The 118,150-nt window shown below is 45.7% G+C and overlaps 1 protein-coding gene across 2 annotated transcripts; it reads left to right on the top strand.

The window, feature by feature from the left end:
• Positions 1-30,954: 30,954 nt before the first annotated feature.
• ME3 (malic enzyme 3) lies at positions 30,955-116,901 on the top strand. Of its 2 annotated transcripts, XM_053385537.1 has the most exons (15): positions 30,958-31,219; positions 31,449-31,666; positions 72,440-72,573; positions 75,207-75,356; positions 83,492-83,567; positions 90,809-90,970; positions 94,476-94,579; positions 104,479-104,588; positions 109,905-110,002; positions 111,184-111,297; positions 112,384-112,489; positions 112,634-112,776; positions 114,032-114,205; positions 115,466-115,564; positions 116,694-116,901. In XM_053385537.1, the coding sequence occupies exons 2-15, from the start codon at positions 31,481-31,483 to the stop codon at positions 116,853-116,855; spliced, it is 1,818 nt and encodes a 605-aa protein (XP_053241512.1). In that variant the 5' UTR covers positions 30,958-31,219; positions 31,449-31,480; the 3' UTR covers positions 116,856-116,901. The 2 variants fall into 2 exon arrangements, with proteins under 2 accessions (XP_053241514.1, XP_053241512.1); XM_053385539.1 differs by lacking the exon at positions 90,809-90,970 and having other exon boundaries at positions 30,955-31,219.
• Positions 116,902-118,150: the final 1,249 nt, after the last annotated feature.

Genomic DNA, 118,150 nt, shown 5'->3' with positions numbered 1-118,150 from the left:
ATAATAATAATAATAATAATAATAATAATAATAATAATAATAATTACCAGGGGTTGGACTAGATTACTCTTGGAGTATCTTCCAACCCAACGATTCTATGATTCTATGAATCATTATTTAAGAAAATAATATAAAATTATTATTATTATTATATTTATATTTATACCCTGCCCACATGACTGGGTTACTCCAGCCACTCTGGTTGGCTTCCAATATAGAAAAAATCCTAATAAATCATTAATCATTTTAAAACTTCCCTATACAGGGCTGCCTTCAGATGCCTCGGGGGTTGGATAGCTCCATACCCTCCAACATTTCTCTGATGAAAATTGAGACTCCCTAAGGAAAAGTGGGATCAAATCCAGGATCAAATCAGAAACTGGGATGCCTTCTATAAATCTGGAACTGTCCCTGGGAAATAGGGACACTTGGAGGGTCTGCTAGAGGCAACCCCATGTTGAATGGTCACTTTAAAATGTGAAGGTTCATTACTGTTTCACAAGTTGTGTATGTCTTTAAGGGCCAGGGCCAAGGCAAATAACGAGACCCAGTCTTACAGCTGTGAAACATAGCAGGTGCTGCTGAGTTGTGTTAATCAAGCTGTGTCAGCAATTGGGTGTAGTATATAAGGAGCAGCACCTAGCTCTCCCATTACCCTGGGGGATGGGTTGGTGGTTGGGTCTGGTTTGTTGTTGATGATGTATTTAGTGTATAAGGAGTTTTTGTTTTTGTTATTAAAACCTTGTTTAAGTTACCGTATATTTTGCTCTATAAGACTCACTTTTTCTCTCCTAAAAAGTAAGGGGAAATGTGTGTGCATCTTATGGAGCGAATGCAGGTTGCACAGCTATCCCAGAAGCCAGAACAGCAAGAGGGATTGCTGCTTTCACTGTGCAGCGATTCCTCTTGCTGTTCTGGCTTCTGAGATTCAGAATATTTTTTTCTTGTTTTCCTCCTCCAAAAACTAGGTGCGTCTTGTGGTCTGGTGCGTCTTATAGAGCGAAAAATACGGTATTTTTGAGTCCCTTTTTAATGCATGGTCTCCCCAGCAAGCTCTCTGCAGCGCTACTAAACTGCAAATAGCCAACACCCCGATATTCAGGTTCTGCCTTTGGTGGGAATTTTGCCAAGCAATTAAACTTGTGTGAGAGTTCATGTGGCTCAAGGCTGACCGGGTGCATGTGTGCTCACTCAAGGTATCTTTAATCAGAACCTGATTTATTATGGCAAAATGGGGGAGAGGAAAATGAAAAACGGATTCCAAATCAAGTACGACGTATTCCATGGCACGCTTCATGGAGCTTGTGGGAAGCCCTGTGGTCTCGGTGTGGATTAAATTATCAAACGCGGCCATAGCCAAGAATTGCAATACAGTCTCTCTGTATGTTCCCAAGGAGATTTTATAATAGTCGTATCTGTTGCTAATGTGGGACATGGAGAACAGAAAGAAAAACACCAGGGGAAGCCAGCGGTGGCGAGCTGCTGAACTTCTTCCCGTTTCCTCTCGCAAGGAGGACAGCCCAGCCATCTGCTCATGGGAAACGCAAGGAGAGAAGTTTCTGACCCCAAATGATTCATGCGAGTGATCGTTCTTCGGTCGGTCCCCACCCAATCCCTCCTGATCCACAGGCACCTCTAGTCTGGGACGAAAAGGGATGGTAACGCTCAGCACTTTCCCACATACAACAGGCATGAGGAACCAGAAGAAGCATCGCTGCCTCCATGGCAGAGAATAGTCATCGTGGCTAGTAGCCTACAGACATGTAACACACCTCCTTAAATGCCTGTTCCCGTCATAATATATGTGGTGGTCTTTGGGGTCCTGACAAGACAGAAGTACTGTTTTGGGGGGACAGGGGGAGGTGTGGTGTGGTGTGGAGGACTCCCTGGTCCTGAATGTGGTAACTGTGTCCCTGAAGGACCAGGTGCGCAGCCTGGGAGTCATTTTGGACTCACAGCCGTCCATGGAGGCACAGGTCAATTCTGTATCCAGGGCAGCTGTCTACTAGCTCCATCTGGTAAGCAGGCTGAGACCCTACCTGCCCGCAGACTGTCTCACCAGAGTGGTGCATGCTCTAGTTATCTCCCGCTTGGACTACTGCAATGCGCTCTACGTGGGGCTACCTTTGAAGGTGACCCAGAAACTACAGCTAATCCAGAATGCGGCAACTAGACTGGTGACTGGGGGGCGGCCGTCGAGACCGCAGAACACCGGTCTTGAAAGACCTCCATTGGCTCCCAGTACGTTTCCGAGCACAATTCAAAGTGTTGGTGTTGACCTTTAAAGCCGTAAACGGCCTCGGCCCAGTGTACCTGAAAGAGCGTCTCCACCCCCAACATTCTGCCCGGACGCTGAGGTCCAGTGCCGAGGGTCTTCTGGCGGTTCCCTCACTGCGAGAAGGAAAGCTACAGGGAACCAGGCAGAGGGCCTTCATGGTAGTGGCGCCCGCCCTGTGGAATGCCCTCCCACCAGATGTCAAAGAGATAAACAACTACCTGACATTTAGAAAACACCTGAAGGCAGCCCTGTTCAGGGAAGTTTGTAATGTGTGACATTTTGATGTATTTTTAATCTTTGTTGGAAGCCGCCCAGAGTGCCGCCGCCAATAATAATAATAATAATAATAATAATAATAATAATAATAATAGAGTGCCACAGGATTCCTTGTTGCTGTTCCTTCTAGAGATTAAGGGAAAGATTGTGGTTGATGGGAGTTGTAATCCAAAACAACTGGAGAGCACAAGGTTGGGAAAGGGTTTTTGATATAGAAATGGATTCAGCTTCCAGGGGCTAGAAGAAATTGATGTTCCATACAACACACAAACACAAACACATCTCTAATCGATTTTGTGCCTTTGTGCTGGATTCTAATGTTGCAAGCCATTTGGGGAGCCAGCCAATTACTGCTGAAAGGTGTGTTTCGTTCCTACAGCAAACCATCATTCGAAGCCTGAGTGCCTTTCAAATGGGGAGTGGGGGAAGTCGGCAGAATGACACTTTGCACAAATATCGCAGGGCGAACATGTCAATGTGTGATGAGCTCCCATACAGAAATGCGCATAAGAACATCTCCCCCACCCACAGCGTCTAGACAAACTCAACTATGGCAACACTTTTCTTTTGTGGTGTGTGACTAATGCAGGTCTCAGAGGCTATTTGAGCGATGAGAGGCCCAAACATTCACTGATTAGGAAGGAGAGAGTAGCCAAGCATCGTTCAAAATAAGCAGTTATAAAAAACTCCTAGAATATAACTGCTTATTTAGAGGACCCCTACTCGAAGTGTGGGAAAGAAATAAAAAACTCCTAGAATGGAAGACGCCCTGGTGGTTATCACCAATGGATATTCTAATAATTAAAAAGGCAAATATGGAGGGAGAAAGGCTGACTTATGAGGACCTACTGATAGGATCAGAAAATGGATGGAGGATGAGACCTTACGAGGAGTTGAAAGACAAATTAACGGGCTGGTTACAATTCCATCAAATAAATGCAATATGGAGAGATGATAAAAAAGTAGGAATGAATGAAAAGAAATCTAAGTTTCAGATAGAGATAATTGAAGGCAAATCCAAATTACTATCCAAAATGTATAACATATTATTAGAGTGGGATACCAAAGATGAGGAAATAAAGGGGGTAATGACGAGATGGGCAATGGATCTGGGGTATAATATAGAGTATGACAAATGGCAGAAATTATGGACTAGTGGAATGAAATTTACAGCTTGTGTAACACTCAGGGAAAATTTAGAAAAGATGATGTACAGGTGGTACATTACCCCAGCAAAGTTGGGGAAAATGTACAAAACTGGGAATAAGAACTGCTGGAAGTGCAAGGTTAAAGAAGGTAATTTTTTCCACATGTGGTGGACATGCGAAGAAATGAAGAAATATTGGGAATATATTTATAATGAGTTAAAAAAAATACTTAAATATACATTCCCTAAAAGACCGGAAGCATTTCTACTAGGGATAGTTGGAGATGAAGTTAAAAACGAAGATAAGACATTATTTCAGTATGCCACAGCTGCCGCCAGATTGTTAATTGCCCAAAATTGGAAAAATCAAGATATCCCATCAATTAGAGAGTGGCAAACAAAATTATTTGAATTTGTTGAACTTGCAGAAATGACTCAAAAAATCAGAAACCAAAAAAATACAAAGTTTATTAATGACTGGAACAAATTTATGATATACATTGAAGGGAATTACAGAAACCTAAAAACTATAACAGATTTGATATAAACCTTACGACGTGTAAACTATTAACAATTATTAGCTGCGGGGAAAATAAATTATGTCTACTAAGAAGCCTGAAAGCGGGAGGGATGGAGGTCAATAGAGCGTAGAAGAATGATTTAAGTTCTTGAGATATAAAGAGATAATTGTGAGGACAAAGAACTGTAACGGAAATAGATAATACTTATGTTATGTTTAGATATTCATTTTGTATTTTTCTCTCTTTTTGTAACTGTGAAGTTATTTCTTTTTTTTGGTTATTTATATGAAACTTAATAAAAAGAAGTTTAAAAAAACAAAAAAACAAAATAAGCAGTTATAAATCTATCAGGCTCTTTTGAAAATATCTGTAGCCATTTTACTATTTCCAAACTCAGCCATCAGATGAACACAGGTAACTGTTCTAGTCAGGCCATTCATCCAGCTAGACTGGCTAAACCCCAGGGTTTTTTGGGGGGGGCAGCCTCTGCTCTCAAGCATTTTTTTTCTGGGTTCCTAGGACATTTTATGAGGATCTCATCAATTCCTTCATCCAAGTCATTTATAATACAGTGAGACCTTGGTTCCCAAACGGCTTAGTTGTCAAACAGATAATATCCCGAATGCCGCAAACCTGGAAGTAAGTGTTCCAGTCTGCGAATGTTTTTCGGAGGCCAAACGTCTGACACAGTGTCTACTTGAGTGCAGGACGCTCCTGCAGCCAATTGGAACCTTGGTTTTCGAATGGTTTCAGGAGTCGAACTGACTCCTGGAATGGATTAAGTTCGAAAAACCAAGGTACAGTCATACCTCTGGTTGTATTCGCTTCAGGTTGTGGATTTTCGGGTTGCGAACGCGGCAAACCTGGAAGTGTATACAGTCATACCTCGGGATAAATGTGCTTCAAGTTAAGTATTTTCAGGTTGCACTCCATGGCGACCCAGAAGTAATGGAGCACGTTACTTCCGGGTTTCGCGGTGCATGCATGCGCAGACGGTCAAAATGACATCGTGCACATGCGCGGAAGCGGTGAAACGCGACTCATGCACGCGCAGATGTGCGGACGCGGGTTGCATTCGCTTCAGGATGCGAACGGGGCTCCTGTTCACATCCCGAGGTACCACTGTACTTCTGGGTTTCACCACACGGGCGCGCGCAGAAGCGATCTGCACACTTCATGCACGCGCAGTAGTGGCACTCTACTTATGGCACCCCGAAACGGATCAGGTTCATAAGTAGAGGTACCACTGTACCATTGTATGTTGAACAACAATGAACCCAGGACAGAACCCTGCGGCACCCCACTTGTCAATTTTTTCCGGGACATGGAGGAACCATTAATGGGCACTCTTTGGGTTTTGTCGGTCAACCAGCAACAAATCCACCAAACATTTACTTCATCCGGCCCACATTTTACCATCTTGTCTGCAAGAATATCATGGGGGACTTTGTCAAAAGCCTTACTGAAATCAAGGTACACTACATCTCTTGAAGGCTGTTTTATGCTGACATGCCTTTGAAGCTTTTTAAAGAAATTATTGAGTCATTTGATTGATAGATTGATTGCATTTATAGCCCACCTTTTTCTCCAAGGAGCTCAAGGTGGTGTACATGGTTCTCCTTCTCCCCACACTATCCTCCCAACAACCCTGTGAGATAGGGGGCAATGTCTGGCCCAAGGCCTCCCAGTGACCTTCATGTCCAAATGGGGATTCAAACGCTCATCTCTCAGGTCCCAGTCCAACACTCTAACCACTATACCACACTGCCTCTCTTCTAGGGTTGCCATACGTCTGGAATTTCCCGGACATACTGTTGTCAGAAGTAGTGTCCGGGTGAAAATCGGCAAGATTTCCAGGAAAACCCTATCTCTTTTAATGATTATTCTGTATTGCTTTTTAAGGCTTCAGTGTTGTTGTACACCAACCTGATGTTTTGTGAGAGAGTGGTGTATAAGTACTTTGAATACACGAAGGAATAAGATTTAATTGTTTCTCCTTTTTTGGCAATGCGTTCCATCTCTCTCTTTCCAGCAATGTGTAAGTGGCCCCCCTACATTGTAAAGTTATCTTGCCCTCAAAAATTTGATTGTAGACCCAAGTCCTGGGGGCTGGCTGAGGGTAAGAGGATAAACACTCCAGCGCCTCACATACTTTCCAAATGGCTTTGCTAAAATATGCATTTTGCCCAAAGTGGTTTTCTTGAGAAGGCCTCTTAGGAAAAAAAACAAAACTTGGGAGCTCTTCTGGTAGAAAAAAAATCCCCTCCCGCCACCACGACCAAGTACTGAAAAATCACGAGGCAAACTAAAATCTATACCCAGAGAAATTCCTTTTGGTTTCCACAGGTTCTGGGAAACCATTTTTTAAAAAGAAAGAAAAAAGAAAAGAGGAAATAAAGAAAGGAATTGCTGAGGCAGCATTTGATTATGTTACCTCAGAGAGCGGGCAAAGGATTTCTTTTTTCTCTCTGTGTTTATTTCAGACAATCAAGTCTTAGCCATCTCCTGAGGAAACATTATTTGAAAACCAAGGCCTTTCTTTTTTGTCAACATTTTTTTTTATCTCCACATGAATCTCTGATGCATCACGCAAAGAGTATGTGGGATGCAGTTACTTTTTTCCCCTTCAAAAAAATATATATAATCTCTTTTTTGTTTCTCTCACTCATGTTAGCAGCTTCGGTATTTCCCACAACGGGCAAAAAGAAACCTGCCATTTCAGGAAGAGAGCGAGCAAGCGGCTTGTGTTTCTCTGCCCATTTGCCAGAGGGTCAAATATTATTATCCCTTAATGAAAGGAGAAAGTTCATCCTCTTCCCTGAACTCAGATGAGCTTGCAGGGATGGAGCATTTGGTAATACCACAGAGTTTGAGACGGGATGTTCTTTGACTACCACCACCTACACAGAAATTCCCGGCTCAACTTCCCAGCTCCTTCTGTTATGACTCAGCAAGGACTTAAAACTTGCAGAATGGTTCACACGGGATTGAAAACGCACACAGGGTGGGGGAGAAATCCCAATCGATTCATCTACCTCATCCACTCTCCTCGAAAACACGAGAACCTGAGACACAGCCATCCTTCTCCAAATTTCTCCAGATCTTGGAAATGCAGTTAACCTGCCAGGTGGTCTATACAAAAATGCACATACTAGTGTGCATTTTTATGCATATTGTTCACACCACCCCAATCTCTGAGTGGTGCAAGATTCCAGACGCTTAACGCAGGGTTCTGTTTCTTCGGAATGAGGGACAGCGGAGACTGTGGTGTCTTTAGGATATATGGTTTATTTACACAAACAGAGGTACCTCGGGTTACATACGCTTCAGGTTACAGACTCCGCTAACCCAGAAACAGTACCTCGGGTTAAGAACTTTGCTTCAGGATGAGAACAGAAATCGTGCTCCGGCGGCGCGGCGGCAGCAGGAGGCCCCATTAGCTAAAGTGGTGCTTCAGGTTAAGAACAGTTTCAGGTTAAGAACGGACCTCCAGAACAAATTAAGTTCATAACCCAAGGTATCACTGTATATACAATCTGAGACTGCAATGGAGGGGTTCACACCATTAGCACCCCAAAGATTATCTTGCTTCTACCATTGCCACAGCGTAGGATTCCATCAGAAACCAGGCATGGCTCCGTCTCTCTGGCTTTCCAGCCTGCCACTTTGCTTCTAACTTCCAGCTTCCCTGGCTCACATAACCAGTGCCGGATTTATGTATAAGCTAAACAAGGTATAGCTTAGGGCCCCAGTCTCTTGGGGGCCCCCAAAAAAATTTAAAGGGAAAAAACACTTAAAGGGAAATGTACATTTCCAAAATATGAGATAAAAAAACAAATAAAATAACATAAATATGGTCTGAAGCTCAACATCGAAAAAGCAAAGATCGTGGCCACTAGGCCCATCACCCCCTGGCAAATAGAAGGGGAAGAAATGGAGGCAGTGAGAGATTTTACTTTCTTGGGTTCCAGGATCACTGCAGATGGTGACAGCAGTACAGAAATTAAAAGACGCCTGCTTCTTGGGAGTAAAGCAATGACAAACCTAGACAGCATCTTAAAAAGCAGAGACATCACCTTGCCAACAAAGGTCCGTATAGTTAAAGCTATGGATTTCCCAGTAGTGATGTATGGAAGTGAGAGCTGGACCATAAAGAAGGCTGGTCGCCGAAGAATGGATGCTTTTGAATTATGGTGCTGGAGGAAACTCTTGAGAGGCCCATGGACTGCAAGAAGATCAAACCGATCCATTCTGAAGGAAATCAGCCCTGAGTGCTCACTGGAAGGACAGATCCTGAAGCTGAGGCTCCAAGACTTTGGCCACCTCATGAGAAGAGAAGACTCCCTGGAAAAGACCCTGATGTTGGGAAAGATGGAGGGCACAAGGAGAAGGGGATGACAGAGGACGAGAGGGTTGGACAGTGTTCTCGAAGCTACCAGCATGAGTTTGACCAAACTGCGGGAGGCAGTGGAAGACAGGAGTGCCTGGCGTGCTCTGGTCCATGGGGTCACAAAGAGTCGGACACGACTAAATGACTAAACAACAACAACATAAAGCAACAGTGTTTTGTGTTGTGTAGGCTTCTATTTGTTATGAGTAAATGGCTTTAGATACCTATTAGGTCCATAAATTACCATATAGCATATATTCAACACACAAAAACAGCGTCAATTTCTTGTTGACAAAGGACAGCTGGACATCTAAAGGACCCCATTACCTTCAGTAGCTTGGGGACTCATCAAACCTAAATCTGGCCCTGCACAGAACTCAAAACGCCCAACTGTGGTGAGCAGAATTCTGGCATTTCTCTCCCTCGCAGGTTTTGCCCGTTTCTCATCCGGATCACACACACTCCACTCTGGCCATTGTCTTTTGCACTACCAGTAAAGTGAGAAGACCACCTATGTGGACTCTGGCACAGAGTAACTTGCTTTGTTATTCTAACCAGGTAGGACTTAGGGGGCAACTGTGACCCTTGTCTGGCTAGTTCAACTATGGGATCCTTCATCAGATTTTAATCCTTGCCAGATCCAGGATCCCAGGGAAGGAGAAGAGACTCATCATGCAGACTAACCCCCGCCCCTGACGAAACACACAATAATCTATTGGGGGAAATAGTTTATAAAAATTAATTGCATTAGGAGAAATTGCTTTTCAAAGCATTGTATGTTAGGCAAAATTGCATACCAGGGACTCAGCTACATTAGTCAAAATACAACGTTTTGAATTTGTTATATACATGCAACACCAGATGGCAGCCGAGAGCAAAATAAATTTCTAAGCGATTTTTACATAGCGTTTTTTCCCCTTTTGTTGTAACGATTTAATTTCTGACTTATTTATAGTGGGTTTCCCCCCCTGTGTGCAGATCCACCCCTGAATGTGTATATTAGGTGAAATTCACACCAAAATTCTGATTCATTTCCATGAGGGCTTTTTTGAAAAACAAGTAAATTGCAAAATGATGTGGAAATGCGGAGAACTGAATTTAAGAGTGAAAAAATGAGAAATGGAAAGAAACTGAAAGTGACAGGTTTCCTCATACCTGGCCACCTCTACTATCACTGTCCACTCTTGAGCTCTAAGGAGAGAAACATGACGACAAGAAATCTTGGATTTCTGTCTGAGAGATGCAGGAAAAGAAGGAGTTTTAAGTTCTGAGCCATTAAAGCTCTTCATTCGTTGCATTTAACGAGTTCATTATTTTTTTCTTAAAAAAATGAAAATGAGCACAGCAACAGAAACACGCCAATGCGGCCAGAGCAAAACTACTTCTCGGATATCTCTGTTCTCAAACAAATGCAAAATGGAATAAGAAGAGGATGTCCTTAATCGCAGTTAATGAGTCACGGGGAGTAAATATTAACCCTGAAGACCTCAAGATCATTACCATTTTCCGCCAGCAGATGTAAGACTTGCAGCGGATGATAAGGTGCTGCCCTGAGTTGCACTTTTGCCCGTCTAATAAAGCACTAACTATTCCGACGCTCATCAACTCTCTGTAGTTACAGATGGAAGAGCAATCCATTATAAATGGATTTATACATGGAACTTGGCTGTTCTGATCCCATCGAGCTTTGCTCGCCTTGAGTGCCCACTTATGCCTGAGTCGCCCGTGCGTTGTCAGTTACAATTACATGAAAAGATTGTATGCAATTATATGCTAATTAAGTGGAAAGATACAAATATTATATGTATAAAAGAGACAAGCCTCATGCTGTAATGTCCTTCTGCATCATAATTATCCAGTGCTGGTTATTTTACTGTTGCCATATGTCCAATGACGGAATTAGTGTCCTAGGCTACGTCAGAAAACATGGAGTATATATAGCGGTACCTCTGAACATACGAAGAACATAAAAAAGAACTCAGTTGGTTAGAGCATGGTGTTGATAATGCCAAGGTCACAGGTTTGATCTCCAGAGAGGACAACTGCGTATTGTCTGCATTGCAGGTGTTGGACTAGATGATCTGCAGGCCCCCTTCCAACTCTTTGATTCTACGAATCTAGTCCAGCATCCTCTTCTCAGTGGCCAGTCAGATATCCGTGGGAAGCCTGGTGTCAGGAACGTGGCATCAGACTCAGAAATTGAACAAAGTGATAAAGGGACTGACTGTGCAGATGAGAGCTGGCTGACAGAGTCAGGAAAGGGCAATTCGACCCCACTTCCCGGGGGAGACTCTGTTAGCGCTCAAGAAGAGGAAGAGTTGGAAGGCAGCCAGAGCGTTGCTAGGCAATCAGCAGATAAGCAGAGGTCTGCGTCTGGGTTGAGTGAGAGTGGGGAGGGCAGAGGTCAGCCTCTCAGTCTCCATTCTAGGAGACTAGAATATGCTTGATTCTCTTCTAGAATACTGTTAAACAAGTTTATTATTAGATTTGTGAGGTCCATGCCTTTACACAAAATACCATAAAACATTATTAAAAGATAAACAGTAAAATTATAAAAATAAGCTAAAATTCATGCCATGCTGTCCCGGCAAGGAAACTACCCAAAAAAACCTCGCCATTCAGGAAAGAAGATACAGCAACAGGTTAGGAGAGCAATGGGAGGGACCTCACCATTTCCTCCAGGAACCATACCCTAGTTTTCATAGCCTTCACCACAAAGACCGCTACCACGTGAGAAATCCGTGGATCAGCGTCCACCAGTAAAAACTTTACTTGGTCCTCAGAGTTGGCTATTGATTTGGGAATAGTTTGTAACATCGCATCCCTGAAGGCCGAGTAGATGGGACAATACAACATGTAATGTGTGAGATCCTCTTTGGTTCTCATATGACAAGGACATATACGCTGCTCTACTGGGATTTTTGCATATCTGCCTGACAAATAGGCCGTAGGAATGGTTTGAAAACGGGCCATGGTGAAAGCTCTCCGAAGGGTGGGATTGGTGATATTCGCCAAATAATTGGCGCAGGTTTTGACTGTTTTCAGTCGGGGAAACCAGTGGGAGGACCCTGGGTTCTGTATTTTTGTGATATCTAACAGAGCGTCTCTCTCCAGGATCCATTCCCGAACTTTGTCCGGGCTCCACAGTTTAAGAATATTAAACTCCGGTAGGGTGTATCTAACCAGGATCTCAGATAGGTTTTGATGCCAAGTGGTGTTCTTTTGAAGAGATACAAAGGCTTGTTTGGCCAATAAGGTGTTTGAAGTATTTGCAAGGTTGATGTAAAATCGTAGGAATCTTAAGTGGGCCCTGGCAGACACAGAGGGTAATCCAACTTCCACCCTCAAGAAAGCTGCTGGTGTTCCTTGAGGAAGGCCTAGAATCCTCTTGAGGTAATAATTTTGCAAAATTTCAAGCCGTTCCAACAGCCTCTGGTTCCACCCCCAGAGTTCTATCCCATATAACATCTGGGGAATAGCTTTCCCAACAAAAGCTCTTAATGCCGGGATCACCAATTGTCCTCCCCGGATATGGAAGAAACTAAGCAGGACACCAATTGTTCTTCGTGTTAGGATGGTTACAGCCTTAAAGTGGGCTAGCCAACTAGATGTAGCCTGAAATGTAAAACCCAGATATTTAAAAAAGGGGCACTGTTCAATCACATGTTCGTCTAAAGACCATCTAAAGGTGTGGCGAGCTCTAGTAAACACCACAATTTTTGTTTTGTCATAGTTTATCTTTAGTGAGTTATGGGAGCAGTAGGCTGCGATCCCCTAGGAGACTAGATAAGATCAGATGGCAACGGATGGGCAAGAGGGGAAAGACAGGAGTTTGGTGTCCTTCCTATTGTGGGAGGGGCGAAGATTCAGATTGAACAACTATCATAAATGTGAGCAGGTGAGAAGCCTTGTTCTGGATGTGTGTTTTGGGGTTTTTTTTGAGCAGGGGCAGGATGCTCCATGGGGCCTCCAAGGAGTCTGCCTGCCTCCTCCCATTCAGCCACCCTACAGCTAAGGGGAGGCGGCAGGCGGACCGTTTGGGGCAGTGCTGAACCTGCAAGCACCCAAGCCACTGTGTCACTCCCAGGAGAGACTCGTGGCTCAGGCGCGCTACAGGCCCCGCGGTGAGTGCATTTTGTCACCCCCCTCAGTGGTGACACCTGGGGTGACCCGCCCCCACTGCACCCCCCTTCCTCCACTCCTGCACCACCCTTTGACTTCTGGATAGAGAGATACCCAGCATGTGAACATCACCATTACTTGCTGAGCTGGCCAGCTCTCATATTCTGAGATGGAATTTTGCATCAACTCCACACCTGTCCAGAAAGCTCCTTTTCTGCTGCAATGAACTTTTCAAAAGTGCCGTCTACAATAACAGTCTTGTATAAATCAGCAATACAGAATCCCGCCCCCCGCTCCCTTTTGGGGGGGCAGGATGATACTGCCAGCCAGTTTGCTTACGGAGCACTCAGATGCATGCTGCGGTAAAGGAAAGTAGCCACCTGTCCACCTATAATTTGTTAGTGGAACGGATCTCACGTGTGTTTTATCGTGGGCGTCTATGCCACTTTTGCTTCCCGGCACCTGAGCGACCCACACAGCAAGCTGCTCAGAGGAAGGCGGGCACGATAAGCGACTGATAAAAAGAACGAGCAATCGCAAAGGAAAGTGTGAAGTGGCTTCAGAGGTCAAACGGGTGAAAAAGCTGGACAGTTTTCACTTGTTATCATGCTATCTCTCCTGGCACACACCTGGTTGGACTGGTCATTGCCCTTTGACAAGCTCCGAGTAAATCATTATACAGAGAGACCTCATATTACGTACATTTGCAAAGCGGTTAGCCTGGAAGAGAAAGACAAAGGCAACAGAGGTCGTGCACAATCCTGCATTGCAGGGGGCTGGACTAGATGACCCTTGGAGTGCCTTTCGACCCTACGATTCTGTGATTCTTCATGCGTATATGACCTTCTTATTCCTACAAACTTTGGGAAATGGACTGTTTTTAATGAAAGGTTTGGGACCGTGCTGTTTTTATTGCAATTATCTGTACGTTTTAAATAGATCTTTTACAGATATCCATAGTTTTAATTCTAGAAATGTTTTATTTTTATTTATTTTAATTATTGTTTTCTCCACCTATGTTTTTAGCTATTTTTATCTGTAAGCCACCCTGAGTCCCTGTCAGGGGAAAAGGCGGCGTATCAATAAGTATAGTCGTACCTCGGCTCCAGAACGCCTTGGAAGTCAAATGTTCTGGTTCCCGAACGATCAAAAACCGGAAGTGAGTGTTCAAGTTTTCAAATGTTCTTTTGGAAGCCGAATGTCCGGCGGGGCTTCCGCGGCTTCCGATTGGCTGCAGGAGCCAATAATAATAATAATAATAATAATAATAATAATAATAATAATAATATATTTAGTAATACAAATATAAATACTGTACTGTAAAATACAGTTTACATTCTAGAACAGCTCCCTTGCCCTAAATAACATTCCCCTTATATCTAATCTGAGCTGGCTTAAGTGTGTGACGGCGTACTGTAATTCCCACGCCCTCTTCCATTCCTTAGCAAATGGCTTGCTTTCTGCTAGAGTGGCAGCTAATATTGTTGATATTATTTTATGCATTGGTTGTTAAATATTTTTAAAGTCCCCTTTTCAGTAGAAATCTGGTGATTAGGACTGTCTGTATACCAGATTTCTGCCTTTTAGTTCCTGTGGGAAGGCAGTGGCCATTTGGATGTCCTTGTGGGCGAGAACCAAGGACTCAGCTACATTAGTCAAAAAACAGTGTTCTGAGTGCGTTATAAACATGCAACACCAGATGGTGCTGGAGAGCAAATAAAACTTCCATGCGATTTTCCATAGCGGTTTTTGTTCCTTTTGTTATAACGATTTAATTTCTGACTTATTTATAGTGTCCCATTCTGCTCATGTTGCGAATGGGGCTCCGGAACAGATCCCATTCACTTGGCTTCTGAACATCAAAAATTCATGCTAATTGAGGTGTCTTGTATTATGGCAACTGATAGATGAAGAGCTAATACCCAGTATTGATCTTTTGGTTTGCAATCTTAATCTTTTGGTTGCATGCCAGTTAACATAACTTGCACACATGTGGGAGACACCAGTTCAATAGCTGCGGGTATCAAAGATGGAGGGACAAGACCCTTTACTAAGTGGATCCACTCCACTCTGTATCAATGCAGTCACCAAAGGTGCTTGACCCATCCTCTGTCTGGCACCTTTCCCCCCCCAGCGAATCCTCTCCCCAGCTATTTTCAGTAACTTGATCAGTCTTGATCCATGATAGAGGAGCAGTAGGGTGGGCAGGTGGGAGACGTGTGCCAGGACACCTCCCTACTGTTTCTGCCTTGCAAATTCCCCCCTTCCCGTTTTGCATAATGGAAGAATCTCATTATTTGACATTGAATACCCAGCCCCACCCTGTGACTCACAAATAATCTGACAGTGAGAAGGGTGCAGACGTTTTATAAATAGGTAGCTATTTTTGTGCACGGCTACGAAAATGTCTGGGCCAAAAAGAGGGGAGAAAATAAGTGGAGGTTTGGCAAATTTTGGCTGAAGAGAACTTAAGATTCAGAAGCCACTGGTATCCGTAAGTCATCATAGAATCATAGAATTGTAGAGTCGAGAGGGAGGGATCCCAAGGCCCATCTAGTCCAACCCTGAATCACAGACGGTACAATTTAGCTACGTACTGGAGCCAGGAATACAGACTTTATTGAGACACAAGTTCAGGGATCAGCAGAAAGACAAAAGATTGTTTTGTTGGGCTGAAGCATAACAATGCTGATGTCCCGTATGACAATGCTAAATAATATGAATGAAGAATTGTAGCATGTAATAGCCATATGTTGAAATTGTGTCCAAGTGGGTATTATTTTTAATAGCACCAGGACTTCTCCTGCACAAATTGGGGTAAGTCCAGACAAAGGGCAGATCACATAGGAAAACTGGTCCTAGATGGTGGCATTTTAGACTGCTGATTGGGGCACTATCTATATAATTTTTATTCAAGTTTTAAAATTATACAGTAAGAAAAGGGGGGGTGCTCTTAGTTGCTCATTCTTCAGCTTAAAGAGAAGAAAAGTACAATCTATCCTTAAGATAATAATAATAATAATAATAATGATAATGGTGATTACTAAATGGAGCCAGGAATTGGCCTCTGAGTCGAGCCAAACCACTTAGCTTAATACTTACAGATGTTTTCTGTCTCCATGAGACATTGGCAACCACTAAGACAACAACTTATCCAGCAAAGATATCCAAGAAGGCAACTGCGGATGAGGGAGTTCAATGGAAACGGGGTGGAGGATTGATAATAGGCTCTATTCTTGGCTTGGATGCTCATTTATGACCTTGGACATGTCCCTTAATCTCTTTGTGTCACGTCATGCCTTGTGTATTTCCCATTGGAACGATACTTCTTCATATCACACTGCGTTCCAAGTTCCTTCAAACAACTGGCTGCTCAGAACAGGCTTTAAAGGCTAATATTTATTTGGAGGGAAATCGCCAGAGGTTTTTGGAATCTTATAATTTGCTTACTGGTGAAATGCAGAGGTTGAGCAGGTAGGGTTGCAACCAGCAATTTTAGTTTGCAATCCTCTGCCTGCTCTGCTAGGAGTAAACTGCTGGAGTTGTAGCCCCAAACAGCTGGAGGGCAGGTTGGAGAAAGCTGGTGTAGTCATCTAAGAGAGCAGGAAAGCAACAGCTATACTAGCTAGAGCTGATGGAGTTGAAGTCTGAAACATCTGGAAGGCACCGGGCTGACAAAGGCTTCTGTAGACCTTTTAGCCACAATTACTAAATTGAATCCCCTGGTTAGGGCCAGTAAGCTCCCGAATGCCAATTCCTCTGATGCAAACTATGTGGAAGGCCTATTCCTTCAATGCCTTGCTTGTGGTCACCTGAGAAACATCTGGCTGGCCACAGTTGGAAAGAAAGGGTGCTAGACTTGACCGATGTTCTTCAACTTTGGGTCCTCAGATGCTGCCTGAATACAAGTCCCATCATCCATGGCTAAGCTGGCTGGGGATAATGGGCATTGCAGCCCAACATCTGGGGACCCAAAGTTGAAGAACACTGGTCTAGACAAATTTTTACTCCGATCCAGCATATTTCTTCTCATGTCTACCTCTGATGTGTTTACATCTCTGCTCCCCCAATGGCTGTCTGTGTTAAAGTGAGTTGAAGTACATTCTTTTAATTTTAAAAAATAAATAAAACTAGAAGAGGAAATCTCAGCATATTTGGTAAGAGATTAGTGGAGTACCATGTTCTTGATTATCCTTCCCCAAAAGGAGACAAACTATGGCTTTCTGCTCAGATGAAATTTTCCTCTTTCCATATGAACCGACTCAGACCCTGAGATCATCCTCTGAGGCCCTCCTTCGTGTGCCCTCTCCTTGAGAGGTCCGAAGGGTGGCAACACAAGAACAGGGTCTTCTCTGCAGTGGCCCCCATCTGTGGAATGCTCTCCCCAGGGAAGATCGCCTGGCGCCTTCATCATACACCTTTAGGCACCAGGCAAAAATGTTCTTTTTTAACTAGGCCTTTGGTTGACCGGATCAACATCCCATACCCTTTTAAAATGTGGCTTTTTTGGGGGCGGTTATTATTAGTTTATTGCTTTTATTTTTATCTTATATACTGCGATCTTTTTATGTGAACCGCACTGAGACCTCTGAGTATAGGGTGGTATATAAATTCAATTAATAATAATACTGAAATAATAATAATAATAATAATAATCATAATCATAATCATAATCATTATTTATTTATTTATACCCCGCCCATCTGGGCGGCTCCCAATCAGTGTTAAAAACAGTACAGCGTTACATATTAAAAACTTCCCTGAACAGGGCTGCCTTAAGTTGTCTTCTGAATGTCAGGTAATTATTTATCTCTTTGACATCTGATGGGAGGGCGTTCCACAGGGCGGGCGCCACTACCGAGAAGGCCCTCTGTCTGGTTCCCTGTAGCCTCACTTCTCGCAATGAGGGAACCACCAGAAGGCCCTCGGCGCTGGATCTCAGTGTCCGGGCTGAACGATGGGGGTGGAGACGCTCCTTTAGGTATACAGGACCGAGGCCGTTTAGGGCTTTAAAGGTCAGCACCAACACTTTGAATCGTGCTCGGAAACGTACTGGGAGCCAATGCAGATCTCTCAGAAGCGGTGTTATGTGGTCCCGGCGGCCACTCCCAGTCACTAGTCTAGCTGCCGCATTCTGGATTAATTGCAGTTTCCGGGTCACCTTCTTTTTTTATATATATAAAATATTTATTAAAGTTTTACAAAATGAAAAAAGAAAAAAGAAAAATACAAATAAAAAACAGTTCCATCTTTCCATTACATTCTTTCATTTACTTAATTCCCGGACCTCCTCTAACCTCCCTTTTTGTATTCCAGTTTAATTTGTCAGTTCAGCAAATCCTTCCCCTCTTTGCTTATCTTAATCTTTAATCTTAAAATAATGTAACATTAGATTTTTGCTTATTAATAGTCCATTTTTTCATACTCCTTATAGCATTATAGCTAAAAACCACATAACTTTTAATCCAACATCATTCTAACATTCATTAATTTTACAATATTTCTGTAAATAGTCTTTAAATTTCTTCCAATCTTCTTCCACCGACTCTTCTCCCTGGTCTCGGATTCTGCCGGTCATTTCTGCCAATTCCATATAGTCCATCACCTTCATCTGCCATTCTTCCAGGGTGGGTAGGTCTTGTGTCTTCCAATACTTTGCGATAAGTATTCTTGCTGCTGTTGTGGCATACATAAAAAAAGTTCTGTCCTTCTTTGGCACCTGTTGGCCGACTATGCCCAGAAGAAAGGCCTCTGGTTTCTTCAAGAAGGTATATTTAAATACCTTTTTCAATTCATTATATATCATCTCCCAGAAAACCTTAATCCTTGGGCACGTCCACCAATCCGGGTCACCTTCAAAGGTAGCCCCACGTAGAGTGCGTTGCAGTAGTCCAAGTGTGAGATAACTAGAGCATGCACCACTCTGGCGAGACAGTTCGCGGGCAGGTAGGGTCTTAGCCTGCGTACCAGGTGGAACTGGTAGACAGCTGCCCTGGACACAGAGTTAATCTGCGCCTCCATGGACAGCTGTGAGTCCAAAATGACTCCCAGGCTGCGCACCTGGTCCTTTAGGGGCACAGTTACCCCATTCAAGACCAGGGAATCCCCCACACCAACCCGCTCCCTGTCCCCCAAAAACAGTACTTCTGTCTTGTCAGGATTCAACCTCAATCTGTTAGCCGCCATCCATCCTCCAACCGCCTCCAGGCACTCACACAGGACCTTCACCGCCTTCACTGGTTCTGATTTAAAGGAGAGGTAGAGCTGGGTATTATCTGCATACTGATGAACACCCAGTCCAAACCCCCTGATGATCTCTCCCAGCGGCTTCATATAGATATTAAAAAGCATGGGGGAGAGGACAGAACCCTGAGGCACCCCACAAGTGAGAGCCCAGGGGTCTGAACACACATCCCCCACCACCACCTTCTGGACACGGCCCAGGAGGAAGGAGCGGAACCACTGTATGACAGTGCCCCCAGCTCCCAGCCCCTCTAGATGGTCCAGAAGGATGTTATGGTCGATGGTGTCAAAGGCCGCTGAGAGATCCAGCAGAACTAGGAAACAGCTCTCACCTTTGTCCCTAGCCCGCCGGAGATCATCAACCAGCGCGACCAAGGCAGTTTCAGTCCCATGGTGAGGCCTGAATCCCAATTGGAAGGGATCCAAATGGTCCATTTCCTCCAGGCGTGCTTGGAGTTGTTCAGCAACCACCTGCTCAATCACCTTGCCCAAGAATGGCAGATTTGAGACTGGGCGATAGTTGGCCAAATTGGCCGGGTCTAAAGATGTTTTTTTAAGAAGCGGTTTAATGACCGCCTCTTTCAGCGGGTCTGGGAAGGCTCCCTCACAGAGGGAAGCATTCACCACCCCGCTGAGCCCATCGCCCAGCCCTTCCCGGCTCGCTTGTATCAGCCAGGATGGGCAAGGATCAAGGAGACAGGTGGTCGGTTTCACTTGTCCAAGCAGCCTGTCCACATCCTCGGAGGTAACAGATTGGAATTGATCCCATGTAACAGGACCAGACAGAACTCTAGCACTCTCCCGCCCTGGCCCTGCTCCCACGGTGGAGTCTACCTCCTTCTGAATCTGAGTGATTTTATCTGCAAAAAACTTTGCAAAAGCATTGCAGGAGATCTTGGGGTCCCTACCAGGCCCCGGTGGTACAGGTGGTTCCGATAGATTGCGAACCACCTGAAAAAGTCTTCTGCTGCTGTTTTCTGCAGATGCAATGGAGGCGGCGAAGAAGGCCCTCTTCGCCGTTGCCATTGCCACTTGGTAGGCTTGACGTTGAGCTCTAACCCGTGTTCGGTCTGATTCAGAATGAGTTTTCCACCACCGGCGCTCTAGCCGTCTCAACGATTGTTTCATCACCCTCAGCTCCGGGGAAAACCACGGGGCTGTCCGGGCTCCATGCAATCGGAGCCCCCTAGGCCAGATGGAGTTGGCAGGAGAGGGAGCGGTCTTCCCAGCACTCACACAAGCAGCAACACCACAGAGGTTTTTTTAAAAAAAACACCTTGGAGGTCCCGGGCCACAGAGATGTTAGGCTGGCCTAAACCAGAGCCAGGGCCTTTCTGGCTGTGGCCCCAGTCTGGTGGAACGCTCTGTCACAAGAGACTAGGGCCCCGTGGGACTTGACATCCTTCCACAGGGCCTGCAAGACAGAGCTGTTCCACCAGGCCTTTGGGCAAGGCACAGCCTGACCCCCTCCTTTGGTAATTCTTCACAGAACTCTAGCCCAATGGTTGCCATTAATTTGATTTGAACTGATTTTATAATGAATTAATTTTAGAATGCTGTATTATTTTACTGTTGTTAGCCACTCTGAGCCCGACTTTGGCTGGGGAGGGCGGGATATACGTAAATAAAATTTTATTATTTAATAATAATAATAACAAAACAACAACACCCTACACCAATTGGGTGCCCTCCAGATATTTTGGACTAAAATTAGTTTTGGACATTGGCCAGTCTACCTGGGACTGATGGGAGTTGCCGTCTAAACACCTGAAGGGCTGTTCTAAACAGTCTTCAAGGGCAGTCCTCTCACTAATGTAGACAAACTACTGCTTGCTCTGGTCCCAGTGCACTCTGACCACTGGTATTTGAAGCTGAGGACATATGACGTTAGCCACAATCCATACATATACTGTAATTTTTTAGAAATGCTGCTTTTGCATGCACTTTCCCTCAAACCAGCTTCCGCAGGATTCTAAAACATAAGCTGCGGTGTTCCTTGCACTGTGAACTCTCTTGTAAACATATATTAATAGTATTGGAACTTAGTTCCCTTTTGTGCATTTATTCAATGGAGTGCAGAAACAAAGCAATCGCCCAGCTGCACCAACAAACGGCCAGTTTGCCTTAGGACTCCTTCTGACCAATTTGTCATGTTTGTTCTTGAGGGTTGACAGCAGGGCCAAGCGCTGGTTTGCTTTGTGGGAGGTTGTCGAACTTGGTAGCAGACATGTCATGTCGCCTTGCCGTTAATTCACTGGCTTGCAACTGGAGTGGGCGAGGTGTGCTCCCAAGGATTGCAGAAGGGGGAAAACACAAACGCCGTTCCTTTCATAAGCACTGTCGGAACAGGCCCATGTGCAATAAACAAACATAACGTAAAGGTTTAGCCCAGAGAAAAGTACACCTGGCATAGAGTTGCCTTCTTTTTTCTTTTTTAAAGAGCAAATCAAGTTCCATCTTCTTTGCAGCTTGATTTGCAAGCATTACCTGGTGATAAGCAGGTTCAGCTGCTGTCAATGGCAACAGAGCGTGCTAGATTCCCCCTCACACGCCGGTCAGTTTGCAAGCCTAATATGAAGAACCAACCCATGTTGTTGTTGTTTAGTCGTTTAGTCGTTTAGTCGTGTCCGACTCTTCGTGACCCCCTGGACCAGAGCACGCCAGGCACTCCTGTCTTCCACTGCCTCCCGCAGTTTGGTCAAACTCATGCTGGTAGCTTCGAGAACACTGTCCAGCCATCTCGTCCTCTGTCGTCCCCTTCTCCTTGTGCCCTCCATCTTTCCCAACACCAGGGTCTTTCCCAGGGAGTCTTCTCTTCTCATGTTGTGGCCAAAGTATTGGAGCCTCAGCTTCAGGATCTGTCCTTCCAGTGAGCACTCAGGGCTGATTTCTTTAAGAATGGAGAGGTTTGATCTTGCAGTCCATGGGACTCTCAAGAGTCTCCTCCAGCACCATAATTCAAAAGCATCAATTCTTCAGAGATCAGCCTAACCAACCCACCTGAAATCAATGCAGGTCTCTTTGATCCTGCTCTGGAAAATGCACATTACAAAGCAATCCCTTGTCACTGCCTGTCTCCTCCACCTAACAAGTAAACAAAACAAAACAGCTGCAGCCAAACTGTTGACCAGAGCTGGTTACAGGGAACATATAATTCCCTTGTTACGACAGCTCCGCTGGCTACGGATCTGTTTCCAGGCACAATTCAAAGCCCTATAATGGCCTATATGGCTTAGGTCCAAGCTCTCTGAGAGACCTTCTTCCTTCATATGAACCTGCCTGGGTTCTGAGGTCTTCAGGGAGGCCATTCTCTTGGTCCCACCACCCTTGGGTGGGATGTGGGAGAGGGCCTTCTTGGTGGTTGCTCCCAGACTTTGAAATTCCCTCCCTAGAAAAACTAAACTGCCTCCTTCCTTCCTAGTGTGGTGTAGTGGTTAAGAGTGGTAGACTTGTAATCTGGTGAACCAGGTTCGCGTCTCCGCTCCTTCACATGCAGCTACTGGGTGACCTTGGGCTAGTCACACTTCTCTGAAGTCTCTCAGCCCCACTCACCTCACAGAGTGTTTGTTGTGGGGGAGGAAGGGAAAGGAGAATGTTAGCTGCTTGGAGACTCCTTCGGGTAGTGATAAAGCGGGATATCAAATCCAAACTCCTCCTCCTCCTCCTCTTCTTCTTCTTCTTCTTCTTCTTCTTCTATCCTTGCTATCTGGCAATGACAGTCAGGTTCCAACAGGCTTTTGGGAGCTGACTGCTTTGATGAGGGGACTGGTATCGTGCTGTTTTGTTGAATTTGCCTGTATGGTTTTAATATGGTGTGTTTGTATGTGTGTGTAGTATTAATTCTATTAATGTTTAATTGTTATAGTTTTTGGCTGTTCTTATTTCATCTGTAAGCCACCTTTAGTAAGGCAAAAAGGCGGGGTATAAATAAATATAATAATAACAATAACAACAGCAAATTTGCTCATCGTTATATCAGCCTTCCTCTTCCTGAGGCAGTTTCTGGGTTCCAGCTCAGGATTCTTTGTGGTCAACAGCTACTTTTTCTTCTAAAAGTGGGGCGTCTGGCAGCGTAAAGAATGAAAGGCCTTCCTAATGTGTGAAGGCAAGACATACAATTTAGACTATTTCCATTTGACCTTTTCCCCTAAGAAAACCCCCTGCTTTTCCAAAAGAGCCCAAGGAAGAATGCAACCAGCATTTAAAATCAAATATGAAAACAATACTGCATCACCTCACTTTCTCTTTCTCTTTCTCTCTCTCTCTGTTAACAGTTGCATCCAATATTTCTTTCAAGGAGCTCAAATTGGCGTACATGGCTTTTTTCCATTTCCCCACCATGACAACCCTGTGAGGTAAGTTAAGCTGAGTGGCAGTGACTGGCCCAAAGTCACCCATTGAGTTTCCCAGCTGATTGGAGTCTAGTCCGGCACTCTCACCACTGCACCACACTACCCAAAATATCCCACAGCATAAAACTGAGAAGTAATCTCATAAGCTTAGAATCCATATACTTTCCTAAGTAGGGAAGTTTTATACTGTTAGTGCAGAGCCACAGGGAGGAGTTAGAATCATAGAATCATAGAATCATAGAGTTGGAAGAGACCACAAGGGCCATCGAGTCCAACCCCCTGCCAAACAGGAAACACCATCAGAGCACTCCTGACATATGGTTGTCAAGCCTCTGCTTAAAGACCTCCAAAGAAGGAGACTCCACCACACTCCTTGGCAGCAAATTCCACTGTCGAACAGCTCTTACTGTCAGGAAGTTCTTCCTAATGTTTAGGTGGAATCTTCTTTCCTGCAGTTTGGATCCATTGCTCCGTGTCCGCTTCTCTGGAGCAGCAGAAAACAACCTTTCTCCCTCCTCTATGTGACATCCTTTTATATATTTGAACATGGCTATCATATCACCCCTTAACCTCCTCTTCTCCAGGCTAAACATGCCCAGCTCCCTTAGCCGTTCCTCATAAGGCATCGTTTCCAGGCCTTTGACCATTTTGGTTGCCCTCCTCTGGACACGTTCCAGTTTCTCAGTGTCCTTCTTGAACTGTGGTGCCCAGAACTGGACACAGTACTCCAGGTGAGGTCTGACCAAAGCAGAATACAGTGGCACTATTACTTCCCTTGATCTAGATGCTATACTCTTATTGATGCAGCCCAGAATTGCATTGGCTTTTTTAGCTGCCGCGTCACACTGTTGGCTCATGTCAAGTTTGTGGTCAACCAAGACTCCTAGATCCTTTTCACATGTACTGCTCTCAAGCCAGGTGTCACCCATCTTGTATTTGTGCCTCTCATTTTTTTTGCCCAAGTGCAATACTTTACATTTCTCCCTGTTAAAATTCATCTTGTTTGTTTTGGCCCAGTTCTCCAATCTGTCAAGGTCGTTTTGAAGTGTGATCCTGTCCTCTGGGGTGTTAGCCACCCCTCCCAGTTTGGTGTCATCTGCAAATTTGATCAGGATGCCCTTGAGTCCATCATCCAAGTCGTTGATAAAGATGTTGAATAAGACCAGGCCCAAGACAGAACCCTGTGGCACCCCACTAGTCACTCTTCTCCAGGATGAAGAGGAACCATTGATGAGCACCCTTTGGGTTCGGTCAGTCAGCCAGTTACAAATCCACTGAGTGGTAGCATAGTCAAGACCGCATTTTACCAGCTTCTTTACAAGAATATCATGGGGCACCTTGTCAAATGCCTTGCTGAAATCAAGGTAGGCTACATCCACTGCCTACCAGGCTTGTAGTTCAATTAAGTTCAATTAAGTCCTCATACCTTTTAAAGCAGGGACGCGGGTGGTGCTGTGGGTTAAACCACAGAGCCTAGGACTTGCCGATCAGAAGTTTGGCGGTTCGGATCCCTGCGACGGGGTGAGCTCCCGTTGCTTGGTCCCTGCTCCTGCCAACCTAGCAGTTTGAAAGCATGTCAAAGTGCAAGTAGATAAATAGGTACCACTCCGGCGGGAAGGTAAATGGTGTACCTTTACCTTTTAAAGCATGGAACTTCCCCAAGGAATCCTGAGAGCTGTATTTTTTTAAGGGTGCTAGGAATTGTAGCTTTGAGGGGAGTAAGCTACAGTTCCCAGTATACCGTAAGGAGCAAATTCCATAGTTTAGTTGCATAGTTTGTCTTGAACGTTCCAGCACTTGGCTTCATCAGATGTTTGGGTTCTAGCTTTGAGTTTCCTGCTGTTAAACAGGGGGCAGGATTATGGGGTCTAAATCGCTCCCCTCTGAGTTTATAATTCTATCTTGCATTAAAAATGGCTGTTTCCATGTTACATTCAGCATTGCCAACTGGCAGTGAAAATAAAACTCTGCCTGGCCTGATCTGCCCCTTTAACTGTGGACAAGGTCAACAGAAACCAGTAGGTGAACCCGAACATGTATAAATCAGCAAATGAACTTTCTCATGGCCTGGAGATAAGCAGTAATTCTTGCTGATTATCTGCAGATCAAGTTTAAGGCACAGAAACAGGGGGTCTATTAAAAAAAGACAGAGAGGTAATGATTAGCCCGCTTGGCTGCAAAGCAACCTATGATCTGTTGTAAACATAGCCTACAAAAATGGAAATAAAATAGCAATGCTGTGGTAAAACAGCACATGTGTTTCCAACATTTCCAGGCACTAAGGACATGGGTGTGCAAAACTGGAGTGTTTGCACAAAACACCATCGAACAAATAATGTGCACTGATTACAGATGTACCTTGGAAGTTGAACAGAATCTGTTCCGGAAGTCCATTTGACCTCCAAAATGTTCTGGAACCAAGGTGCGGCTTACAATTGGCTGTGGGAAGTTCCTGCAGCCCATCAGAAGCCACGGAAGTTGCGCCAGATATTTGGGTTCCAGAGAACGTTTCGATCGTTCGGGAGCCAAAACATTCGGCAACTAAGCCATTCGAATTCCAAGGTACTTGCAAGCAAAGTCTTAATATAGGCTTGGACAACCTATTTTCTGACTAGGTCCATATTACAGGTTAAGGTACCCCTGACCATTAGGTCCAGTCATGACCGACTCTGGGGTTGCGGCGCTCATCTCACTTTACTGGCCGAGGGAGCCGGCGTACAGCTTCCGGGTCATGTGGCCAGCATGACTAAGCCGCTTCTGGCGAACCAGAGCAGCGCACGGAAACACCGTTTACCTTCCCGCCGGAGCGGTACCTATTTATCTACTTGCACTTTGATGTGCTTTCGAACTGCTAGGTTGGCAGGAGCAGGGACTGAGCAACAGGAGCTCACCCCATTGCGGGGATTCGAACCGCCGACCTTCCGATCGGCAATCCCTAGGCTCTGTGGTTTAACCCATGGCACCACCCGCATCCATATTACCTCAGGAGTAATTGTTGGGGGCATATACTAGCCTTTCTTTCTTTCTTTCTTTCTTTCTTTCTTTCTTTCTTTCCTCTCTTTCCATTCTCCTTTCTCTCTTTCTCCTACCCTCTTCTCCTGTGTTTCCCCCTTCCAACCACCTACATGAAATCAGTTTTAGAGAGTAACATGAGCAAGGAGTCAACTACCCCAAGGAGTTTCAGTTTATCCATTCTCAGCATCCATAACTGAGGCCGGGTATCCAGAGCCACACTTGTTTGAGCTGTAAAGGAAAAACAAAGTTGCCTGTCACCCAAATGGAATTGGACAGAGGCCCACAGGCTGCCTGCATACCATACACATTTCGAAATATCACATCTTTTGGGAGTAACTAATCAAACCTGGATAGCAGCTATGCCTCTTTCAAAAGCTATACACCACAGCTTCCAAGTAATCACCTAGCAGGTTTCTTCATCCACTCCTCTTCTTCCTCACAGCGTACAAGATGGCACAACCTATAAGCCTTGAGGTAAGGTGCTTCAGTGCTAGACTAAGGGAACCATTTAGGGTGGTATAGTAGGATACAATTAAAAGATGCCTGCTTCTTGGGAGAAAAGCAATGACAAACCTAGAAAGCATCTTAAAAAGCAGAGACATCACCTTGCCGACAAAGGTCCGTATAGTTAAAGCTATGGTTTTCCCAGTAGTGATGTATGGAAGTGAGAGCTCGACCATAAAGAAGGCTGATCACTGAAGAATTGATGCTTTTGAATTATGGTGCTGGAGGAGACTCTTGAGAGTCCCATGGACTGCAAGAAGATCAAACCTCTCCATTCTGAAGGCAATCAGCCCTGAGTGCTCGCTGGAAGGACAGATCCTGAAGCTGAGGCTCCAATACTTTGGCCACCTCATGAGAAGAGAAGACTCCCTGGAAAAGACCCTGATGTTGGGAAAGATGGAGGGCACAAGGAGAAGGGGATGACAGAGGACGAGAGGGTTGGACAGTGTTCTCGAAGCTACCAGCATGAGTTTGACCAAACTGCGGGAGGCAGTGGAAGACAGGAGTGCCTGGCGTGCTCTGGTCCATGGGGTCACGAAGAGTCGGACACAACTAAATGACTAAACAACAAGAAGTACGATACAGGAAGATCTGGCCCATGAGGCGCATTCCTTCAGGTTCTCCTGCCCTAGTGAACTGAGAGGGAGCTGTGCAAGAGATCAGTTGCACTCGCCTGACCTCTTGCACACCTCATCTCTCTTTCATTGCAACGAAGTGCCCAAGTGGATTTTTTCCTCTGAGTCGGATTTACCAGCACATGTACCAAACTGCCCTGAATTGGATTCACCGTCTTGTTGACCCAGGCGAAGAAATGTGTTTTGTAGAACGCTACTGCCAGTCTGGCTCCTCCAAGACCCCCCTCTGCGCGCCCAGAGGCACGGGATTAAAGCCATGGCAGCATCAACTTCTTGCCACACTTCTTTGGCTCCTTACACGATTACGACTCCCGACAATCCAAAACACAGACCGGCCCAATTAAAACTAATTAGCAGGCTCAGGGGAAAGTATATTGATGAGGACTGACCAGTGACCAAGCAGCGAAGTGAACAGTCAAACCTTTCTCCTACCACCCTCTGTGGAATGAAAGTCGTGTGTGTGTGTGTGTGTGTGTGTGTGTGTGTGCGCACGTCATTGTGAGGAAGTCTTCTCCAAAACTCCCACTATATTTTCTGTGTACAGTGGTATACCTCAGGTTACATACGCTTCAGGTTACTCCTGAAGGTTACTCCGCTAACCCTGAAATAGTACTTCAGGTTAAGAACTTTGCTTCAGGATAAGAACAGAAATCCTGCTCCGGCAGCGTGGCAGCAGCAGGAGGCCCCATTAGCTAAAGTGGTGCTTCAGGTTAAGAACAGTTTCAGGTTAAAAACAGACCTCCGGAACGAATTAAGTACTTAACCCGAGGTATCACTGTACAGTGGTACCTCAGGTTACATATGCTTCAGGTTACAGACTCCACTAACCCAGAAATAGTACCTTGGGTTAAGAACTTTGCTTCAGGATGAGAACAGAAATTGTGCTCCGGTGGCGCGGCGGCAGCAGGAGGCCCCATTAGCTAAAGTGGTGTTTCAGGTTAAGAACAGTTTCAGGTTAATAACGGACCTCCAGAATGAATTAAGTACTTAACCCGAGGTACCACTGTATATATAAGCTGGTCCTTTCTTTCTGAATTTTATTTTTATTGCTTACAATCATGAAATGCAAATACCATTGCAAATACCTCCCTCACTTCAGCAAGTGTGTAATCACAGAACCACAGAGTTGGAAGGGACCCTCCAGGGGTCATCTAGTCCAACCCGCTGCAATGCAGGAATCACAGCTAAAGGTTCCCAAACATATGGCCATTATTCTCTATTGAAAAACTTCAAGTGAAGGAAGCAGCTTATTCCACTGTGGAACAGTTCTTCCTGTGGAACAGTTCTTCCTGGAATCTCCTTTCTTGTAACTTGAAGCCAATGGTTCGAGTCCTACCCTCCAGAGCTGGAGAAAACAAGCTTGTTCCCTCTTCCATGTGACAGCCCTTCAGACATTTGAAAATGGCTGTCATATCACCAGTTCTGTTCTTTTCTCCAGATGGGGAAACATCAGTAAAAAGAAACTAGCTGTCATGTGAATGCTGCTGGGAGCCTAAAACCCTGGTTTGTTGCTGGTAGGCAGTGCAGGCAATACTGAGCTAGATGGAAGATGGTCTGACTATTAGACAGTTTCCCAAGTTCCTATTGATTATTTACAGGGATGCAGGTGGTGCTGTGGTCTAAACCACTGAGCCTCTTGGGCTTGCCGATCAGAAGGTTGGTGGTTCGAATCCCCATGACGGGGTGAGCTCCCGTTGCTCGGTCCCTGCTCCTGCCCACCTAGCAGTTTGAAAGCACACCAGTGCAAGTAGATAAATAGGTACCGCTCTGGCGGGAAGGTAAACGGCATTTCCATGCGCTGCTCTGGTTTCGGTGTTCCGTTGCGCCAGAAGCGGCTTAGTCATGCTGGCCACATGACCCGGAAAAACTGTCTGCGGAGCGGACAAATGCCAGCTCCCTTGGTCTGTAAAGCGAGATGAGCACCGCAACCCCAGAGTCATTCATGACTGGACTTAACTGTCAGGGGTCCTTTATCTTTACCTTTTTATGGATTATTTAACTAAATAGGAAATAGCAAGCCTTTCCCAGGGAAATGGGTATGTTTAGCCTGGTAAAGAGGAGACTGAGGGGAGATACAACAGCCATCTTCAAATACAGTGGTACCTCGGGCTACAGACGCTTCAGGTTACAGACTCCACTAACCCAGAAATAGTACCTCGGGTTAAGAATTTGGTTCAGGATGAGGACAGAAATCATGCTCCAGCGGCACGGCGGCAGCAGGAGGCCCCATTAGCTAAAGTGGTACTTCAGGTTAAGAGCAGTTTCAGGTTAAAAACGGACCTCCAGAATGAATTAAGTTCTTAACCTGCGGTACCACTGTATCAAATATCTGTCACATGCAGGATGCAGCAAGCATGTTTCCTTCCACTCTGGAGGGTAGGACCCAAACCAATGGCTTCAAGTTACATGAAAGGGGATTCTGACTAGACATCAGGAAAAACTTTCTGACAGTAAGAGCTGTTGGACAGTGGAACCGACTCCCACGAGAGCTGGTAGACTCTGCTAGCTTGGAGGTTTTCAAGCAGAGGTTGGATGGCCATCGGACATCTAGTTGAGATTCCTGTGTTGTAAATAAAAATATTCCCTTTTCCCTTATGGGGTATCCAAGAGCCCATATAGAGTCCTTACATAGGTTCCCTATTGGTAGGAGAAAATAACAGAGGCCAACCAGAGAATATTGAGAAGCAAAGCAGCTAGTAAGCTTGATCTTTATTGATCTGTTGCAACAGGGTACTCCCCTCACACGCAGGAGAGGAAGAGGACCCCCAAAAATGCTGTGCAAGGGCTTATAAAGACTTTTGAAATTCCCATCCTCTAGATCAAGACCACCCCCAGAAACATTATGCATTCATCACAGAAGGGGTGTAACCTAAGACCACCCCTCAGATAAGGCGGTCTAAAACAGAACATTTGCATGTTGTTTTCTCCTGTCCCTTTGTTTATTTCCTGTCTGGCAGGTTACTTGATTGGATTTCTTGGGGAGCCTGGGCAGTCTTTTGTAATGATAAGGCTCACACCCTTATTCAAACACAGATTAAGACAGGATTTGTGAAGGAAGAGACAATGGGGAGGCTTTTCCATTTTGACCATGCAGAGAAACATTTGCTCAGTTTAGGAATCAAAATGGTTCCAGGTTGGCTTTCCTGTGCTGATCTATGTACGTGTGGTTATGAACGTTGCCATATATCTAAGACCATAAAATTCCTATCACACCTGCATGCGGGGGGGGGGGTTGGACTAGATGACCCTCAGCGTCTCTTCCAACTGTACAATTCTGTGGTTCTAACTGCATCTCTGCCCACACACCCTGGCCCCAGTTGCAGCCAAATTCCTTCGATTTCAGGTGCAACCTTGGAGATTACGCAGAGCGCACGGCGCCTGGGAACCTCAGCTCTGCCTTCTCCTTTCCTCGCTCTGTTTCCCCCCTCTGTCTCTCTACAAGCTCATAAGGATCTCTCTCTGCTAAAGAACAACTTTTCCTCTTTCCTCTCCCCTCCGTCCTGGAGCACCAGCGTCTCAACCCAGATGGGGGTCGAGGACGGAAACTGGGAGGCGGAGGCGCCGCGGGGCTCCGTTCCGCAGCAGCCAGTCTCCGGGTTGCAAATTTGGTTACTTGATCTGCTTCCTGGGGTTTGCTTTCGATTTGCAGGGTCGCCTCCTCCAAGGCTGCTGGATGCACTTGCCGGCTGGTGATGTGACTGACAGGGCCCTGATCCGGGCAGAGATAGAGGCGAAAGTAAGCAGCGATGGCTCTTTGTCATTTTTATCCTTTTGCATTTCTGGTCCGGGGAGAGGAGGACAGAGTTTGGGGTGGGGGCCTTTTGGGGAGGGAGCCGTTAACCTTCCATGCAAAGGGAGCCCCCAGCCCCGCCCCCAAATCCCATCCCATCTATTGGTGGCGCTGGCAGGACCCGCCTTTGCTCAGTGCAACCTTTTGCATGTGTGTGCCTTTGTCTCGAAAACAGCTCAAGATCGAACCCGGCTGCCTTGTGCAACGATGCTGATGATGCCCACGTTTAGCAGAAGCGCCCTTCGGCTGGCGGGGGCCACACTGCGGCTCCAGGTGTTCAGCTCCCCCCAGAACAGATGCTGCTACTCTGGAGACGCCTACCCTTCCCCCACTAAAGCCAGGGGGGTGAAGAAGAGGGGCTATGACATCACCAGGAATCCCCATCTCAACAAGGTTAGACTAAACCTCTCTGTTCTTGCTTGGAAGCTTTTGTTCATTTTTGCACTTATTTATTTTGCTGAGAGAGAGAGTTTGCATGCATGTGTGTATATCTTCTGTTAATAAAATTCTTATTTTGTCACTGCTGTGGAGTCCACCTCGCCTAGTTCTTCCCAGGTATGTTTCCTCTTCTTGATCTCACAGTGCTGCATGAAAACTTTTATCGAAGTCTGGAAGAAACAAGGAAACCTAACACTGTGCAACTTTTCCTGCAAACTGCCCCAGGTTTCGATTTTCTGCCTCCAAACAGCTTCCTGGTTATGATACTCATTCATACCAATAACATGGGTCCTGCTCTCATTGCTCTAGCTCACGATGCAGGATTGTGGATCAGCAAATCTTTTTCAGGTCTTTGTGGTCTTGGCATTATGTAAGAAGATAAGGAGAGGCCTTCTGGATCAGGCCAAAGGCCCGTCTAGGCCAGCATCCTGTTCTCACTGTGGCCAAAATCCAAAAGGGCCTAAGTGCAACAATGCGATTCCCAGTGACTGGTATTTATGGGCCCATCTCCTTTGATACTGGATGTGGTAGAAAACCATCTTCACTAGTAGCCATTGATAGGCTTGTTCTCCACCCTGGTTGTGGCAGAGAATTCTACCCTTTTAACTATGTGATATGTGAATAAGGGGGGACGCAGGTGGCACTGTGGGTTAAACCACAGAGCCTAGGACTTGCCGATCAGAAGGTCGGCGGTTCGAATCCCCGTGATGGGGTGAGCTCCCGTTGCTCGGTCCCTGCTCCTGCCAACCTAGCACTTCAAAAGCATGTCAAAGTGCAAGTAGATAAATAGGTACAGCTCTAGCGGGAAGGTAAATGGCATTTCCGTGCGCTGCTCTGGTTTGCCAGAAGCAGCTTAGTCATGCTGGCCACATGACCTGTACGCCAGCTCCCTTGGCCAATAAAGCAAGATGAGTGCCGCAACCCCAGAGTCGGTCACAACTGGACCTAATGGTCAGGGGTCCCTTTACCTTTACCTATGTGAATAAGCCATGAATATTGCAACATTCAGCTTTTGGGGGCAAACCCAGGTTCTGGTCTTATGAGAGAGGGAGGAGAAACCTCATTCCATCCCATTTCTCCATGTCACACACACATTTCTCTATGATGTTCCTCTGTATTGCCCAGTATTTTCCAGCCCCCAATAGTCTTAACTGCACTTATGATAACCTGCACAGGCTTTAGAATCAGATAATAAAGTGCATATAATTCTGTCTCTCTGTACCCACCCCACAATACACCTCCACCACCAGTTTTCTGCTAGTTACCTATTAATAGATGAATGTTTCAGATAATTGGTGTTTGTTGGGTTCACGTCATTCCTAGAGTGGATATCTGTTGGCCAAATAAGACTGAAAACATTTTGGGCTTGTTTTGGAAATAAACACACACTCATAGCTGCAGTGCTGAGCATTGCTTCTGGAAAGCAAGTAGCAGGCTTGACCTAGGATTGGCCCAGGACATTTAGCTGCTGGTGTCATCTCCCCCCTCCCCTCCCCTCCCCACCCCATGCCCCCAAAGTGCACACTATTAAGTAAAGTCAAGGTGTCTTCAGAGACATCTGAAGCAGCAGATCTCCCGGACAGTAAAAAAACAACACACAACAATAATAAGCTAAAGAACTAATCCCACTATGCCAGAGGTTTTCAACCTTTGGGGGTCCACATCTCCCTTGATATTCTTTCTTTGGCACCCCTGTGGGGTTCAGGAGCCCAGTTATGCCACCCCTTGCCCACAGAGACGGCAGCCCCTCATCCCTTTTCGAACGCCCTTCCTTGTGGAGTGTTCCCCCAGCCTCCTCTCTTCTCCCCTCTCCTTGGGAGTCCTCTGGGCAGCCGCAGCTGCCGCCTCTGGTCTCTGAGCTGCCCCCCACCTGCCCCAAAGAGAGGTGCCTCCTCACACTGCCCCACAGGGGCCTGGGAAGCACCCCCTGGCCAGCCTCAGAGGCACCATTTGCCTGGGGAGCTTGTAGCCAGGGCTGCTGCAACAAAAGTCGCGACGCGAAAGGGCATCTGAGGAGGGAGGGAGGGAAGGAAAGAGGGACAGAGGCCAGTGTTGCCTGCAGCACCCCTGACTATCATTCAAGGCACCCCAGGGTGCCACGGAACACTGGTTGAAAACCACTTCACTATGCCAAAATGGCTTCTCCCCATTTGGAGTTTACTACCGGACCATGAATTATGTCGTGTCCAAAGGCAGGACGCTTCAAGATTGGAAGCAGTATTAGAAACTCAGGTATATAAGCTAGGCGCCAAATGGTTCCTTAAGCCAGGGTTACCGTCTTCAGAACGGAATGTGTAGTTGCCATTTTTGGACAAGGCAGCTCTAAAGTCTTATTTCCCAACAGGACTTTTTGGTTCCTGAAATTCATTCTGATTGTGCAGATAAAACATAACTGATACATAACTCTGCAGGATGTGTTGCTAGTACAGTCGGTCCTTGGATCTCAAACGCCTTGGGCTCCTGATCAAATCGACTCCTGAACGATCGGAACCCGGAAGTGAGCGTTCCAGTTTTCGAACATTCTTTTGGAAGCCAAACGTCTGATGGGGCTTCTGTGGCTTCCGATTGGCTGCAGGAGCTTCCTGCAGCCAATCAGAAGCCAAGCCTTGGTTTCTGAATGTTTTGGAAGTTGAACTGACTTCCGGAACAGATTCTGTTTGACTTCCAAGGTACAGATGTATGTGAAAACCATATGCTCTTTCAGATGGTGTAGACGTCTGGCGCCATCCCAGCACCTGGGCATCTTCATTGGGTCACAAGTGGCCGATAGCCAGGTGCAGAATAAAATCTGTTAAACTGTTAATCCTGCCCTGCCTTCCCTGGAATTAAGGTTTTAAGAGTTTGAACACCCACCCTGAAGCAAGTTATTGACGATGAGACCATGACATCTGTGGATGCCAGACTACCATAGGGATGAGAAAGCAGGTCCCAAATTCTTCTTCTCTACCTTCATTTTTCTATGGGCAAATAGCTGCATTTTTTATTTATTCATCACATTTATAACACCCCTCTCCTTCAAGGGGCTCAAATACACGGGTCCCCTTCCCAATTTTATCCTCACAACAACCCTGTAGGCTAAGGTTGAGAGACTGAGACTGGTCCAAGGCCACGTTGTGAGAGTCCTGGCTGAGTAGCGGGTGGGGATTTGAACCCTGTTCTCCCAGAACCTGTTCTTGTTTAGTCGTGTCCAACTCTTCATGACCCCATGGACCAGAGCACGCCAGGCACACCTATCTTCCACTGCCTCCGGCAGTTTGGTCAGACTCATGTTTGTAGCTTCGAGAACACTGTCTAACCATCTCATCCTCTGCCATCCCCTTCTTCTTGTGCCCTCAATCTTTCCCAACATCAGGGTCTTTTCCAGGGAGTCTTCTCTTCTCATGAGGTGGCCAAAGTATTGGAGCCTCAGCTTCACGATCTGTCTTTCCAGTGAGCACTCAGGACTGATTTCCTTAAGAATGGATACGTTTGATCTTCTTGCAGTCCATGGGACTCTCAAGAGTCTCCCCCAGCACCATAATTCAAAAGCATCAATTCTTCGGCGATCAGCCTTCTTGATGTTCCAGCTCTCACTTCCATACATCACCACTGTGAAAACCATGGCTTTTACTATACAGACCTTTGTTGGCAAGGTGATGTCTCTGCTTTTTAAGATGTTGTCTAGGTTTGCCATCGCCTTTCTCCCAAGGAGCAGGCGTTTTTTAATTTCGTGACTGCTGTCACCATCTGCAGTGATCCCAGAACCTAGTCCAGCATTTTATCATGTGGTTCCCCCTACTAGGACCTGAAACAGGATTGTTCCCCTGTTAACTGTTTGTGGGAGCTGTGCCTTAAGTCATCTCATTTACCCAGCTAAACACCTTTCAGCTCTTACTGCAGGAGGTGTAATTTATGTACTTTGGAGCAAAGCTTTCCCTATCTTTTGGAGAACTGCCACTGCTAGCTTTGCAGACACACAGTTCAGCAGTCAGCAGTTTTCCCTTCCTTTTTTAAAAAAAAGAACGTGACAGGATATCAATATGATAGTGACTTGCCAACTATGGATTTTTGGTTTTTTGCAAATAGGTCTGCTCTGTGCAGCCACCCAAAGTGTTGCAGCAGGAAAGCAATGCAGAGCCAAACATTTAGATTATGTGCTATTATTATTTGTTAAATGTGTATATAGTGGTACCTCAGTTCTTGAACATAATCTGTTCTGGAAGACCGTTTGGCTTCTGAAATGTTCAAATACCAAGGCGTGGCTTCCCATTGGTTGCAAGAGCTTCTTGCACTCAGTGGAAGCCATATCACACGTTCGAGTTCTGAAATGCGTTCGAAAACGGAAGCATTGACTTCCGGGTTTTCAGTGTTTGAGAACCGAAATGTTTGACAACAGAGGTACCACTGTAAAGTGGTATCTCGGGTTAAGAATTTAATTCATTCTGGAGGTCCATTCTTAACCTGAAACTGTTCTTAACCTGAAGCACCACTTTAGCTAATGGGGCCTCCCACTGCCGCCGTGTCAGCGGAGCACGATTTCTGTTCTCATCCTGAAGCAAAGTTCTTAACCTGAGGTACTATTTCTGGGTTAGCGGAGTCTGTAACCTGAAGCGTATGTAACCTGAAGCGTGTGTAACCTGAAGCGTATGTAACCCGAGGTACCACTGTACTGCCATTCATCCCTAGATCAGTGGTTCCCAAACTTTTTCAGACCACTGACTCCTTGGTTCCAATAAACACATCCCCAATTCCCACTACTCTATAAATATAAAGAATATTATTCAAAATAGAACAAATGGACCTAAGTCAGTTATATGGGTGATATTCTGTTGTCTCGTCAGCACAAGAATTTCCACTTAACACAATGGCATTTCCCTCCTTGCTCCTGCTTTTTGTGCCCCATGCCTTCCCCAGATTTGCTTCACAGTGTCGGGGGAACCCCTACAACAGATTTAGGGGGTGCACAGGTTGAGGAGACAGTGGGAGAAGGTTCTGTTGCACAAGTGGAAATATTTGCGCCGATGGAACGTTCTCCTTAGCGCTGCAGTGCATCGTAGTGGTTAGAGTTGTCAGACTAGGACACTCGGCCATGAAGCTCACTGGGTGACGTTGGGCTGGCCGCTTGGTCTCAGCCTAACCCTACCTTGTGGGTATTCATTGAGCAAGGGGGGAACAATGTAAACTCCCTCGAGCTCCATGGAGGGAAAAAGTGTGGTACAAATGCAATAAATAGATAAATAATGCATTGGCTTCAACCCAGAGGATTTGATCTTGAAAATGACTAGCATGGGTTGCAGCCCACAGTAGGGTTTTCTTGCTAGGGGCCTGTGCTGTTGGTTTTGGGTGGCAGTATCAACCTCTGTTGTGCGATAGTGGAGCTGTGAGCAAAAGGATTTAGAAGTTGTTTTAACAAATCTGCGGCTTCTGGAAGAGGGGCTTTCCTTGTCTAAGCAAAATCAAGGCTGGATAAGGCTGAATTAACAGCAGTGTTTTGCATGGCAAGTCCCTGCTTTCGTTTCCTATTCAGTGACGTGTTACCAGTGCAACTATCAAAACTTGGAGTTCACCACTGTGTTTCACACCCAAATGCCTTCTCCCTCTGCTCTGGAAGAGGTTAACTTGGGGACAGGCCAGAAGGGAGTGCGGTCCTTGGGTTGCAAAAGTTTGTGTCACCCCTGCCGTAGCTATAGATCAGGTTTCTGGTGTTCATCAGTATGCGGATGATACCCAGCTCTACCTCTCTTTCAAATCAGAACCAGTGAAGACGGTGAAGGTCCTGTGTGAGTGTCTGGAGGCGGTTGGAGGATGGATGGTTGAATCCTGACAAGGCAGAAGTACTGTTTTTGATGGACAGGAGGCAGGCAGGTGTGGAGGATTCCCTGGTCCTGAATGGGGTAACTGTGCCCCTGAAGGACCAGGTGCGCAGCCTGGGAGTCATTTTGGACTCACAGCTGTCCATGGAGGCACAGGTCAAATCTGTGTCCAGGACAGCTGTTTACCAGCTCCATCTGGTGCATAGGCTGAGACCCTATCTGCCTGCGGACTGTCTCACCAGAGTGGTGCATGCTCTGGTTATCTCCCGCTTGGACTACTGCAATGCGCTCTATGTGGGACTACCTTTGAAGGCGACCCAGAAACTACAACTAATCCAGAATGCGGCAGCTAGACTGGTGACTGGGGGCGGCCACCGAGACCATATAACACCGGTCTTGAAAGACCTACATTGGCTCCCAGTATGTTTCCGAGCACAATTCAAAGTGTTGGTGCTGACCTTTAAAGCCCTAAACAGCCTCAGCCCAGTATATCTGAAGGAGCATCTCCACCCCCATCATTCTACCCAGACACTGAGGTCCAGCTCCGAGGGCCTTCAGGTGGTTCCCTCACTGCGAGAAGCCAAGTTACAGGGAACCAGGCAGAGGGCCTTCTCAGTAGTGGCACCCTCCCTGTGGAACGCCCTCCCACCAGATGTCAAAGAGAACAACAACTACCAGACTTTTAGAAGACATCTGAAGGCAGCCCTGTTTAGGGAAGCTTTTAATGTTTGATGTATTACAGTATTTTAATATTTTTTTGGAAGCCACCCAGAGTGGCTGGGGAAGCCCAGCCAGATGGGCAGGGTATAAATAATAAATTATTATTATTATTATTATTATTATTATTATTATTATTATTATTTCTCCAACCTGATATCTTCCAGAAGCTGTTGGACTCCCATTAGCCCTGGCCAGGATGGCCGATGGCAAAGGATGATGGGAGTTGTAGTCCACATTGGGGAACAGATGGTATCTACACACACAGGCACACATACTACCTAGTTTAGTTTAGGATCTCCAAGCAATTATTAGTAGAAGAGTTTGGATTTGATATCCCGCCTTTCACTCCCTTTAAGGAGTCTCAAAGCGGCTAACATTCTCCTTTCCCTTCCTCCCCCACAACAAACACTCTGTGAGGTGAGTGGGGCTGAGAGACTTCAAAGAAGTGTGACTAGTCCAAGGTCACCCAGCAGTTGCATGTGGAGGAGCGGAGATGCGAACCCGGTTCACCAGGTTATGAGACTACCGCTCTTAACCACTACACCACACTGGCTCTCTGGCTCACTGACTATCCCTGGCTCACACTGGCTCACTGACTATCCCTAGTCTATGGACCCTAGGGATAATTGAAAGACCAGTTCAATTCATAGACAAATTACCATGTGCCTGCAATATTCATATTTTTTTCAAAAATAAAATAAAATTCCACTGCTGCACTGAACATTTTTATCATCTCATTTTATGAAAAATAAAAATAAATTAAAAATGATGTCAGCGTGCAATTTAGAAAATTGGGCTAAATGAACCACAGAGTCCTTTCCTTTCCAAGCTGTTGGCAACGCTCATGATGCATGAATATTGGCATTTCAAAGAAGGCCATTGCCAGGGCGGGTCAAGTCCGTGGTGGCCAAGAGGAAATCTTTGAGGGCTGAGTTGTCATAGATGGAGCACAAAAGAGAGCTGTTCTTTCTGCTGGAAGGGTTCATTGGGTGGTAAAAAAAAAGAAAGGAAGAAAATGTTTCAGTAGAGGGGCCAAAGGCCAAATCCTGTCGTTAGTGGAATCCATTCCCTCTGTTTTTGAAGTTCATGCTGTGAATGCTAACGCTTCTTACATAACCTTGATAAGAACACTTTACCCTATATGTAGCTGCAGAATGGGCACTGTTTCAGGTGCGCCACATAATACACCTTCCGTATTTGATCTTTTAGCGTGGCAGTGCCTAAACTTTGGAACTGCCTGCCTATTGGCATCAGGCAGGTGCCTTCACGCCGCTCTTTTCAACACCTGCTAAGAAGGCTTTTGTTTAGGCATTTCCATCCAGATATGTAGATTGTTGGCATGAGTTTTGGTTTGGTTTTTAGCTTTTTTATTTTATAACGTATCTTTATTAATTTAAAATAAATTTATGAGAAAACAGACATACAAGTAAACAAACAAACAAACAAATGACAGAAAAAACAAACAAACCACCACACTATAAGATACAAGAAGATTAATATAATTATCATCATATATACTCCTGATACTGAACACAATTCTAAAACTTATAGAGAAGAAATTTAAAACTGACTTCCAATTAATCTTACTGTACTTTATCTATCCATTACTTTATGCCGCACATATTTCTTATATAATTTTTTTTACCCTCCCTACAAACTTATATTTATACAATACAGGGATCAGTCTAATTCTGCCAAGATGTTTCCTTTTATTCCATAGTTTTTAAGCTTTTTGTTTTAGCTTATTGCGCTGCCCAGTATTGCACCTTCTATGCGACATCTCAGAATGTTGCTTAGGATGGGCTGTGGCCCTCGGGCTTAAAAAAAGTCCCTCCACTCCTGCACTGTGCGGAAATACGAGCTGTTAAAATGGGTGCCTCTGTGTGATCACAGCCGGGTCATGAGCTTGGGGGCAGCAGTGCATCATCCTAGATGCTACCACAGGTGGTGGTGATTGTAGGTGGTTGCTGGCTATTATGAACCAGCCCATCATAAAGGCTCCAGGAAGTGAAGAGGTCTCATGGAATCACAGAATCATAGAGTTGGAAGGGACCCTGATGGTCATCTACTCTAGATTTTTATCTCCACCCTATGGGCCAGTTTTGGACCACCCACATGTCATAGTTGGTCTGCAAGGGTAGGGGGTGAGAGAGAGTGACCAAGCAGGACTGAACTCCCTATATTGAATCAGTTGGAAGGAACCCCAAGGGTTGTCCAGTCCAACCCCCTGCAATGCAGGAATCTCAACTAAAGCATCCATGGCAGATGGCTATCCAACCTCTGCTTAAAAAAGGAGAGTCCACCAGCTCCTGAGGGAGTCCGTTCCACTGTCTAACAGTTCTTACTTCAGAAAATTCTGCCTGATGTTTATAGCCAGAATCTCCTTTCTTGTAACTTGAAGCCATTGGTTCGGGTCCTACGCTCCAGACAAGCTTGTTCCCTCTTCCATGTGGCAGCCCTTAAGATATTTGAAGATGGTTTTCATATCTTCTCTCCGTCTTTTGTCTCCTCTTTCCCAAGTTTGTTGTTGTTTAGTCGTTTAGTCGCGTCCGACTCTTCGTGACCCCATGGACCAGAGCACACCAGACACTCCTGTCTTCCACTGCCTCCCGCAGTTTGGTCAAACTCATGCTGGTAGCTTCGAGAACACTGCCCAACCATCTTGTTCTCTGTCGTCCCCTTCTCCTTGTGCCTTCAATCTTTCCCAACATCAGGGTCTTTTCCAGGGAGTCTTCTCTTCTCATGAGGTGGCCAAAGTATTGGAGCCTCAGCTTTAGGATCTGTCTTTCCAGTGAGCACTCAGCGCTGATTTCATTCAGAATGGATCGGTTTCATCTTTTTGCAGTCCATGGGACTCTCAAGAGTCTCCCCCAGCACCATAATTCAAAAGCATCAATTCTTCAGCGATCAGCCTTCTTTATGGTCCAGCTTTCACTTCCATACATCACTACTGGGAAAACCATAGCTTTAACTATACGGACCTTTGTCGGCAAGGTGATGTCTCTGCTTTTTAAGATGCTGTCTAGGTTTGTCATTGCTTTTCTCCCAAGAAGCAGGCATCTTTTAATTTCCCAAGTTAAACATACCCAACTCCTTCAACCATTCCTCATAAGGCTTGGTTTTGAGACCCTTGATAATCTTGGCCGCCCTCGTCTGCACACGTCCCAGCTTATTTATTTATTGAATTTATATATCGTCCTATACCCCGGGGGTCTCAGGGCGGTTCACAGAAACACACAATATCCTTCTTAAATTGTGGCGCCCAGAACTGGACGCAGGATTCCAGGGCACCACAATTCATCTGGAATCTCTGCAAGAAAGGAATTAAGTCTTGCGGAATGCAAAAACCTCTTGGAGATCTTGGCGTGGATGAGGCCCGTGCAGCTGTGTTTACATCCTCTGAGAGCTGAGTGATGACTCAGCTCCTTGTGGGGTGGCAGGGCGGCAAGTGAGAACCAGCCCCAAGGCTACTCTGCCTCGTGGTGGTGCTGACTCAGCACTTGGTTGGAACGATTAAACGCCACTCCAGGCATTCCAATTGACAGATTGTGTGCAACAGGCCTGGATTTAAGGCCTGTATCATGGGTGCAGATCCTCTTTCAGCCTGAGGGTCAGATTTGCACCCTTCCCAGGGCCAAATGCATCCTTTTTTATGGTTAACACCTAAGCCCATTTTTCTTAGAAGCTGCTCAGGCTGATTTCATAGTCACTGCTGAGTAACTGTGCCTGGGATGGCTTCTCAGAAGAGATCTTCTCAAAAGGGAGGAGGGCTTTGCCAGTTGTGCTTAATTTAGCAGCAGAAAACCCCTTATGCATGGGAAACTGCACAGCTTTGCAGAAAGGCGAAGCTGTTAACAGCATGGCGATGGCAACTGTTAATTGGATGCTAATTGCTGAGGAAGTAAGTGGGGGTTATTTATTAGACATGCTGTTCTTTTCAGCCCAGATTGGCTCCAACAGCAGCTCACAATTAGAAGGCACATCCCAATACAATTATAGATGAGCTATGCAGAGATATATGTTTGTTAGAGTCATGTTGGGGAACCTGAGGCCTAGTGGGGGCCACTCTGTCTGGCCCAGTGCTGGATTTACGTATAAGCTAAACAAGCTGTAGCTTAGGGCCCCACTCTCTTGGGGACCCCCCAAAAAATTGAAAGGAAAAAAAACCTGGATGTACATTTCCAAATGATAAGATAAAAAAACAAATAAAATAAAACCTACATACAGCAACAGTGTTTTGTGTTGTGTAGGCTCCCATGATGTAAGTAATGGGCCCCGCCTGCTAGCCTGCTCCCTGAAATATCACTGCTTTGTTCATTTCTATATATAGGGTGCCTACATTCTGCATGGACTGTTATGTGTGAATAGCTACATAGTATCTAACCTATTTGTTGTTGTTTAGTTGTTTGGTCGTGTCCGACTCTTTGTGACCCCATGGACCAGATCACTCCAGGCACTCCTGTCTTCCACTGCCTTCCTCAGTTTGGTCAAACTCATGTTAGTAGCTTCGAGAACACTGTCCAACCATCTCATCCTCTGTCGTCCCCTTCTCCTTGTGCCCTCCATCTTTCCCAACATCAGGGTCTTTTCCAAGGAGTCTTCTCTTCTCATGAGGTGGCCAAAGTCTTGGAGCCTCAGCTTCAGGATCTGTCCTTCCAGTGAGCACTCAGGGCTGATTTCCTTAAGAATGGATAGGTTTGATCTTTTTGCAGTCCATGGGATACCTAATAGATATCTATTAGGTCCATAAATTACCATATAGCATATATTCAACACAAAAAAGCGACAATTTGTTGTTGACAAAGGACAGTTGGACATATAAAGGGCCCCATTACCTTCAGTAGCTTAGGGCCTAATCAAACCTAAATTTGGCCCTGATCTGGCCCTTGGGGCTTTGCTGGGCTATGTCTCTCTAGCTCCCAGGATTCTTTGGGAGGAAGCCATGGCTGTGGTATCACAGTGTTTTAAATGTAGAGTATGGACGTCTCCTAGAATTCCACTGAGCCTCTTGGGCTTGCCGATCAGAAGGTCGGCGGTTCAAATCCCCATGACGGGGTGAGCTCCTGTTGCTCGGTCCCAGCTCCTGCCAACCTAGCAGTTCGAAAGCACACCCCAAAAAAGTGCAAGTAGATAAATAGGTACCGCTCCAGCGGGAAGGTAAACAGCATTTCCGTGCGCTGCTCTGGTTTCACTAGAAGTGGCTTAGTCATGCTGGCCACATGACCCGGAAAAACTGGCTGCAGACAAACGCCAGTTCCCTCGGCCTGTACAGAGAGATGAGCGCCGCAACCCTAGAGTCGTTTGCGACTGGACTTAACTGTCAGGGGTCCCTTTACCTTTTTATGGATGTCTCCTAGAATTCCAGTGAATTCCTTGTGTTCTTGTGAATTCCAGTTTTTCCTGAGCCTGCACACAGGCAAAATACCCTTGAATTCCCTCTTTCGTGCTGCAGATAGCTGTAGAGGTTCTATCACTGTGTGAGCCCAGAGTCTCTAGGAGTGATCACCTGAGGGGGCCTGAGGGAAGGGGGCCTTGAAAGAGCCTGTGTTAAAGACCCCTTTGTGTGTGATGTGGGTGTAACTTATCTGAGGGAGACAATTTTGCAGCCCGTCAGACCTGTTAAAAGTTAGTTGCAGAGCAGAGGATTATGGAGAATGACATGGGACTCATGGTGGGTGTTTTCGTTCTGGGTTAATTAGGGTCTTGAGATTTCTGCTCTTTGCTGTGTCACAGCTGGAAAGGATTGGGGGAAGGCGGGGAAGGGGAATACTTGCAGCCCCGTGGAAAGAGGCAATAAACAGTCTCAGATTATTTCTCAGGCATTGCCAGAATTCCTATGTGTTGCCTCATCGGATCCTGCTGCCTAAACTGCAGTGTGATTGACATCAAGGGTACTTGCGGACGAGACCATCGTTTAGACTTTATTTGCGAAACTCTGTTGCTGCATTCTTGTTTAGCTCAAACCAGAGTCACATGCAACAGCAGTTGCTGCAAAGAGCATTTTGTTCCTTTGGCAGGAATCCAGATGGCTCCCATGAAGAATCAGATTGTTGTGTTAAGCTGGGTGTGTGTTTTTAATTCTGAAAATCCTCGTGTCTTGGCCCATACAGTGGTACCTCAGGTTAAGTACTTAATTCGTTCTGGAGGTCCGTTCTTAACCTGAAACTGTTCTTAACCTGAAGCACCACTTTAGCTAATGAGGCCTCCTGCTGCCGCCACGCTGCCGCCGCACAATTTCTGTTCTCATCCTGAAGCAAAGTTCTTAACATATTCTTAACACTATGTCTGGGTTAGTGGAGTCTGTAACCTGAAGCATATGTAACCTGAGGTACCACTGTACGTCTAAACCACATTAACAGTTCCCCCGAAGACTCATGGGAACTGCAGTTTACCCCTAGCAGAGCTGCAGTTTCCAGCACCCTTAACAAACTACAGTTCCCAGGATTCCTTGGCGGGGACCATAACTGTTAAAGTGGTATAAGTGCTTTAAATGGAGGTTGTGACCTACTGTATCTGTTAATCAGGGATGCGGGTGGCGCTGTGGTCTAAACTACTGAGCCTCTTGGGCTTGCCAGTCGAAGGGTCAGCACAGGCTTCCTCAACCTCGGCCCTCCAGATGTTTTTGGCCTACAACTCCCATGATCCCTAGCTAGCAGGACCAGTGGTCAGGGATGATGGGAATTGTAGTCTCAAAACATCTGGAGGGCTGAGGTTGAGGAAGCCTGGGTCATCAGATTGAATCTGTGTAGCAGGGTGAGCCCCCGTTGCTTTGACCCAGCTCCTGCAAACCTAGCAGTTCTAAAACATACCAGCATAGGTACCGCTGCAATGGGAAAATAAACAGCATTTCCATGAGCTCTGGCACTCATCACAGTGTCCCGTTGCACCAGAAGCAGTTTAGTCATGCTTGTCACATGACCCAGAAAGCTGTCTGTGGACAAACACTGGCTCCCTCAGCCTGAAAGCAGAGATGAGTGTCCCACCCCATAGTCAAATTTGATGGTACTTAACCATCCAGGGAGGGACGCGGGTGGCGCTGTGGGTTAAACCACTGAGCCCAGGACTTGCCGATCAGAAGGTCGGCGGTTCGAATCCCCGCAGTGGGGTGAGCTCCCGTTTCTCTGTCCCAGCTCCTGCCAACCTAGCAGTTCGAAAGCACACCAGTGCAAGTAGATAAATAGGTACCACTCCAGCGGGAAGGTAAACGGCGTTTCCGTGCGCTGCTCTGGTTTGCCAGAAGCGGTTTAGTCATGCTGGCCACATGACCCGGAAGCTGTACGCCAGCTCCCTCAGCCAATAAAGCGAGATGAGCGCCGCAACCCATGAGTCGGCCACGACTGGACCTAATGGTCAGGGGTCCCTTTACCTTTACCTTTTAACCATCCAGGGGTCCTTTACCTTTTACCTTTACCCAGGGTCATTGTTAAAAGACAGCCCATAACACTCAAGACGCAAGTCCTGTGCACTGGACCCCAATCTCTTGCCTCTTCCCCTTTTAAAAAATCTTCAAATGTCCTTTACTTTGCTTATAGGCAGCTGAGCATCCTGCAGATTGCAGCGCCAGTGAGACCATCTTAATTTGTCTGGGCCCCAATCCACATTCAATGTACCGAGCCCAGAAAATCCTGTTGGGTCCTGAGAGCTCAGAGCAAACCCTGATGGTCAGGGGCAGAGCTCATTTCTCAGTGTTCCTGCATTACAAATATAATGCAATAAATTGCATGTATCTAAGATGGCTTTCTCCAGCCTGGGAAGCGGGAGTTTATGGGAGTTGTAGTCCAGAATGTCTGGTGGATAAAGGCTGACCTAGGATCACCACACGTGCAAAGGACATTGCTAATATTATTATTTATTAAATTTATATATAGCCCTTCATTTGAAGATCGCAGGGTGGTATACAACATAGAAGCTCTGTTGCTTGAAGAAACGATTGTTTTGTGCTACTAGATATGCCTTGGCTGGTTTTATACGTAATGTTGCTTGCTTGAACTGCATAATTATATAGTGCCCGGATACTTTTATTAATTCATTTCTGCCCTGCCAGCCTGGCTTCAAAGAGCTCTTTGCACATCTGCCAGCAAATAAAAACGAGAAGCTGTAAACTTCCTTTCTGCGCCGCCTAGAAACTGTTAAAAAGCACGAAAGAGCAGACAATACAGAGCACAGAAGCAGCAATAAAATACGTCTCAAATCGCTTCCCAGAAACTGATAAACATTCAGCCCTAACTAGACTCCTGCAATCTTCCTGGATTCTAAACCAAGGAACCCATGTAATCCTGTAAGTCTTTCCAAATGAGTTTGTTTATTGTGCCCTCCTGATGGGAGACGTTTCGTACTTAAATGCAGCAGCAGCATAAACATTACCCAAAGGACCACTGGCTCGCCTCTGGTATTCCTGAGAGAAGCACCACAGCTCAGTGGCAGAGTGTTTGCATCACATGGAGAAAGCCCTGGGTTCACTCTGTGGCGTCTCCAGATAGAGTCTCATCTGAAATCTGCCCGCCAATGCAGAACAGTAGAGAAGCTAGATCAGCGGTTCTCAACCCGTGGGTCCCCAAATGTTGTTGGACTACAACTCCCATCATCCCTGAGCTCTGGCCTTGCTAGCTAGGGATGGTGGGAGTTGTAGTCCAACAACATCTGGGGACCCACAGGTTGAGAAAGGCTGAGCTAGATGGACCAGTGGTCAGACTCTGTATAAGGCAGATTCCCTGGTTCCTATGTTGCCAGAAAGGCTTTCATAGGGTGGTGGCAGCACAGAAAAAGTTCAGGTTGAAACAGAAGGAGCCTGCTGTATCTCTAGTGGCAGGGAGTTCCACAGGGCTGGCTGGGCCAATGACACTGAAGATTTGGTTTCTTGTTGCCATATAACTTTTCTGAGAAACTTTTTCTGGGTGGGGGGGTGCATACCAGTGGTGAGTGGAGCCACAGGGGAAAGTGTGTGGAGCCATAAACGTGACTTCCACCCATGTCCATTAGGCTATTTTCTCTCTCTATGCTCCCTCCAGGCAAACATGCAGATTGATGAAGAGTTCAGGGGCTTTCCAGCTAGGCAAAAACACTCAGGGCAGTGCAAAGCAGGGCTGGTAATAGATGTGACTCAGGAGTGTGGGTGGCCCTGGAGCTAGCCCCAAGGACCAGACAAAGAAGTTTGGGGGGGGCTGCGTTCGGGGCCTGAGGTTTCCCATCCCTGGTTATGAAGACAGAGGAAGCTGTGCTCATGTGGGGCAATGAGAACCCATTAGGGCTTCCCCTCCTCACTTTTTTGCGGGGGTGGGACCCAGCCAGATGGGCATTGTATAAAGAATAAAATCACCACTATCATTATTTCTATTGCTTCTGTATTTTTTCATTTTCTGAGTCTTTAATAAGCTTGAAAGAAGTGGCAAGTAGCTCGCATTCTAATAATAGCTGGCACCTTCCCCCAGAGCTATTTCTGGAGCAAGACTACAGTCCACAGCACACACAAGACGCTGTTCTTTTTCATTTTTGGCACATCCTTTAAACACAGTAACCCCCTCTTTGCCATCCTCCTCCTTGCGGATCTCTTGAGAAGCATGGTCCCCCCCCCCTCAACACAGCATCTCTCTTAAGTAGGAGGAATGCATTTATTAAGAAAATCCTGTCCTTTCCCACCACCTTGTCACCTGATACTCTGCTCCTTTTTAAATTGTGTTGTGTAGCTGGCAAATCTAGGGATGCGGGTGGCGCTGTGGGTTAAACCACAGAGCCTAGGACTTGCCGATCAGAAGGTTGGCGGTTTGAATCCCCGCGACGGGGTGAGTTCCCGTTGCTCGGTCCCGCCTCCTGCCAACCTAGCAGTTCAAAAGCACGTCAAAGTGCAAGTAGATAAATAGGTACCACTCCGGCGGGAAGGTAAACGGCGTTTCCGTGCGCTGCTCTGGTTTGCCAGAAGCGGCTTAGTCATGCTGGCCACATGACCCAGAAGCTGTATGCCGGCTCCCTTGGCTAATAAAGCGAGATGAGCGCCGCAACCCCAGAGTTGGCCACGACTGGACCTAATGGTCAAGGGTCCCTTTACCCTTTACCTTTAACTGGTAAATCTACCACTGTCTTCCCTTCTGCGGACATTCCTGGCACTATTTAGGGCTGGTTTAGAATGTAACCAGATTCCTCCACAGAAGTCCCACACGACGACTGCCATAAAGAGTTTGGGTGATGTGTACATGCGTGTGTACATGACCACCACATATGGAAAAAGTACCTTCTTTCTCTTTACATTTCCAACACATATTTGATTTAGTTTTATACATTTTTGCAATCTTACTTGGTGTTAGATACCAACGGTACATTGTTTTCATGTAATTTTCTTTTAACACACAGCATGCTGTAAATTTTATTTCTTCTCTCCACAACTTTTCCCAAGATGAAAGTTGGATGTTATATCCAAAATCACTAGCCCAATGTATCATCACTGCCTTAACTTCTTCATCCTTTGTGTGCCATTCCAACATGCATCAAAGTATTTTAAGCAAGGTGGAAGAATGATTCTACGAACAAAGTCTATAAAACTTGGGTTTCATCCTTGGCGCTTTGGCCAGCCACCCAGACTCTGAAGGGTTCTCCCCAATTTCTCAGACTTGGGAAGATTTTTCAAAATGGAAGAAACCTCTCTAAAAACCTGACATGTCGATCTCATTTCTCCACCATTAGGAACTCAATACCTCCCTTCGATTAACGGCAACAAGCGAGTGTAATGTAGAGCATAGATTTTATTTTTTTGAGAACAAACTTTTGATTTACTAAGGAAGGGTTTGCTCCCATCATGGAGTCCTGCAGTGCAGAGTTGTGCTCAAGACCTTTTCAAAGACTGTGCTATTTTTGTGTGTCAAAGAACCAGGACATACTTCAGCCTTATTAGGTGATCATCCTGCAGGCCAGAGTTTTGGTAGAAGTTGAATTCCAAATTACTGTGCTGTAGCCTGCAAAGAATTTTAGTGGTTCCCTACTGGATGGGTATTTCAAAGTATGTGTGGTGCCTTACAGGTGGGAAAAACCAGTTATTTTGGGAAAAAGAAATGAGACTTTGCTACATAATGCATTAATAATTAGAGAGTGTGTTTATTTTTATACTAGATTTCCTATGTGTCTCATAGATCTGATACATATATATTATTTTCTCAAGCTTGGAATAGAAGGAAATAGTCCTGTATTTACCTTTCACACAACACATCGTTTGTGAGAAGGAGTGGTTGTTACAACCAAATGTTAATGCATTAAAATTGCAACAATTTGGAATTATTTGGGTGTTGGAAACCGTGGCTTGAAGTAGGTTCCTAGTTGTGGTTTGTGGGAAACTGTGGTTTGCACAAACCATAAACTGCACAGTTGTGGCAAACTGTATCCTGTGAAAACTCAAATGTGAGGGGTGGGATGGGAGCTGGAGGAAGGAGTGTACCAGCAAGGAGCCCCTTCACCTGAAAAGCAAAATTAAACCTTGACATATTTTAAAGATGAAATTGCTTTTTTTAAAAAACCACAAAAAAACCAATGCAGTATTTTTTTTATTTTCCTTTGGTGCATGATGTATGGTTAAGAAAAGCCATGCTGAATCAGTCCATCTAGTTCAGCATCCCTTTCTCACAGGGACCAGATGCCAGTGGGATAGCTGCCAAGTAGGACCCAAGTGCAGCAGCACCTGTGATTCCCAGTAAGTGTTATTCAAAGCCCTTTGTGGCTTAGGGCCCTCATATTTACGGGACCGCCTCTCCTGGTCTGCCCTGCAGAGGACCTTAAGGTCCATGAATAACCATAGTTTAGAGAACCCAGGCCCTAAGGAAGTCAGACGATCCTCCACCAGGGCCAGGGCCTTTTCAGTGATGGCTCCGACCTGGTGGAATGCTCTGTCCCATGAGACTAGGGCCCTTCAGGATTTAACCTCCTTCCGTCGGGCCTGTAAGACAGAGCTATTCCGCCTGGCCTTTAAATTGAATTCAGCCTGATCTTTTATTTCCCTTCTCTTCCCTCCCCCTCCCCTTTTATGAAGATTACCCGCTCTGAGACCCCACAGCTAATTCTCCCCTGGCCTCCTCGCTGGCCCAAGTAGGACCAATTCAGCCAGCTAGCCCTGGTGACTATCTAATGCTTATTAGATGGATTTCCCCCAAATTGATTTCTGAACTTTGAATTTTATTGTTATTCATGTTTTTATACTGCTTTTACAATTAAGTGTTTTAAATTTGTTGTTAGCCGCCCTGAGCCCAGTTTTCTGAACCAGGAAGGGCGGGGTATAAATAAAAAATTATTATTATTATAAAGGTGTACAGTCCCTGACAGTGAAGACAGAGCACAACCACCCTGGTTCATAGCCGCCGATAGCCTTACTATTCAGGAATTTGCTTAATCATTTTTTTTTAAGTCCCCCAAGTTGGTGACTTATCACTGCATCTTACGGCTCCGCCTGGCAGCACTGTCCTATTTTGCAAATCCGTTTCATAAAGGGGCGTTGCAACTTGAGTGCAACGTTCTCCAATAATAATAATAATAATAATAATAATAATAATAATAATTTATTATTTATACCCTGCCCAACTGGCTGAGTTTCCTCAGCCACTCTGGGCGGCTCCCAATCAAGTATTAAAAACAGTACAGTGTTAAATGTTAAAAACTTCCCTGAACAGGGCTGCCTTCAGATGTCTTTTAAAGATAGGATAGCTACTTATTTCCTTCACATCTGAAGGGAGGGTGTTCCACGGGGTGGGCGCCACTACCAAGAAGGCCCTCTGTCTGGTTCCCTGTAACCTCACTTCTCGCAGTGAGGGAACCGCCAGAAGGCCCTCGGCGCTGGATCTCAGTGTCTGGGCTGAACGATTGGGGTGTAGACGCTCCTTCAGGTACACAGGACCAAGGCCGTTTAGGGCTTTAAAGGTCAGCACCAACACTTTGAATTGTGCTCGGAAACGTTACTAATATCTGAAGCATGGGTAGCATTTTTGCAGACTTGTCTTCTTCTGCAGAAGCTATTTCTCTCCCTGACATGCAGGGAGTTCCATCAGCAGGCGTGTGTGAGCTTTGGATCCATGCTCTCGAACTTCACATGTCTCTCCTCTTCCTCTCATCGCTGCCTGGGAGGTATTTGCAATGGAAGGACTTTGTGAGCTATCCCTGTGGCAGCCAGCGGCCTTGACCAGCCTGCCACACCTCTGTGGTCTGGATTTGAAGCCAGCCCTGGGGGCGAAAAGAAAACACTTTCATTAGTCGAGCTCAGGAAACTGATGGGTGGAGTAGTTTCACTCTTAATTAGCCCAGACTTTTGAAGGAAAGAAGGGAGGAGAAAGCCTTGTCCTTTTTCCTCACTTAGTTTCCCCACTCGCTTCCAGTTGGCAGTGAAGGCTTGGTCCATTAGGCCATATGGGGCGCTGCTCCATCAACCTTAGTCTGCCCCCAGCCAGCCAATTGGGTCAACCTTATTTTCTTTATGTCACGAGTGAGCCTGCAGTAAATCACACTGTGCATGTTGGAGTTAACTCTCATTAGCAAGAACACAATCTGCACAGACTCAGAGGAATGTCCGGCCTAAGGAGCACAGCGTCTCATCCCTGGTAGGACTTGCCCCGTGAATCGGTTGCTGAGACTGAAAGTCCCTACCTCTCCACAGCCATCTACATACCCTCCTTTCCAGGCTTCTTCCCAAGCAATCAGAGACTGTGCCTTTGTGTCACCAGTCTCTCTGCCCTTTTCATGCCTTTTCTGTTTCTGGGAGACAAGGAGAAGGGAGCTTGTTGTAGCAGGAGAGGGACCATGCCTCTTCAGCATCCTGACTCATCTCTGCCTCTTGGCTTCCTTCTGATTCTGCCACAGAATCTGCCCCTCCTCCCCTCTCACTAAGCCCTGTTACCTCTTTAGTTTCTGACACCTCCTCCTCCTCCTCCTAGTCTTCTCCCTCTTCTCCCCCTGACCACTAAGGTAGCTGGATGGCACCTCCTTCTGGCAACTCCTGCAGCCAAACTGCTGCAAAACGTATTGCTCTGCTTCCCTTTGGACCACATCAGTGAGGCCAAGAGGCAGGGTCTGTCATCTGTGCAGCCCAGGACCTCTATACACACTGCCCAAGCCTGTGCCCCAGGAAGGTCACTTTGGTGCTGCTAACACAGTGGTTTGACTTCACCCTTGGAGGTGCACTCCATTGTCTCCTGAGACAGACAAATGCCAGCACGTTGTTCTACGATGCTTCACTGATGCTACTTCATTATTACTATCCAGAGGGGCTATAGCAGAACAAAAATGGGACCAAAAATAACCAGGAATGTGTGTTTTTTTGCATGAAAAGTTACGGGATTTCAGGATATGCACTAACTGGAAATGAAGCAGTGTGACTGCCCTGAAATCTTTGCAGGTGCAAATAGCATCGACAGCTGGGTCATTTATAACCTCCCCATCATGGAACACAAATAGTCAGAAATGCAGAATAAATAGAATGGCTATCTGCCCCTGTCATGTTGCAGAATGCACCAGCCTGGAAGAACCCTAATTCTTCACTTTCAGAAATATTTATCACCGGTTTTGGATGTTTATTCAGAGGAATATTAATTTATCCGTCCCCAGAGGTGCAGGCTGCTTGAGACTGGCCCCCAAGCTAGCTTCTCCCATCCTGTCAATTTACCTGCTCAGGCGGCAACAGAACTGTCTCGTGTGCCTTTGGACCATTCCCTGCGATGTGCATTCTCTCTCTCTTGTTCAGCTCAGCAGAAGTACCTAATTGATACAATTGAGCCGTTACGGGTGAACCGCTTGAGCAGATATCGAAGGCGTATTGCAAATTGTAGGTATCAGGAGCAAATTGCTGGTTCGTGCCTGAACATGGAAATTCAACAGGAAGAAAAGAAAGACAGACACAAAATAAAAATGGATGGGCTGGAACTTGATGGATTCACCGTCCTCTGCAAGAATTTATTGCGTGCAGTAACAAAAGAAGGGACCGCCTGTTTTATAGAATCTTTTGATATAGCAAGAAATTTGGGGAAAGGAGCATCGTCCTAGAACAAGGGGTGATATTGTACTGCTTTAGAACTGAGAGCTATAAATGAAGGGTTTTTAGAGCTTCAAACCATATTTTGCGCTCTCCTCTTTCACCCTCATTAAAAGGTTCTTTAATTCCTCCTCACTTTCTGCCATCAATGTTGTGTCATCTGCATATCTGAGGTTGTTGATATTTCTTCCGGCAATCTTAATTCCGGCTAGGGATTCATCCAGCCCAGCCTTTCACATGATGAATTCTGCATATAAGTTAAATAAGCAGGGAGACAATATACAGCCTTGTTGTACTCCTTTCTCAGTTTTGAACCAATCAGTTGTTCCATATCCAGTTCTAACTGTAGCTTCTTGTCCCACATAGAGATTTCTCAGGAGACAGATGAGGTGATCAGACACTCCCATTTCTTTAAAAACTTGCCATAGTTTGAGGGCACAAGGAGAAGGGGACGACAGAGGACGAGATGGTTGGATAGTGTTCTCGAAGCTGCCAGCATGAGTTTGACTAAACTGCGGGAGGCAGTGGAATACAGGAGTGCCTGGTGTGCTCTGGTCCATGGGGTCACAAAGAGTCGGACACGACTAAATGACTAAAAAACAATAACAAAAGTGACCACTGTGGCTATGTTTCACCTCCACTGTCATAGGCAGTTTGCTTCTGAATTCCAGTTGTTGAGAACAACAGGGAATGTTGCAGGGAATACTGCTATCAGGTTCTGCTTGTGAGCTTCCTATTGGGTCATCTGGTTGGCCCCTAGAAGAACAGGATGCTGGACTAGATGGGCCTTGGGCCTGATCCAGGAGCTGGGCTCTTCTTACGTTCTTATGTCGGACCCATAACAAAATGTTGTGGTGTGGACTGTTCCTGTTTATTGCTTTTGTTCAGGGCTCCAGCCACACCCCTTTCCAGGATACTCCATTCGGAACCCCACCACCAGATGCTCCGGGTCACAGCTTGGGTAAATTAAATTGGAACAATCACTTACAGTTTCTGGAATTTGAAGGTTTTATTCATGCAGGAACTATTTACAAGATGAGCGGAGGTGAGAGAGAGAAAGCAATAGACACTTATCTGGTGTGAACAGCAAACAAACTGCCTTAGCTTTTAGAGGTGGAGCTACACAGTGCTTTCATGGGGTTTAAAGTAACATGTGCATTAACTACAAACTCAAGAAAAGGAAATGTATTTGCTTTTCTACAACAACTAAACATGCTCAGTCCTCATTAGGTGAGCTGCCAGTTAAAGGGGGAATTGGTTCTTAATTCAGATTTATTATTATTATTAGTAGTAGTAGTAGTCTTTCTACAAACTAGGTTTTCTTCAAGCTGATATATATCACTTATGTACAGATGGTATCAGTTGGGCTACATAGGAATCAGCCCTTACACCTGGACATTGCTAATAGAAGGGTCTCTCCATAAAGTATTACATTTCCTAAATATCCATCTGCAGCCATGGATGTTCAGTGATATGCCCAAGCAAGATTATAGCTGACGATCATCTAGTGATCCTGAAACAGCTCCATTCTGGTTTGAAGCATTCCTTTTGAAAGAAGTTTGTAATTCTTTTCCCGTGGTGTCATCACTGTAACCTTTTCCGAATTGTTTCCAGCGAGGCTAGTGGGCTGTTCTGACTAATACTGTCCATGCCACTCTTCAGAGTATGAGAAAATCAAACCACACTTCTTCATTTGTTGAGATTTTGAAAGCATTTTGAAATGATATTTTTTAAAACCCTGTGGCAGTCTTACCCTACAAATACCCAGAAGAGACTTGCCCCCTTCTCACCATAGCCTTAATTATATTGTACTTTTGTGTGGATTTTAGCTGTAAGCCAGTTTGAGAGCCCTCTCTCGCTGTAAAGCAGAGAGCCTTCTATATATATATATAAATTGTTCAGGCAATAAGCAAGACATCCCTTCAGGTATTTGAAGATAGCTACCACCTCAGCTCTCAGTCTCCTCTTTTCCAGTCTAACCATACCGGCTGCTTCAACCATTCCTCATAAGGCTTGGGTTCCAGACCCCTGATCGCCTTAGTTGGCCTCCTCTGCACACATTCCAGCTTGTCAATATCCTTCTTAAACTGTACATAGCCATAGAAGTGAATTGAAATTGTTTGAGGTGTTTCCTGGTTTTTGTTGGCTATGTAGCTTTTACGCTGTTTACATTTCTGTAAATATTGGGGGGGGGGGTAAATCAAAGAACCCTGTTAATAGAACATTTGGAGAATTTATTTTATGAAGGGTCTTATAAAGGCAAAAAGAAGAAACCTCGGTTTCATTTCTAAGCTTTTAGGTAAAGGTAAAGGGACCCCCGACCATTAGGTCCAGTCGTGACCCGACTCTGGGGTTACGGCGCTCATCTCGCTTTATTGGCCGATGGAGCCAGCGTACAGCTTCTGGTCATGTGGCCAGCATGATTAAGCTGCTTCTGGCGAACCAGAGCAGCACACAGAAACACTGTTTACCTTCCTGCTGGAGTGCTACCTATTTATCTACTTGCACTTTGATGTGCTTTTGAACTGCTAGGTTGGCAGGAGCAGGGACCGAGCAACGGGAGCTCACCCCATCGCGGGGATTCGAACCGCCGACCTTATGATCGGCAAGCCCTAGGCTCTGTGGTTTAACTCACAGTGCCACCCGCGTCCCTTTATGCTGCATAGGATATCCTAATACATTTTCTCACGCCTTTTCAAGTTTACAGTCACTATGTTTTGTTTTGTTTTGTTTTAGATTTTTGTGTGTGCCAAATTAAAACTGTGTCCTCTGGGTGGCTTACAGCTTAAAATAATTAAAATACAAATGAATTAACAGTATTAAAAGCAATCCATTTAAAAAAGAAGTTGTAAACATAATTGAGTGTTCCTGTGTAAATGAACACATTACATGTGCCACATATATGATACAACTTTCCCCCTCTCTTGTGATTAAGAACAACTGAGCAATGTTTTTTATTGACTCAATGTTTGTCATCTGGTTTATCTATTCAGTATAACTGCAATTCATAAGTTGTTTTTTTCCTATGGAGTCTTGTGTTTTCATATAGGCCCTTTTTATAGAACCAAATTGCTCACACATGATACAGTCTTTTTGTGACTGTACCACTTGGAGCTGCAATTGGAGGGTGGCACGTATGGATGAGCCTTCACTGAAACAAATAAAATAAAATTTATTCTTAAACAAAGCTACCATATCAGAGCGATGATGAAGTTTAATGCCTGACATGCTAGGTTTTTTTACACACACATATAAAGTTGGGTGTTCTTTTAAAGGAAGGAAACAAGGAAAGAAGGAAAGAAGGAAAGAAAGAAAGAAAGAAAGAAAGAAAGAAAGAAAGAAAGAAAGAGGAATACATTAACAATGCAATTCCTTCACCTGCAACCTAAAGAGATTCAGTCCAGGAAGCATTCTACTACATTATTGTTTCATAGAATCTTCAAGTTGGAAGGGACCCAAGGGTCATCTAGTCCAACCCCCTGCAATGCAGGAATCTCAGCTCAAGCATCCATGACAGATGACCAACCTTTGCTGAAAAACCTCCAAGAAAGGAGAATCCACAACCTCCCAAGGGAGACTGTCCCACTGTCAAATAGCTCTTACTGTTAGAAAGCTCTTCCTGATGTTTAGCCAGAGTCTTCTTTCTTGTAACTTGAAGCCATTGATTCGAGTCCTACCCCCCAGAGCAGGAGAAAACAAGCATGCTCTCTCTTCCATGTGACAGCCCTTAAGATATTTGAAGATGGCTGTCATATCTCCTCTCAGTCTCCTCTTTTCCAGGCTAAACACACCTAACTTCCTCAACCCTTCCTCCTAGGACTTCCTCCTAATCAGCCGTACCAACAGGCTAAAAAATAGCTTCTATCCATGGGCTGTTAGGCTGTTGAACGGAAAATAACATAGCGAAATTGACTTGCAAGGTGGTGTATTGTTCGATAAGAGATTGAGTGTTTGGGGAGGAGGCTCGTTTAATTTCATTGTACACGGGTTGTACAATGACAATAAAGGTTATTATTATTATTATTATTATTGGCTTCCAGACCCTTGATCATCTTTGGTCACCCTCCTCAGCACACGTTCCAGCTTGTCAACATCCTTCTTAAATTGTTTCGCCCAGAATTGGACACAGTACTCCAGATGTGGTCTGACCAAGGCAGAATAGAGTAGTACTATTACTTCCCTTGATATGGATACTAGACTTCTGTTGATGCAGAGTTTGCATTCCTTAGGGTTGCCGTATTTAAAAAAGTAAAGTTCTTGACACCCGCAAAGTTGCTGAGCTTTCTTTAGGAGACCACCAAAATTGTTGTGCTCCCCCCAAAATAGTGATTTTGGAGCTGTTTCCGCTGCTTTTTCCATTATGTTGCTATGACATCCAGACATGTTGGGAATTTTCCTGACGCATGGCAAGCCTAACATTCTTCCCAAAGGAGCCCAGGGTGGCAAACATCAAAACGTTATTACAGAACGATTTTTTTTTAAGTATCTAAAAAGATTTCTAACAGTTTAGAACATCTAAAAAAAAACCCCGACATGTTTAAAAGTAACCGCATGCCCTCACAGTTATTAATTTCCCGGCTGATGTGGCCAGTATCTATCAAAATACCTGAATAAACAGAATTTTGAAAAAATAGATAACAAGGGAGGCAGAAACACCTCACGAGGGATGGTGTTCCACAAATGGCCTGCGAGTGCTCCAGTTGGAGAACAGCCTTTACCAAAGGCGTTGTGGACTTTGAAGACACTCGAACTCAGAACACAAGGGAGAAACATGCTAAGAGGAAGGCACACTTAGCAAACCCTCACTGGGATCAACTCCCGCCTGGGAACCAATATCCCCACTGTGGAAGGACGTGTGGATCCAGAACTGGCCTCCACAGTCACTTACAGACTCATTGTTAAAACCGTGTTTATGGAAGACAATCTTACTCGACTACAAGTGATCGCCAAAGAAGGAAGAATTTCTACAAATGGAAAACAACCTCCTAGAAGGCCCGTATTGGGTTAATGCCAATGGAACATCAGTCTTGTGTGTACTTGCATCTTTTCAAGTGTGCAGGGGAGAGAGAGAAAAATGTACTTTTTATCAGTGTCAGAAGTGCTAGAATCTTGTGTGTTTCCAGGATGTTGAATACACACCCATCCCTGCTTACAATATAGGGTTACTGATTGGCGATGAGGTCGTTATGCACTGACTCAAACACATTTTTAACTTCCTAGACAGTGTTAAAACAGCATTGTTTTCCCCTCCTCTAAATTAGTATTCTTTGCCTTGGCTCCCTGTTAAAGATGCCAGCTGTGCTTCCAGTACCAGCCCTCTTTTACAATGGCAGGTGACGCCTGAACATGTTTGATTCCCTTGTCAAAATTTGCGAACAAGATGAACAACACCCAGATAATTCACTTCTTTTTCACGGTTGAAGCTGCACGTGAACGATTTTTATTGCAGCGCTGGGAGCCTCAGGGGCCTAGTTTTGCGTTTCCCAGTGGTGGTGGCAGCAGGCTGCACTATTAACATATTTCCTACGAGTAGATCCACCCCAAGGAAACATTTCCTGTCATTTTTCATCAGCTATGTTAGATCCAAACCCAGACATCCCCTGGGAGAAGCAAGCAGGAATGCTTTGAAATTAACCCGGACAGCCAGCAAGTCCATTAACAATCAGGATCTGGTTTGACTTCCTAATTACAGCCAATGTTTATCCTCTGACCTGGGTTTTCAACGCGCAGGATGCAAGCTCCAGGTCTACATGTGCCAAATCTTTCTGTGCCCTGAAGTTTTCCTCCTTTAGCTATATAGCACAGGGACATAGCACAGGGAACTTTCAAGCAAGTCCCGCGTTTAATCCCTGGGATCTCCAGCCAGGACTGCCTGAAATCTTAGAGAGCCTTTGCCTGTCAGTGTAGACAGTACTGAGCTCAATGCACTAATGGTCTGACTCAGAAGAAGTCAGCTCCCAATGTATACTGTATAAGACAGCTTTGTACATCAGGGAATGGTTGGCATCCATCTGTTTCGGGAGACAATGGAGAAGAGCGCCTTTGGAGGTGAAGTCAAACCATTGGAGAGTTTCAGCACCTGCTGTGGCTGTAGAGCCTGAGGTGGGAGACATGTTTTGTTGCAGCTGGGGAAGATGAAGGCATGTGGGCACTGTGGTTGTCTGCAAGGGATTCCCACACTGCAGGGTTGACGTTGCCAGCCTTCATGTCTACAAGGGGTGACAAACCTGTGGCCTTGCAGTTTTACAGGACCACAATTCCCATCATCCTTGGCCATTGGCCACACTGGTGGATGGAAAGTGGAGTACCAACAGCATCTAGAGGGCATAAAGTCAGCACCCCTGGTGTATATAGCTTTACATGTAAAGACTTAGATTTATACAATCATAGAATTGTTGAGTTTGAAGGGACCCCAGGGGTCATCTAGTCCAACCCCCTGCAATGCAGGAATCTCAACGAAAGCATAAGTGACCACTCAACCTCTACATAAAAACCTCCAAGGAAGGAGAGTCTACAATCTCCCGAGGAGAACCGTTCCAGTGTTGAACAGCTCTTACTGTCAGAAAGTTCTTCCTTATGTTTAGTTGGAATCTCCTTCCTTGTAATTTGAAGCCACTGGTTCAAGTCCTATAGTCAGGAGCAGGAGAAAACAAGCTAGCTCCCTCTTCCTAGGACCCTCGTACCTACAGGACCGCCTCTCCTGGTATGTCCCACGGAGGACCTTACGGTCTTCAAACAAAAAGATCTTGGAGGTCCTGGGCCACAGAGAAGTTAGGCTGGCCTCAACCAGAGCCAGGGCTTTTTCAGCTGTGGCCCCGATCTGGTGGAACTCTCTGTCACAAGAGACTAGGGCCCTGCGGGACTTGACATCTTTCCGCAGGGCCTGCAAGACAGAGCTGTTCCACCAGGCCTTTGGCCAAGGCACAGCCTGACCCCCTCCTTTGGTAATCCTCACAGAACTCTAGCCCAATGGTTGCCATTAATTTGATTTGAACTGATTTTATAATGAATTAATTTTAGAATGCTGTGTCACTTTTATTGTTGTTAGCCGCTCTGAGCCCGGCTTCGGCTGGGGAGGGAGGTATATAAATAAATATTATTATTATTATTATTATTATTATTATTATTATTATTCCACGTGACAGCCCTTGAGATGAGCCCTGACTGGGACAGGGTTGGTCCAATGTGCTTTGCTGCCTGAGGCACAGGAAAAGAAGGCAGCCAGCTGCCCTTTAGCCCTGAGCAGATTGGCGGTGGCATCTTCCTTGAACCCTGGACCAAAGAGAAGTTTCCTCTACCTCACCTGAGGGCAGCAGGCTAGCTTATTGGGGGGGGGGGGACAAGGACAAGGCAGGTTGCATGCCACACACAGCAGCAGCAACAATTTACAGGCATCTGCTGCCCTAGGTGGCTTCCTCTCACTGCTCAGTGTTGCAAAAACAGTAAGTGCCAGTAAGGGATTATTTGTCCTGTAACCTGACAACGGTATGGAACGAAAGCTGAATGACTAGGGCATTGTGGGTTGTTGTGGTCTGTTTCCCAGGTGGCAAGACAAACTGTTCAGTGTTGGGATGAAAATGGAAAATCCTGTGTGTGTGTGTGGAGGAGGGCGAAAGGGAGCAGCGTAATGAATAAAGATGTCGGAAAATATTAACATTTCGAACAGAGGAGGAGTTCATTTATAGAGCGCTTCCATGCCTGAGTCATGCAGCAGACATGCCAGATATACGGAAGAAGAAAATGAATGATGTTTCTTTTCTTTTCCCCCTGGTGAAATATAAAAAGGCAATCAAACACGTTATTTTCCAGATTGTGTGGAGTGCTGGAAGAGGGTTAAGTGAAGCAGAGACTAGAAATGGCCCCTTTAGGGTGGTAGGGGAAAGATGTAAAATTTCATCTAAGTTAAGGAAATGAGCCCAACTTGAAAGATCTGCACTGATTACCTAGCTAGCCCAATTGAATAACTCAGGTTTGCTGAGGTCTACAATAGACTATGGTCTGTAGTCACATCTCATGTCCTCTGTCTTGTTATTAACTCTAAAAGCAGCACAAGCCTGTTGTGGGGGAATGCTCTGGTTCTGATTTGAGCTCTATCTCTTGGGGAGGGTGTATTTAACCTTTCCCTCCCATTCCATCACCCCAATCTTTCTCACGCATATCCCCAGTGTTTCTGTCAGCCCTACGCCGATAAGAATGCAAGCACAATATAAGCCAGGGAAACCAATATGATATCTATTCCCTATTTTAAAGGTTCCAATCCTCTTGATGGGGCCAGACTAGCAGCAGGCCATGGGGTGAGATCTGATGGTTATGGAGTGGGGCCACAGCGAATCCTGATTCCAAATCCTCCTGTAACCCTCAAGACTGCTTTATTTGCAGATGTTTGGCCAACGCTTTCCAGGATGCAGGTGCCTCATGTTTGCGGACCTGTGAACTGCTACTTAACAATGCTTTTTACGATGTGGTGCTCATAGTTGGTAGCCCATCCCTTTTGCATGCCAATTTTATTTTTAATTGTCTTTTCCCGCTTGGTATGCGGGAACATTTTTGTGATGATCAACACGTTGTACTGCTTTTGTATGCCCCTCTCCTGACGCGCCTTCCCCACCCTTTCCAACTGTGGTTTTCGTTTGTTTGTTCAATGGGCTCACCACTCCTTCTAAAAGACTGTGTGTGTGTGTGTGTGTGTTATTTTGTACCAGAGCTTCTTTTCTTTAGGCCAATTTATGGAGCACAAGAATCAAATAACTGTAGGGTTGGAAAGGGACAATGAGGGTCATCTAGTCCAAACCCCTGCAATACAGGAATCTTTTGCCCAGTGTGGGGTTCAAACCCACGACTCTGAGATTAAGAATCTCATGCTCTTCCAACTGAGCTATCCCTGAGCAGTCCAGCATTTGGCTGCAGAAGTAAGAAAGGCCTTTGCTAGTCATCAAGGATGGTCCACACGCTTTTGGATCAGACTGAGAGCTATTCTTGTTCAGCTTCCTCTCCCACCACAGTGCCAAAGCAGAGGCTTATGGGAGGCAGGGCTTAGGCCACTAGCCCTCTTCCACTAATGCTCCCCGGAGATTAGTTGCCTGTTGTTTCCTGGCCCAATTCAAGAGGCTCACCTTTCATGTCCTGAACAACTCAGGTCGCTAATCCCTGAAAAACCACTTCCTACAAGACCCCCTTGGGTGTTAAGATCAGCAGAGAGGACCTTTTGGCTTTTCCACTGCCCTAAGAAGCTAGGGTGGCATTGGCCCAGAAAAGGGCATTCTCTGTGGTGGCCTCTTATGTTGTGAAACTCCCTCGCCACAGAGAAATAATAGTATTCAGAGACGTACAGCCTCTGATCCTGGAAACGGTATATAACCATGGTGGGTAGCAGCTGTGGAAAGCTCTTTCCTCCACGAATTTTTTGTATCTCCTTTTATAGCAGCCATCATCACATCTTGTGGTAGCAAATTGCACATTTTAACTATGCGCTGCGTGAAACGGTCCTTATTTTGGGCCACCCTGATTCTCCCACGATTCAGATTCATCGGCTTGTCAACTAAGTCAATTAAATAATGCAGAGTGCAGAGAGGAAAGTCCTGATAACACTGGGAAGAATTCAGTGTTGCGATCATCACAAGCATTTTGGCTTTTTTCATGGAACCACCTCCCCTCTCTTCCCCACTCATGCTGTGTATTTAGAGGTTTCTCCTGAACCCCCCCCCCAGCCAGTCTAGAGGAGGCAATGGGGGGGGGGATAAAGAGGGGCAAAAGCCCCATTGTGCAAGTGGATGTCCTTGTGCAGGTTTCTGCTAGCAGAGCTACTTATTTGAATCCGGGGCACTTTACAGAGCAAACTGAATAAAAAAAAACATGCATAATTTGAGGAGAAAGGAGCAGAGAGTTCTTGTCTTTCGCATGGGTCAGGCCTTCTCCATAGGAGGGGGACAGCCAACCAAACGTACAGAGGAAAACTCCCTCAGAACTGCATAGCCAATCAGAGCATGAGTTGCCTCAGTAAAGATCATGACACTCTGCTTGGTTGCTGAGCAACACCTCCAACCACCCTGGTTTAACTGACTTAACTGATAACAGAGATAACCCTTAACTCTGAAACCGAATGATCCTTGCCGTTCCGGGTTCTATATCTGCAAATACCAAGGATTTTTCCAGAACAGAGTTACCTTTCAGCCCTTAATATTTTGTATGCTGTAGGAGAAGATGCCATTAGCTGCTTTCTGCTCTCTCTCTCTCTCTATTTCCCTTTCCTTTCCTTCGAGCCTCCTTTATCAAACAGAAGTCTCGGTTTACGGAATGAATCAAGCAGCGGGGTCCTTAGCAAATGGTCTGCTTTGGAGTGTGGCCATTTTGTGGTCCAAGTGAACACAAAAGGGTTCACTGCTCCCATGTGTGATTAAGATCAGGCTTTGGTACCATATGTTTCGCCTATGTGCAGAGGCCTGGTTAAATGGAGAGAAAAGCCAGTTGTCGTTTCTGAGGCGCCAAATGAACAACGTGCTTTAATTTATGTCCGAGACGCAAGCAAAAGGCCTATAGAAAGGTCATTATCCCTCCATTTCTTTGGTGGCTTAACTGGAAACGAAGAGCCTTGAGGAAGAAGAAGAAAGGGAGTCCTCAATAAGAACGTCACTGAAAGCATCGCATTGTATATTTTTTAAAAAGGGAATTGTTTCCCGCAACTAACTTTTCATGTAATTTGGCAGGCATCAGGAGGAACACAGAAGGATCTCTCTTTGTCGCTGAGACCGACCTGGAATACATTTGCCTGTTCTCTTTAAGCAGGCAGGAGGACACTGCGCCTTTTGTCAGCCTTCGAGAAAGCCAAAAGTGAAGATTTGGGGCAGGTTGAGGGAGGAGGCGCAATAATCACTGGCTGCCCCCATCTCTAAGGAGATGTTTTCACATGGCCTGAGGAAAGCCTCCCTGTAGTCTTGTTACTTAAGCCTCGGAAATATAAAGCTCACCAGCTGAGGCGATTTGAGATAGCTCAACTCATAAGAAAAGGCCTGCTGGATCAGGCCAAAGGCCCAACGTGGATGGTTTTTAAAGTGGAATAAACAAATTAACTGAGGTTATACAATCCAAATCTTTTTTACAGTCATAGACCAGCAGTCATAGATCCCTCTGTGGAGGTTATCAGAGACTGACTTTGAGCGAGCAGAGATGGCTTTAAGGGGGAAAGTGGTCCAGATACCCTTTCATGAACATATGGGAAAATAATATATGGGATGCCACAATGTCCGATTATCTCACCAGGAACAGGAGGGCAATTGAAGGCATAATGAATAAAGACACCTTCCAACTTTCTCTTAGTCTCTCAGACTAAGAGAAAAAGACAACAGCGACTTTGAAAAAGAATGGGAACCATTTATATTATTGTTATGTACTGAGTTGAATAGGATCCAAATGCAGCAGGTCCTAGAACAATAGGATTCAGAATGCAGCATTCTGATTGGTCCTAGAACAATGCAGCAGTATGATTGGTCTGCAGTAGCCACCCAATCCAGCTCCAGATGGAAGTGAATCCACAACCTGATTGGGCTACAGGAGAATTCCGGAATTAGCCAATCACGTGCAGCCCATTGTGTAAATATAAAGCAGATACTTTGGGGAAACTTTCATTCCTCCTCACGACTATGAGCTGAATAAAGAGCATGAAATCCACTCTCGACTCCGAGTATATTTCAATTATACTTGCAGAAACAAAGAAGGTTGATAGACTTGATGGCAGGATTTAAATAAACATTCACACTATTAGTATTAGAAAATGTTTAGAAGCTAGAGAAATATTATGGTGAATAATAATAATAATAATAATAATAATAATAATAATAATAATAATAATAAATTAATTAATAATAATTTATTTGTACCCCGCCCATCTGGCTGGGCCTCCCCAGCCACTCTGGGCGGCTTCCATAGAAACCAAAAAACACTAAAATATCATACATTAAAAACTTCCCTGAACAGGGCTGCCTTAAGATGTCTTCTGAATGTCAGGTAGTTGTTTATCGTTTTGACATCTGATGGGAGGGCGTTCCACAGGGCGGGCGCCACTACCGAAAAGGCCCTCTGCCTGGTTCCCTGTAGCTTTGCTTCTCGCAATGAGGGAACCGCCAGAAGGCCCTCGGCACTGGACCTCAGCGTCCGGGCAGAACGATGGGGGTGGAGACGCTCCTTCAGGTATACTGGGCCGAGGCCGTTTAGGGCTTTAAAGGTCAACACCAACACTTTGAATTGTGCTCGGAAACGCACTGGGAGCCAATGTAGGTCTTTCAAGACCGGTGTTATGTGGTCTCGGTGGCCGCCCCCAGTCACCAGTCTAGCTGCCGCATTCTGGATTAGCTGTAGTTTCCGAGTCACCTTCAAAGGTAGCCCCACGTAGAGCGCATTGCAGTAGTCCAAGTGGGAGATAACTAGAGCATGCACCACTCTGGCGAGACAATCCGCGGGCAGGTAGGGTCTCAGCCTGCGTACCAGGTGGAGTTGGTAGACAGCTGCCCTGGATACAGAATTGACCTGCGCCTCCATGGACAGCTGTGAGTCCAAAATGACTCCCAGGCTACGCACCTGGTCCTTCAGGGGCACAGTTACCCTATTCAGGACCAGGGAGTCCTCCACACCAGCCCGCTCCCTGTCCCCCAAAAACAGTACTTCTGTCTTGTCAGGATTCAACTTCAATCCATTAGCCGCCATCCATCCTCCAACCGCCTCCAGGCACTCACACAGGACCTTCACCGCCTTCACTGGTTCTGATTTGAAAGAGAGGTAGAGCTGGGTATCATCTGCATATTGATGGACACCCAGTCCAAACCCCCTGATGATCTCCCCCAGCGGCTTCATATAGATGTTAAAAAGCATGGAGGAGAGGTATTTACTTTTATTTTTATGTTTGATGTTATGTTGTTAATGTTAAGTTTGATGTTACGTTGTTAATAACTTTTTCTGTTAGGAGGTAGCAGGGAGGTAGCAAAAGAGAAACAAACCAGAAGCGGAAGTTGGAGGAAGCCTAGAAGGGGAGGGAGGGAGGAATACATAGTAAATGTTAAGACTTTGAGATGTATGTAATGAAAGAAAAAGAAAAATGAGTAAAAAAATTTTTTAAAAAAAGATACCTTCCAACTTTAACTATGTGACTGAACAAAATCAAGACCAATATACAACAACCGCTCAATATTTGCAGCGGGGAGGTTATGTTAGGTAATATGGTTGAACATTGAACATATGTCTAGAGTCAATGGATAGAACAAACACCATTAGATGTACTGCTCGATAAGTGTTTAATGGTTCTTGTATTTGTTCAAAAATCAATAAAAATCTGTTTCGAAAGAAAAGGTTATCGGCAGCTACTAGTCTACTTCCAACACGCCTTGAATTAGCCCCATAGAGCATTTGCATTGCTTTATTCTCCATGAGTTCATCCAAGCCCCTCCATGAAGCCAATTTTGCTGTGCGCTGTGTAAAGCAGTGCCCCTTTCTCCTGTCCCAAAAAAATCAGCTTTGTTGACGGGCCCTGGGTTCTAGACTTTGGGAAGGGCCGTAACTCAGTGGTTAGAGCATCTGTTTTGCATGCAGGAGGTTTGAGGTTCAATCCCTGACATCCCTAAAACCCCGGAGGGCAGCTGCCAGTCAGTGTAGACAATACTGAAGTAGATGGGCCAGTGGGCCTGGCTTGGTAGAAAACTGCTTCCTTTATTATGCTAGAGGAAGATAAACATCTCTCTAGCTTCTTCTTTTGCAGCTTCTGACATCAACCAGAGTGAATAGCTAATTAGGAACCACGTGGTTGATTTTTAATAGGTTTGGGACCATTTCCCCTCCTTCCTTCACACGGCTGGCATCACCCATAGTTGGTTGAGGCACATTATCTGGACTCTTGCCGAGTTATCTGTTTGGAGCGCAAGGTCAAAAGGGAGCAAAGTTCACCTCTCAGGCTTGGCTCCGCTCCTCTTCTGACGCACAGAACACTTCGTGTCGGCATTTGCGGAATTTAAAAAGCTTCGTCAGGAAATCGCCACAGGAAAACCCACTCCTTTTGGCCACCTTGCCATTTATGATATTTCCCTTTGGCATCAGCAGTCGTCCCAGCTCCGGGGCTTCAGATTCGTAGATCGTAGACGTTAACAGGATTTGCCTGTTGGGAATGAAGCAATCTCCAGCCAAGGAATCTCAAACAGCTTGGCCAGGAAATATTCTGCTTGAGGTGCAAGGGCTTTTGTTTGCTGAGTGGTTAGCACAGGAACATGCAAAGCTGCTTCCAACCAGGTCAGACCATCAGCTCATCATGTTAAATACCTTGGCTGGCAACAGCTCTCCATGGTTTCAGACTAGGGTCTCTCCCAGTCAGGCAGCCTTTGGGAAATTAATGAAAGGACACTTGGACCTCGATGGAGCATCATGCCTCCTTCCCTAAGTCGGGCAGAAGCTTCCTGCGCTTTGGGAAGGAGGCGCCAAGCTTTAATACTTTAATATTCTAATTTACGGGATGTGAGTGGCGCTGTGGGTTAAACCACAGAGCCTAGGGCTTGCCGATCAGAAGGTTGGCAGTTCGAATCCCCGCAACGGGGTGAGCTCCCGTTGCTCGGTCCCTGTTCCTGCCAACCTAGCAGTTCGAAAGCACCTCAAAGTGCAAGTAGATAAATAGGTACCGCTCCGGCGGGAAGGTAAACGGCGTTTCTGTGCGCTGCTCTGGTTCGCCAGAAGTGGCTTAGTTATGCTGGCCACATGACCCGGAAGCTGTATGCCGGCTCCCTCGGCCAATAAAGCGAGATGAGCGCCGCAACCCCAGAGTCGGCCACGACTGGACCTAATGGTCAGGGGTCCCTTTACCTTTACTCTATTTTACTGGAAACATTTAGGGGACTAGCCCAGTCCACTGACCACACGCCATTGCTCTCTGTACTTGTAATTCTCAGCATAGGAGTCATATGGCCTCCAACAGTGGAGGAAGCATATGGCACTAGCTCCCATTGGCCTCTCAAGGTTTTTCTTTTTGGCTAAATACCCGAGGTATGTGATGCCTTGCATGCTGCTTGTCAACCCAGATCTAGCAGTGGCTGGGCCACTTGTGGCATGTGAACAGCTCTGTTGGCAGGTGCTGGGAGCTGCATGGAATCTGCCTCCAGTTAGAAAGTAAGGCACTGAAACATTGGAATCTGCCCTATACAAAGTTGGAACATTGGTCCGCCTTGTTGGCTATTTTGCAGATTAGTTGCGCTGCAGAAGGCATGCTGGGGAGACCACACATTTCAAGAAACGCAAAAGTAACTTTTGCTAGGTTTTAATAACAGAAACAAAAACTCCTTTTACACTAAATTACAATATATCAATAAGCATGACCCATCCACCTGGGTACTGAGATTGCTACAGGCTACTCTTTATATACCATACCCAACAGCTTAATTACCACAACTTAACAGCACCTGCTATACTGCTTCACAGCTGTAAAACCAGGTCACGTTGTTTGCTCTGGTCTTTAAAGAAATACACATCTTGTGGAACAATAATGAACCTTCAAATTTAAAGAGACCATTCAACACGCCTATCTCAATATTGTCTGCACTGGCTGGCAGCGGCTCACCAGAGTTTCAAATAAGGGTTTCTTCAGGGAAGACACACAGGTTCTGAGTTTAAAAAAACCCAACAGTGTTGCAAATCGTCTGCGATGGTTGCCATGGAACATAAATCAAAGCCAATACTTGAATAAAAATATTTTTCTCGGGTTCATCCTGATAGGTTACCACGTGCTGTTCAAGACACTTGAATTGTTTGTTGTTATGTGGAAGCCATGAGTCACGCCACCTCCTGGAAACCTTTTCAAATGGGTTCTTAAAAAAAAAGGTGTATGTTTCATTTCTCAATATTCCAGTGCAATAACTTAAATGGAAACAATATTATTTTTGGCACACCCATCCCGATCTGTTTAGTCATCTCTGTAGCACGTGCTGGCTCAGAGGAAGGTTGTGTGCCACTGAATCTGCCAGCAAAGCACTCTCCCGTCCTGTTGTTTCCAGCAACTGGTATTCAGACGCATTGCTGCCTTTGACTGTGGAGGCAAAGCACATCCATCTTGGCTAGTAGCAGTTGATCGCCTTCTCCTTCCTTGGGGCTCTGTCCGGGTCCCATGTCCTCCACTCCTTTGCTGGCTATGCTTTCTACCATCTTGGAGTGCTTTTACCTAGCCGAAATGTTCCCTTGAACTCTGATAAGGCCTCGTGCTTGCCTGCGTGGAGGATAGAGAGAGGTGTATCATACCCTCCAACATGTCTAAGGGAAAAACCAGGACGCTATTTTTCCAAGACGCCATCTTCCCGCTTTTTCTCACGAGGGCATGGCGGCCATTTTGGGTATCGTGATCTCACACAATGTCGTGCTGTGATTCCCCCCTAAAAAAACCAGCGGGGGTTTTTTGGGTACAGCGCCCCAAAATGCATGTTTTGGAATGCTACGTGAGATCGCAGCCTCGAAAAAGCACTTTTGGAGTGGGGGATGGGAATCGTGGCACGAAATTGCTTGAGATCACGATGCCCAAAATGGCGGCTGTGCTCTCATGGAATAAACAGAGAATGGCTCTCTCTAATGTACATAAAGGCATCTTGGACATAGCTGTCAACTTTTCCCTTTTCTTGTGAGGAATCCTATTTGGAACAAGGGGGGAAAAGGGAAACATTGACAGCTATGATCTTGGATGATGCAGAGGCTTTTGGGACCTCTCTCTGCTCCAGCACCGGGATGCATGCCTGGGGGAGCTACTGGCCATTTTTGTTCTCGGGATTCCCTTCCAGCTGGCTGAAATTCCTCTTGGCCCTGGAAGAAAAAATGCCCCTAGAGAGGCTTCTGTAGTTTATCACCGAGGCTTCTGGCCTAACCTGCCTCTTCAACCCTGTGAGGATTATTTGGCCTGGGAAGCTGGACTCTCTCTGGCCAAGGTGTCGGAGAAGGGGGTGATGTCATAGTTGAGGGGTGTCCGGCCCTCAAGTGTTTGAGCAGGAAGAATCCTATCCTTTCCCTGAGCCTGAAAAAGCTCTCTTTCTCTCTCTCTGTTATAAGAATATTAGCAGGTCCAGTGCTGTTTTTCTGGGGGGACGCAGGGGGACGCATACCCCTAAACATTTTGTGAATCTAAGTTTGGCCTCATTGAGGAGCAGTATTTCAATACGAGTAGGAAAATGAGAGTACCCCTAAACATTTTTTTAAAGAAATAAAGCATTGGGCAGGTCAAAGATGTTAAGCCACTGCAGAGCTGATTGACAACCTGATTTATACTGCCTTTATTGGCATAAGTTAAAACAGCAAAATCATACAAAGTCATCCAAATACATTGATAATCCATACAATATATAAAAGGCAAAATAGCCACCATTGAATAAATCAGGCAACTTTAGATTTAGCTTTAAAGATCTCGGCTAAGCACCCCGAAACAATCTTGGTAGTTTTAGGAGTATCATCCCTCAGCAAATCTTGGATTACAGACTCTTTGTAAATCGATATTTTGAGCTGTAAGGGAGTCACTGGGAGATCTCTGCGATGGGTGAGGGCAATCCAAAATTATGTGATGCATTGTATCTGGTTTTTTCTTATTACAGGAACATAAAATCTGTTCTGGAAGGGGATTTGTTGAAACCTTCCAAATGGTACAGATGAGGGGAATGCATTTAGACAAGCTAGCATAAAAGCTCTGTGATGGAGTATCTAAATTATAAAAGTAATTAGGCATTACTCCATGGTGGGGCTGCAATCCTAAGTAAGCAGATGAACATACAAAAGTCTGGTAGTTTTTGGATTTCATGACCTAGCAGCCTCTGTTTGATGAGAGAGAAGATTTGTGACTCATCGAATAGAAGAAGGGAATCTGTTGCAATCCCTATTTGCCTGAGTTTGAGGGTGATATCAGAAAACCATGTAGAATTATGTGTATCTCTCTACAATCTGATTTATAACCCTAGCATGCTGTGATAACAAATTTATTGCATAGCACTCGGAAGCGTAGCAAGCCCTATCATGTTGTTATGATTAATTCCTCTTGTTTCTTGCAAAACACTGGATTTGTAGCAGATGTTAGTTCTTCTCAAAAGCAGACCTATTGAATGGCAGCCTGCTAAGTTTTACTTAGAGAAGACATGTAGAAACTGAGCTTTTATTTATTGTAAACAAATAAAAACAGGAATGGTTGACCACATGAAGCAAAATCCTTAAAAAAACCTGGGCTTCAGCCAGTGAGATTCATGGCTGAACAGGGATATGAACCATTTTGAAGTCTGTGAGCACTTCCAAGGTGATGTTGGTTTTGGGTGAGATTTAAAAATAGGACATACTGGCAAATTCAGATTAGAATCATAGAACTGTAGAATTGGAAGGCACCACAAAGATCATGTGGTCCAACCTGTGTAATGCAGGAATCTTTTGCCCAGCATGGGGCTTGAACCCACAACCCTGAGATTAAGAGGCTCATGCTCTACCAACCGAGCTACCCCTGGTCAATTGCACAACCATTGATGATTGGGTGCTCATTCGCAACCAATCTCCTTTCCCGAAAGGTCGGACTTTCTGCTGTAAGGAAAGTAATGGGGAAATACATTAGAAAGTATGGGGTGGAACAGTGCATTGGAAACAAAGCAGAATGTGCACTCGTTCAGTAGCCAGTGGTGGAATCTAGACACATATAAAAACTACTTTGAAAATGCTTTTTTAAAGTGTTTTAAAAAAAATATTTGAATTTTCCATAAGGCCATCTAGTTTCACCTTGTATCTTGCACTTAAAACACGCTTAAAACAATTTATTTGCAGCCGTATAGCTGAGTCCAGTGTCCTCTGATCTCCCTGCAGACAAATCAGAATGAACGTTCAATAAAAAGGTTGTTTGGAAGCACCCTGTGTCAAGAGTGAGGAAGCTGTGACCATCCCCCAGGTGTTGTTGCACTCCAACTCCCATCATCCCCCAGCCATCGCGGCCAGTGGTCAGGGATGATGGGAGTTGTAGTCCAGAGTTGCTCCATCCCTGACATAGAGTTTAGGCTGGCTCAGTTCTCTCGGCTTCACTCACCTCACAGGGTTGTTGTGAGAATGCAAGAGGGGTGGAGGACTCAAAATGCCTCCCGATAAGTTCTTCTTCTTTGTGGTGTATCCCAAAGAGAGTCCACCAAAGTGGAAATCTAATAATACTTCCTTTCTGTTAAGAGAGCCTCTCCATTCCATAACTGCTTCAACACATCCTCTCTTCCTTCCTAGGGAATGGCCTTTACCCTCGAAGAGAGGCTTCAGCTGGGAATCCATGGCCTGCTCCCTCCTTGCTTCCTGAGCCAAGACGTTCAAGTTCTCCGCGTCCTCAAAAGCTACGAGACCAAATCCAGCGATCTAGACAAGTAAGCAAGATGTGAGGAGAGAGCGCTAGGCAAGGGGCTGTGGCCGGAGCTAAACATTAGGAAGGATGCAAGTAAGATAAGGTTGCTCACCCCGAAGAACTCTGCAGAGAAACTTGCAATATGACAGCATGCCTTACATTTTTTGCAATAGCAGATGGTTGACAGTGGTTAGAAGGTCCCAGGACGGGTCACCATTAAAAACAGTTTAAAAGAAATGGCAAGTGCAACTAGAGTGGGTTCAAACATATATATCTCAGGGAAGAAATATATCTCAAAGATCAGGATAAATAGGTGCATATTCTGCATACTATGAAAGTTGTGCAATGGAGGTCCCAGGTGCACCTCTTTGAGGAGAGAGTTCCCCAACTTAGGGGCTACCACAGAGAAGGCCCTCTCCTGGGCCAGCACCACCCCAGGCTTCTAAGGGTGTTGGAACTGCCAAGAGGACCTCCTCTGCTGATCGCAACACCCAAAAGGAAGGAGGTGGTCTCTAAGAGAAGGAGGTGGTCTCACGGATATTTGGGGCCTAAGTGATTTAGAGCTTTATACACTAGCGTATTGCAGAGGAGGCAGAGTAGGAAAGGGTAGTTGCTTTCAATGCAGCCAATGTTTCTGCTTCCAGCCTGAAATGAAATGGGGACCATCCCCCTACCATATCCTTATTATTGCTTGTGGAGTTGCCATCGCTTTCCTTCTTTCAATTCACCTTGATCTCACATGGCTTCATGCACGATGCTCTCGCAATCCCTTCTCCAACACCAATAGCTCTGTATTCCTCACCACGTAATAAGACTGGCAGGTAGCCTTTCTCTGGTTAGAGGATGGAGGGATGTTCACCCCACCCACCCACCCGCAACTCAGCGAGGAGTTAATAATAAATAAACACAATTGCACAGAAGCTACAGCTTCTCTTGCTTTGCATACCGTATTTTTCGCTCTATAGGATGCACTTTCCCCCCTCCAAAACTGAAGGGGAAATGTGTGTGCGTCCTATGGAGCGAATGCAGGCTTTTGCTGAAGCCTGGAGAGCGAGAGGGGTCGGGGCGCACCGACCCCTCTCGCTCTTCAGGCAGCTATCCGCAAGCCTTGCGGATAGCTGCCTGTTCTGGGGTCGGGGGAAGCTCGGGCTTCCCCACCCCCAGCCCTGCAAGCTCCGGGAGCGGCGGCGAGGTTGCGCGCAATCTTGCCGCCGCTCCTGGACCGGGGGGGGCGCGGAAATATTTCCCCCCTTTATTTCCCCCCCCCTAAAAACTAGGTGTGCCCTATGGTCCGGTGCGCCCTATGGAGCGAAAAATATGGTAATTTATCGTACCATCTTTACTGTGGGAATGTTCTGGGGCGCAGGAGAGGATATATTGACTAATTATATCCTTATCCAACTTGTGCTAACAAGTTCCCAAAATATCAGCAGAGTTTATAGACATTCCCCTTTAAGTTCGCAACGGTAACGTGTGCACAGGTTCGCTAGAACCTCTATAATAATTACTCTGGTAATTTCCCCTTTGTTCCCTCTTAAAATACAAGACATAACACAGTCTTTATAAAAGTATAAAAGAGTTTACTCACGTTCTGTTCACAATATGATCCCAGAAGGCCGACAGGCTTAAAAAGGTAAAATACATTTAGAATCTATCTTGTAGCAATGTCAGGGAACTGCCATCGGAAAAACAGGAGGTGAAAGGGCTCACAGAGGCTGAGAGAGACTTATCAGCTGAGGAGGGAACCAGCAGGGGGAGAGGAGGAGCTCCAAGGGAAAGTGAGTCGGAGGGATGGCTCAGAGACACTTCTAGCGAAAACAGTGGGGAGGTTTCAGGACCTCCTATAGGGACACCCACTCCTCGCCGGAAACTGTCGCGCCGAGAGTCCAGAAGACGCGTTTCTGTTAAGGAACTTTTATGCTGGAAGAAGTTCCGTAAACGCCCACTGTCGGATTCTACAAGCGACTGACGGAGCCATGCTTAAGGAGCTCCGTTACAGACAGAGGTTTGTGGACTTAGCCAAACTCTGAGGGACTAGGAATTTCACGCACAAGCAGCTCATCATCCCATCACAAGCAAGATAGTCCTTATCTCCTCTCTTTGCTGGGAGCCAAGAGAGCATCCTTAGATGTTTCCTCATCGAAAGAAGATGGCAGAGAGAGAGAGTGACTGCCTGCCCTGTGCTTTTGTCATTACCTGCACAGGTGAGGCCACACCCACCTCTGGTCACATGCGGAGGAAGTCCATCCCCAGGAAGTTTACCTGCTTGCTAGACAGACATCCCTCCCCATGTTCTAACATGTACACTCTAGGAATGTTGTCATTGACTGCTCCTGTGTTTACATCCCACATTTACATCTCTCTGTAATTTGCTTTGGTTTTCCGAGGACTGGGGAGGGGCAAGGAGCTCTTAGGCTGTAGTCCTGTGCTCACTTACCTGGGAGTAAGGCTCTCTTAGCCCTACCTGGGGGTACCAGAGATTGAACATGGAACCTCTTGCCTAATAGCAGCTATAAGAAGTATGGGTTGAGATGGCGGAAGTTCCCCCCCCCCCAAATCTGGCAGAGAACTGGCTCCATTGCCTCTGATTAGTACCAACAATGCCTCTCTTTTCCTTATGCTTTTCTTCTACCTCTTCCCCCTGCCCCCTGCCAGGTATATCATCCTGATGACGCTCCAAGACCGAAATGAGAAGCTGTTCTACCGGGTCCTCACGTCGGACATAGAAAGATTCATGCCTATAGTATACACTCCCACCGTCGGCTTGGCCTGTCAGCAGTATGGGCTGGCTTTCAGAAGGCCTCGGTGAGTAGACGGGACTATTTTTATCTCTCTTACCCCATCATTGTGCCATCCCACCCGCCACCCCATGCTTAATTGGAAACGAATGTTCCTTTTGTCGTTGGTACGCCTCTTAATGTGGGTGGCCCTCAAGAAAAAAAAAGAAACACCCTTCGCGATTCTTGATCAAACGATGCAGCTATCAAAAACAGTTTGCATGTGTTTGCTTAATGGCATGCTGGGGAGAATTCCTGCAAAACAAGAGCCGTTTTGTTCAAGAACAGGACAGTGCAATCTAGCTAAATTTAACTGCAAAAACATTCTCACTTGAGCCCTCCTCCGTCAGTTCCATAACCTTTAAGATTCTTGTTGTCTTGCTGTTCAACACTTGGGGGGTAAACAGCGTTTGCTGTGTGGTTTGTCATGAGGGCTGGTTCAGCAAATCCCTTTTTGCTGCGTCAGGAGACAGAAATTGCTACGCGTGCGAACCGTGCCTGCAGACCATGGGCAGGGGACTTGCTGGCACCTGGGTAGCAAACTTCGCAAGAGTCAGGGCGGAGCAAGGCAAAGGTGGCCTAGATTGGCAGGTTTAGGACAGCCAAAGAGCCCTTAACAAGAGCTGTCAATCAGCCTGCCAGCAGCTTCTTCCTGCTTCCTTTTATAAGGAAAGGTCAAGTAGGGCCAGGGGAGCAAACTTTTCAAGACACTAGGTCACTGCATTCTGTGGGAGGATTTACCCTCCAGCTCCCTAAAATATCAGAAGCCCCTTCTATTTCAGCGGGGCCTTCACTGTGGCTGCCCCTGTACTGTGGAACATTGTCCCCGTTGAGATAGGACAGTACTATCAGATTCCAGTTGCTGGGAATCACAGCTAGGAAGAGCACTGTTGCACTCCGATTCAGCTTGCAAGCTTTCCAGGAGTGGCGTCTGGTTGGCCGCTGGGAGAACAAAGTGCTGGACGATATGGGCAACTCTCCACTGGCAGATCATGAAACCCATAATCTCAGAGTTCTGAGTCCAAGCCCCACGTTGGGCAATAGACTAGGGGGTTGGACTAGATGACCCTCGTGGTCCCTTCCAACTCTATGATCCCAACTGCTCCAGCAGGCTGTTCTTACGCGGGCAGCAACTTTTGGAAAACCACAGGTTACTCATCCTTGGTATAGATTCTCCGTGCTTTTATTTTATTTTTAGTTTTTTTATTCAAAATTAAAACAAGACATATTATCCAAAAACATATCATCCTTGTTTTCCCCCCCATTTTTCCTCCCCCCCCCAAAACCCACCCGCCCCCACCCCCCGACTTCCCTCGGTTCCTGTCTTTGGTTTCTCTGAGACTGCTGTTTTCTGCATGTTACAAAGTTGTATAGATCCTCAAACTATTTAGCTGATTATTATCAATAAAAAGTTTGTGAATGTTTATTCAAAACCGGCCAAGGAGTCCAGTTCGCTTTGTTGCGTCTTCAGATACTTTGTAAAGGGTTCCCATTCATCCTCAAAGTCATAATGGAGGCAGGACTCCATTTTCCACAAGCGGCGCTGCGGAGGCGAGCCGCTCGGCCTCCTGATTCCCCGTGCTTTTAAAAGTAACCCCTGAGGAAGAGGGAACTCCTTTGATATGTATTGGATTTGTTTCACAATCTTCTTAAACTAACCCCACATTGCTTTGTGAACATTGACTGGAGAAGAGTCCTGCTGGATTAGGCCAAACGACCCCAGCAACCTCTTTTCACCAGATGGCTGTGGGAAGCCTAGAAGAAGGATATGAGTGCCACAGCACTCTGCCCACTTCTGCTTCAGTATTCAGAAGCGTAACACTTCCAGAACTGGAGACTGACCATAATGGCTAGTTCCTGAAGGATCATCTCTTAATATGAACCTGCCTTTTCTCTGAGATCATCCTCAGAGGCCCTGCTTCCGGTGACCCTTCCATCAGGGGTTAGGCAGGTGTTTGTTGAAGACAGGGCCTTTTCAGTGGTGGCACCCCAATTTTGGAAAACTCCCCCCAGGCAAGTGTTCCTGGTGACTATACTGCTCACTTTTCAGGCCCCAGGTAAAGCTCATTTTATTCTCCTGCCGTTGAGCTTGCTGCTGGTTCTAATGCTTTTGTTGTTTTTGCCTTCCTGCTGTTGGCTTTAACCCTTGTTTTTATTGGATGGTGTCTCTATTGCTTTATGGTTGGTTTATGGGTTTTACATTGCTAATGTAAGCAGCCTTAGACAATTAATAGGAAAAACATGGAATGAATATATTCAGTATAACAATGGCTACACCCTCTTGGCTTGCTTTATGGAGATTATCAGCCATTCTGTTAGAGACCTGCCAGTTTTATTCTTAGTACAGCTCTTAGTAGAATGCTAAGTGTATAATTAATAATACAGAATAATTGTGCCTGTTGTGCAGAATGCAGAGGTATAACCAGCTGTTTTTTCAACTTTCCAATTTCGTATATCAGGTAACCAGTTCTCCCCTGGATTCCATTAGCAATGGCCGGTTTATAAATCTGAATCAAATTACATCTGGCTGTGTCCATTTCAGGCTTTCTTCCCATGGCCAGCCTTTCCAAACCTGGTGCCCTCCAGATGTTTTGGACTACAACTCCCATTAGACCAGCTGGGCCTGATGGGAACTGTAATGGAAAAAATCTGGATGGGACCAGGCTTGGGGAGGCTATCATTATATTCCCAGTTTGCACTACCAATAGATTATGAGCCATTTTGTAATCTCAGAAGTAGGAGTGTCAGAGAATTCAAAGAAACGAGCAGAAATTGCTGGTGTTCGCCTATTTTGTCCCATCACTGGCGGAGGAAGAGGAGTCCGGGGGGAGCGCAGTCCCGGTGGGGTGCCATTGCGGCTGCCCCCTGCCTGAGCGCCACACCCCCGGGATGCGTGCCAGCCCCACCCCCACCTGCTCTCCACCCCCCAGTGGCGGAGCTCCGCCACTGTGTCCCATACCCAGAACAGAAGTCAATCCAGTAAATACAGTTGGCATTCACTGTTGTTGCTTTCAGTACACAAATGTAACTGAGGCTTTTGCTATTTCATTGAATACATCTCGCTTCTTAGGCATGAGCCAGCAATAAATCACACTGAGTAAAAGTCTGCTCAGGAGTGCCAGGCCTAGAGAGCACAGCAACTCTTCTTAGAGAGCCAGTGTGGTGTAGTGGTTAAGAGCGGTAGACTCGTAATCTGGTGAACCGGGTTCGCTTCCCCACTCCTCCACATGCAACTGCTGGGTGACCTTGGGCTAGTCACACTTCTCTGAAGTCTCTCAGCCCCACTCACCTCACAGAGTGTTTGTTGTGGGGGAGGAAGAGAAAGGAGAATGTTAGCCGCTTTGAGACTCCTTAGGGTAGTGATAAAGCGGGATATAAAATCCAAACTCTTCTCTTCTTAGTAGGTCTTGCCCCTATGAGGCAGTTGTGGAGACTGAAGGTCCTTGCCTCCCCACAGCTGCCCAAGTCTCCATCTCTCCAGGGTCCTTCCTAAGCAATCTGAGACTTGTGCCTGTGTGTGTCTCTGCTCTTCCCTCTTCCTGCCTCTTCTGGTTCTGGGAGACCAGGGGGGAAGGGAAGCTTGTTGCAGCAGGAGGGGGGACATCTGTGACTCTGCACCAGCCTGACTCATCTCTGCCTCTTGTCCTCCCTCATCCCTCTCCGCTGCTTCAGCTTCTGCCTCTGATTCTGGACTTCTCTCTGGCACAGACTCTCCCAGCTCACTAAGCCCTGTTATCTCTTCAGCTTCTGACTCCTCCTCTTCCCAGTCTCCTCCCTCTTCTCCCTCTTCTCACTCATCATTGTCCCACCACTGCTTCCCGGGCTCTGAGCCTTCTTCCTTTGGGGGTTCCTGGGATGTTGGCCATGGTGGGTGGGACTGATAAGAGCAGGTGTCCCACAAGGTCTGGGCGGGGGGCACGGGTTCCCCTCACCTGCTACTAGCTCCTCAAAGTGCAGTTGTTTTCCTAATTGACAAAGAAGACAAGACTTCCTCTGCAAAAGTTCTGCCAATAATTCCAGCTCTTTTGGAAGCTGCCTTCCCAAGACATCTTTTCCCAATTATCTGTTTCTCGACCCCCTGGAAACTTCCTCTTTTATCGCGATTAAAAGGGGTGGTTTTCACTTGAGAAATAATGCTCTTCTTGTTTATGTTAAGCATTTTTCTTCCTTCCTTAGAAAAGTTCTTGTCCAGTCAGATTTGGCCTGGTGAGGATATAATGCTGGCTCTCTGATCGCTGCAGTTGACAAAATCAGAACGGGTTAGGGAAAACCACAAAAAAATCAGAACCGATTAGTTTCAGACAGAAGCCTCTCCCAGCTCTACCACAAGATGCCTGGGACCGAACCAGGGATGTTCTGTGTCTTTCCCTCCAGTTCTGCAAAGCCTGAAGGGATAGCTGCACCGATCCACTCCAGTTTGAATTGAGGCAGAGGAGAAGAGTTTGTTAACCCCATTCTCCATGGTACTGGGCTGTAGCTCAGTGACACAGCAGCTGCTTTCGCATGCAGATGGTCCCGAGGGAACATTGTAGAACAACAAATAAAGAGCGTGATATGTGGACAGTCCAATATAAATCCATTTCTAGTGCACTGTTACTGTGTCAGTGACATGTTGCAGAATACAGTGGTACCTCGGGTTAAGAACTTAATTCGTTCTGGAGGTCCGTTCTTAACCTGAAACTGTTCTTAGCCTGAGGTACCACTTTAGCTAATGGGGCCTCCCGCCTCCGCCACATCCTGTTCTCATCCTGAAGCAAAGTTCTTAACCGTAGATATTATTTCTGGGTTAGCGGAGTCTGTAACCTGAAGCGTCTGTAACCTGAGGTACCACTGTACACACAGACACACACACACCCCGTGTCTGTACTCCTTCCGTCCTGCCATATAATCTGATTTTGAAAGATCCGTGAAGCAGGGAGGGAACTCATGAACTCCCTGTCTCCTCCTGATCATAGTCTCCTAACTATGATCAGGCAAGTTAGATCTGTGCTGGATCTTTACAGAGACAGCATTGTTTATATACTGGAAACACTTAGCTAGTTATCCCAATACATTCATTAAGCTGATTTCAAGAACAGACAGAGAGCACAATGCTACGACTAGCAATTTTCTTCATTGGCAATAAAATTCTAGCTGGATTGAAAGATCATCTTTTTCCCCCTCTCTTTTTTTACTGTTATGGGAAGAGGGTTGTTGCAACAGGAGGGAGCCATTCCTGAGATATGTGGGTTTCATGTTTATGGGAAAGGGAGCCAAAATTCCTTTCCCCACTTCTTTAGTTTCCTTTCATAAAAAAGGCTTCCTTTCTTCAGATACATCTGCTTTCTGTATGCTTCCAGCCACTGAAGCAGTTATTTCTCTCAAGAAGCTAAATGATTTCTGCCAAAGACTACACCCCATATGACCCATCACCTCTAGCCAACTTGCAAAAAAACTTTTGTCTTCATTGGCCGCCTTCGCATGGCACAATAAATCTGGCTTTCTTGCTTATCGCGGTTTCTGATGCGCGCTCCCCGATCACTTCTGCTTTGCTCCTACACAGGGTGAAGAAAAGAAATAAGCCAGGAAGCCACAATTAAAGCCTGTTGTTGTTGTTTAGTCGTTTAGTCGTGTCCGACTCTTTGTGACCCCATGGACCAGAGCACACCAGGCACTCCTGTCTCCCACTGCCTCCCGCAGTTTGGTCAAACTCATGCTGGTAGCTTTGAGAACACTGTCCAACCATCTCGTCCTCTGCCGTCCCCTTCTCCTTGCGCCCTCCATCTTTCCCAGCATCAGGGTCTTTTCCAGGGAGTCTTCTCTTCTCATGAGGTGGCCAAAGTATTGGAACTTCAGCTTCAGGATCTGTCCTTCCAGTGAGCACTCAGGGCTGATTTCCTTCAGAATGGATAGGTTTGATCTTCTTGCAGTCCATGGGACTCTCAAGAGTCTCCTCCAGCACCATAATTCAAAAGCATCAATGCTTTGGCGATCAGTATTCTTTATGGTCCAGCTCTCACTTCCATACATCACTACTGGGAAAACCATAGCTTTAACTATATGGACCTTGAGATCCTCGTGGTTTAAGGTGTGTGTTTTTGCAGTGGATTCATAAAAATGCCTTGGAAATGGCTCCTTTCGCTCTCATTCGAAGGTCTGGCTTAAAACATGCGATGGCAGCTTAAGATGGTTTCTCAGCAAAGAAAGGTAGTAGTAGTAATAATAATAATAATAATAATAATAATAATAATAATAATAATAATAATAAATTTTATTTATATCCCGCCCTCCCTAGCCGAAGCCGGGCTCAGGGCAGCTAACAACAATTAAATAATGAACATTCTAAAAATATTTCATTATAAAAATTAATTAAAATCAAATTGATGGCAACCATTAAGTAAAAATTCTGTGCAGATTGCCAAAGGAGGGAGTCAGGCTGCGCCCTGACCAAAGGCCTGGTGGTCTGTCTTGCAGGCCCTGCGGAAAGATGTCAAGTCCCGCAGGGCCCTAGTCTCTTGTGACAGAGTGTTCCACCAGATTGGAGCCGCAGCCGAGAAAGCCCTGGCTCTAGTTGAGGCCATTCTAACCTCTCTGAGGCCTGGGACCTTCAGGATGTTTTTATTTGAAGACCGTAAGTTCCTCTGTGGGACATATCAGGAGAGGCAGTCCCGTAGGTGGCTTATTATCTTCTGCTTTGTGCTTGCAAATTATTTCAAGACAAATCCATCTTGACTCTCTTGTCTAGTTCCCCATTCTCCTCTTCTTCCTCCACTTCACATTAAGAGTACTTGCAGGAGGAAAGAAATTATTGGCTATTTGGTTTTTTTAAAGAACAGAAAACAAAACCATGTAACAATTAGCCAAGCCTTTGCATGTACATGTGAGAGCCAACCCATAAAAAGCGGCAATTAGTCACTGCCATTACTTCAACCCCTCAGATGGTTAATTATGATCTGTGCTTGGAGAAATGAAGTGCAGGCTCAGCCCTCTGTCATTACTGGCCCTTTGTCAGGAGGAGTGCTTGTTAGCTTAAGCCTTCCCCCCAAAGAGCTAAACAATTACAAATGTTTGGTTTTCAAATTTCAGGGCCTAATGCACTTGCCTTGGCGATCTCAGAAAGAATATCTGCAAACATAGCGAACGATGGGAGTGGCTCTTTGGAAAGGCTCTCTGGAGACCCATGCTTCATTGCATACATTTTTGGGGAGTTTTCATTACTGGAAACAAAACCATGAATCCCTTATCCAAGGTTGTTGTTTTTAATGTATTGCTGAGGGGATGCATCATTAAATCGTGCATTGCGTTACACAGAGCAGACAGGAATTTGCAGATTTAACGAAAACAAGGGAAGCAGGAGTGAAGAATGGCAATATATATACAGTCATACCTTGGGTTACAGACGCTTCAGGTTGCGTTTTTTTGGATTGCGGACCACCAAAACCCGGAAGTACCGGAACCGGTTACTTCTGGGTTTCGGCGGTTGTGCATGTGCAGAAGTGCTAAATCACGCTTTGTGCATGCGCAGAAGTGCCAAATCGCAACATGTGCATGCACAGATACACCGCTGTGGGTTGCGGACGCTGCGGGTTGAGAACGTGCATCCTGCCTGCATGGATCATGTTCGCAACCCGAGCGTCCACTGTATATACGCTCAGAGGTATAGAATCATATACATATATATCAAAATTTCAGAGCCAGCAAAACTCTTCTAGGAGTTAGAGCCAAACCAGGTAAGATGTTAATTGCATGAATGCATTTAAAGTGCATTGTTGTTGTTTAAAAAAAAACCAAACCAAAACAAGCAGCTGAAGCAGGAAGAACCTGAGCAGTAGTGGAACCATCAGGTGTGAGAAGAGAGAGAGGGTTTAGCTCTTCCTCCATACCTCCTGTGGTCTCTGCAATGCCTCCCCCCCCCCAAAAAATCTACTATTTGCTGCATTGGTAGGGCATCCTTCATTGGCACCAGTGGAGACTTCCATATTGATTCATATATTAGCGGGGGGCGGGAGAGAGACTGGGATTCCCCACTCCTGGTTCAACAATTGCATGAAAGATGCAATTGTTTATGTTTCTTGTTTTTGCACACCAATGTAGCCTTTATTCCCCCTAAACAGCACTACAACTCCTGAGCATCGCAACTTTTCTTAGACTGTGATTGCTTTGTTCTTTTTTCCTCTCCTCCAGGGGGCTGTTCATTACCATTCACGATAAAGGACATATTGCAACGATGCTGGACTCATGGCCTGAAGAAAACATAAAGGTAATGGAATATGCTCCCACATGTGGGCTCCCCAAACCAAGACGCGTGTCTTCCCGTCTGTGTTCCCATGTGGGTCATGTGATCCACTCGAGATCACAAAGCCCCAAAGATGTGCTTTGGGGCGCTATGAGATCTGGGCGCTATGAGATCACAGCAACCCAAATGGCCGCACCCCAAAAGTTTGTGTTTTGGAGTGCTGCATGAGATCATGGTCCCCCCCCCAAAAAACACTTTTCTCCAGGCAAGATCTCAGCAACCAAAATGGCTCCCAAGCTCACGTGACTAAAAAAAACCAGGATGTCCCTGTTTTTTTGAGACAGTTGTGGGGTATGCAATGGGTATCTTGACTCATTTTTAGCTGAATAAAAACTAAAGAGGTTACAAAATCTCGAGCTGTTAGAGCAGATTTCATGTTTGTGTGTGATGTATTCCAGCTGCAAAAAGCTTCAGGAATTTGGGGTTGTTCCTATGAGGGCTTTGTCCCAGAAATTAGCTTTAGTGTCAAGGCTCAGCCATTACATATCTAAAAGTGAGTTCCTGGGTTCTATCTCTTTGTCATGCAGAAGTGTGACCAAGAATGGAAATCCAGAGTGGGCATAGGCAGATAGGCTGAGTTTTCTCAAGTATTCCAGATGGCCCTGGATGTTCTGAGATGCTACACTCCCATCTTGCAATATTCAGAGACTACACCGGGCAAGCAAATTGACTCTTCAAGTAGGTACAATGGTGCTTTCTGCTCCTCCCACCTATTGCAGGAATGAACGTGAACTGATAATGAAGCAGCTGCTTCCGAGCACGCGTCATTCCTTTATCACTGAATAATTGCAACTTACTTGCATCTACTGTTATAGGAGTGTGCCATTAAAAACAAAGCATTTTTGCAAATGCTGCCTGTCAATAGCTTTATAGGGAAGACTTGCCAAGTCACCAGCAATATCTCCAGGATCACTTGTGGGGCTGCTTTGCAAGAAACGACCCCATTTACAAGTTACAAGTTTGCACAGCTGAATGGTAACTTTCAGGAGTGTAAGCAAATCAAGCTCAGAGCAGTCATGAGGCTAATTTGTGGTTTGGTATTCTTAAAACACTGCGTCTCATGGGTGGTAGAGTTGCGCATGCCCAATTGCATTTGCTCTGGTTTCGTCAAAATTTACCATCAAAGTGCGAGGTCCTTTGTTTTCTGCAGTCCCACGCTTGCTAAATTCCCACGTCATTTATGGTGACCGTATGGCATGGGATTGTTGTCAGGGGCTAAAGCCTGGTTCAAAAGTGCACAGAGGCAAACCGGGTGCAGGAAACCAGAGCCACGTCGGAGGAATATATCCAGGATTCAAGAAACGGCATTTTCCCAAGTCAGACCATTGAGTCCCTCAAGCTTCGGTATTGTCTGCACTGATTGACAGCAGCTCCTCAACATTTCAAACAGGAGATATTCCCAGTCCTACCTGGAGAACTCTGAGGTTGCCATTCTGTATAGAAAGCAACTTGTGTTAGATGCACTATGCGCCCGACTGCTGGGAATCAAAAGTAGAGAGAGTGTTGTTGTGCTCGGGGGTTGTGGGTTTCTCACAAGCATCTGATTGGCCACTGTGGGTTTCCGTTGGATTTCTCCAACATCCCTCCAAGAAAATAAACAAGAGCCCTGCTGGAGGGCAACCAAGATGATCTGGGAACCAAGCCTTATGAGGAACGCTTGAGGGAGTTGGGTATGTTTAGCTTGGAAAAGAGGAGACTAAGAGGAGATATGATAAAAAGGTAAAGGGACCCCTGACCATTAGGTCCAGTCGTGGCCGATTCTGGGGTTGCGGCGCTCATCTCGCTTTATTGGCCGAGGGAGCTGGCGTACAGCTTCTGGGTCATGTGGCCAGCATGACTAAGCCACTTCTGGCCAACCAGAGCAGCACACGGAAACGCCATTTACCTTCCCGCTGGAGTGCTACCTATTTATCTACCTGCACTTTGACGTTCTTTCGAACTGCTAGGTTGGCAGGAGCAGGGACCGAGCAACGGGAGCTCACCCCGTCGTGGGGATTCTGATCGGCAAGCCCTAGGCTCTGTAGTTTAACCCACAGCACCACCAGCGTCCCTAGGAGATATGATAGCCATCTTCAAACATCTCAAGGACTGTCACATGGAAGATGGAGTAAGTTTGGGGTTTTTTCCAGTTCTAGAGGGTAGGACCCAAACCAATAGCTTCAAGTTACAAAAAAGGAGATTCCGACTAAACATCAGGAAGAACTTTCTGACAGTAAGAGCTGTTTGACTGTGGAACGGTCTCCCTCAAGAGGTTGTAGACTCTCCTTCCTTGGAGGTTTTAAACCAGAGGTTGGATGGCCATTTGTCATGGATGCTTTAGCTGAGACTCCTGCATTGCAAGGGGGTTGGACTACATGATTCTATGATTCTATGGATCAGGCAAGGCCCATCTCGTTCAACATGGTGTCTTTATCATGGCCAGCTAGATGCCTATGGGAAGCCCACAAGCAGCAGCTGAGCGCAACAGCGCTCTCCTCACTTGCAATTTTCACTTGCGATATTCATAGAATCATAGAATTGCAGAGTTGGAAGGGACATTAAGGGTCATCCAGTCCAACCCTGTGCAATGCAGGAATATTTTCAAGGGCATACTGCCTGAGACAGTGCAGGTGTGGTACGTAGCCGCCGTGACGAGTAGCCGATAATGTCCACGGGTTTCTCTAAGCCCCATTTATTTATTTATTTAGAGCATTTGGAAAAGACCCTGATGTTGGGAAAGATGGAGGGCACAAGGAGAAGGGGACGACAGAGGACGAGATGGTTGGATAGTGTTCTGGAAGCTACCAGCATGAGTTTGACCAAATGGCAGGAGGCAGTGGAAGACAGGAGTGCCTGGCCTGCTCTGGTCCATGGGGTCACGAAGAGTCGGACATGACTAAACGACTAAACAACAACAACACCCAGTTCTTCAGCCAGCAAGACTCCCAAAAGGGCTTACAGGCAATCAAAGCAAAACAGGCCCTCCCCACAGACTTGCAATCTTAAAAGAAACACAGTACGCGAGGGGAAAGGGACAGGGAGAGAAGAGGAAAATCAGGCACCAGTTTCTGAACAGTTGTTCCTATAATGACCAGTTGGCACAATTCAGGAGCTCCTAATGGATCTGGGCCCCAGCCAAGCCAGAGGCTTTTAAAGCCATCCAGGTTTGAGCAATGCTTTGAAACGTTGGTTTTAGTGCCAAAATGGTGTTGGGAACCTCGCACAAACCATCGCGTTCCCACATCCCAGCAGTGGATAAATGCTAAAAGCAAGATGGAGTGAGATGGAAAGCAACAACTCCCTAAATTAGGATTTCAAGTTTTAAACCGTGGATTACTCAGTCAAAGCTGTGAATTCACGAGCTGCCAGGGCTCAGCTACAATTGGGGGTGATCCGAGTCGAGTTACTTTTAGAGTCTTATCCTGTCCTGATTCTTTTGTGTTGCTGTAATACTGTAAAACTAAGTGGATTTTCCATCTAGCTGGTTTGGTATATTAAATTATAAGTCATCTCTGCACTACGTCAAAAAGGCACCTGCGCTTGTGTTTTGGGTTATATGCACATTTACTTAATTTGATAGCAGTTTGAATTTCTTTAATCTAATCTGCACACTTAATAATGTTCAGTTCTTGAGTTGGCTAAGCAGCAGATGGTTAATCAGCTCAAATGCCTTTAATCAGCAGATAGCCACACCGACCTTACTTTTCTCAAAGTAATATTTGTTTCAAGTTTACAGTGACAATGGGGCTGAGAGACCCCAGATCCAATTGAATGCATGCATCTATTACAGAGCCAATGTATATCATTCCCTTTTAATCAGGGTTTCGCTGTTACAAAGGACTTGGAGAATGTGGGGCCTGCTGTCTGCTTAACCTCATTCTGTGTCTGGCTTTTTAGCTTTGAATTGGTTTCTGCGCCGAGAATGTCCCCTGACCTAACTCCTGATTAGGTGCAACGAGGAAACTTCCGATGAGCAAGGGGTTGGTTCTGCAGTGTGTTTATAACGAGTCCAATGGGACACAGATGCGCTGCAGAGTTCAGCCAGCAAATCTAACCCACAAATATACACACACATGCTTTTATTTTCCGTGTATGTACAAAGACAATAGCTTTCCTCCACCCACGCCCATGTCAGAAGCGATTACCCGTGTAGATAACTTTCCGCATAACTTTTGCAACCGAAAACGACTGGCAGACCTGGAAAAGAAGGAAGCCGTCGGTCCCCTTGGGTGATGCTCATTGCTTTAGAGTGGATAGCAACGCCTATTTATCTTCCGACAACAACAAAAAATCCCTCAAGCCATATGGCAGAAGTTTTTAAATCCCCCAGTGAATTCTCCCTTTAATCATCTGAAATATGTTAAGAATATTTTACAGCGAATTCCTTCTGAACTAGGGAAAAATTCCTCGTGAGGTCTGTTGTTCTGTTCCTAAGTAAACACAGCTTTTCTCATTCCACCTACGCCCTAAAGCAGGTAAATCTGATGAAATATCTGACAGTCTCGTAGTCTTGCATTCACTGTCCTCTCACCCTGATATGCCTATGTGCACAATCCCTGTTAGAATCATAGAAGTGTACATATGGAAGGGACTCTGGGCATCACCTAGTCCAGGCATAGGCAAAGTCGGCTCTCCAGATGCTTTGGGACTACAACTCCCATCACCCCTGACCACTGGTCCTGTTAGCTAGGGATGATGGGAGTTGTAGTCCCAAAACTTCTGAAGGGCTGCGTTTGCCTATGCCTGATCTAGTCCAACGCCTTGCAATGCAGGAATATATAGCTGTCTCATATGGGGATCGAACCTGTGGCCTTAACAGCACTATTCTCTAGCCAACTGAGCTTGGAAGGACTCCACTGCTGTGCTAAGCCACAAGCCATGGTTTAGCAAGTTGGGCAGGACTCCTGCATTCTTCCATTCTCCATTTTTAAATTTTGAAGGGTCTTCTTCTTTCGTTGCATTTTTGTTGTAGTGCACATGGCGGTACCCAGCCCTGAAATTCTAAGCAGAGTGAAGAGCAGTATAAAAGATGCTTTAAGTCAAATGTTCTCAGATAGCTCTTGTGGCTTACCCAAGGAACACGATCTGCAGATCCAGCCCCAAACTAGACCCAGCTATCAGGGGGGTGGTTTAATACTGGGAAATCGCTCTAGGTTAATTGCAGCAAGGACTACAAGCTGATGGCGTTCCAGAGCAAGGAGAGGGGACTCGACAAAAAACAAAAACAAAAAAACGCAACACACAATTCTCCTTTTGTTAACTATGTCCTGGATTCTGATTTCAGTTCTTATTTATTTTTTTGCTATGGGCTGCACCGGGCACCGAATTGTAAACTGGAGCTTGTCCCAGAGGCTGGAGGATAAGAAGAGCTAAATTACACCACTTAAAAGGAAAACAGAATTAAAGCTCTTTTAAATTGTGTTTTGCACTTCCTGTGGGTGATAAAGGCTACAGTAAATCATTTCAAAGCCTGCCAACTAGACGTATGAAAAATAAGCAAATTAAATTACTTCCTGAAGTTGCAATTGCTTCTTGTCCCTTTTTGCCCTTCAAAGGCAAAAAGGCAAAAGCAGGGCAATCCTGGACTCTCAGCCCATTTGCACCCGTGCTTTTCATGCCCTTTGCAGATTTCCTATCCACCTATTTCCTTATTTATGAGGGGTTTTTTTTCCATCTGGTCTGCAACTGGAGTCAGTTTTTGTTTAGTTTTTAAGGGTGTTTAAAAGCAGACTGGGACAGGCATCACTTCCCACGACATACCTACATTATTTCCTTCGTCTCATTCCTGCTGGGGAGGGGCTGCCAGCTCTGCAGGCAAGGGGTGCCATAACTGGTCTCCTGAGCCCCACAGGGGTGCCAGAGAAAGAATGCAGTTGGTCAAGGGAGCCGTGGACCCCAAATAATAATAATTTATTATTTATACCCCGCCCATCTGGCTGGGTTTCCCCAGCCACTCTGGGCGGCTTCCAACAAAACACTAAAATACAATAATCTAATAAACATTAAAAGCTTCCCTAAACAGGGCTGCCTTTAGATGTCTTCTAAAAGTTTGGTAGTTATTTTTCTCTTTGACATCTGGTGGGAGGGTGTTCCACAGGGCGGGTGCCACTACCAAGAAGGCCCTCGGCACTGGACCTCAGTGTGTGGGCAGAATGATGGAGGTGGAGACGCTCCTTCAGGTATACTGGACCAAGGCCGTTTAGGGCTTTAAAGGTCAGCACCAACACTTTGAATTGTGCTCGGAAACGTACTGGGAGCCAGTGTAGGTCTTTCAAGACCAGTGTTATATGGTCTCGGCGGCCGCCCCCAGTCACCAGTCTGGCTGCTGCATTCTGGATTAGTTGTAGTTTCCGGGTCACCTTCAAAGGTAGCCCCACATAGAGCTCATTGTAGTAGTCCAAGTGGGAGATAACCGAAGCATGTACCACTCTGGTGAGACAGTGCACAGGCAGGTAGGGTCTCAGCCTGCATACCAGATGGAGCTGATAAACAGCTGCCCTGGACACAGAATTGATCTGTGCCTCCATGGACAGCTGCGAGTCCAGAATGACTCCCAGGCTGCGCACCTGGTCCTTCAGGGGGCACAGTTACCCCATTCAGGACCAGGAAGTCCTCCACACCCGCCCGCCTCCTGTCCCCCAAAAACAGTACTTCTGTCTTGTCAGGATTAAACCTCAATCTGTTAGCCACCAAAAGGTTGAAAACCTCTGCCTTGGGCTAACCACTCAGCACATGTGCTAGGTTTCCTCATGGGGGGAGTAGCTCAAGTTCCTTAGTGATTTAGGTTGACCTTGTCTGCACATTTTCCTGCTTTACAATTCGTTTCACTGCTTTGCTTGTGAGTCGGGTAGGATTCGCTCATTCTTTATTTTTAAGGGCCAGACATCATCAATATGCTCACTCACCATGAAAAGAAATGTTAAGGCAGTTGCAAAGCCTCCAAGGGGGTTGGTGGCAGTGGCGAGTTCTCTCAGTGACGTCACAGGCACTAGCCCATCAGTGCCATACCAATACTCAATTCCCACCCCCACCCCCGTTACAAACATGCAGCGCCAGTCTTTCGGAGAGGACAAAATGGCTCTGAAAGCGGCAAAGGCGCTTCTAGAATGGCCTCACTGCTGTGCAAATGTGATGTCCGCCTTCATTCACCCTGTGGAATACAATCTTTTGCAAAGCCGTATCAAATGCTGCTTTTTTTAACAGCAGGCTTCTCTCTTTGCTCACAGGCCATCGTGGTGACAGACGGAGAGAGGATTCTGGGTCTGGGGGATCTGGGAAGCTACGGCATGGGAATCCCTGTCGGGAAACTCGCTCTCTACACGGCTTGTGGGGGCGTCCATCCCCAACATTGCCTTCCTGTCCTTTTGGATGTCGGCACAGACAACGAGGTGAGTTTGACTTGCTCATTTTCATTTGCTGCTATCCTGGAATCTCAAGGTAAAGCGTGTGTCAATGGAGGCTGGTCCATTAGAGCGTATGGGGCACTGCCCCAGGAAATTCAGTTAGCCTTGCACAGTATACCTCTGAATATCAGTTGCTGTGAATTACAGGAGGAGTGAGTGTTGCCCTCAGGTCCTAGTTTTGGGCTTCCCATTGGTCTCTGGTTGGCTGCTGTGAGATCAGGATGCAGGACTAGATGGGCCATTGGCCTGACCTATCTTAAAGGTAAAGGTAAAGGGACCCCTGACCATTAGGTCCAGTCGTGACCAACTCTGGGGTTGCGGCGCTCATCTCGCTTTATTGGCCAAGGGAGCCGGCGTACAGCTTCCGGGTCATATGGCCAGCATGACTAAGCCGCTTCTGGCGAACCAGAGCAGCGCACGGAAACGCCGTTTACCTTCCCGTCGGAGCGGTACCTATTTATCTACTTGCACTTTGACGTGCTTTCAAACTGCTAGGTTGGCAGGAGCAGGGGCCGAGCAATGGGAGCTCACCCCGTTGCAGGGATTTGAACTGCCGACCTTCTTATTGGCAAGTCCTAGGCTCTGTGGTTTAACCCACAGCGCCACCCACGTCCCTACTTACCGCTCCCTTACTTACTGCACCCCATCTTACTTCTGCCCAATTTTGTTGGCAAAGGGGTTTAATAATGTGTATTGCGACACATGTGAGTACTTTAGAATATTAGATTTTGGATGCAGAAATCCAGGGCAGTCCCCGAGATACTTTGGGTTTGGATGGTTGTCTGAATGCGCACACAGGCACAAAGCGACTATTGTAGCACAGTTTCCAGCTCTTGCGGAACCTCTTGGAATCTAAAACATTGCAGCAGGTATTGCGAGCTCAAGATAAATGCTGGACGCTCTCCCATCCAGCTGGCTGAAAACTCAAAACAGCTTTCCAGCCAGCAGGAGTTGAAGAGGTCCGCTCCATCTTTCAGCGCGATAATGGGGAGTTTAAAAGATCCTTGGCTGCCCAGGCCTGATACAGCCTTTACTCTTCCTGAAACCAACACATCCCTACGTCTGCTTGGAAGAGATTATATTTCAGCAAACGAAGAATCCCCCCGCGGGTGGCTGGAGGCTAATTAATTTCAGCGGTTTGTCAGATCACACACTCTAATTCTTGCGATAATAATATGAGAGGGTTGCATCTGTTAGCAGTTTTCTGCTTTGCGACTCCAGCAGTTTTAGCTTGTGCCAGAAAGGACATCTGCAATGAGGGTTTTTTTGGGGGGATTGCCCCCTCTTCTTCTTTTAGCCAGTAAATACCTCGCGGCTTTTTGATGTGTCCAAGTTTAGTCAACAAAATGCTCTTTTTAAAAATAAAGCTTGCTCTCGCTCTCTTTTTCATTTGACAGCTTACCACACAGGTTGATAATGTGGTGCTCATGGGTTTGGATATGCCCACAAGTGGCCTTTGCTGGGGGCTGAGGTCTCACCCCACCCTCCAAATTAGGGGAGCAGGAAGCCATCTCTAATAGCCAATAGAAGGCTGTTTTCAAGGCTAATTTCAGGTGGAGTTACAGCTGGGAAGGGGGTGGTCTCCATGAACATCTCCCTTCTTCTCTTAGACTGGCAATGGTGCCCACCTGAGAGGTGCCAGAGCTGAGCTCAGGCTGCAAAAAAGGCCCTGGTTCCATCCAGAAAAACCTGGGTTTGGCCTTGATAGTGGTACCTTTTCTTTTATTTATATATATTCCCTATTTTTCTAACAGCAGGAGACAGCTGGCTCTTCCTTTAACCTAGTGCCCTTTGTCTGCGCAGAAAACACTGCTATAAAATGTTGCCTTTTTCCTCTGCGGAGTTCATTATGGCACAGAGGAACTTGAGTCACGACTCAGGGAATCCCCTTTTACGCTTCCTGGCCATAGAGCACAGCTGTGCGCCTGCAGCTTTGGAAAACAACGGCAACAATGAGGTGGGAGCGCCTGCAGGCCAGCCGTCCGTGGAGCAACAGGGAAGTCACGGGACTGTTGATGGGATGCCCCCTTCATCCCTTGCCTTTGATACGGCTACCAAGTCTTTACAGGGTACAAACGGCATCCCGTTCCACTTAGTCACCGAGGCCGGTTAGTCATCACACCTGCTTCTGTTTCCTTCGCTTTGAGCCAGGATCCTGTTTCCCACCAGGCTAAAAGCCGAGGCAGGCCTTCCTGTGAGTCATTAGCTGTGCTGGACGTTCCAGTTTGGAGCAAGCATGGTGGCCGGGATGGAAAATCATTTGGGAAAACAACAATGTGGTCCTGCAGCTATGCAGGCCTTGACCTTGCCACTGGCCTGTTGGGAATCTCATATAAAGTAAGACACAAGATCACAAGAACAACCCCCCCGCTGGATCAGTTCAAAGGCCTATCTAGCCCAGATGTCTAAGGGAAGCCCCAAAGCAGGACCTGAGTGCGAATCTTCCCGCTAGAGATTCCCAGCAACTGACAAAACATTCTGAGCTTCCTCTCTGACCTTTCTCCAAAGGGAAGTTGCTCCATCCCCTTTATCAGTCTGGTTGAGCTTTCCTGAACCTTTTCCATCTCTATACAATATTCCTTTCAAAGGGAAGTGACACGGTATTCTAAATGTGACTGCACCATATTTTTTTGGAGAACAGCATTATCAATCAATCAATCAAATCTTTATTACGGTCATAGACCAGCATAAGTAGGGTGGGAGTACAATAATTTAGAATCGTTTTGGAAATCTAAAAAAGTATTAAAACAGAAGGTATCTCTAAAAGACTATAAGAATCCAAAAGAAGGGTTAGGAACATTAAACAGATATGGAAGAGCATAAAAGATTAGTATGTAAAAGACTACAGCTATCAGTTTAGAGAGCACTCTGATGTGAGTGTTCATTAAATCTAGTTTGTGGCACAGGTCACCATCTGACGAATTTTGAACCCTGCTGTGCAGAATCTGGCAACACTGTATGTTGGAGCAGGATTGGTATCTGACCAAAGCAGGGAGGTATATAATTGTCCTGTGCGCCCTGGGTATTTATGGAGTAGTGGGGAGATAAGGCTAATACGAATGTCTCTATAGTATAGGCACTGGAGAAGCACACGCTCTGTTGTTTCAATTTCTCCAGAGTCACAGGTGCATTGTATCTCCAAATAAGCAGTCTTCCTGTATCGACCTTCTGAATGGCAGGCATTAATGATAGCGGCAGTTTTAAGTTCCAAACAGCCCCATCCCATTGCTACGCTAGAACGCCGAGACAAGAATAAGACCTCACACTGCAAAATATATCTGCATTTGCTTTATCCCCTCGGGGGGGCTGGTTTAATTGCACAGAAACCATACAGCCCGCAGAGTTGGGTCTTATTTAGGGTTAGCTGCCTGAAATGGGGGTAACGATCAGGCATCCTGCTGAATGGATTGAATATGAGTTTCTACCTTGCTGGGCCAAAAAGCAGCAGGCCGGCAGACGTTGTTGTTTTTTCTCTCTCACTCCGTTTCAGGCCCTCCTGAACGATCCGCTCTACATTGGCCTGAAGCACAAGAGAGTTCGTGGGAAACAGTACGACAGCCTGATTGATGAGTTTATGCAAGCAGTTGCTAACAAGTGAGTGGGATTTCGAGTGCGCGTGTTTCCTCCCATTAGCTGCTTGGCTTTAAGAGAGGTTAAAACTAGCCACGCAAACAGTCCGTTTCAAGGCAGGGCTTGGGCAGAGGGGGGCCATTAAATATGTGCCCCTACGGGTGGTCTGAGAATGACCCTTTGTGCTCAAGTCAAAGTTATTTATGTCCACAGAAATCTGATGGGAGAGAGACTCGTTTATCTGGAACAATTTCCTGCTGTCATCGTAGGCCCCTCAAGAAAGGACAGATGTGACTCAGAGACATGTTAAAAGAGGCCCGGTTATCACCAGGGTGGTTAAATGTATTTTTTATTTCTGTATATATATATTTTTTTTAAAAAAAGAAACCCAGGATTCTTTGAGGTTCAAAGAATGGTGGTATACAGTGGTACCTCAGGTTAAGAACTTAATTCATTCCGGAGGTCCGTTCTTAACCTGAAACTGTTTTTAACCTGAGCTAATGGGGCCTCCCGCTGCCGCCACGCAATTTCTGTTCTCATCCTGAAGCAAAGTTCTTAACCCGAGGTACTATTTCTGGGTTAGTGGAGTCTGTAACCTGAAGCGTCTGTAACCCAAGATACCACTGTACTTTTGAATGTCTAGTTCCGATGCATACCCTCCAACACCCCTCTGATCAAAATTGGGATGCTGGTTTTTTGGTCCCGAGCTATTGCAGGAGGTAGTGCACGAGACCAAAAATATGAGCATCTTTTGGTCCAGCGCTCTGGCGTGAGCCAGCTGGACTGAAAAACAAATTGGGACAGTATGCAGATGAGGCTTGATCAGTAGGGGAAATTATATAACCCCCGTGCTTATTTTAGCAGATCAGAATATTGCACTTTGCATAGCTGTGCAAATTCAGATAAAGCGGGACATTGGAAGCTGCCTTCTACCACATCAGGCGACTGGTCCACTTAACTCAACATTGTCTATACAGACTGGCAGCAGTTCACCAGGACTTCAGACAGCTCTAGTTTGAGATCCCATTGGGGAATCACCCTTGAGATCTTTAGTGTACAAAGCATGTTTTCTACCACTGAGCTGTGGCCCTTCCCTGTAAACATATCAGCAGAAATTCGATAAATAAACCTAAGCATACATTGGTGGGAGAGATCGAAAATAGAGTAATGGTGATTGGGTCTCCCAGGCTCTCTGTCCTTTCTCCATGCTGGTTCCACCAGTGGTTTAGCAGGCCCTTTGAACATGGGTCTTTAAAGTGGAGCACAATCGTAAGCATTTAGGTTACCGTGAGAACCAGGGAGCTGCTTCCATTGGGAATCTCTCCTACCAGCTCAGAGAAACAGGGAGTTTAATGGAACACAGGAGAGGAAACTTAAGTGAAGATTCACTGCTCTAATGTGAACATTGCAATTCATTAGTAACATCCAGCAGCTGTTCTGATCTTCCAAGATTCCTGGAGGCGCCTGTAATTAGCCACTTGATGATGGTGCCTCAGGCATGTAGCTATTTTTCAAACGTGAGCAATTAATAGATTTTGGAATAGCGATGCAAAACAGAGTTGTTAGGTTGATCTGCAAGCAGATCAGCTGGTCGGTGGTGCTTGCAAATCCACTATGGGGCAGCTGTGGCTTTACCTGCCCCACATCTGACATCGTAAGGCAGGTGGGTTTGGCTTCACATGGCCAATGCATCCTCAGTTTGGGAGGCATGGCCCTCCTGAATAGGCTCATGAGCTAGCGGTTTCCCGTACACGACTTGGGACCCAAATATCTTAAGAGTTACCTTCCTCCATAATGAATTGCGGGGGGGTTGGACTAGATGACCCTTAGGTCTCTTCCAGTTCTAAGATTCTATGAATCTGCCTGACCCTTGTGATCATCCATTGAGATCCTCTTCCATGTTCCCTTAACCATCTGCAGTACAGCTTGTGAGCACAGGAGACCTAGCCCTTTTTTTGGGAGTGCTAAAACAGTTCCAGTGCCCTGTGAAAAGACTGGGAAGATAATTAAGCCAAGGTTAAAATGGTTTTTAGTTAAATCACCTGCCTTTTAATAGTCAGTTAAGTATACATACATTTGCATATTGCAAAATTATCTCATGCTTCAATTTAATACAAAGCTACCACTCTGTTTAAAAGAAGGAACATCTTCAACATTTTCTTCTCCTTCAGTGCTAACCTAGATCCAAACTGTGTTTAAAGAAATTAAAAGTGTTTTTCTTATCTTACAGCATCACCGGTTTTATTCTTCTCCCTCCGCAATTAAATTGGTTTCCAATTAAGAAATTAAAGTTTTGTTTGATGCACCTGCCAGTTAAATGGCAAGCTTATCGTCTCTGCGAGGTTGTCTTTCTCACCATTCCAGCAGAAAGGGCAAGAAGCAGAAATTCCAGGCGCAGATTGGGGGGGGGGAATGGCCAAGCTGGCACTCCTGGGGAGTAATCCAATTCAGTTCACATTTGCAGGTGAACCTATCTAATTTTGCACTTTCAGAAATGATGTGTGTGAACAGCCATCCTTCGAAATTCACACTTCTCTGAATTTTGCAATGCATTTTTTGAGTTAAGTCACTTGTAGCAAAATGCACAGAGAGAGAGAGAGAGTGAATAAAAAAGCATATATCGATGAAAAAAGCATTCAAAGAATTGTATTACTGGACATTGCACTCAAAATATGTCAGAAGAAATTCACACTAAGATGCCAACGAGTTTTCATGAGGGGTTCAAGGGGGAGATCACAACTCGATGTAGAAATGTGGAGAAGTAAACATAAGGATGGAAAAACAAGAAACTAGAGAGGAAATGAAATTTGCAGATTCACCAACCCCCAGCTGCCTCTAGAGAAATTGAACCTGACACCATAATTCACCGGTGAAATACTTAAAAACAAATATGACCTCATGCTGATTTCTCTTGACCTCATTTGAGGCTATCCACACTGACCTGGAAATAAGTCCCACTGAACAGAATGGGACTTACTTCTGAGTAGGCATGCAAAGGATTGCACCGGCTAAGCTGAAAAACCCTGTGCAGACTTGCAGGCTGCACTGAACTCTGTGGCTTTTGTTTCCAAGTGAAGAACATGTAGGGTGGAACTTCCCATCTCCTCCTCCCCTTTGCCTCTTCCCTCACTGCAATACTGTGCCACAGCCGTGTCAGTCGTCGGTCTCCAGGTATCGGGGAAATGCTAGATTCTGGTCCAGCCTCAAAGCTCCGGCTTTGTGTTGGCGTGATGGGTGTCTGAGCGAGCGGCTCAGATGCGCTCCCACACTCTCAGGAGCGCTGTCGCTGAAGTCTCATTAAACTGTCAACAGCCTTCTCCTATTTCCTTTCATGCCACACACCCATTTTGCCAGGCTGACTGCGAAAAGGAGAAGCTCGCTCCCTTTCATCAGCCCTCCTCCCCTGTTTTGACAGCAGGCCGCAAATCCCGAGAAGGCAGACACTCGGGACGACCGGCGCAACTTTGCTAGAGGAGGAGGAGGAGAGAACAGCAGGAAACATTGTTGAGAGATGCTTCGTTCAGCCAGTATCCCTGACCCAAAGCTCCTAGGTTTGGGGGACCCATGTCATTCCCCATCCCCAGATGTTGTTGGCGTTCCCCATCATCTCTGACCATTGGCCACACTGTTAGGGGGCTGTTATTATTTTTGCTCTTCGCCCCAGGGCAGGTTTCAGCATTATAACGCAATATTACAAACCATTTAAAGCAACTTGCAGGCACCAAGGTTGGTCCGAAAAATATCCACCTTGAGTGCCAAAAGACAGAGCAAAGAGGTGCATCTTCACCATTGGCCAAGGTCCCAGGTGCAACTCTATGGAGAGAGAATTTCAGGGCTGCTGCAGAGAGAGCGCCCTCTTCTGGTCCACCACCAACTAAGCTTCTAAGGGAGAAGGAGCTACCAAGAAGGCCCCCTTTGCTGATCTTAGAACCCGAGGTGGGTCTGTAGAGGCCTGAAGTTGCCTTTCAAGTATTTGGGACCTGAGTCGTTGAGTTGGAATCCAACAGCATCTCAATGGCAGTAAGAGGCTTCAATCGCCTTTAGCTGACAAATTCAAGCTGCACAATTAAAGTAGATTTTGAGCTCCTGCACAACCAACCCGCTTCCTCCCCAAGTCCTTTCTGCAGCCAGGAAAGTGACAGGCGAAATTCATCATCAAGAAGTGTGGGATAACGCGTACTTGACACCCAACATTGTCTAACCTCCCCACAAAAAAATCAGGGCAGATGCTCGCTAAATAGCCAGCAGGCAAATCACAATGGATTCTGAATGCACAGGTCATCTGAAAGCACTCACGAGAAGTGGGTTGGTGCAGTATGCCTGGGAATTTTCCGCCAAGTATTCATTTGTTTGCAGAGCCCCACTGAGAGGCTGTGCCCTTTGCTCCAGCTGAGTGCCGATTCCTGATATGTGGCGACGTGGTAAAGCTCAAGGGCGGGCAGAGTACCTGTTCTTGCTAACAGGATTGTGAGGCCAAAGGAAACCAGCTTTATTAAACGCGAACCCTGGAATTTGTGGCCTTCTCCAAACTGATGCCAAAGTTTTGTACTCATTTTGTGCCACAAGCCCTGTGTTCTGTACCCCCTCCCCCCAAAAAATAAGCAATTGCTACATCAAACTAGGATTTGCTATCAGTTTGGAGGGGATTCCAAATTTCAGGGTTTGAATCTAATAAAGCTTATGCAACCTCCAAATCCCCCCCCCCAAAGAGATTTCTTAATATTTTTATTTTGCATTGATTTTCTTATCCCTTTCTGTTTATTCTGCCAGTTGTGCTACCTTTCATATGAGTAGCCTTGGGCGACCTGGAATAGAAAGAAGGGATACGAAAACGGGTTTTAAGAAATACCAAAAATTGTTACACTTTTTCAGTCTTGGGTGCCCACTGTCAGATCCAACCACTTTAAGTGGGGACTCTCTAGTCGACCTGTTTACTGAGTATTCATCTTGATTTGCATGTCGCAAGGCTTGCATGGGGGTTATAATATTTTCTATCCACATACCTATTTCCTGCAATAAGCTGCTTCGTTGTTTTTCTTACCTACAAACATCTCCCAGTGCAAACATCTCCAGGGAGAAGTCTGCGCTCTAACCAGAATTCAGCCCCTTAATGTTGCCTTCCTCTGCAACCCGGGAGGTAATTGGGACCAATTATTCCAAGACTCTGCCTCTGCACTTATGCCTCCAAGCATGCCACCCTTTCCCAGCTGTGAGAAAGCATTGAGTCATGTGAACTTTCCCTTGCAGTTTGCAGTCCAGCAGTAACGACTTCATGTGATGTTAGCGCACGTTTTCATAGACCGATTTCTTCAGCCCGATGAGTCTGAGGTGACCTTTCGTTTTCCTAATCATGCAGTTTTCGCCCTTTCTGATTTTTGCATCATCCGCTAACCAGGAATGCATACTATTTCCCCACTGCAAGCACTCCATGCTTGCCGTGTTACTCATTCTCTCTGCTAAACCCATCAGGGCAAACCCTGGGCTGGCCATCTTCCTTTTACTAGCTCCAGGGAAGAGAGCCTAAACTTGTGGGAAGCTTCTCTCCCTTTCTCCAAGTGAATATTTCGGAAGGAATTTTGACACCGAACACTCGCTCTCGTAAACGTCAGGGTCCGCGTTGCGAAGGGTTTGCGAGGGCAGAGCCTGTAAGTGGGTCATCCGTGTGAAACTTGCAAGTAGCTGCCAGAAGGCCTTTTTTTTTTTTTAAAGCATTCATGGTTTTGGTTCTGCATTGGAAACTCCTGTGGAGCACAACGTTGTTTTCTTCCGGATGAGCCAGCAGTTTCAGAGTTTGACCCACAGGACTCAGGCCAGGGCACTGTTCACGGGTGCCCTGGGTCTTTTAAAGTGGGTATGGGGTGGGTCTCCTCAGGTCCTACTTGTGGGTTTTCCTTTGGCATCTTTATTGAAGAATAAGAAGAAGAGTTTGGATTTGATATCCCGCCTTTCACTCCCTTTAAGGAGTCTCAAAGCGGCTAACGTTCTCCTTTCCCTTCCTCCCCCACAACACACACTCTGTGAGGTGAGTGGGGCTGAGAGACTTCAAAGAAGTATGACTGGCCCAAGGTCACCCTGCAGCTGCGTGTGGAGGAGCAGGGAATCAAACCCGGTTCCCCAGATTACGAGACTACCGCTCTTAACCACACTGGCTCTCAATGCAACACATTGGCTTCTGTGTTGCATTAGATGGACCTTTGAGCCGATCCGGAAGAGCTCTTCTGCATTCCTGTGGCTCTCCTCCTCCTCTCCACCTCTTCCTTAAAAAGAAAACAAGACACTGAAGCCCTTTTTGTGGTCCACTTTGGGATAAGGATACGGCCTCTTGCAGGTCACATGCTTCCAGCTGAGAACCAATCATTTCAGCAAGGTTCTGTGGGACACCGGATCAAAAATAGCATACCCCCCGTATCAGGGCTGGATTTAGGTTTGATGAGGCCCTAAGCTACTGAAGGTAATGGGGCCATTTATATATCCAGCTGTCCTTTGTCAACTGCAAATTGTCGCTGTTTTTTGTGTTGAATATATGCTACATGGTAATTTATGGACCTAATAGGTATCTAAAGCCATTTGCACATGTTACTGTGCAACCAGTCCATGCAGAATGTAGGCACCCTATATATAAAGGTAAAGGGACCCCTGATCATTAGGTCCAGTTGTGGACGACTCTGGGGTTGTGGCGCTCATCTCGCTTTATTGGCCGAGGGAGCCGGCGTACAGCTTCCGGGTCATGTGGCTAGCATGACTAAGCCGCTTCTGGCGAACCAGAGCAGTGCATGGAAACACCGTTTACCTTCCCGCCAGAGCCGTACCTGTTTATCTACTTGCACTTTGATGTGCTTTCAAACTGCTCAGATGTTCAGATATTCATTTAGGAAAACACCAGAAGGTTTTTTTATTGGGAATAGTACCAGGAAGCCTAAAGGAAGAAGGCAAGACATATTTATACGCAACAGTAGCCGCAAGGCTATTGATTGCGAAAAATTGGAAAAGTGGTACTGTACCAACAAAGATAGAGTGGCTTGCCAAATTATTGGAGTACTACAATATATCCAAAACAATGGGAGAAATTGGAAGGATCTCAAAAGAAAAGGCAGACAGGGACTGGAAGGTGTTTAAAAGATACTTGCAAAACTATATCGGAAAATCAGAACTCCTATTAGAATAAACAAGTCTCGTTTCAAATATTGGAATACTAAATAAGATGGATAACAATGTGTAATAGAAAAAGAAGTATGAAATTAGGTTAAAGGTGTGTGAAAGAAAGTAATAGAAGTGGAAAGAAATTGCAATTGAGTAGATTGGAAGTCTAACACAAAGGTGGGGTGAGGGGTGGTGGATGGTGATGGGAATTATCTGTGGGATTGAGTGTAGGTATGTTGTAGGTATGTTGTATGTATGTAGGTATGTCGTATGAAATGTATGTATGTTTGTATGTGTATTAATGTTGAATTATTTTAACAATAAAAATTTTTTTTAAAAAAAGATAGCAGAATAAAAATTTTAAAAAAAGAAACACCGTTTACCTTCCCGCCAGAGCCGTACCTATTTATCTACTTGCACTTTGATGTGCTTTCGAACTGCTAGGTTGGCAGGAATAGAAATGAGCAAACCAGTGATATTTTAGGGAGCAGGCTAGCAGGCGGGGCCCATGACTTACATCATAGGCTGACTCCAGAGCACAGCACCAAAAAAACAGAAGGAAAACTTACCTTGTCCCGTACGTCACCACTCTCCTCTTCCTCCTTCAGCCACGGAACTTCCGGAAGTACGTCCGCATTGTTTGGTGGAGGAGGAAACTGGTCGCGATGCTGCAGAGGCTGGGGCAACCTTCCCTGGCCGCTCTGGACAGCACAGTGTCTCCTGATGTTGTGCAGGCCGGGGCAACCTTCCCCAGGACACGCCATTCCATGAGCAGGAGGTGGAAGACAAAAAATAGAAATGGGGAAGGGGGGCAGGGAATGAGTTGCGGCAGTGAGCGGGTGGGCAAGAAAGGGTTTGGCAGCAAGGAGGGGGTGAGCGATGGGATGGGGGGTGCCCCAGATTTTCCTCCCAAAATGTTGGGGGGTGTATGAGATAGTAGCATCTAAGTGGAGATACGTTTCTATTTTTTAAAAAAAGAAAGGAGCTTATATGGCGTGCTTTATGCCACTGAAAAACAGGTACCTGCCTGTAGAATGAATAGGATGGGGGGCCTTTGTAGGAGTTGAGTGCTCCCCCCCCCCTTCAAAAGAGGGAGTTACTTGTCTGGATCAATAAAGAGAGGCCATCATTGGACCTTCCTGCTGACAGGCACTTTTTAGCACCGTAGCAGGGGAAATTGTCCACAAATATCGAGGACAAAAAAAGGCCCCGTCTGAGAGAGACTGACAAAGGCTTGAGTCTTCTAAAAGCTGCAATGAATAGGGCTCTCAGTGGCCTGGCTAGAAGCGAAACATGATTTGTCTGGTTTCAGTTTCTGGTTTCAAGCCCTCGGTGTGTCCCACTTGTTCACACCGGATTTCTCAGGGAGAGCTGTGCCAACGTTTCCTTCCAATGCTTGCAGTCCCAAAGGCAGCATCATTGTGATTATGATTATTCATACGCTTCAGGGTTTAGTTCTCTGTCTTTTCTTTTTTGTCACTTGGGATGCCTCTCGACTGACACCGTTCTTTGCGAGGGATTCAAGCGCACACTGAAGGTGTAGGTTTGCACAGTTAAAGCAGGTTAAAGGGCCCTTATAGTAAAGTAAAGGGACCCCTTACCATTAAGTCCAGTCGTGACCGACTCTGGGGTTGCGGCGCTCATCTCGTTTTACTGGCCGAGGGAGCCAGCGTACAGCTTCCGGGTCATGTGGCCAGCATGACTAAGCCGCTTCTGGCGAACCAGAGCAGCGCACGGAAACGCCGTTTACCTTCCCGCCAGAGCGGTACCTATTTATCTACTTGCACTTTGATGTGCTTTCGAACTGCTAAACCTAGCAGGAGCAGGGACCGAGCAACGGGAGCTCACCCCATCACGGGGATTTGAACCGCCGACCTTCTGATCGGCAAGTCCTAGGCTCTGTGGTTTAACCCACAGCCAGTGCAAAACACAAATCCATTTTAATGGAGAAACTTGGCTTTCTAGAGTTTGGAAACTGACAGGGAAGTGCTTTAGAAAGTGTAAAATGAACAAATCACTAACAGGATGACATATAAGCACCCCTCAAGCATGCATTAAGCATTAATTGTGATTTATTTGCGTTGAGGTCCTATAACCCCAGTGCAAATAAATCACAACTAATGCTTAATAAAGACCAGGTACATTCTTAACTTCCATGTAAGCTTTGTGCAAGAAAATTCATCATGAATACTCAATAAATATGTCATTTAGAGGAGCATGTAGTCATTGAACATACTAATGACTTGCTGGCCATATGTCTATCTCTTGTTTATTCAGGTACATTTGAGAAGACATTATTGATTCCTGCCCTCCTTGTAGCCCACAAATGCCAAAATCAGAAATTTGCCTCTTGAGTCATCTGTTTTGTGCTTCCAAAATATAGATGGCAAAGGGCTTTGTTTTGAATGGTTTTTTTTACACCGAATTTGATGGTTCCAAGACAACGGAGCCTGCCTTGCGTTGGACCACATCTTAAACTGAGCACCTGTTTTACATTCAACACTAGCCCTACTCAGAGTAGACCTGTCAAAGTTAAAGGCCATGACTCACATAGGTTCATTTCGGTGGTTCTACTCTGAGTAGGACTTGGCTGAATGCAACCTATTGTCAGGATCTTTTAATGGTTTTTTAAAAAATGTTTTTAACGATTGACCAGCCGTGTGCAAAATTAGAATATTCTATAATGCTGTGTGAAGATGGATCTTCCGTTTCTTCCTGGAAAGACTTGCGCTGACACCAGACTCCAGCTCAGTTAATCTTGGTCTTTCTTTTGAAACCTGCAGGTATGGGATGAATTGCCTCATTCAGTTTGAAGACTTTGCCAACGCCAACGCCTTTCGCCTTCTCAACAAATACCGCAACAGATATTGCACGTTCAATGATGACATTCAAGGTAAGAGATGCAGAGCGTTCGCTGACGAGACACGGGACTTGGTACCACGCTGCATGGGGTTTCGCATGCAGCTGATCTCCGCTATGGAGGAAATTGATCAAAGGATGAGCACAGAAGCTGCGTGGCGTCTTAGACGTGGATGTGCTGAACTAGCTCATCCCAGACTTGAGGAAAAAGTCCGCAGGGGCATTCGGAAGTGTTGCTGGCAGCAGAAGACACCCATTAGTACAACTATCTGGCAGTAAGAAGACTCATTTCTTCTTGGCTGCTACTGTGATGTCAGTAACAGATGGTAAGGTTCTGGGTGACATGGAACTACCATCAACTGGGTTTCTCTGGGGCTTGTTCAGCTTTTTGCAACGCCTCGTTGATCTTTTCCTTTTAAAGTACTGAACAGATAAGTGTTTTTGAGCCTCTTTCCTGCTGTTGGGGGCTGGGGGCTTTAAATACGCTTGTATTAGGCTACTGAGAAATGCAAATTCACAGCCACATTGCAGCCTTTTGGGGACAGCTTGATTCTGGATTACACTTCCACACACACATACATACACACACGTCTTATTCCTTTCACTGATGCAGTTTTCTTCCACAAACCCCACTCTCTGCTCCCCTGTGAAACTGGAAAGATAATTGGAAAATACTGTTAGTTTCTTGCATCAGTAGACCCCACTGGTAGGATTAAGGGCCCCTACATATTTCTTTCTCATTTTGCATCCACAATTATTTGTGCTCATGCTGGTATCAAGGTGTTGTTGTTGTTGTTTAGTCATTTAGTCGTGTCCGACTCTTCGTGACCCCATGGACCAGAGCACGCCAGGCACTCCTGTCTTCCACTGCCTCCCGCAGTTTGGTCAAACTCATGCTGGTAGCTTCGAGAACACTATCCAACCATCTCGTCCTCTGTCGTCCCCTTCTCCTTGTGCCCTCCATCTTTCCCAACATCAGGGTCTTTTCCAGGGAGTCTTCTCTTCTCATGAGGTGGCCAAAGTATTGGAGCCTCAGCTTCAGGATCTGTCCTTCCAGTGAGCACCCAGGGCTGATTTCCTTCAGAATGGATGCGTTTGATCTTCTTGCAGTCCATGGGACTCTCAAGAGTCTCCTCCAGCACCATAATTCAAAAGCATCAATTCTTCGGCGATCAGCCTTCTTTATGGTCCAGCTCTCACTTCCATACATAACTACTGGGAAAACCATAGCTTTAACTATACGGACCTTTGTCGGCAAGGTGATGTCTTTTTTTATATATATAATAATATTTATTAGTTTTCCAACAAATTGAACACAACACTACAAAAAACCAAAAAAGAAAAAACATACAATAATACAATACAAAAAAAACTGCAAAACACTAACATACAACTAACAAAACAAAACAAAAACCATTTAAAACACAGTCCAATTTCAATATTTTATCCTTCTTTCACTAATTTCCACGACCTCCTCACACCTCCCTTTTTGTATTCCACTTCTATTAATTGTTTCAGCAATTCCTTTCCATCTTCCTCTATTTTCTATCCTATAATTGTCTTAACACATTCTAACCTTATTTTTCCCTTTAATGCTCTAATAATCTATTTATACTTAATTCCTTATAACATTTCTACTAAAGCCATATAACTTCATTCCAACATTTTTCTAACATTAATTTTCTAACATTAATTTTACAGTATTTCTGTAAATAGTCTTTAAACTTTTTCCAGTCTTCTTCCACCGACTCTTCTCCCTGGTCTCGGATTTTGCCAGTCATTTCCGCCAATTCCATGTAGTCCATCAACTTCATCTGCCATTCTTCCCTGGTGGGTAAATCTTGTGTCTTCCAATATTTCGCGATGAGTATTCTTGCTGCTGTTGTTGCATACATAAAAAAAGTTCTATCCTTCTTTAACACCAATTGGCCGACCATGCCCAGGAGAAAGGCCTCTGGTTTCTTCAGGAAGGTATATTTAAATACCTTCTTCATTTCATTATAAATCATCTCCCAGAATGCCTTAATCCTTGGGCACGTCCACCAAAGGTGAAAGAATGTACCTTCAGTCTCATTGCATTTCCAACATTTATTATCGGGCAAATGGTAGATTTTTTGAAGCTTAACTGGTGTCATGTACCACCTATAAATCATTTTCATTAAATTTTCTCTTAAGGCATTACATGCCGTAAATTTCATACCTGTGGTCCTTAACCGTTCCCAGTCAGCCATCATTATGTTATGTCCAACATCTTGTGCCCATTTAATCATAGCTGATTTCACCGTTTCATCCTGAGTGTTCCATTTCAACAGCAAGTTATACATTCTTGACAAATTCTTAGTTTTTGGATCTAACAATTCTGTTTCCAATTTTGATTTTTCCACCTGGAAACCAACTTTTTTGTCCAATTTGTATGCCTCCATTATTTGATAGTAATGGAGCCAATCTCGCACTTTGTTTTTCAATTTTTCAAAGCTCTGCAATTTTATTCTCTCTCCATCTTGTTCCATGTCGGCAAAGTGATGTCTCTGCTTTTTAAGATGCTGTCTGCACCTGCCAAAAACAAAACAAAACACACCAGTCTGGAAGGACCAAATACTAGCCTGGTCTCAGAGCAGTATGGCCAGAATCTAGGCTGGGAAGATGGGGGAATGTCTTGTCCCACACTAGCTAGAGGGGGGGTTGTGGTGACATTTAAAGCAGAAAAAGCATAACTTGTGAACAATGGTGCATTAACTGAAATGGGGGGGGGGGAGACTCCCAAGAGACAATTAAAGCTTTGATTCCAGCCTTCCTCTCCCTTTCCAAAGGAGACTTACAGCTGGAATCCTAAACACACATTCTTTCAAATAAGTCCCATTGAAATTAAAGCCACTTACTTGCAAGTAAACATGGTGAGGGACTGGGCCCTTAGCCAGTCTAGCTTCCCTTTGTTAATTAAGGAACTCTGTTTGAAGTAGAAACTTGCAAGTTTGCGGAAAGCAAAGAGACCAGTTTACAAAAGAATCCCTTCAGCAATCTGTGGCAAGATTTATTTTTTTAAGAGTGACCCTTTGGGATTAAACAAACATTGATTAGCCAATGGTTTGTGCAAAGCAGCTGCGAACACTTTTTTTTTTTAACCCCCCCCCCTTCAAGTTCAGCAAACTGTAATCTCAAAGATAAATTATTCTTCTGTGCCCAGGATGCATTAATTTTGTTGTCTTTTGAGTAATTGGAGAGCGAGTGAACAAACATGTGGAGGCGATGGAGGATTAGAAACACATTTTGAGGAGGAAAAAAACCCTATTACTGGCTCTTGTCATTGCACCAAAGCCTTGCAACCTTTTCATCCTATCTGGAATTGGATAGGATTATGAGTAACGACACACCCTGTCTCGCAGGGATATAGGCTTCTTAAAACCACATCACAGAACAGGCTGAGTCATACAGCAACATCGATTCCTCAACCCACACTCACCCCACTTCTTCTATCTTTATGAGAACATTTTTTAAAAAATAAACACCCTGAGTTTATTTGGCAGTGTCCACTTAGTTAGTTAGCTGTACAAGCCAACTATTAATCCATAGCTCCACCTAGTGGAAAGAGGGGTGCAGAGCAGTTTTGAGATGATGAACATTCATGTACAGTCATACCTCTTCTTGCAAATGCTTCATGTTGCGTTTTTTCGGGTTAAGAATGCGGCACACACAGAAGCATTCTGTGCAGTTCTCACATGCACAGAAGCACTCTATCACGCTTCGCACATACGCAGAAGTGCTGCTCTGGTTGTGGACTTTTCTGGGTGCAAACGGCACCCCGGAATGGATCGTGTCCGCAACCAGAGGTAGCGCTGTATAAGATAGCTAGATAGCTAGCTAGATGATCGATAGTTGATACATAGATCAGCTGCTCAGCGGCTTTGTTTCAACACCCCCTTCCCTCTTCCTAAAAAAAGAAAGAAAGCAGGATCTGCTTTTCGCCCCTGGACAATTCGGCTCCAGGGACCACGCATTCGCTTCTTAAGACACACAAACATTTCCCCTTACTTTTTAGGAGGAAAAAAGTGCATCTTATGGAGCGAAAAATACGGTAATTGGCAGCCAGTGCAGTTTGATGTAAACCACTTGGATATCTAAATTTTTAAGACATGGCAGTGAACATATATTTTACTAAATATACTAAATAACTATAAAGTGAGTCCTAAAAATACCGCAAGGGTAAGAAGGTGATGGGCTGGGGGAACCAATAAAGGACTAAGCCCAGAATCCTACCTGTGCAACTTCTTCAAAAGGAAAAAAATAGCTCACCTGAAGTGTGCGGAAGGAGGCGGATTGACAGCTGAGCCAACATTCATCTCGCTGGATTTCATGAATGCCATAGCAAATTGTAAAGCTGTGTTCACACTGCGGGCAAGGAACCTGCTGTGATTACTCTTCAAATAACTGTCTGTATTCACCCTTTGATGTGGAGTTTCCTAACACTTAAAAGCAGAGCAGCAGCACCTGCTGGGTTTTAAATGTTGTTTGGATTGCATGCTTGCCCAAGATAATGTTGAAATCTCTCCCCTCCTGAACTATTCATTATAGTTTTCTCTGTGCCTAATTGAGACAGGCATGGAAGGGTGAAGGAAATTAAAGGGAAATCTGTGTTAATTTTTAATCCTAGCTGGATAAAAGTTTCCTAAGACTGTGATCTGAAAGACTTCTAATGTGCTCATGGGCATCCTGGAGACATATGGTTGTACCTTTTGGAAATACAACGCAAGACGACAAGCGTTTGGACTGACCCAGCAGGCCTCTTCTTGCGTTCCTTTGTTTTTCATCCATACTCAGGGCTACACATCTTCCATTTCAGAACGAACCTGAGCAATGCACAAGCCGCCTTCTGTCTCTCAAACGTGGGTCCCTAGCTGTTGTTGGACTACAACGCCCATCATCCCTAGCTAGCAGGACCAGTGGTCAGGGATGATGGGAGTTGTCGTATGACAGCACAAAATACTGCCAAATTATAAAATCAGGCATTATAACAATCAACACATTTAAGACAGGCAGCAAAATACACTTCAGAGCAAACACCTTGCAGAACTTGCACCATGTTTCAAAAGCTGCTAGGGGCGGAAACATATTTGTTAACCATTTCAAATCGGCAGGGAGTTCCATAATTTTGATGCCACCACTGAAAAAGCCCTGTTTTTTTTCAACTGTCCAACAGATCTCATGAGTAAACGGGACAGAAAGCAGTTGCCTCTGCTGCTGGTTTTGAAGCCCCAAGAAAGTTGTCTGTCTTGTTATCTCTGTGTCCCCAGGGACATTTCCAGCAATTTCATGTGACTCTATGGGGTTTGGGGTTGCTGTTTTTTCTCTCCAGGAACTGCCTCTGTTGCAGTAGCCGGCATCCTCGCAGCCTTGAGGATCACAAAGAACAAGCTTTCTGACCACAAATTTGTCTTCCAAGGAGCTGGAGAGGTAGGATTCCTGCTGCCCTTGAGGAAAGGCGAAACAAGTCACAGTTTTCCTTTTGCTCTTTCCTTTTCTCTTTTTAAATAGCTGGACACAAATTTGAAAGCAGTGAAGTCATTGTAAGCCTCAGGAGGCGGGGGTAGTTTTGAGCTTTGCAGCTCTCCTCACATGGTAGTTTTGCAGAAGGAGATTACACAGCTGTGAGGGAGGCGCCCCAGAACGACCCTTGTGTTTATGGCTTGGGATGTGGAGCCTACATTTGTGCCAAGTCCCTAAAGATCCCGCAGCGTTTCGTAGAGAATGAGACATGACCCACGGCTACCCATATTTCACAGGTTTCTGCTTTGTGTCTAGCGAATGAAGTAAACAGTGCTTCAGGTTATTTTAATTAAAAAACACACACACACACACAAAAACCAAAACCAGCCAGAAACCAGGTGATTTCTCTTTCTGGTTTTTTTTTTCCCCCATTGAGGGAATGAATTAGAATTACAGAATTGCACAGTTGGAAAAGACCACAAAGGTCCTTTAATCCAACCCCCTGGTAAATGCAGGTTCTACAGTGCAAAAATGGATGACCACCCATCATCTGCTTAGGAGTCTCCAGCAAAAGAGAGCCCACCACCTCCCAAGTCTGCCTGTGGTCACTATCAAACAACTCTAACTGATAGGCAATTTCTCCTATTAGAGGAAATGATTGGTGGTGGCGGTTGATTAGATTTATATATCGCCTTTCATCAAAAGATCTCAGAGCGGTTCACAAGATAAAAGCACAAAAAAATAGTTGAAACAGAAACAATACACACACACACCCCAAAAAACCCCACACAATTAAAAGGCTGTATAATATTAATAAGCCAAAGGTCTGGTTAAAGAGGAACATTTTTGCCTGGCATCTAAAGATACGTAATGAAGGCGCCAGGCAGGCCTCCCTGGGAAGAGCATTCCACAAAAGGGGAGCCACTGCAGAAAAGGCCCTGTTCTTTTATTGCCACCCTCTAGACCTCTTGTTGAGGAGGCACACAAAGAGAAGCTTCAGAAGAATGATCACAGAGTCTGGGTCGGTTTATATGGGGAGAGGCCACCCTTGAAGTATTGAGGTCCTAAGCCATTTAAGGCTTTATAGCTCAAAACCAGCACTTTGAATTAGGCCCATCATCGGTTGTCTTTTCTGCCTGTGTTTTCAGGCGGCGATGGGCATAGCTCACCTGATTGTGATGGCCCTGGAGAAGGAAGGAATTTCAAGGGGAGAAGCTATCAAAAAAATCTGGATGGTGGACTCCAAGGGACTCATTGTAAAGGTATTAACAACAGATCTATGCTCCCCATCCTGGGGCAAGTCTGGGGGCAGGCGGGGTATGTGTGTGGAGAGCAGCTTTGCAAATGTTTGGGATGGTTCATTGCAGAAATGAAAGAAGCCTATTGTGAACAGCACCTATTGGCTAGCACCCATGGCCACAAACACATGTATGCCAATATAACTTGACAGTCCAGCATGCTGCTGTATAATACTTGTCTGTAATGCAGTTTGCAATGGTTAGTTCACAGGGCTCATTTTCCATTTTCATCTTCTGTTCCTTTTGAAAACCGAGTCCAGTTCCCCAAGGCCTCTGAACATAGGAAAATATTAGTTACTTGGATTTCTCAACTCCTCTTCCCCCCCTCCTTGCTCCAACCCCAAGCATTTGGGATAGATAGCTAAAAAAATTTTTTTTAACACATACATACTGACAAAACCAAATAGAATGAAATATCCATTAAATAGAAAAGTGGTGTGTCAAATTTTAAGCGATGCCATCATCTCCCTTCTTTAACCGTCAAAAGTCAATGCAGCAAATGACATACCTTCCAACATTTCTCCGATGAAAATAGGGACATCCCATTCTATAATGATCTATTATTTATACCCTATACATCTTACTGGGTTGCCCCAGCCACTCTGGGCAGCTTCCAACATATATTAAAACATAATAAAACACTAAACATTAAAAAAAAACCTTTTCTATACAGGATTGCCTTCAGACAACTTGGGGGGGGGGGTTGGATAACTCCATACCCTCCAACATTTCTCCAATGAAAATAGGGACATCCTAAGGGAAAGTGGGACATTCCAGGATCAAATCAGAAACTGGGACAGTGTCTGTAAATAGGGACACTTGGAGGGTCTGAAATTACCGTCTTGCACCAACTTCAGATAACACTCAAACTTGGACTTTGGGGAGTCTCCAGAGGAAAGGAGCTTCTCCAGCATTTATGGGGCACCCACCAAGAGCAAGTCATAAGTTCTTGGTGTCCAGGTGGCATAATCTTAGCAGATCTCTGGTGCTAGGGCAAAGGCGACTGCTTCAAGTCTATCACCTTTTGCTTTTGCTTTGTTTGACTCCCAGGGCAGAAGTCACTTGAACCATGAGAAGGAGATGTTTGCTCATGACCATCCCAACGTGAAGACCCTGGAGGAAGTGGTGAAGGCAGTAAAACCAACAGCCATCATTGGTAAATGTTAGGCTCCCAATTGCTTTGGAACGCTTGTTTTTGTTTTTATATTGCTGCTTTTAAGCAGTGGTTTTTAGACTGCAGCCTTAAGAGATAAACCATTTGCTGATGCTTTTGTTGCTGTTCTTTCCTTACCTGTTGCAGGTGTGGCTGCTATTGCTGGCGCTTTCTCTGATCAGATTCTGAAGGACATGGGGTCTTTCAACAAGAGGCCGATTGTGTTCGCCCTGAGCAACCCTACAAGCAAAGCAGAATGCACTGCGGAACAGTGTTACCGCTTGACCGAGGTATAAGATTCCCCTTCCTCCTGCTTTCATTTCATTTTTGATTAATGAATTAAATATAATAATTGTGTACCACTTGACTGCAAGGAAACCTCTAAGTGGCTTGCAAAAATTTATAACGGCGCATTAAGGTTACTGGTTTTAAAAACAAGCAAACACTTAAAAACAGCTGTTTAAAAAATATTACTACCTTGCCACCCCATTCTCTGGCCGCTGAATGAAATTACAGAATTCCAGGCTCTTCCCCAAGATGGTGTTTCCGTTGGGAAAACTGAGACGCAGCGGAAGCTACTAGCTAGTGTCTTTAAGATATATGATTTATTAGAACAGGTATACACTTGGAAGTCTGCAGCGGAGGGGGTGCAGAACATTGCAGCCTAAGTATGTCTCAGGTTGCCCCTCTCATCGCTTCAGCAAAAGCAGCAGTCAGTCATGGCTCTTGGTCTCTCGGTGCAGTTTCCTCCAGTCCGCAGTCAAGATGTTCTTACCTCCAGCCCCCGCCTAGAGTTCTGGCCTGCCCAGCAGTTCATGGAATCAGAATCATAGAATTGATTGGAAGGGACCACAAGGGTCATGTAGTGAAGTGAAGGACATGAGGCAGGAGTTGATAATGCAGGTGAGCTGCGCACAAGCAAGCTGCCGGCCAGCTCTGTGGAGGCTCCTTTTATTGACACAATATGCAAACCCAGGCAGATACATTTTGGCCTGTGACTTTTACACATCTCCCAGTCCCAAGATCATGGGGCGGTACAAAGTTATTTTGGCACCTGTTTCCACCGCACCATTTTCCCCTTGCACAATGTATGACAAAGGAGACAAAGGTCTCAGAGACAAAGGTCTCAAGAGACAAAGGTGACAAACAGGATACGGCAGACCACCGAGACCGCAAAAGGTTAGAGAGAGGGCAAGATGTTCAGACAGCTGTGGCCTTATCTGTGAGGGGGAGTGTGCTCTGCACCCCAAGGTCACATTCAGACAGCTGAGGCTGCCCGTGGGCGGGAGTGTGCTCCACAACCCAGCGATCATTCCTACAATGTAGTCCAACCCCCTGCAATGCAGAGTTGGTTCAAGGGGCGGCGGCACATGCTCTACCACCGACGGAAAGGGCACCCGCCCCCCTCCTCTGCCAGTGTTTGAAGAAATCAAGGCCGCTGCTACGAAGGCTGAAAGCTTCCTTTCGGTTTCCAGTTCCACCCAAGCTGCCTGGCGTTCTCGCAAGTCTCTCAAGGTCCCCAAATCTTTCTCGCTCTCTTTACAGGGCCGAGGCATATTTGCGAGCGGGAGCCCGTTCTCCAAAGTGACCCTGCCAAATGGACAGACCTTCTTCCCAGGCCAAGGGAACAACGCCTATGTTTTCCCGGGAGTTGCTCTGGGAGTGATCGCCTGTGGAGTCCGGCATATCTCCGAGGATATCTTTCTCACCACAGCAGAGGTTTGGGAATTCCCTCTCATTCTGCCACCATTGCAGTGGCAAATTTCTCAGGACTGCACCCACTACCCCTTTCTGCCTTGTCCTTTCAGAACTCCATCTCAGGGCACATACACCTTCCGTTTTCAGGCCTACCGCCCCCCAATTCCCCTTTCTCACAAGGCGTAGGAGCAGACCCAGGTTTATCTGTGAGGGAAGCTGTTTAGTTTATTTTTATTTTATAAAATTTATACACTGCCTTCGGGAGAAGAAAAAGCTAAGGAGGAAACTCTACAGAAATCTGGAGTGGAGTCCCGGTTGAATGGCACCTTGTACGCCTCCTTCCGGCAATGTATTGCTCTGCTTTCCTTTGGACCACATCAGTGAGGCTGAGAGGGGGATCTTGTCGTCTGGGGAGCCCACAACCTCCATCCACACTGCCCAGGCTTGTGCCCTGGAGAGGCCACTTAAGTGCTGCTAACACAGCAGTTTGGCTTCACCCCCGGAGGCATACCGTATTTTTCGCTCCATAAGGCGCACCGGACCATAAGGCGCACCTAGTTTTTAGAGGGGGAAATCAAGAAAAAAAATCTTATTCCATCTCGCTCGCTGTCTTGGCTTCTGCCATAGCCGCGCGCAGCCTCTCCCCACCTCCCGCAAAAGCCCACAGGAGCCGCACACCCTTTAAGGAGCGTGCGGCTCCTGCGGGCTTTTCTATGAGGAGGGAGAAGGGACTGACTGGTCGCATCAGTCCCTTCTCCCTCCTGCGGAAAAGCCTGCAAGAGCCTCGCGGAGCTTGTGTGCGGCTCTTGGGGCTTTTCCCGCCTGCCTCCCCCCTGCATTCGCTCCATAAGACGCACACACATTTCCCCTTACTTTTTAGGAGGGAAAAAGTGTGTCTTATGGAGCGAAAAATACAGTACTCCATTGTCCCTTGAGACATATAGATGCCAACAAGATTGCAAACGAACAAACAAACCTCGAAGTGGTTTTGCAAAACATTCAAGAAATAAAATCAGCAAGAAGCTGAAAACCACATTGAAATGCACAGCAACCTTCTACATGTCTGCATAGGCTTGCCTAAACAAAAATGTCTTTATCAGGCACCTGCTTGATATCAATAGGCAGGGAGTTTTCTATTATCTTACCTAGGCAGCTGTGGAAGGCTGCCTAGGTAGGATAATAGTCTCAGGCAGCTACCAGGGAAGAGCTCACATTCAGAAGGCCTTCGCGTTTATCTTTCTGAAAATCGCACGACTCTCTCTCCTTTCCTCCCCTTGCTAGTCGATCGCAGAAGAGGTCACTGAGGAGAATCTTGCAGAAGGAAGGTTGTATCCGCCTCTGAGCTCCATTCGAGATGTCTCCTTAAAAATCGCTGTCAAAGTAAGTTCTGTGGCCTTTTCCGTTTTGGCGAGGTTGAAATGGTACATCGGAGGCCTTCCTCTTGAAAACAAAACCGGTCCCTCTGACCTATACCCATAGATCTCAGTGCAGTTCACAAGAGGGGATTTAGGGGGATCTCCCCTCCAGAACTGCTGATGGAAGAACATTTAAACATGCCAAAGTAAAGGCTCTGCAATGTTTTAGCAGAGAGGGTGCAGAAAGATAGTTCTCTGGTCTATTTGTTTATCTATTGCATTTATAGTCCACCTTTTTCTCCTTGAAGCTGATGGTTCTCCCCTCCTCATTTAATCGTCACAACAAACCTGCGAGGTAGGCTAGGCTGTGAGGCACTAACTGTCCCTCAAGGTCACCCAGCGAGCTTCATGTCCGAGTGGGAATTTGGACCCTGGTCTCCCAGGTCCTAGTCCGAAACCACACAGCCTCTCAATGGCACTCCAGTCAATGGAATGTGTATGGATAAAATAGGCATACATGGGCCTCCCATTCAAAAATAAATAATCGCCCAGCACAGTACAATCCCCATGGCCAGAGCATGTGGCCTAGTGGATAGAAGATTGGATCAGTTTGTGAGTGTTTGTGTGAAACCTATAACAATAAATATATGTGCTGTGTGCACACATATGTATTTAACAAGATCTGTATACCACTTAATATAATTTACACACAATATAATTTACACACATACACACATGAATGAGTGGTATAAAATACGAAAAAATACATGAATTATAGAAAATATAAAAAATTCTGCATCGTGCAAAGCTTGATTTGGTGGCCTTTGTAAGTTACGCAGATGACGCTCAACCTGTTCATAGCTGAGCAGTTGACAACACTTTATATTCCTTCTGCAAGTCCTAACACAGGACCAAGATCCTTCTAGATGTCGCTTAATCCCTGCTTCAGCCATTGGGATGCCCTACTCAGCCGCTGGGTGAGCTTGATAATTGAGTAGGAATTTGAGGCTCAGTCACCTGGGTCCAAATGCAACTTCCGGTGCCAACCTTCCCGATCCTGCCCCCGCCCCCCCGACATTTTGCACCAAAGTATCTTGAAGGCACCAGATTGGAGGAAGCCACTCTATTCCTTCTCGTCTTTCTCTTGCTTTTAGGTTGTCGACTATGCCTACAAAAACAACTTGGCCTCCTGGTACCCGGAACCGGAAGACAAAGAAGCCTTTGTCAAATCCCTCATCTACAGCCCTGACTACGATTCCTTCGTTATAGATAATTACCGGTGGCCGCAGGAAGCCATGCAGACTCAAAACATTTGATGTTCCTCTCTATCTCTTTTGGTCTTAAAGAGACTCTGATCCTTAAGATCCTTAAGATCAGTAGTCTTCAAGCTTATAGATTCCTCAGCTTATAGATGGAGGGGGCTGAGCAGGCGCCCATCTTTCCTTGGTGCCATTTTTCCTTCCTTCCTTCCTTTTCAAAAAGAACCGCACACATACCTGAGCCGGAAATGACGCAACAGGGGCCATTTGCGTTCCCAAACAAATGCACTGACACGTCGAGGTCGGCGCAAGATGGCTCCATCCTGTTGTCTTCCCTCTCTTAGTTTACGCGCATGCCACAACTTTGGGGAAATGTTCTGCAGTGGGGACGCCGTCCCCCAAAATGCCCCACAGCTCTGGCATAACCCCACTGCCCTTCCCAGTGTTAGTCCTTGCAGCGGAACTCCAGTAAACCCCACAATAGCAGCGGCTGAGAGACCGTACAACTAGGGATGTGGCCAAATCGTGTCAATTTCACTTTCTTTCGCATCTCCCCCCCCCACCCCATTCCTAAGCTCAGTTCCCCACAATTCCACATCAGTTTGTGACTTTTTTTATAAAAAAAAAGGCCACACAGAAATCCATCATATTTTCCCTGATATACACATCCTTGTACGCAATTTTGCCTTATATACGCATTTCTGCAAGCATTTGCCCCTAACAGAATGCATTTTGTACCTTATTTTAATTGACACATTTTTTTATGCACACTTTCTCCTGATATTGGTATTCTTATACACGTTGGTTGGTTGGTTGGTTGGTTGGAGCAGTGCACCACAAAACTCAAGAGAAGTTCAGATTTAGAAGGATAGCTGTCTTTGATTCAGGAATAATAATAATAAAATAAAATTTTATTTATATCCCGCCCTCCCCAGCCAAAGCCGGGCTCAGAGCGGCTAACAACAGTAAAGTAATACAACATTCTAAAATCAATTCATTATAAAATCAGTTCAAATCAAATTAATAGCAACCATTGGGCTAGAGTGGAATTTTGGTAGCTCTCCATTGAAATGTGAACCACAACCAATTTCTCCCCCCTCTCAACCACAAAGCAATCACTGCCACTGCTGCAGTGAGTTGAAGGCTGTTTCAAGAGTTCTCAGACAAAAAGCTGAAAGGCGTGCAGAAGGCAACCAAGATGACCAAGGGTCTGGAAACCAAGCCTTATGAGGAACAGTTGAGGGAGCTGGGTTTGTTTAGCCTGGAAAAGAGAGGAGATACGATAAAAGTAAAGTAAAGGTACCCCTGCCTGTCAGGGCCAGTCGTGACCGACTCTAGGGTTGCGTGCTCAT

Source organism: Podarcis raffonei, chromosome 4 (assembly GCF_027172205.1).
Source record: "Podarcis raffonei isolate rPodRaf1 chromosome 4, rPodRaf1.pri, whole genome shotgun sequence".
Classification (NCBI taxonomy): Eukaryota; Metazoa; Chordata; class Lepidosauria; order Squamata; family Lacertidae; genus Podarcis; species Podarcis raffonei.
Note: the sequence above shows the minus strand (reverse complement) of the source record. Positions and strands in the feature narration are given on the sequence as shown.

Excerpts from the sequence above, each read along its gene's own strand:
- ME3 (XM_053385537.1), top strand. The coding sequence starts at position 31,481 with ATGCTGATGATGCCCACGTTTAGCAGAAGCGCCCTTCGGCTGGCGGGG. Across the intron at positions 72,574-75,206 it reads AAATCCAGCGATCTAGACAA|GTATATCATCCTGATGACGC; the intron begins GTAAGCAAGATG and ends GCCCCCTGCCAG. Across the intron at positions 112,777-114,031 it reads AGTGTTACCGCTTGACCGAG|GGCCGAGGCATATTTGCGAG; the intron begins GTATAAGATTCC and ends CTCTCTTTACAG.